Source organism: Xenopus laevis, chromosome 7S (assembly GCF_017654675.1).
Source record: "Xenopus laevis strain J_2021 chromosome 7S, Xenopus_laevis_v10.1, whole genome shotgun sequence".
NCBI lineage: Eukaryota > Metazoa > Chordata > Amphibia > Anura > Pipidae > Xenopus > Xenopus laevis.
This window is the reverse complement of record NC_054384.1, coordinates 109,815,644-109,959,822: the sequence shown is the minus strand read 5'-3', so window position 1 is coordinate 109,959,822 and position 144,179 is coordinate 109,815,644. Positions and strand designations below refer to the sequence as shown.

Genomic DNA, 144,179 nt, shown 5'->3' with positions numbered 1-144,179 from the left:
CTTGATCAAGTGCTTCTCTAAATCTATACCAGGGGTCCATATCTTCCAATGAGTTATACTATCACTGTGGTATATATACGTTAGCTCCTCCGACTGTCTTATTTCTTCTACAGACCTCATCCATTCATTAAAAGATGGAGGTTCCTTAGATTTCCAATGCTTTGGGATAAGTAATTTAGCTGTTTGAATTAAATAAAAGGTAAGTGGATCGTCTAGTATCGTATAATTCTCCAGGTTTGCATTTAATAACAATACTGCATGGTCTTCTACCCGTATCTTAACTGATGTAATTGTTTTTACACAAGATTTGGGCCCAGTACTCCTTCAATGCCGGCCACGTTACCCACATATGTAAATGATTACCCATTTTTTTTCATTACATCTCCAACACCTATTTTGAGTTTGTAGATATAATTGATTAAGCCTTGCTGGAGTAAAATGCCATCTGGTAACTACTTGATATATTGCTTCTTTTATTCTAGAAGCCCTTGCCATTTTATTCCCTTTCTTGAATATATTCAACCACATGTTCTGGTATATTTACCCCCCAATTCTTTCTCCCAGGAACGACAAAATGATGGGGGTTTGAATTCTTGTATATTTAAAATGATATCATATACCTTGGAAAGGGGTTTAGTCAATTCTAAATCAGTTTCTATTATCTCTTCCCATTGCGTTAAGGGTCTATCCCAATTTCTCTCTCTTTTCGTGTTTATAAAGTAATATTATTAATTATATCCCCATAAATCCCTTGGATGTTTCCCCCATCTTTTTTGTAGTTCCTGTAAGGGGATAATTGGGTCTCCTCTGATGAGGTCTCGTATTTTTGTAGGTGTATCCTCCTACTTCTCCCACCTTTCATATGCTCCCCTTTCCAGACTAGGTGGATAATTTGGATTAAGCATCAATGGTTGTAACACATATGGAACCCTAGTCAAATACATATCTATTTTATTCTTATGCCATACTTTAAGGGTAGTACTTATTAAAGGGTGTTGTGATATCATTTTATTCTTTACCCAATTATTGGGTATTAGTGCATTTTCTATTGGCTAATTTCCCCACTCTTGTTCTATACAGCTCCAATAATTTTTCCCTTTTTTTGTCTTCCAATTTAATATTCTGACCATATGTACTGCAGTATAATATAGATAAGGGTATGGAGCCCCCATCCCTTCCTTTTCTTTGGGGTCTGTTAAGGTTTTACACTTAATCTTTGGTTATATAAACCTTGAAATCAAAGATTTTAGTGTTTTAAAGAAAGTTTGCGGTAGATCTATTGGTAGAACTTGGAATATATACTGTATAATACTTTAGGCATAACAAACATCTTTATAGCTTGTATTCTTATGTCCATGATATTTAAAAAAAATTCCCAATTATCTATTGTTTTTTGTAAGGATGTTAACATTGGTATATAATTATCTTGATATGCCTTCCCCAAGTCCCCACATATATTTACCCCTAGATATTTAATAGTGGATGACGACCATTTAAATGGGAAATTTTGTTTGATCTGCTGTACAATATCATCTTTCACATTTATATTTACAACCCCGGATTTTGAATAACTGATTTTAAAATGTGATAATTCTCCAAATTGCTTCAGTAAACTTATCAAATTTGGTGGAGTAATTAAAGGATTTGTTATATAGATCAATAGATCATCTGCAAATGCTGCAGCTTTATATTCTTTACCCTTTATAGTCACTCCAGAAATATCCTGGTTGTTTCTTATGTGCGTCCATCACCAACAAAAATAGAGTAGGTGATAGAGGGCATCCCTGTCTCGTTCCATTTAATATCTGAACTGTCTCTGAAAGGGTCCCATTGATTTTTATTTTAGCATACAGTCTGTCGTATAAAGCAAGTATTCTCTGTCTCATTTGCTCCCTAATTCCAAAATTAATCATTGTTTTCTCCAAAAAAATTTCCACGATATTCTATCAAATGCCTTTTCAGCATCAGTCGTAAGCAAAAAGGTAGGGATGTGTGATTTTTTTGTGTACTGTACTATAGATGGGTTTTGCTATATTATCTTTTGCATCTCTTTTAGGTACAAAACCTGCTTGATCCTGGTGAATAAGAAATGGTAAGTATTGTTTCAATCTTTTCCCTAATATATTGGCATATATTTTCATATCATTGCTTATTAAGGAGATAGGCCTACAGTATAGCTTGAGCATAATTGAGGGTCTTTGTCTTGTTTTGGGATAATCGTTATATGTGCTTCCTGAGCCTGTACATGGAACTCCTTCTTATCTGATATATTATTGTAATAAGAATGTAATAGAGGTATTATATCTGCTTTAAATATTTTATAAAACCCTGCTATATACCCATCAGGGCCTGGGCTCTTTCCCGGGGGCAAGTTACCAATTCCTTCATCAATTTCTTTAGATGTAAATGGTGTCTCTAGCTCTATTGCCTGTTCTTCTGTTAATGGTTTCAGTTTTGCCTCTTTAATGAATTTCTCCATTATTTCTAAATTAACTAAAGGTTGATTATTCTTTTGTATTTTGTATAATGCTTGATAGTATTCTTTAAATGATTCAGATATTCCCTTAGTATCATGATGTATATTATTCTTGGCGTTTTTAATCGCTATAATATTATTATTTTTTAATATTCTAGCAAAATATATGTTCTGTTTTGTTCTTAAATATGCCTTTTTAACTTTATGGTTTAGCAATGCTTTCAGTTGAACACGCTTATTCTCCAAAACTATTAGCGTCTTTTTGGGTTAATGTTTGTCGAAAAAAAAAGACTCTCCTGCCCCATATCATTTTACAGGGAGCCCAAGGCAGGGGAATCTATTTATAAGTCTTCAGTATGAGGAAACTGTAAAAAAGGAATTTTGGTTCAAACTATGCAAATATCTCCTGCCAGAGTTACGATGTGCATATTATTGTTACTGACTGATGTCTATGTTATTATTATACGTATACAGGGCCACCATCAGGGGGGACAAGCGTACCGGGCCCGGGCATGAAGGGGGGCCCGGCAGCGCTGCATTTTTTGAAGATCCGGGCCCCCCTTACGAGCGCCCGAGCCGTACGTCCTCCCTCTGCGTTGCTGAATGCGGAAGTGACGAAAAGCCGAAGCCGATGCGCCAAAAAGACCCGAAGTCACGAAGCGCTGAAAAGACCCGAAGTCACGAAAACAGCCGAAGCCGAAGTCCTGAAGCGGTGCAAAGATCCGAAGTCACGAAAGGAGGCGAAGTTGAAGTACTGAAGCCATGAGTTCAATTCTACTGAACACCAGTTTGTGTATTTTTTTTTTTTTATAATCCCCTGGCCACCAATGTATTATTTTAATATTCTATAGGCCCCTGCCACCAATCTTTTTGTAAAACATTTTTTTTTTGGGGCCCCAATTTTTTTTTAACTTGTAAGGGGCCCCTTGCCACCAATGTTTTTTTTTTTTTAATTTTTTTTTTTTTCATAAAATTTTTTTTTTAAATTTTTTTTGGGGCCCCAATTTGTTTTTAATTTATAAGGGCCCCTGCCACCACTGTTTTTGTTTTTCAGGTTTTTTTTACATTTTTTTTTTTGTTGGGGCCCCAAGTTTTTTTTAACTTATAAGGGGGCCCCTGCCACCAATGTTTTTTTTAAAAAAACATTTTTTTTTAACATTTTTTTTTTTTGGAGCCCCAATTTTTTATAAGGGGGCCCTGACCATCAATAGCTTTTTATAACTTATGCCACCAATGGTTTTTTTTTTCAGTTTTTTTTTTTACATTTCTTTTTTGTTGGGGCCCCTAGTTTTTTTTAACTTATAAGGGGGCCCTGCCACCAATGTTTTTTTTAAAAAAACATTTTTTTTTTAACATTTTTTTTTTGGAGCCCCAATTTTTTATAAGGGGGCCCTGACCATCAATAGCTTTTTATAACTTATGCCACCAATGGTTTTTTTTTTTCAGTTTTTTTTTTACATTTTTTTTTTGTTGGGGCCCCTAGTTTTTTTTAACTTATAAGGGGGCCCCTGCCACCAATGTTTTTTTTAAAAAAACATTTTTTTTTAACATTTTTTTTTGGGGCCCCAATTTTTTATAAGGGGGCCCTGACCATCAATAGCTTTTTATAACTTGTGTGGGGGGGTTACTTTTTTACCGCTGATGTCTGTGTGGTCTTTTAACTGTGATGTGGAGTGGGCGGCATATGGGGTGGAGCTTGGTCGTCAGTGTGGGCGGGGCTCAGGGGGCCCCAAAAATTTTGCTGTACGGGGCCCCGTGATTTCTAATGGCGGTCCTGTATGTATATATATCTATATCAGCCTGTACAGAGGAACACAATGAGACGGGAGCAACGCACAGAACAGCTGGTGAAAAGACCCCACGAGAAGCAACAAACCCACTGCTCCTGCTATTAATGTCTCCTGCAGCAGGAGTGATTTGTTTGCAGCAGGAAAACTGTTCTTGCTAATAAAAACATAATACATACACAAGAAAGTGCCATTTTTTATAATAATGATATTTTTCCCAGTAATTTGCCTCGCTTGCTATTCTCTATATTATGGGTTATTATTATGTAATGAACACATTCATATTGGGCTATAGCCGCTGGGACGTGAGCTCCTCCTACTCTTGAAAATCCGCCAGTGAGGCAGAGAGCAGCTTCTACACATAATTATGTTTCTACCAGGAATAAATCATTGTTGTTCTTCATTCCATTCTCCCTATTGCCGGCGATTATTATGGAACAGATACTGTAATATTGCCTTCTGACCCCTACTGGTAAGTGGAAGTACTGCGGCTCAAACTCTGCTGAGGCTAAATCAGCGACAACGGTCTCAGTTAAACTACAACTCCCAGCACCCTCCGTCAGCCAGGAGCTGTATTCAACCCATAACAGTAGTTTTCATGCCATATGTCATGGCCGTGACACCTTCTTCTAATACATCAGCTAAGCCCAAACTGCAGCCCTCAAGCTGTTGTCGGACTATAACTCCCCACAGCTACACCTGGGACTGGGAAGCCGATCCTCTTCTAAGACAGAGGCTGAGTCTTTTATAATATCAGCTTTTATTATTATTGACAGTAATCATGCCCTTGAAAAGAAGTTATAACAGAAGAGACCACAGAGAAGTGACTGATAAAAGGCTTCAGTGCATAGGAGTCCCTGCCAGGGGAGCTTACAATTACTTTCACACAGTAGGGTTGAGATATCCACAAGGCATGAGATATACATGAGAGTGAGCCATTCTGGAGGGTCTGGTACCTGGTCCTGGGCCTCCGCATTCATTTAATCTAGAATCCAGAAAATACAGGTATGGATCCATTATCCAGAAACCCATTATCCAAAAAGCTCTGAATAGCAGGAAGGCCGTCTCCCACAGACTCCATTGTAATCAAATAATTCAAATTTGTATAAATGATTTAATTTTTCACTGCAGTAATAAAACAGCACTTTGTATAAAATAATAACTAAAATATAATGAATCCTTATTGGTAGGAAAACAACCATATTGGGTTTATTTAATGTTTAAATGGTTTTTAGCAGACTTAAGGTATCAAGATCCAAATCATAGAAAGATCTGTTATCCGGAAAACCCCAGCTTCTGAGTATTCTGGATAACAGGTCCCATCCCTGTTCTCAGAAGGAGAAGAAGAGCTTACATCTAAAATATTAGCCGTTCATCAGTGTTTTAACTCTCACAGATTTCATTGTACCATTTCTTTTACCCTTTCGAAAATTTACCAAAAATGTCGTCGCATAACTGCCGCAGTGCAGTCATTTCCATATAGACATGTGCAAAAAAAGCTTTGTTCTCTCTCGCTGTAGAGTTAAAGGATAAGTAAACCGTTAAAATAAGTGAATGTAAAATTGATGAGGGTGTTATTCCAAGCACTTTTGTCATTAACATACATTCATTATTTATTTTTAAACCCAGATATTAAGGGATACATGTACTGTTAATATGAATGAATTTTGCTACAACAGCGCCACCTGCTGCTCAGTTTCTGACCAGTCTGACCTTTTCCAAAAACATTTTGTTCTTTGTTTTTCCCAGTCAACTATACAGGACTATGTAAATCATTTAATTTCTCCACAAAAGCATCTTGTTTACCTGTAGAGCCAATGAAACACATCATCAATGTACCTTCTGAGCATTCGCACACGCAGAGGCTACTTTTTATCCCATTGCTGCCCCCATTATTCTGTATGAAATTCCTGATTCCCTTTGTATTCCTTTCAGCAAATCATTAGTATCTCTCAAATAGCTGCTTTTTACTGTACTCATGGTCTGAGCAATAAACCCACAAGCTTTCCATTCATTCAGGGAGCTATTAGAAAATATAATCAGCCTCCCAGGTGGTTTTGGTGGATTTGTGTGGCTTTTGGGCAGTGTATAAATGACTGGTCTAAGAGACTGGAACACAAGTGATTATTCATTTCTTTGGATATCCATTAAATGCCCAATAAAATCTTAGATTCCAATAATACATTGGTGGAATTTAATGTATTGGTGGAATCAAAAGTCAATCAACCATTGGGTAGAATAACTAACTAGTGCTAGCAATAACATAGAGATAGAGTAAGTTAGGTTGAAAAAAGACACACGTCCAGGCCCGGATTTATGGCGAGGCTACAAAGGCCCAGGCCTAGTGTGACATGCCATCCAGCCACATTCCTGGGAGCACTGGGGAGCCACAGCTCCCCGGCAATCTGGTGCATGTGTGTGTGTGAGAGCTGGTGGGTGCTAGGACCTGGGGGCATCAAATAAGGAAATCCAGCTCTGCACACATCCATCAAGTTCAACCTTAAGTCTATATATAACCTGTCTAACTGCCAGTTGATCCAGAGGAAGACAAAAACCCATCTGAAGTCTCTCCAATTTGTCTCAGAAGGAAAAATTCCTTCCTGACTCCAAAATGCAATGGGACCAGTCCCTGGATCAACTTGTACTATGAGCTATCTCCCATATCCCTGTATTCCCTCACTTGCTAAACACCATCCAACCCCTTCTTATACCTATCTAATGTATCAGCCTGTACCCCTGATTCACTTCCCAGCTCTCCCTGTAACACCCCTTTCCCTCCTCTAATCTCATTGGCTCCCTCCTGTCTGCTGGGAGGAGCTACTGGTGAATAAAGCATCCGACCCTTCCTTGTACCTATCTAATGTATCAGCCTGTACCCCTGATTCACTTCCCAGCTCTCCCTGTAACACCCCTTTCCCCAGGGCCGCTCCGGCCATGAGGCAAGGTGAGAATCTTGCCTCAGGCGGCACGGAGCGGCCAGTTACCAGGGGTGGCAAAAAGCCGCCTCTGGTAACTTTAAGAGCCGAATTTCCGTTTTTTAAAACGGAAATTCGGCTCTTCTAGCGCAGCGAGCGCAATAGCGCTCACTGCACTAGCGATGCGGCCTCTCCTCCACCCGCTCCGACGCTGGGAGTTAGAAGAGCGGAGCAGGAGGAGGGGCGGCATTGGGGCTGCTGCCTCAGGCGGCAGCAGCTCCTGAAACGTGCCTGCCTTTCCCTCCTCTAATCTCATTGGCTCCCTCTTGTCTGCTGGGAGGAGCTACTGGTGAATAAAGCATCCGACCCTTCCTTGTACCTATCTAATGTATCAGCCTGTACGCCTGATTCACTTCCCAGCTCTCCCTGTAACACCCCTTTCCGTCCTCTAATCTCATTGGCTCCCTCCTGTCTGCTGGGAGGAGCTACTGGTGAATAAAGCATCCGACCCTTCCTTGTACCTATCTAATGTATCAGCCTGTACCACTGATTCAGGGAGACAATTCCACATCTTCACAGCTCTCACTGTAACAAACCCCTTCCCAATATTTAGCTGGAACCTCTTTTCTTCTAATCGGAATGGGTGACCTTGTGTCAGCTGGAAAGACCTACTGGTAAATAAATCATTAGAGAGATTATTATATGATCCCCTTATATATTTATACATAGTTATCATATCACCCCTTAAGCGCCTCTTCTCCACAGTGAACATCCCCAATTTGGCCAGTCTTTCCTCATAGCTAAGATTTTCCCTTTACCAGCTTAGTTGCCCTTCTCTGTCCCCTCTCTAATACAATAATGTCCTGTTTGAGTGATGGAGACAAAACTGTAGGGCATATTCTAGATGGGGCCTTACCAGTGCTCTATACAGTGGAACAATGACCCCTTCCTCCCGTGACTCTATGCGGCAACCCTATCGGCACACCAGGGCACAGAAGGCCTCTTACACCAAACAATCAAACCTCCCCCCGACTGCTTGAAATCTCAGCAACATATTGGGTTTCTGAACTACATCTCTCCCTCCAACCCAAAATACATCAGAAAGGAACAAACCCCCCACCACCATAATTACACCATAACCATGACTTGCCTGAAAGCTGGCCCCCCTCCCGGGAAACTTGCATGTCCTGAAATGTGTGGATTCCCAGCACCCTATACACTAGTATGTTGAGTCTATTGTTATATATTGTTGTCTGGTTGTTGTTGTTGAACTGCAGCTCCCTTATCACACCTGACAGCAGAGAAGAACCAGTGTGCTGGATTAATACCCCTTCCAATACTCCTATAAACCAGACAAGGAATGCAGAATTATGGGGAAAAAAGATGGCTGCTGGCTAGGATGGAGGCATCAGTGATGTCCCAGAAGTCATTAATAACCAGCATATACTGTACTTACAAGAGCACAAAGGGGTAAATCTCTCCCTCTTTTTGGTTCTGGGTCGGTGGCTGGTTAGGAAAGGACAGAGCAAAGAACAAACCAAAACTGTTTCATTAACATTTGCAGCCAACCTTTTGGGACCTCCTGGACCACTTGGGGACTTCAGAGCTCGTCCACCTTTAACCCAAACATTACCCCATCTCTGGTGCTAAACCTTTGGTCACCAGTACTTCTTGTACCCCTCATTGTGGTTTGAGTCCTTTTCTTGTACTCCTAGACCACCTGTAACACTACTCAGCCCTCACCCTCATTCACAGGCTTGGCCAACACAACTCAAGAGGGGACCTTGTAGTAGAGAAGGCCATTCAGCCCCATGCAAACTGGATTCATCAACAGATGGTTTGGAACTGTTTTTTCTGGAACCTCCATGTTTATTGGAAGAGCCGCTTTATTCTGGTTCAGTCGGCAGGACACTTATCCACAAATTCCCGATATACGTATTGCATCAACGGGGAGAGAAATCCAACTGGGAGTTAACCTAATTATCACAGTGATGTGTGCCAGGTTAGCCGCAGATACATACTATAAGTAGTACTTGCTATAAATACATCAACTACAACCTTTCCAAATCAGTGTTTATACAGAGGATGGCGAGCAGCCAGCTCAGTCTCAAAAAAATATATAAAAGCCCAAAATGACAGTTGGAGGTCCCCCAATCAGGTAGTAATGGTAATACAAATCCTAATTATACAGTATATGCTCTTGCTAGACATATAGGAAACCTAATTTTAACAGTGCCATTAATCCATTATTGCCAACTCTCTTGGTAGAAAATTCTATAAACTTATAGTAAAGGAGGTGTTCCTACAATGAGAGTTTACTTGCTTACTTCTTCCACCAATAAAATGCATCACTCCGATTTGGGTATCTCCTTTCATCCTCAGCAATCAATCACTTAAAACCAACCTTTCTTTGTAGGAAATTCAATATCTTGACTGCCCTTATATTAAAGAACCCCTTCCTATGCTGATGGTGAAATCTCCTTTCCTCCCCACCAATGAATCACTCATTCCCCCTCTCTTGGTAGGGAATTCCATAACCGGACTGCCCTTACAGTAAAGAACCCCTTCCTATGCTGATGGTGAGATCTCCTTTCCTCCCCACCAATGAATCACTCATTCCCCCTCTCTTAGTAGGGAATTCGATAACCTGACTGCCCTTACAGTAAAGAACCCCTTCCTATGCTGATGGTGAGATCTCCTTTCCTCCCCACCAATGAATCACTCATTCCCCTCTCTTGATAGGGAATCCCATAACCTGACTGTCCTTACAGTAAAGAACCCCTTCCTATGCTGATGATGAGATCTCCTTTCCTCCCCACCAATGAATCACTCATTCCCCTCTCTTGGTAGGGAATCCCACAACCTGACTGTCCTTACAGTAAAGAACCCCTTCCGATGCTGACAGTGAAATATACTTTCCTCCCTGCCAATTAATACAATTAATAACACCCCCCCCCTTTTAATGCTGATGGTGAGATCTCTTTTCCTCCCTATCAATGAATAACTCATCCCCTCTCTTAGTAGGGAATCCCATAACCTGACTGCCCTTACAGTAAAGAACCCCTTCCTATGCTGATGGTGAGATCTCCTTTCCTCCCCACCAATGAATCACTCATTCCCCCTCTCTTGGTAGGGAATCCCATAAACTGACTGCCTTTATAGTAAAGAACCCCTTCCTATGCTGATGACGAAATCTCCTTATATATAGATATATATATGGATGCAAGGAACCCCGGGAGGCACCTGTAGAACAGGAGATAAAGGAATCAGATCAGTTGTGCAAGTTTGGATGGAAGCAAGGGATACAAACTTTCAGACCATGGACAATCAATATCCAATCACACTGGTCCTGGTATAACTCAATGTCCCCCAATGGAGCCTCCTTCCTACACCCCATTGCTTTACCCATAGCAAAATAAGGGGCTTACAGGCGCCCACTAGGAACAAAATCCACCACCCTATGCAGTAGGTCCTTCTGCTCCTCCTGGGGTTCCTCCTTCCTACAACTCTAGCTATGGACTCAGTTGTTGTTGGGGGGCCTGAGTAGAATATTGGCCAAGCTTGAGGCCCGGAGAAGTCGAATTATTCCCAGTCATATCCACCAAAGCCCCAGTTAGACCCAGTTTTAATGAAGAAGTATGGTTTAAAGGGGAAGTAAAGTGTAAAATAGAATAATGCTAGGAATGCTGTATTTTGTATACTAAACATAAACATGAACTTACTGCACCACAAGCCTTAGGGATGCTTAGGGATCATCATAAATGATCAAAACAGCACAAGTCAAATAATATCTGCCAGAAGCCGATACAGCAAGACTGATTAATAATCAGAATATACAGACTGCACTGGGTCCTGTGGTGTCATGTAATCTAATGTGGATTTTATAGTTTTTGTATTGTTTAATACAAACTTTCTCCAACTCTGTAGAACCAGTGGCTGCAGCAAAATAATCCTCCAAATAGAATCCCAGTTTATCTGTTTAAATCTGGCTCCATGATCTTTGTCCCTGCAGCTGGAGTTGGAAACAGTAAAGGGGGTGTAAAGGCAAAAATAAAATCCAATACAAATCTCTACACAGTCGCCGACTGCTCTACAGGGAAACAAACAAAGCTGCTTGAGTTCTGCATGGCTGGGAAGTAAGGCGGGGGCTCCCCCTGCTGTTCATAAGTATGATTGTTTCCCTGCAGAGCAGTTAGGGACCATCTGACAATTCCTATCCACAGCAGTAAATGAAGGCGGAATTTCACTGCATACAGTCAGGTTTCTTGTAAAAATGGTACACAATTATTAATTCAATATATTGGAGATAGGTTTCTTTTTCATTAAAGAAAATAAAAATGGGATTTTATTTAAAGTGCCCCCCCTCCTTTTAGTTGAGCATGACTCTGATCCATGTTTTCTTTCATATAAATGTACATATTATACTGTATATAATATTTCTATTGATCTATATGACATTTACTTGCTACACTAAAGGTTTGATTTCCACTTTAGTATAATGATTTATTATTATTATTTCTGTAGGAGAACAGAACAATTTTAAGTGCCGTGGAGAGAATTGATGTAGAGGGGTGATTGGACAAGCCAATGATGTGAGACCTGCTCCTCATGCACAATAATAACGTTAGGATATCAATCTAAATGACAGCAGCTTATCCTTGTGTCCATCTAGACTGAGGCCTATGGATGGATCCTGGTCCCTAAATGTTCCTGCAGAGGAAGCCAATCTCAGCTATGAAGTGTAACTCGCAGCTCCACCATATCCCATTTGTCTTCTGCAAGTGTGTATAGTCTATAACGATGAGAAGATAAATCTTTAAGATGGAAACATGAATGGAAGGGCAGACTTGGGGAGGAAGCCGGCACTTAAACAAACAGACATCCACTTACTTCAAAGTCAAGTAGAAGAAGGAGATGCAGGGGCCACCGTTTACAGTTCCCACAGACAGATATGGGAATCAGGAATGGCATCTGCAGCCGGAAATCTCCCGAAATAACCCAACTTAAACAACAGCACTGGGAGGTGACATTTATTGATTAGGTGGCAATTGCAATATTTGATAGTTATTCAAAGATGCTTACTATGGTGCCAGCAAAAATGGAAACTCAAAAACTAGAACATTCATCTCAAGATGAACTTCCCCTTTGAGCTACTGTATGTACATACGGACTGGCCATTTTTGGAAAGTCCTGTTGAATTTGGCATAAATCTGAGAATCTGAGAGCAATAAAGAGTAGGATGATCCATCAAATGGTTTGATGATATTGGCCAGATCAGCATATATCAGTGTTCCTTAAAAGATACTATTTATACACGTGTAGTTGCAACAACTGAGAATGGTTCATATAGTCTTAGGGTGAAGGTGATATTTCTGGATTTAAATATCAAAGTTCATCTGTTAGTCTTGGTGGGTCATTTCTCTGAGGGAACCATTAATAAAACCATGATGATATATATGAGTATTTCATTCCATACATACTATCCAGGGTAACCGTACACAACAAACATGTGACGGAGCCTTAAAGACAAGAGACAGGAAGACGACCTGGAGAGCAGGGAAACTTTCCCTTTGTGAAGTTACACAATACCAACTTGACAGAATTTCAAAAACAAACTGATTGGAAGGGCGACTTTCAGTCTCCAACTAAAACCAGAGATCAGAAGGTAGATATAAAGACCTTCTGAAGAGTCTTGGGTCCAGCAAGCCTGGAAAAAAAGCCTTGGTAGCAATGGGCAGTTGGCCTGATGACCCCAATGTCTTGCCCAAACTTTTCTACTAAGATGCACAATGTAAAAAAAAGTGTATTTTTGCCACGATGCTCTCTGTACCCTCTGGATTGTGCCTAGCCCTCTGGTTGTGAATCCTCTGGAATCCTCTGAATATGACATAGCACTAAATTTTAGTACAATAGTACTAATTATGAGCAGTGGTTCAAGTGCAATTGTGCACCCCTTAGTACTCCAGCACTTGCACATGAGCCTGTAGTAAATGAAACCTAATGTGCCTTCCACTTTGCTTGCACACTAGATGTAAGGGTATCTGGTGGTCTAGTGGGGAGACGGGGATGTCTACAGCCGACGCTTTTCCCATCTGTTTGAGTGAGTTTTAAACTTGGCGCTGCTCGGGACGTCATAGCACTCGGTGCAAAATTCTAATATTTAAAAGGGCCGGGCCTTGACCAAGCTCTCATTGCCCAACGTTTGATAGTTCTTGGGTGCATTCTGTATCTGTCCTTGTGTTCCTGACCCTTGCCTTCTTACTTGGGATGCACCAAAATCACTATTTAGGATTCAGCCGAATTCCAGAATCCTTCTGGATGTGGCCGAATACCGAAACAAATCCTAATTTGTATATGCAAATTAGGGCCAGGAAAGGAAAAGGTGGAAAAAATTCTTCTTTTGTGACAAAAAATCCCATGATATTACTACTTGCCTCTACTTTGCATATGCAAATTAGTATTCGGATTAGGTTCACCAATCACAAAGATTTGGCCAAATCCTGCTCAAAAAAGTCTAATTCTGGCTGAATCCTGAACTAGGATCCCTACTTCTGACCGTGCTATTTCACTGCCTGTACCTTTGCCCATTTCATGACCATTCTTTAGGATCCTGGCACTGTACTGCGCTACTGTTAGTTTTGACCTCATCCTGGGGCCTCCACAACATCTCTGACTCGTGATTTTGTACTGCATTGCCCGTTTGCTATCGAGCCGGTTTGATTCACAACTACATTCCTTATTCCCCTTCCTTCTCGTGCATGTTACCTTGTCTGCCCACAACTCTCCACATTGTTCCTCTCACTTTAAGACCTGGAGGCATCCGAGTAGCGGAGGGATCCTCCCAAAACAAAAGGCGGCTGTTATAGGCAGAAGTGCGAGCTGTGACCAGGACCTTGGGGTTTACTCTGGGTTTTGGGATACCTTATGTTACACTAGAGCACCAATCCCAGTCTATGGGGTTGCCCCCAACCTGAACCTGAAGATGTAACATTGGAACTCAACCAGAAGGCCCTTTAGGGTGAGATTTGGGTAGACGGACCTTTTGCTCTTCTGTATACCCTTGAAGCCAAGTTTATTTGCTCTTCTAGATATTCTTGGACCTACTAATGAATGAGTGATACAGTAATCTGTATCTTTAACTTTGTTATGAGCCAAGGGGGACCCTGAGTAATGGTTGATCCTCCAAGAAGTTCTTGAACCAAAAAAGTCCAACAACCACTGTAGCCAAGTACAAGGAGAAATTTTGCAGAAATAAAGATGTGGCCACTTAAATTAGAGATCAGGAAAATTATACTTGTCTGGTTCCTTCATTGGATACTTCCAAATTATTTTGTGGGCAGCAAAAAAAAACCTTTTTGAAACATTTATTTCTGCTGCCGGGGGATGTGGACTTGATATTTTTTAAGGAACCTGGGAGATGAGAATACAGAGGATGTTGGAAGAGGGTCTCTGCTCTAACCTGGCGACATGTTAAGGTTCAGACACAATAAAAAGAGGATTTTATAGATTCTCCAGCTGTCACTTTGTCTCTGTCGTAGAATTCAGATCTTTCCACAATGACATAATGTTCTACACACAGAATAACAGGCTCTGCCCCTGTGCAGGGGAACTTGCTCTGATTGTCATTGGAGTGGACTAGACTGCAGGAGGAATCTTTTGGGAGACAGAAGGATGCTCTCTTTGTAAATAAGGAGCTAATTTTAGAAATATCTTTTAAAACAAACCTTCCAATCTCACTAGGATTGGCACGTGTCCCAGATTGCTAAATAGATAGTCTGCTTTCTGCTACAATTCCCACTCCCAGGAATTATTTGTGTTCTTTATGTTTTCTGCACAAATAAGCTTCTGTTACACTGTGACTTTATAGAACTCATACTTTCCTTTTGTCAAACAGGGGTGTGTCAGAAATGGAAGGGGCGGGGTACCCCTGGAACTATAGCAGGGTGACTGTTACCCCTATGTTTCTATATATCTGTAACCTTGTTATGAGCTAAGGGGGCCCAGTCTGAAGGTCAGTTAGGGGGAGATTTGGGGTGAGTGCTTATTTATACCCTGGGTACCCCTGGAACTATAGCAGGGTGACTGTTACCCCAATGTTTCTATATATCTGTAACCTTGTTATGAGCTAAGGGGGCCCAGTCTGAAGGTCAGTTGGGGGGAGATTTGGGGTGAGTGCTTATTTGTACCCTGGGTACCCCTGGAACTATAGCAGGGTGACTGTTACCCCAATGTTTCTATATATCTGTAACCTTGTTATGAGCTAAGGGGGCCCAGTCTGAAGGTCAGTTAGGGGGAGAGTTGGGGTGAGTGCTTATTTGTACCCTGGGTACCCCTGGAACTATAGCAGGGTGACTGTTACCCCAATGTTTCTATATATCTGTAACCTTGTTATGAGCTAAGGGGGCCCAGTCTGAAGGTCAGTTAGGGGGAGATTTGGGGTGAGTGTTTAATTGTACCCTGGGTACCCCTGGAACTATAGCAGGGTGACACCCCAATGTTTCTATATATCTGTAACCTTGTTATGAGCTAAGGGGGCCCAGTCTGAAGGTCAGTTAGGGGGAGATTTGGGGTGAGTGTTTATTTGTACCCTGGGTACCCCTGGAACTATAGCAGGGTGACTGTTACCCCAATGTTTCTATATATCTGTAACCTTGTTATGAGCTAAGGGGGCCCAGTCTGAAGGTCAGTTAGGGGGAGATTTGGGGTGAGTGTTTAATTGTACCCTGGGTACCCCTGGAACTATAGCAGGGTGACACCCCAATGTTTCTATATATCTGTAACCTTGTTATGAGCTAAGGGGGCCCAGTCTGAAGGTCAGTTAGGGGGAGATTTGGGGTGAGTGTTTATTTGTACCCTGGGTACCCCTGGAACTATAGCAGGGTGACTGTTACCCCAATGTTTCTATATATCTGTAACCTTGTTATGAGCTAAGGGGGCCCAGCCTGAAGGCCACTTTGGCGGAGACCTTGTGTAGTGAATGGTACCTTTGGATATACAGGTGAGGGTTTCGGTGTTCACCGACGCCCTTTTGGGGCCCCGGTTTTCTGCTGCGGAAGCCATCAAGGTAGTGCGTAACAAGAGCGTAATCGAGGTACCGGCAGGGATGAAGAGAAGGCGTAGTCAAGGTCAGGTGGCAATAAACGTAGTCAAAAGATCAGGCAGAAGTCAAAACCAGGATATCAATAAACAGAATAAACGCGTGAGGAGGAACAGATAGACTGAAGCCAGCTTGGGCATTTCAAAAACGGAGGAGTAGCCTTTTAAGCAAGATTTGGCACCAAAATTCAAATCCGACGACGTCCCTTAGTGATGTCATGACATCTGCGTCATGACGCAGACGTCAACGTCAATCAGGATCGCAAACTCGGAAGTGCGCGCATGCACACCTCCAGTCTAGGAGAGACGTACCGGAAGGTAAGGGATTTCAACAATCTCCAGCCGTGTCTTACAGGAGCCCAGCCTGAAGGTCAGTTAGGGGGAGATTTGGGGTGAGTGTTTATTTGTACCCTGGGTACCCCTGGAACTATAGCAGGGTGACACCCCAATGTTTCTATATATCTGTAACCTTGTTATGAGCTAAGGGGGCCCAGGCTGAAGGTCAGTTAGGGGGAGATTTGGGGTGAGTGTTTATTTGTACCCTGGGTACCCCTGGAACTATAGCAGGGTGACACCCCAATGTTTCTATATATCTGTAACCTTGTTATGAGCTAAGGGGGCCCAGTCTGAAGGTCAGTTAGGGAGAGATTTGGGGTGAGTGTTTATTTGTACCCTGGGTACCCCTGGAACTATAGCAGGGTGACTGTTACCCCAATGTTTCTATATATCTGTAACCTTGTTATGAGCTAAGGAGCCCAGTCTGAAGGTCAGTTAGGGGGAGATTTGGGGTGAGTGTTTATTTGTACTCTGGGTACCCCTGGAACTATAGCAGGGTGACACCCCAATGTTTCTATATATCTGTAACCTTGTTATGAGCTAAGGGCGCCCAGTCTGAAGGTCAGTTAGGGGGAGATTTGGGGTGAGTGCTTATTTGTACCCTGGGTACCCCTGGAACTATAGCAGGGTGACACCCCAATGTTTCTATATATCTGTAACCTTGTTATGAGCTAAGGGGGCCCAGTCTGAAGGTCAGTTAGGGGGAGATTTGGGGTGAGTGCTTATTTGTGCCCTGGGTACCCCTGGAACTATAGCAGGGTGACACCCCAATGTTTCTATATATCTGTAACCTTGTTATGAACTAAGGGCGCCCAGTCTGAAGGTCAGTTAGGGGGAGATTTGGGGTGAGTGCTTATTTGTACCCTGGGTACCCCTGGAACTATAGCAGGGTGACACCCCAATGTTTCTATATATCTGTAACCTTGTTATGAGCTAAGGGGGCCCAGCCTGAAGGACAGTTAGGGGGAGATTTGGGGTGATTGCTTATTTGTACCCTGGGTACCCCTGGAACTATAGCAGGGTGACTGTTACCCCAATGTTTCTATATATCTGTAACCTTGTTATGAGCTAAGGGGGCCCAGCCTGAAGGACAGTTAGACCTCCTTAAATAGATGAAAACAGCTAAATTATTTATTTTTTATTGAAATGTTAAAATTAAAATTCTATCCTTTGCCATTTCAACTGGTTCCTTTCTAAACCAGGGCAACAATGGAGTTTCCTGTGTTTAGTAAATATTCTGAGATATTCAGGTGGATCCGTAGTCAGAGAGAACACAAGCACACATACAAATACTACAGATCTGGACAAACAGAGACATTGGCCTTTGTTGTAGGAAAAAACATCCTGTGCCAACACACCCATGGGCAGAATCTGGAGACAGAGAGAAGGGAGCCCGTCCTATAAGCAATAAGCTGAGATACACCAGCCCTGGGTACCACTCCTGTCCTGGGTGGGGCCACCTGTAATCTCTATATAGGAAATGAGTTGGCAGAGACCCAACAGAGAGCAGGGCCAGGGCAGGGCAATGGTTTAACTCCAACTCATTTCAGCAAGTTCCAGTTTATGAGACATTAGCAACTTCTGATGATGGAAACCCATCAAAGAGGCAGTATAATTAGCTTCAAATTACAGAATGGTCTGTTTCTTGCCAATATAATAATAGTATTTTCCCAAACACCACAAATATGGTAAGAGTCAAATCCTTAACCATTCCTTATCCAATATACTGACAAATTGCCAGTAATCCTGCCAGGAGGTTTCTTCCAGCCTGTGGGTTGAGTGACCCAAAAAGCTAATACACCATAATTGATAATAAACATCTGCAGTTGCAATTCATCTGCCTGTTTCCAGGGTCACCGACCCTTTTACACTGTGGCTTTATAGAACTCATCACTTTTTGCTTTATATACTTTCCTTATGCCAGTTGTTCCAATGGGGGGGCGGGGGTCAAAAATGGAAGGGACGGGGTACTCACCCTAAAAACCATTTAGGGGTGAGTTCATATTTACTACCCTGGGTACCCCTGGAACTATTGCAGGGTGACTGTTACCCCAATATTTCTATATATCTGTAACCTTGTTATGAGCTAAGGGGGCCCAGTCTGAAGGCCAGTTAGGGGGAGATTTGGGGGGAGTGCTTATTTGTACCCTGGGAACCCCTGGAACTATAGCAGGGTGACTGTTACCCCAATGTTTCTATATATCTGTAACCTTGTTATGAGCTAAGGGGGCCCAGTCTGAAGGCCAGTTAGGGGGAGATTTGGGGTGAGTGCTTATTTGTACCCTGGGTACCCCTGGAACTATAGCAGGGTGACACCCCAATGTTTCTATATATCTGTAACCTTGTTATGAGCTAAGGGGGCCCAGTCTGAAGGTCAGTTAGGGGAAGATTTGGGGTGAGTGTTTATTTGTGCCCTGGGTACCCCTGGAACTATAGCAGGGTGACACCCCAATGTTTCTATATATCTGTAACCTTGTTATGAGCTAAGGGGGCCCGGCCTTAAGGCCAGTTAGGGGGAGATTTGGGGTGAGTGTTTATTTGTACCCTGGGTACCCCTGGAACTATAGCAGGGTGACACCCCAATGTTTCTATATATTTTAAAATAGATGAAAATTATTACAGGTATGGGACCTGTTATCTAGAATGCTCGGGATCTAGGGTTTTCTGGAAAATGGATCTTTCCATAATTTGGATCTACATAACTAGTCTACTAGAAAATCATATAAACATGAAATAAACCCAATAGGCTGGTTTTGCTTCCAATAAGGATTAATTATATCTTAGTTGGGATCAAGTACAAGTTACTGTTTTATTATTACAGAGAAAAAGAAAATCCTTTTTGAAAATTTTAATTATTTGGAAAAAAATGGAGTCTATGGGAGACGGCCTTACTGTAATTTGGAGCTTTCTGGATAGGTTACAGATAACGGATCCTATACCTGTATTATTATTATTTCCATTTTATAACTGTTGCCTTTCTAAACCAGGGCAACAATAGCATTTAATAGAAAGACAAATAATTGTATGAGTGTTGGATATTGCACACGCAGCATTATACAAGGAGTGGGACTTATATTAGATGCCTCCATTGCAGAAAATCATTTTTACAGGAAATGTTTGCAAATAGCTTCTTTTACCTGAAATCATTAAACCAAGCCTGCATGTGTCTATAGAAGATTTGTAAGGGGGATTCTGATTGTCAGTTTTTTGTTTTGTTGTTTCAGAGGGGAAAACAAACTGGTTTATTTTTAGTTCCTGTGCTATTCTGAGTCCAAATTCTCCGCAGAACAATGGGAAGCTCCATGTATCAGGAAACATTCGGCATATATCCAAACATCCAACGCATGTCTATACCGAACAGTCCGACTTTCTGGGGGCCGAGGTGTTGTGAATACGTGCGCAGACTAACATCGTCTCCATCAAATACGTACATGGTTGTGATGTCACAGCCTTAGTGACATAGATGGGACGACGTGTCTTTTTATAGAATGATTTCTTTGCTTTGATTATTACTTTCATGGGTGAATAAATATAATAAATATGCTAAGGCTGCTGTGTGGCTTGTTCTCATACCTAAATTAACCAGAATTAATAGTTGAATTCATACGTAATTAAGATTTATATATCTATATAATAACTGTATATAATAACTTTATTAAATTACCTCTTGGTGGAGCTTTTAATGCACACGGCTGCAGGCTGAGTTATACAGGGAACTCTGAGTATCACTCATGTATTATAAGGGATAATGTACCCCCTACTGTAAATGATAAGGATATTAGAAGTCACTGTGGGGTTGTTCTGTGACCATATAAAGGCACAAGGCTGCAGGCTGAGTTATACAGGGAACTCAGAGTATCACTCATGTATTATAAGGGATAATGTACCCCCTACTGTAAATGATAAGGATATTAGAAGTCACTGAGTGGTTGTTCTGTGACCATATAAAGGCACAAGGCTGCAGGCTGAGTTATACAGGGAACTCTGAGTATCACTCATGTATTATAAGGGATAATGTACCCCCTACTGTAAATGATAAGGATATTAGAAGTCACTGAGGGGTTGTTCTGTGACCATATAAAGACACAAGGCTGCAGGCTGAGTTATACAGGGAACTCTGGTTATCACTCATGTATTATAAGGGATAATGTACCCCCTACTGTAAATGATAAGGATATTAGAAGTCACTGAGGGGTTGTTCTGTGACCATATAAAGACACAAGGCTACAGGCTGAGTTATACAGGGAACTCTGAGTATCACTCATGTATTATAAGGGATAATGTACCCCCTACTGTAATTGATAAGGATATTAGAAGTCACTGAGGGGTTCTGTGACCATATAAAGACACAAGGCTGCAGGCTGAGTAATACAGGGAACTCTGAGTATCACTCATGTATTATAAGGGATAATGTACCCCCTACTGTAAATGATAAGGATATTAGAAGTCACTGAGGGGTTGTTCTGTGACCATATAAAGGCTGCAGGCTGCAGGCTGAGTTATACAGGGAACTCTGAGTATCACTCATGTATTATAAGGAATAATGTACCCCCTACTGTAAATGATAAGGATATTAGAAGTCACTGAGGGGTTGTTCTGTGACCATATAAAGACACAAGGCTGCAGGCTGAGTTATACAGGGAACTCTGAGTATCACTCATGTATTATAAGGGATAATGTACCCCCTACTGTAAATGATAAGGATATTAGAAGTCACTGAGGGGTTGTTCTGTGACCATATAAAGACACAAGGCTGCAGGCTGAGTTATACAGGGAACTCTGAGTATCACTCATGTATTATAAGGGATAATGTACCCCCTACTGTAAATGATAAGGATATTAGAAGTCACTGAGGGGTTGTTCTGTGACCATATAAAGACACAAGGCTGCAGGCTGAGTTATACAGGGAACTCTGAGTATCACTCATGTATTATAAGGGCTAATGTACCCCCTACTGTAAATGATAAGGATATTAGAAGTCACTGAGGGGTTGTTCTGTGACCATATAAAGACACACGGCTGCAGGCTGAGTTATACAGGGAACTCTGAGTATCACTCATGTATTATAAGGGATAATGTACCCCCTACTGTAAATGATAAGGATATTAGAAGTCACTGAGGGGTTGTTCTGTGACCATATAAAGGCACAAGGCTGCAGGCTGAGTTATACAGGGAACTCTGAGTATCACTCATGTATTATAAGGGCTAATGTACCCCCTACTGTAAATGATAAAGATATTAGAAGTCATTGAGGAGTTCTGTAACCATACTTATAAACTTAACTACATTTCTACCTTTGAATTTATGAATTGACATTATCCTGCCTCCGATACTTTCTCTATAGGACAATGACAGTACCAAGCATTCATGACTAGACTTTCCCTTGGTAGAACAATCATCCTGTTGATGGTTTCTCTCATTAGCTATTTTCCCGGTCAGTTCTCAACCCTAAAAGAAAAGCAAAAGTCTGGGCAGCAGGAAAATATGAAAACTCCAAACCAAAAAAGTTCAAATCAGGAGGACACTTTTGTCATCACTTATTGTACAGCATCAACTCGGGAAGACATCATAAGCCAAAGCTCATCATCAGTGACCTAAGAAGTCCCTTAAGATCATTGTGAATAAGGCGTCACTTCTGTCTAGAGTTTTGAGATGCATTAGGCGGTTCCTGCTGAAATGTATGACCATAGTAACAGTTCTGTTTTCACTTTAAAGAATCCATTCCAGCTGTATGATGTACAACCGGGCTCCTTCTTTGTAGTAAAGTCCTCCCCGGAACATTTAGTCACATTCAGGATTTCTTCCATGTAACTGTTTTCTTAACTCTTTGGCACAAGCAGTTGTTAATTAACTTCTTTTCTTCTTAAAAGAACCTTTAAATTGTTAAATAATTTTAATTATTGGTTTTAGTTTTTTATTATTTGTGGTTTTTGAGTTATTTAGCTTTTTTGCTAGTTTGGGGTAAGTAATGATAATGGGGGGTTTCAATTACCCAGATATTGACTGGAGCAACGGTACTGCCAGATCAGTTAATGGGAACAAGTTTATATAGTGAATAAAGTACCCCCTCTTGTAAAATATAAGGATATTATAAGTTACCGAGGAGTTTCATGACCATATAAAAGTACGAGGCCGAAGGCCGAGAGTTTTTATACAGGTCATGGAACTCCGAGGTAACTTCTAATATCCTTATATTTTACAACTGGGGGTACTTTATTTATTATAATACACAAGTTTCAGTGAGTCATGTGACAGAAATGACATCAGAACTCACCGTTTATAACTGATGACATCACTACTCACCGTTTATAAGGATATAATTTACAAGATATTCATGGCTTTTGTGTATTATAAACTGTTACATGACAATTTTATGGCACAGGTTGTTCAGGAGCCAACAATAAAAAATGCTATTCTGGATCTAGTGATCTCTAATGACCCAGAACTTATAGCAAATGTGCAAGTCATTGAACCCCTGGGTAATAGTGACCATAATGTTATATCATTTAATGTCTGGTGCAAAAAACAAATATATACTGGGGCAACAAAAAACATGAATTTCAGAAAAACTAATTTTAGTGCCTTGAGGGATGAACTTCAGAGCATTGATTGGAGCATTAAGTTTTCAGCTAAAAATACAGAACATTCTCATTTAAAATGATATTAAATCATTACTATTCTCAATTTATTCCCTTAAGTAAATGTAGAAGCTCTAAGAATCCCTATGCGGCTTAATATAGAAGGAAAGAAGTGCATTTAATAAAGTCTGTTGGGACAGAAGCTGCATTTAATGAATATAAACACTATAATAAATATTGTAAAACCGCAATCTAGAAGGCAAAGAAAGGAGATGAGGAGAGCATTGCGACAGAGGCTAAGACTAACCCCAAAATGTTTTTTTAAGTATATTAATAGTAAAAAGATGCAAGTTTAGAGTGTTGCTCCTTTAAATAATGGTACCAGTATGGTTGTAACAGATACAGAAAAGGCAAATGTGCTAAATCAGTTCTTCAGTGTATACAATAGAGGAGTGTGAGTTCCCAGGCTCACTTTATACCTGCACTTATGGCTCAGCTCAATCTAGTCAGTGACTGACTCAGGATATGATTCATAAAGCTTTAATAAAAATTTATGTAAACAAGGCTCCAGGGCCTGATGGCATACACCCCGGGGTTCTAAGAGAGCTTAGTTCAGTTTTAGACCAGCCCTTATTTCTGATTTTCTCAGATTCACTTTCATCTGGTATGGTGCCTATGGATTGGAGGAAAGCTGATGTTATTCCAGTATTTAAAAAGAGATTACGATCTCAGCCTGGCAATTATAGGCCAGTAAGTCTGACATCTGTGGTGGGCAAATAATTATTTAATGGTACATTCTCTACTTGGAGTAAGGTACTTAGTGGGTTACCTCAGGGCTCGGTATTGAGTCCACTTTTATTTAACTTGTTCATTAATGACTTAGGGGAGGGTATTGTAAGTAATGTATCAGTGTTTGCAGATGACACAAAACTATCAGCCCAATTAATTCCATCCAGGATGTGGCACTTGCAACAGGATCTTGACTAACTGGCAATCTGGGCAGCTAAGTGGCAAATGAGATTCAATGTTGATAAATGTAAAGTCCTGCACCTGGGATGTAACAATATCCACTTATACCCTTAATGGGACTGCACTAGGCAAATCCATAATGGAGACGGAGCTTGGAGTCCTTGTAGATAATAAACTTGTCTGTAGCAAGTAATGCCAGTCAGCAGCATCAAGGGCAAATAAGGTCTTGACTTGTATTAAATGGGGCAGAGAGTCACGGGAGGAGGGGGTCCCACTGTATAGAGCACTGGTAAGGCCCCATCTAGAATATGCCCTACAGTTTTGGTCTCCATCACTCAAACAGGACATTATTGTATTAGAGAGGGGACAGAGAAGGGCAACTAAGCTGGTAAAGGGAAAATCTTAGCTATGAGGAAAGACTGGCCAAATTGGGGATGTTCACGCTGGAGAAGAGGCGCTTAAGGGGTGATATGATAACTATGTATAAATATATAAGGGGATCATATAATAATCTCTCTAATGATTTATTTACCAGTAGGTCTTTCCAGCTGACACAAGGTCACCCATTCCGATTAGAAGAAAAGAGGTTCCAGCTAAATATTGGGAAGGGGTTTGTTACAGTGAGAGCTGTGAAGATGTGGAATTGTCTCCCTGAATCAGTGGTACAGGCTGATACATTAGATAGGTACAAGGAAGGGTCGGATGCTTTATTCACCAGTAGCTCCTCCCAGCAGACAGGAGGGAGCCAATGAGATTAGAGGAGGGAAAGGGGTGTTACAGGGAGAGCTGGGAAGTGAATCAGGGGTACAGGCTGATACATTAGATAGGTACAAGGAAGGGTCGGATGCTTTATTCACCAGTAGCTCCTCCCAGCAGACAGGAGGGAGCCAATGAGATTAGAGGAGGGAAAGGGGTGTTACAGGGAGAGCTGGGAAGTGAATCAGGGGTACAGGCTGATACATTAGATAGGTACAAGGAAGGGTCGGATGCTTTATTCACCAGTAGCTCCTCCCAGCAGACAAGAGGGAGCCAATGAGATTAGAGGAGGGAAAGGGGTGTTACAGGGAGAGCTGGGAAGTGAATCAGGGGTACAGGCTGATACATTAGATAGGTACAAGGAAGGGTCGGATGCTTTATTCACCAGTAGCTCCTCCCAGCAGACAGGAGGGAGCCAATGAGATTAGAGGAGGGAAAGGGGTGTTACAGGGAGAGCTGGGAAGTGAATCAGGGGTACAGGCTGATACATTAGATAGGTACAAGGAAGGGTCGGATGCTTTATTCACCAGTAGCTCCTCCCAGCAGACAGGAGGGAGCCAATGAGATTAGAGGAGGGAAAGGGGTGTTACAGGGAGAGCTGGGAAGTGAATCAGGGGTACAGGCTGATACATTAGATAGGTACAAGGAAGGGTCGGATGCTTTATTCACCAGTAGCTCCTCCCAGCAGACAGGAGGGAGCCAATGAGATTAGAGGAGGGAAAGGGGTGTTACAGGGAGAGCTGGGAAGTGAATCAGGGGTACAGGCTGATACATTAGATAGGTATAAGAAGGGGTTGGATGGTGTTTAGCAAGTGAGGGAATACAGGGATATGGGAGTTAGCTCATAGTACAAGTTGATCCAGGGACTGGTCTCATTGCCATTTTGGAGTCAGGAAGGAATTTTTCCCCCTCTGAGGCAAATTGGAGAGGCTTCACGTGGGTTTTTCGCCTTCCTCTGGATCAACTGGCAGTTAGGCAGATTATACAGTATATAGAATTTTTCAACCTAACTTAATACAGTATGTTACTATGAATGTATATATTTTATTGTGTATATCACTATGGTTCCCAGATACAAGTCTCATGACATAATCTCTGCAATTCTCTGTTATATGCAAATGTAGCTTTACTATTAGTATTCTGTGCATCTCTATTAGTAGGGACCTTTCACCCCACACGGGAATGATATTCACTGGGCTTCTTTGTTTTTTTTGTTTTTACATCTGTTTTCTATTCCTGTCTCTTTAGCATGTCCATACATTTCCTGAGATAACATAGAAGCCTTGGCGGTCGCCCAAATGTTTCCTTCCAACTTTAACCCTTTATGTGCTTCAGTTCCATGGGTACCTATTGTACAGGCACAAGAGAAGTGCAAAGAAGGGGGGCTGAATTGCCGGGAGTGATGTTCTACAGACCCTGGAGAGTTACAGGTATTGAAACACAGTGGGGATATAGGGGTATAATTTGGAAAGGTAAGATTTGGGGGGCAGCCCTTTAAACCCATCTTTCATTTTCAGGCATATCATATACACGTATGGGATCTGTTATCTGGAAACCCGTTATCCAGAAAACTCTGTTACAAGATGTCCGTCTCCCATAGGCTCCATTATAATCAAATAATCCTAATTTTTTAAATAATAAAACAGTAGCTTGTACTTGATCCCAACTAAGATATAATTCATCCTTATTGGAAGCAAAACCAGCCTATTGGCTTTATTTCATGTTTATATGATTATATATAGACTTATGGTATGAAGATCCGTACTACAGAAAGATCTGTTATCTAGAAAACCCCAGGGCCTGAGCATTCCGAATTACTGGTTCCATACCTGTACTTGATCCCAACTAAGGTATAATTAATCCTTATTGGAAGCAAAACCAGCCTATTGGGTTTATTTAATGTTTATATGATTTTCTAGTAGACTTAGGGTATGAAGATCCATATTACAGAAAGATCCCTTATCCAGAAATACCTAGGTCCCGAGCATTCTGGATAACAGGAACCTTACCTGTACTAGATCCCAACTAAAATACAATTAATCCTTATTGGAAACAAAACCAGCCTATTGGGTTTATTTAATGTTTATATGATTTTCTAGTAGACTTAAGGTATGAAGATCCAAATTATGTAAAGATACGTTATGCGGAAAACCCCAAGTCCCGAGCATTCTGGATAACAGGTTCCATACCTGTACTAGAGATCTGTGCAGTTCTACAAAATCACATCTAGTACACACTAATGCCAAATCTGATTACATAAGATCCTAGCAGTGCTTTTCCTTGCCCAAGTTTTGTATTAGGGGTTTTTGTGATGTTTACACTTTTAGGGGTCTATTTATGAAGCCTTGATTTTTTTCTGGTTGAGTTTTTTTAGGGGGAAAGCTTGAATTTTTAGAGAAAATAACCCCAATTTTTTCAAACTTTATTTTGCTCCAAAGCTACTAAAAACCAGGTAAAACCTTCAACAATCCCTTTAACAATTTGAAGATGTTTCTTTTTTTCATGATCTTCAAGGGTTTCAGACTGGTTTTCGCTCGATAATCCAAAAAGGTCGCATTTTCTGGCACCAAATTCAATTCAATTTTGGCTCGACTTTTGTGCTTTTTTCATTTTGATTTACTGGTAACTTAAAGGCATTCGGGTTTGGGAGTTTGGTCAAATTTTTTTTTTATATATAGTGAGACAAAGTCGAGTTTTAGTAAAACTAGTTTTTTTTTCTCATATTTTACCAGAAACAAACTCGACCTTACTCCATCAACAAATTCTGCTAATTTACTAATAATTAAACTTGAAAAAATCAGAAAAGCTCAAATTTTTCTAGTTTATAGGCTTAAAAACCTCAAATACCTCGAATTTACTGAGTTTTCGAGCAAAACCAGTGGCAAACACCAAAAAACTCCTAAACTTTGTGATGGTTAACGACGGGTAAAGGGACAGCTGCCATTGACTTTGACAGTAATGCTTTTAGATGGAGTATTTTCAGATTTGAACTTTTAGCAGCTTCGGGGCGTTATAAAACTCGAAATATTTTAATACGTTTTTTTCTAGAAAAATCTAGTTTTATTAAATAACCCCCTTGAAGGTGTTTTTAAAGGACCAGTAACATCAAAAAAAAATTTGTTAGTATACATTGAAAAAAACCACCAAGACAAATTAAACTTTAAAATCACAAAGTCTTTATTAATACAAAGTCTTTATTAATAAATAACTTACCGAAACTCTTCAGAAAAGGCAACAGGGCGACCATCCATCGTGGGGCGCTCGATTTCTCCTCCCTGGCTATCTCATATAAGGGCAGGGAAGAGAAATCGAGCGCTGCACAATGGATCGCCTTTTCTGAAGAGGAGCGCTTCTTTTTTTTTTCAATGGATACTAACGAATTTTAACGAATGTTACTGGTCCTTTAACCTTCACAAACTTGGGGATTTTTGGGGTGTTTGATGCCGGTTTTCTCTCGAAAACTTGAACAATTTGATGTATCCAAAAAACCTCAAAAAATTGTAGATATTCTTAAAACCTCAAGGTTTATTCGATTCGATTTTTTGAGTTTAAGTAAATTAGTCAAATTCATGGGAGGATATTTATCAAAGAGTGACGTTAGAGATCACTAGAGTGAAATTCCGCCACACTCCATTCATTTCTATGGGATTTTTAAAAGAGTATTTATCAAATGTTCATCCTTTGATAAATACGTCTTTCAAAATCCCATAGAAATGAATGGAGAGTGGCGGAATTTCACTCTAGTGATCTCTAACGTCACTCTTTGATAAATATCCTCCCATGAATGAGTTTTAGCAAACTCTTAGGAGATTTAGAGAAATTAAAAGACCACAAATATTTTGAGAAAATTTGTGGAAAAAAATGAAGCTGCTGGTAAATGGGCCCCTCAGTGTCTTTTATTACATAGCCCCATGGTTATTTATATAAGCAATACACCGGTTTGACCCATTGGAACCAACCGTTAGGAACAAATGTTTCCAAAAGAAAGTTATAACAAAGGAGAAAGAAAATAAAGAGGACAATGTAAAATTCTTCAAGGTGAGGCACCTGACATTTAGGGACCCCTCCTGCTCCTTGGCCAGAAGGGGTGATAAAGAATTAACAATAGCAGGAAATGGTATGGGCCCCGGGGCCAAATAAATTCTATTTATGGATGTACACATGAAACTTGCTTTCTAAATAAACACGGGGATCTAAAATATGGAAAATAAGAAATAGCCCAAAGAGGAAGCTCCCCTGCTCAGGAATTGGGGTTATACTGAATCTCTGGGGATCACAATGATGCGGCCACAAAAAAACACACAACGAAACACACAACAACAACAACAAGAGAAACAAAGACACTCGCTGCTCCAGCCAAACAATAAAGCAGATTTATTCAAACAATCATTTATTGCTAAATAAACATTCTGCCAGCTCAGCATTGGCGTACAACTCCCTGCACCCTTCCCTCGTTCCATTAGCGCCCCCTTATGTGTGACATTATTTAACCACATTCCTGCGCTGGCGAAACAACTGGTCTAATTCTAGAATAAATATCGAGAATAAATGATCTTTTTGACTTTGATCCCCCGAGGGAAATAATATTTGCCCCTAATGCCCTTGCAAGTTAAATGTATTCAGAATAAAGTGATTATTTTGTTTATTTGATTCCTGGTCAATTCCATTTAAGTCAAAAGTGTTACATTTAGAAATTTTCATTTAAATGCTACGCCAGTTTAATTTAGGGGATTTTTTTTTTAAACTTCTGGTGTAATCCATTAGAGCAAATGGGCTAAATTTAGGATAATCAGAACTTTGTTTTTCTTGTTTGAAATCTGGTGCCAAGACACTGCGCAAATTGGTTTTTTTTTTTTTTTCATTTTTATTGTGTGAAATTCTGATGTAAATTCAAATGAAAAAAAAATCTAATTTCGAGGTATATTTCGACTAGGGAATAGTCCAAATTCGATTTGAATTTGAAAAAAATTAGAATATTGAAATCTATCATGGACTGACTCTTTAAAAATTCAACTTTGACCATTCTCCATCTAAAACCTGCCGACTTTTTAGCCTATGGGGGACCTCCTAGAACCTATTTGGAGTCAAGTTTTTTTGGGGAATTTCTTCGATTTGTACTATTCTTATTCGGCCGAATACGGACCTATTTGATCGAAAACGGACCTATTCAACCAAAAAAACTTTGGGTTGGTCTTTTTGAATTCGAATTTCGAAGTGTTTTCAATTCAAAATTCAACCCTTCAGAAATATGCCCCTAAGTGAATAAATTTTTTTAAAATGCAACTCATTCTAGTTCTGTTGTACTACACGTACTTTAAGAGGGATCAATATAGGATACTCCCAAGCTTTATTTTTCTATGGTGTGAAAATCGGTGGTAAAATGACGTTCAGATTTCATGGGGCACATTTACTATTGGTCGAATATCGAGGGTTAATTAACCCTCGAAGTTAAATCCTTTGACTTGGAATATTGAAGTCTAAGGATTTAGCGCAATTCATTCGATCGAATGATCGAAGGAATAATCGTTCGATCGAACAAATAAATCCTTCGAATCAAACGATTCGAAGGATTTTAATCCATCGATCGAACGATTTTCCTTCGATCCCAAATTGCCTGGAAAGCCTATGGGGACCTTACCCTTAGGCTAACATTGGTGCTAGGTAGGTTTTAGGTGGCGAATTAGGTGGTCGAAGATTTTTTTAAAGAGACAGTACTTCGACTATCGAATTGTCGAATAGTCGAACAATTTTTAGTTCGAATCGTTCGATTCGAAGTCGAAGTAGCCAATTCGATGGTCGAAGTAGCCAAAAAAATACTTTGAAATTCAAAGTATTTTTTATTCTAATCCTTCACTCGAGCTTAGTAAATGTGCCCCCATATGTCAAAAATGCAATTTATTTATTTTTTCAATTCTGGACCTGGTGTACTCGATTGAAGTAAAATGGGTAATTTATCAACGTTCAGATTTGAATATTTCCCAAGATTCAAAATTTTTTTTTTGCACGAAAACTCACAAATTCACAATAAAGGCCTTTTTTAAAATTTGAGATTTTTTTTTTGTTGCGCTTATAAACTCACTAAAATTTGAGGTTTTCTAATGATTGTTTTCAATCAAGGTTTTTAAATTCCGATTTTTTTAATAAATAAACAGACATTTGAGTTTTTATAATCTTGTTTTTTCAAAGTAGGAAAAAAACTGTAATCTTCATAAATTACATTTTTGATAAATATTTTTTGAAAATTTTTTATATAATGTGAAAATGAGGTGTAAACTGCTGCTTCTAAATGGGACCTGGTATCCAGAATGCTTGGAACCTGGGGTTTTTCAGATAAGGGGTCTTTCCATAATTTGGATCTCTATACATTCTGAGGCTTATTAGGCTCATTAGGCTTAATGGTCGGATTTTAATTGTCTTAGAGGTTTTTGAAACAACGACTAAACTCACAAACTCTAAGGGGTTTATTTACGTAAATACTTATTCTCACTGTATTAAAATTTTTTTTAGCTAAACCCAAATCCCCGAATTTACAAATAAGACTACCCGAAAAAAATCAGTGCAACAAAAAGTTGCGACAGAATCGAACGTCAATTTGAATCATGCAACTTTTTCAAATTGTCACACATTGACAACTCGACTTTATCGGATTATCGAAAAAAAAGTACAAACAAAAAAAAGCTCTAAAAATTCTAAAAACAATGCTAAAAAACCAATGCCCTAAAAATTTAAATGCCTAGAAAACTCTCTATAAATCGAGTTTTTCCGACATTTTGTAGCGAAATAAAAACAGAAAGCCTCCAAAATTTTGATTGGATAAAAATGGTCCAATAGAATCTTCTACAAAACCTCGATAACTTTTACTTGGCAAGTTTGGCATCAAAGGCTATCGTGGTTCTTTTGCTTAATACATACAATTTTTAGAGCTTTTTAGAAATACAGAAAAAGCTCAAATTTTTCAAGATTCGTGGGGGAAAAAAACCACAATTTGTTTGTTAGTAAATGGACCCCTAAATCTACTAAAAATGATTTAAATACAAACTTTTTAAACAAAAATACATAAACCCAATTGGCTGATTTTGCCTCCAATAAGGATTAATTATATCTTAGTTGGGATCAAGTACAAGTGATTTTATTATTACACAGAAAAAGTGAATCGTTTTTTTAAAAATTTAGATAAAGGAGACAGCCTGAGGGGCCCATTTACCAGCATTTTAATTTTGTTCCACAAATGGCACTTCAATATTAGAAAAGCCGTCACAAATATAAAGTAATTGGGAAAAGTCTTTATTTCTGGTGAACTGTTTGAAACCAACTGAACTGAAAAAAGTGTTGGATGGTGAACAACCCCTTTAAGTGATGAAGTTCCAAATTATGGAAAGATCCATTATCCAGAAAGCCCCAGGTCCTAAGCATTCTGTATAACAGGTCCTATACCTGTAATAATAATAAAACAGTAACTTGTACTTCATCCCAACTAAGATATAATTAATCCTTATTGGAAGCAAAACCAGCCTATTGGGTTTATTTAATGTTTATATGATTTTCTAGTAGACTTAAGTTATGAAAATCCAAGTTATGGAAAGATCCCTTATTCAGAAAGCCCCAGGTCCCGAGCATTCTGTATAACAGGTCCTATACAGATCCCAATATCTGAGTTGGGATCAAGTACAAGTTACTAAACTTGTACTTGATCCCAACTCAGATATAATTAATCCTTATTGGAAGCAAAACCAGCCAGTTGGGTTTATTTAATGTTGACAGGATTTTCTAGTGGACCAAGGTATGAAAATCCAAGTTATGGAAAGATCCATTATCCAGAAAGCCCCAGGCTCTGAGCATTCTGGATACCAGGTCTTAAAGCTGTAGAATATTCTGAGCTTTGTGTAGGAAAGATGAAATGATTGTTCCCCTCCTGTGAGCGAGGAAGCTCTTAGCAAAGCCGGAGTCTAATGTGGAGTCAGAATTGTGATAAATGAGAGAAAGGGAGTTGTTGGGGCAGAAGATTGTGTATAGTGAGGGGAAGTATCGCATTGTGTATAGTGAGGGGAAGGACCCGTTGGTCTCCTCCATACATACAGTTATTTGAAGTGTATAAGTGTAGGAATCCTTTCCTTCCTCAGAGGACAGACACATGTCTCTTCTCCCAATTGCTTCCTCTCCAACCCACCCACCTCCTTTCCTCTCCCTCTCTCTCTGCTCAGTGTCCCCCCTCCAACCTGCCGGCGCCTCTCAGACTCTCAAATGACATAGGAGTGAGGGGATCCGGGTGCTGGACGTGAGGTGGGGTGAGGAGGGGAGACGTGAGCAGCCAGGGTGTTGGGGGAAAGGGTCAGGGGGCAGTAGGTATAAATGCTGCAGTTGGGAGATGCTACTACTCACTTACTCACAGGCACAGACATGCGCAAGATGGAACCACACAGATACTTCACCTCCATCCTCATAGTGCTGGCGGCTCTGGGTGAGTCTTTCTATATCTCACATATAAAATAATTTACCTATAGATATATTACTATTGTTGCTTTTAAAATGTTTGGGACATTGTAGGTGGGCTTAATACACATTTACAACTGATTTTAAATGAGTTTTTCACCTTTAAATTATCTTTTAGTATGATGTAGAGAGGGATATTCTGAGACAATTTGCACTTGGTCTTTTTATTTGTAGTTTTTAGCTTTTTATTCAGCAGCTCTCCCAGATTGCAATTTCAGCAGTCTGGTTGCTAGGGTCCAAATTCCCCTAGCAACCATGCACTGATTTGCAATTGGTTTTCATTTTTTGTTATTTGTGGTTTTTGAGCTATTTAGCTTTTTATTCATCAGCTCTCCAGTCAGTGACCCCCACTTGAAAGCTGGAAAAAGTCTAAAGGCAATAAACTAAAAAAAAACAAAAAATGAAGGCCAATTGAAAAGCTGCTTAGAATGAGTCATTTTGTAAGAGACTTATTAAAGTAAACGTAAAGGTGAACCACCGCTTTAATTGTCTAGGAATTTTATTATTTTTTGCTGCTGGTCAAGAGCCAATGCCCCCAGCAACCAATCAGCAACTGCCATTTTTTTTCTAACTTGTAGTAATGCAAAACAAAACGGAGATTGGTTGTCATGGTCAACTTGCAATTCAGCATCAAATATAATTTTCCAAATGATACCAAAAGTTTAGGGTATAAGAAAGAGGCTGATGTTCTTCTGCTTAGGAAAGATGTGAGAAAGGTTTCTAATTTTATTCCTAAGCAGAAGAACATCAGCCTCTTTCTTTCTCCTGACAACTTCCTTGACAACTTGCTGGTCAGACTGGGGGGAAAATGACCAGCAGGTGGCGCTGCTGTAACACAATTCATTCATATTAACAGCACATGTATCCCTTAATATCTTGGAATAGAAAGAAAATAAATAATGAATGTAAATTATAAAAGTGCTTAGAATAGCCCCCTCATCAATTTTACCTTGACTTATTTAAAAGGTTTACTTATCCTTTAAATGTTTTAAAATAATGAAAATGTATTGTACAGTTGCCCTGCGCTGGGACAGCTGGTAAAAAGAAAATAAATTATGAAAAGTAAATTACAAAAGTGCTTAGAGTAGCCCCTCATCAATTTTACATTCACTTATTGCAAAGGTTTACTTATCCTTTAACATTTTTGGTGTTACTGTTCCTTTAATGTAAGAAAATGTAAACCCAGTGAGAATGCGGAATGAATATTTGGGAAGTTGTTCAGGATTATCTTTTCTCCCCCATTACAGTTGGCTGCAGCACCCAGAATAAACTACAGATTATCCCCTCGCGAGGACATATGTACTTGGGAGAAAGCCTGACTTTTCTGTGCAAAGGTGGGTGCAACTGAGCTGATGCAATGTGCTCGATTTAGTGACACCAAATGGGTCCAAAAATGACTATTAAATGCAGCTGTCTTATTGGTTTTGCCAAAAAAAAAAAAAAATTAAAGGGGAAGTAAACTGCTAGTGTATATACAGTATGTACAGTGTCTCTATCTATTCAGTATGTGTGTTCTCATGCCAACAGCTGGGTCTGAGGGCACCATGAAGTGGCTGAATGGTGAAGATGAAGAAATACAGTCGGATGAAATAAAAGAGATCGACGAGAGCACCATCAGCATTGGCCTTACTGCTGACAGTCTAGAGCCGAGAGTCATCAAGTGTCACATGGAATATGAATCAGGAGAGACGGAGGAAACAAAACTCACCTTGAGCATCATCGGTGAGACATTTGTGTCTATTAAGTGTCCCATTATTTATCCGTAGGGTGAAACAGACGTCCGGTATAGGAATCATGTCCCTTGTAAGACATTGTGGTTACAATGAGTATTTCCCTGATGGGTAGAAGATAAGGACCTTGTCATCATTGGTCCATGTATCAACCATATCCCCCAGACCCCATGCACATATATCTACTATAAAGGGGAACATGGAACTCTACTTAAATAATAAGACAGTGATGTTGTGTCTCTGGATACCCCCACATATTGTGTTGAATGTTTTATTTTTGTGTGTTCCCTGCAGAGAAGTCACAATTTGTAGGTGACCTGGAGAAGCAGAAAACATTTTCGTCTGGTACCTCAGTCCAACTTCCATGTCAGGCAAAGGGGATTCCTCTTCCTAAAATCTCCTGGATTCGTAATGGGGAAACTGTGCCAAGTTCACAAGGTGAGTGGCCAAATACTGATCCTGCTGTACCAGCCTGAGTAAAGTGGTAGTGGAGCCCCCCGTTGTTTTTAATGGGACTGTACTACCTACAGTATAACTGTTGTGATCAAGTTGTTATGTTCTACTATCACCATATTGCCCTACTACAGGATAATATTATCCCACTGTTACTATAGGCACCATCTCTCCCTACTATACCTGCTATCCCACAGTCACACTCCCTTCCCAGAGACTATTATCCCACTGTTACTATAGGCACCATCTCTCCCTACTATACCTGCTATCCCACAGTCACACTCCTTCCCAGAGACTATTTATCCACTGTTACTATAGACACCATCTCTCCCTACTATACCTGCTATCCCACAGTCACACTCCCTTCCCAGAGACTATTATCCACTGTTACTATAGGCACCAATCTCTCCCTACTATACCTGCTATCCCACAGTCACAATCCCTTCCCAGAGACTATTATCCATGTTACTATAGACACATCTCTCCCCTACTATACCTGCTATCCCACAGTCACACTCCCTTCCCAGAACTATATCCACTGTTACTAATAGACACACATCTCTCCCTACTATACCTGCTATCCCACAGTCACACTCCCTTCCCAGAGACTATTATCCACTGTTACTATAGACACATCTTCTCCCTACTATACTGCTATCCCACAGTCACACTCCCTTCCAGAAGGACTATTATCCACTGTTACTATAGACACCATCTCTCCCTACTATACCTGCTATCCCACAGTCACACTCCTTCCAGAGACTATTATCCACTGTTACTATAGCACCATCTCTCCCTACTATACCTGCTATCCCACAGTCACACTCCTTCCCAGAGACTATTATCCACTGTTACTATAGACACCATCTCTCCCTACTATACCTGCTATCCCACAGTCACACTCCCTTCCCAGAGACTATTATCCACTGTTACTATAGACACCATCTCTCCCTACTATACCTGCTATCCCACAGTCACACTCCCTTCCCAGAGACTATTATCCACTGTTACTATAGACACCATCTCTCCCTACTATACCTGCTATCCCACAGTCACACTCCCTTCCCAAGGACTATTATCCACTGTTACTATAGACACCATCTCTCCCTACTATACCTTGCTATCCCACAGTCACACTCCCTTCCCAGAGACTATTATCCACTGTTACTATAGACACCATCTCTCCCTACTATACCTGCTATCCACAGTCACACTCCCTTCCCAGAGACTATTATCCACTGTTACTATAGACACCATCTCTCCCTACTATACCTGCTATCCCACAGTCACACTCCCTTCCCAAGAGACTATTATCCACTGTTACTATAGACACCATCTCTCCCTACTATACCTGCTATCCCACAGTCACACTCCCTTCCCAGAGACTATTATCCCACTGTTACTATAGACACCATCTCTCCCTACTATACCTGCTATCCCACAGTCACACTCCCTTCCCAGAGACTATTATCCACTGTTACTATAGACATCATCTCTCCCTACTATACCTGCTATCCCACAGTCACACTCCCTTCCCAGAGACTATTATCCACTGTTACTATAGACACCATCTCTCCCTACTATACCTGCCTATCCCACAGTCACACTCCCTTCTCAAAGACTATTATCCACTGTTACTATAGGCACCATCTCTCCCTACTATACCTGCTATCCCACAGTCACACTCCCTTCCCAGAGACTATTATCCACTGTTACTATAGACACCATCTCTCCCTACTATACCTGCTATCCCACAGTCACACTCCCTTCTCAAAGACTATTATCCACTGTTACTATAGGCACCATCTCTCCCTACTATACCTGCTATCCCACAGTCACACTCCCTTCCCAGAGACTATTATCCACTGTTACTATAGACACCATCTCTCCCTACTATACCTGCTATCCCACAGTCACACTCCCTTCCCAGAGACTATTATCCCACTGTTACTATAGCACCATCTCTCCCTACTATACCTGCTATCCCACAGTCACACTCCCTTCCCAGAGACTATTATCCCACTGTTACTATAGGCACCATCTCTCCCTACTATACCTGCTATCCCACAGTCACACTCCCTTCCCAGAGACTATATCCACTGTTACTATAGGCACCATCTCTCCCTACTATACCTGCTATCCCACAGTCACACTCCCTTCCCAGAGACTATTATCCACTGTTACTATAGGCCACCATCTCTCCCTACTATACCTGCTATCCCACAGTCACACTCCCTTCCCAGAGACTATTATCCACTGTTACTATAGGCACCATCTCTCCCTACTATACCTGCTATCCACATCACACTCCCTTCCCAGAGACTATTATCCACTGTTACTATAGGCACCATCTCTCCCTACTATACCTGCTATCCCACAGTCACACTCCCTTCCCAGAGACTATTATCCACTGTTACTATAGGGACCATCTCTCCCTACTATACCTGCTATCCCACAGTCACACTCCCTTCCCAGAGACTATTATCCCACTGTTACTATAGGCATCATCTCTCCCTACTATACCTGCTATCCCACAGTCACACTCCCTTCCCAGAGACTATTATCCACTGTTACTATAGACACCATCTCTCCCTACTATACCTGCTATCCCACAGTCACACTCCCTTCCCAGAGACTATTATCCCACTGTTACTATAGACACCATCTCTCCCTACTATACCTGCTATCCCACAGTCACACTCCCTTCCCAGAGACTATTATCCACTGTTACTATAGACACCATCTCTCCCTACTATACCTGCTATCCCACAGTCACCCTCCCTTCCCAGAGACTATTATCCCACTGTTACTATAGGCACCATCTCTCCCTACTATACCTGCTATCCCACAGTCACACTCCCTTCCCAGAGACTATTATCCACTGTTACTATAGGCACCATCTCTCCCTACTATACCTGCTATCCCACAGTCACACTCCCTTCCCATGCGCTATCCCCACTGCTATTATTACTGGTGATCAATTACTGTCTGAATCCAGAAATGACTATGAGATCATAAAGCTGCTCATTGCAGAACAATGATGTAGTGAACCCAGGGCTATCACCTACTTGGACCACACTAACAGCAACTGTGCCTCTATCTAGAGTAACCTGCTGACATGTACATTAAATTTTTCATTCCTTACCAGGTCATATATCTGTCAGTACCGATGGGACTTTAAACATAAACAACATTCAGTTGGCAGATAGTGGGGTGTACAGCTGCCGGGCATGGATTGAGGAGCGCAAAGAAGAGGCTTTTAGGAATGTCTCTGTCATTGTGAATGGTAAGTGGACATGGTATTGCTCAATACTACAGTATTACTGGATACAGAACCATTAAGGTGGGATTTTTTGGTGTAGTTTCAGAGATTTTCCTTTGTCTCCCTAGCCCTCCGGGCCTCTGTTCGAACTCCAGTGAATGTTCATAGGCCAAACCCCTTCATCTCATGAGGCTAATTTAACAATTACACCAGCGCAGTAACAGTAACCAGTTAGCAAATATCTTTGGTTGACCAAGTGCAGCCACTGCTGCAGAAACATATTATACAAAATATAGTAAGAGTATAGTAAGAGTATAGTAAGAGGAAGCTGCATTCATCAATCTCATGACAATATGACAAGCTTCCAGTAGTGTGAATAGAGGGGTTGAGGTTTCCAGGGGGGAGTGCAGGGGGTTATGGGTGAGGAGTGGCATGAGTGGACCCCAGGGGGTATTAATAACTAACAGTTGTAATATTCTCTGATTATACCAGCTCCTCCAACTGCTTGGTTCCAGAATTCTGATCTAAATGTCAATTTAAAATCGGATGCAAACCTTACCTGCCGGGTGACTGGGCATCCCCTGCCAAAAGTGACCTGGACAAGGTATGTCGGCATATAAAATATCTTGTTAAAAGCAGATTAATTGTGTTTTCACTGATAAACCGATATGAATCAATGAAAGCAAAGTGCCCCAGTTTCTGCCTGCAGCTGAGGATGATGGGATTGGCATTTCAACATCAACTGAAAATTAGGAACTTGTGGGTTCATATCAAGATCAAGGCTAAAGGGGTTCAAGGCCCAGAAAATTACCAAAACTATAGCAAGATGTGTTTTTAAAAAGTTTGCAAACAAATTTTTAAACATTATTCAAATTTTCGGGGAAGTGAAACAATTTGCTCATCTCTAGTTTTTGGTTTAAAGAGAAATTTGGTTCCTGCTGCCAATGACCTTCAATCTGATCATGTATTTGAATGTTGGTTGTGTGTATGAATCAGGAGCTTTTAGAGACCTACAACCTCATTTTTACACACAGTTTTTGCCACTGTTTTTAGAGGGTCAGGTCCTGTGACACATGATGGACAGAAGTACGTCCTCAGTGCTACTGGACAGGAGCTGTCGGTTCTTCAGCTGGATGTGTCGGATGAAGGGGAATATATTTGCAGTGCTCAAAATAAATTTGGCCAAGTCAGCGCCACTTTGACTCTGCAAGTCATTGGTAAGTACTACTTCGCTGGATCAGTTACCCTTAGTTTGTTTTGGATGTTATGCCTTTCTCTTCTATTGTTTTCCAAGGAAGACTTTAAACTGCGGAATCACTTTTAGAATTGCTTTCCTCATTGCTAGAAGATCCAATAGCACTGGTATAGCCAGATACTGAGAGCCCTATAATTATATCTCTGCGGTGACACCAGTGGGCCAACTCCACTGTGAGATTATATTCCTTGGGTTTGTCCATGCTTTCCAATGCTTCAAATCATTCATCCAATAGTAGAAAAGTTGGCTGGAATGTTTAATTATGGCACTCGAATTGGGCAGGTTGGGGGGGTCAAAGAAGTCCCCATTGAAGGCCACATCCACTAGACCTTAAAATGGACAGCACTACTATATATGTTTCTATTATGTCATTATTATATCATTACAAATGTATTTTCCTACTTGATTAGTAAGAGCCAGTGTTGGAACATATGAATAGTTCCTCTCTCAGCCCTAGTGCAAAGCAGGATGAGCTACTGTATATAGGAGCAGTAGTAGATAACATTCTCTGCTTTCTACCATCACCAGAGTTGGTTCATCTCTCTATAACTTGGGCCTTTCTTTGCAGAAGCCCAGACCCTGAGCAAAGGAGTGCTCATTGGCATTGTGCTGCTCATAATCTTGGTGCTGCTTCTTGTTATTGACTTAACTTGTTATCGAACCAAACGCAGAGGTTTCCTTATGTTCCTCACCAGCAAGGTGCTAAGGAATCAAATCCCACAAGTCAAGCTCGAGGAGAATGAAAAGTAAGTATGACCGATACGATTTTCTGATTGGCTCCTGTGGGTTTCAGGGCAAGGACTGTGTATAATCTTAATTGTATTTGTTACTACAGGAAGGCATCGGCTGAGAAGAGTCATGTGGTGAAAATCTCAGGGGTAGAAGCCTGATCCCACCAGACTAAACAAGAAAGATGTTGTATCTGATGAAGAAGGGCATAAAGATGATGATAAAATATTGTCACTAAGACTCCAAGCCCCCTGTACCTACTCTACATGTTTGAACATTCCCTAAATCAAATAGTAATTATTCTTATTGTGAAGATATATAAGGAACCCTATCTTTTTTTTTTATTATCCATTGAATTAATAGTAAAATATGAGGCCATAGCTTTGTAGGCGAAGATATTTCCTCCTCTGCTTACTTTAACGTGCTTATGAGATGGAGCTTCCATTGCTTCCTTCAACATAAGTGTAGACTTACACTGGGGGATAAGGTATACTGAGGTCCATAGAAGATGCCTCATCTCAAGCCAACAATAAGGAAGCCCTCTCTCAAATACAAATATGCAGTGAATGAATATCTTGTGTATACAATAAGTTATTTCTTTCAAATTCAAATCTTTTTAGGGTTTGGGGTTTTTTTGGGGGGAATTTCCACTCATATTTATTTCAGCTAGCTGCTGTCAATACTGTGCACACCCTGTAAATAAACCATGATCACATGTTCTAGAAAGAGAAACCCGACTGAGCAAGTGTGGCTCTGGCTTGAGACATTGCCCAGAGTTGAGATGGTCACCTGAGAGATTGTTGACCAATACACTCTGCAGACTAGTCTGAGCAACTGGCATCCAACCCAACCAGAGTCATGTGTACAGGATTGTAGAATAAGAACATGTAGGAAGTTTTTAAGGAAAAATTGGAAGAGCAGTCAGATCCCTTGGCATCTAGAGAAACTAGAGCTAGATGGAGGCAGTAGGACAAGGTGGGGACAGTATGTCAAGATGGAGGCAGTAGGACAAGTTGGGGACAGTAGGTCAAGATGGAGACAGTAGGACAAGTTGGGGACAGTAGGTCAAGATGGAGACAGTAGGACAAGTTGGGGACAGTAGGTCAAGATGGAGACAGTAGGACAAGTTGGGGACAGTAAAACAAGATTGGTGGTGACACTAAGGCAAGAAGGAGACAATGAGGAAAGATGGGAAGAGTCACAATTTCTCTTAGTGCTTCCCAGGCCACGGGCCTTCAGCTTTAGTTCAGCAACTAAGTCAGAATCTGTATTGTCCAGGGCCCTACCACCACTAAAGATTATGTTGTAACTGGGTCGCCTAACCTTGAAGGGGTCCCTTAAAAATGAGGGGGTCCTACACAGGACCATCCCTATCTGTCTATGTATAAGCAGTCTAACAGAGATCAATGAAGATCATAATGAGCTGGGTACTTGGTACCATGTTGCCCTCCATCTATTACTGTACATATAAGTTACCCTACACACTTGTACATTACACTGCCCTCAAAGCCTGTTGTATATGTTCATAATGTACATAGAATAAGCATTAATGAAGGAAAAAATGTTCTGTATGCTTTCATTAAAAACAAAACTTGTGTTTAGCAGCTTGTAAAATGAAGTGGCTTGTTAAGTGATATTGTGCTTTATATCCAAGAATTACACTCTGATTCAAATAAAACATTTCTAAACGGAACGTCTTCTTTTCTGTAATTAAACAAACAATACAAACAGGCTTTATGACTTTAGTCCCAGACACCATGCGGCTTATAAGGCACTTGGTCAAACATTCTGCCCACACACAACACACAAACTCTACAGATACCACAAACAGACCTGTGGCTCAAAATTGTGGATGCATTTGTCGACTCTACACCACCCTACATAAGCACTCGTGAAGTTTGGAACTAAAGCCTAACTAAAGAAGTAGGTAGAAATGTTGTACATGATGTTTTGTGCTTCTGTACCAGCCCAAGGCAACCACAGCCCTTTAGCAGTAAAGATCTGTGTCTCCAAAGATGCCCCAGTAGCTCCCCATCTTCTTTTCTGCTGATTCACTGATTCACATGCTCTGTGCTGCTGTCACTTACTGAGCTTAGGGAGCCACTCACAATATACAGTACACATAGAATAGAAATGTCACAATATAAGGCTGATTAGTAATTAATACACATAATTACTACATGGCAGCACAGAAACCAGTGCAATTAGCATCAGAATTGAATAATCAGCAAACCTGTAGCATCAGCTTATATTACAGCCAGGGAAGCTCATTTTCTGCTGGATAATTAGTGACGAGCCCTAAGCTTAGCTTCTCAACAGCCAATCAGAGCCCACTGAGCATGTGAGTGTCACAGACACTTTCCAAGATGGTGACCCCCTGTGACAAGTTTGAAGTCCTGGATCATTGCTGCTATTGACAAGCTCAAACTTTAGCCTCGTGCAATAAGTTCACTATATAAAATAGGACATTTTAGCCACATTCATTTTCAAGGTTTAGTTCTCCTTTAAGATGAATGTAACACGGCTTTTACTATTACAGCTGAGAGTGGGCGGGGTTTAAATAGAGGGCGGGGTTTTCCGGGCAGAGTTGCCTTTCACGCCTCCCTGGCACTTTCACTTTCAGCAGTAAAGAGGCCCTGGAACGCTGCACAGATTCTACATGAGAGAAATTCGGGTTTCTTTTACATTTTGGAAATGTTGGGAAATGAGTTATTCTTATGCTTCTATGACTCGCTAAAGAAATACAAGTTGGATGTCAGTGTTTCTGCAGGTGAAGCTCAGTGTTAACTTGTCACATTTACCTGTTGCAGCAGGAAGGATGCTGGGAGTTGTGCTGGGCAGAAGGCTTGCACTCTAAACTCACACCCTTGGACTTTCAATTTAAAAACTGCCGCAGAAGAGAAAAACCAGTTCTGCGAGACAATTGTGAGATGTGTACGTGTGTGTGTGAGATGTGTGCGAGCGTCGGACAATTGTGACTTCCTCCGAATTGGGAGAAAGAAGAGGAAGAGGAAGAAGAAAAAGGAAATAGAAAGAGTATGAGAAGAACAGGTCACAGCCTGACACGTATAGGGACCTTCTTGTTGCACCAGAATGAGACAAAAATGAATGGACTTGTCTGTAATTGCACAGGGGGCAACACACCCACTGGAGATGGAGGGAGCTGAGTAAATACAGTAAGTACCACTAATGGGTATAAATAAACTCAGGGCTGAAATTGGGAAAAGGGGGCCCTTGGGTTTTGGGCCTTAAAAGAGAACTAAACCCTAAAAATGAATATGAGTTTATTTAATGTTTACATGATTTTCTAGTAGACTTACAGTATGAAGATCCAAATGACGTAAAGATCCATTATCTGGAAAGCCCCAGGTCCCGAGCATTTTGGATAACAGGTCCCATAGCTGTACTGAACTTATTGCACGAGGCTAAAGTTTGAGCTCGTCAATAGCAGCAATGATCCAGGACTTCAAACTTGTCACAGGGGGTCACCATCTTGGAAAGTGTCTGTGACACTCACATGCTCAGTGGGCTCTGATTGGCTGTTGAGAAGCTAAGCTTAGGGCTCGTCACTAATTATCCAGCAGAAAATGAGCTTCCCTGGCTGTAATATAAGCTGATGCTACAGGTTTGCTGATTATTCAATTCTGATGCTAATTGCACTGGTTTCTGTGCTGCCATGTAGTAATTATGTGTATTAATTACTAATCAGCCTTATATTGTGACATTTCTATTCTATGTGTACTGTATATTGTGAGTGGCTCCCTAAGCTCAGTAAGTGACAGCAGCACAGAGCATGTGAATCAGTGAATCAGCAGAAAAGAAGATGGGGAGCTACTGGGGCATCTTTGGAGACACAGATCTTTACTGCTAAAGGGCTGTGGTTGCCTTGGGCTGGTACAGAAGCACAAAACATCATGTACAACATTTCTACCGACTTCTTTAGTTAGGCTTTAGTTCTCCTTTATAGGGGATTGTTCTATACTTTTTTTCAGTTCAGATGTTATCAATCATCAGAATACAGATAAAGTTTTTCCATAAGGCCTTCCTTGACCCCCAAAGACTAGCCAAGATTTTTCCGGGCACACCTGATACATACTATAAGTGCGGGGGTGGAGGTGGGAACCTCTATCATGTGTTGAATGCCCGACATACAATGTTCCTGGGGCAGAATCCTAGAGTTTATACAAATTTGTACTCCCATAATACGATCTCCAGAGCTGTGTCCAATGGGCCTCATGGAGCCACTGACCTTCCAGCCAGACCAGAGACTATTTTACCTGCAAATGTTGTTTTATGCAAAAAAGAGGCATCTTACTAACCTGGAAAGACACCTCCTACACCTCCATCCCTGGTCGAATTGTGAGTATATTCGAATTAACAAAAATTCACATGAATTCGAAATTCGACCTTTGATTAATGGGCCTCCGTATGTGAGTCCATTTTATTTGTCCAACCTGATATACAATCGCTGCACTCGTTTAGGTCTTGATTAGCGAATATATTCTGACTCTGTCACCACATCTAGATATTTATATCAGGGAATAGGAACACATAACGGCGCTATAGGAAGTTAATAGATCACCAGATGAGGTTTCGTAAGCCAAGAAAGTTATTTTGGATCCTCAAAGGCAGTTTGCGGTTACATAATATCCACCTGCTGCTTTCACTTATCAAAATAATGGTTTATACAACTTTATACAACATGTGAATTGCAATAAAAGTGTTTATTGTGTGCCTTGTGCTCTTGGAATTGTACAAAGTTGAGATGGGTCCTCAAAACCCAAAAAATTCTAGAGGGTTGGTATTTTCAGTGCGGAAAAAATACGATCCTTCCTTTCTGTTACCTTCCTTCCCTACTGATAACATTGACATGTGTTACCTGTCTGGCAGAACCCGGTGACTTTCATTATAGCACCTACTGTATCTCCTTGGCCATGTCCTTCTGTTCCTAGTCTGGCTAATTTATTCTATTCATATTCTAGGATAGAGCTGTCCAACGTTTGCATGTAAGGTGCTGTTTGTTATACAGGTATGGGATCCATAATCCAGAAACCCAGTATCCAGAAAGCTCCAAATTATGGGTAGGCCATGTCCCATAGACTACATTTTAAGCAAATAATCAGGCCTGGATTTGTGGGAAGGCCACCTAGGCCCGGGCCTAGAGTGGCAGGATTTTAGGGGGGCGGCATGCTGCCCAGCCACACCCACATTGGCTCAAAAACACTGGGGATGCGCTGGAGATACAATCTCCATGAAAATTTGCACGAATAAAGGGGAGGGGACAGGGGCGACAAATGGCAGTGGGCCTAGGGGCGTCCGCTATGTAAATCCGGCCCTGCAAATAATTCAAATTTTTTATTACAATTCCCTTTTTACCTGCAATGATAAAACAGTAGCTTGTACTTGATACGTGTTACAAATGTGGCCTTTTGCTTTTCTGCAGACTGACTTTCACATGGATGGGACTCAGTTGAAGATTGGAGGAATGCGTGGTAAGTCCATTTTTGAAACTTTAAAGGGATACTGTCAAAATGAATCAGTTAATAGTGCTGCTCCAGTAGAATTCTGCACTGAAATCCATTTCTCAAAAGAGTAAACTGATTTTTTTTATATTTAAAGGGCATGTAAAGTCTAAAATAGAATAAGGCTAGAAATGCTGTATTTTATATACTAAATATAAACATGAACTTACTGCACCACAAGCCTAATCAAACAAATAATTTATGTTTTCAAAGTTGGCCACAGGGGGTCACCATCTTGTAACTTTGTTATACATCTTTGCAAGACCAAGACTGTGCACATGCTCAGTGTGATCTGGGCTACTTAGGGATCGTCATAAACAAAGCTGCTTGAGTTCTGCATGGCTGGGAAGTAAGGCGGGGGCTCCCCCCGCTGTTCATAAGTATGATTGTTTCCCTGCAGAGCAGTTAGGGACTGTCTGACAATTCCTATCCACAGCAGTAAATGAAGGGAGAATTTCACCACAAACAGGTTTCTTATAAAAATGGTACACATTTTTTAATTAAAGTATATAGGAGATAGGTTTCTTTTTCATTAAAGAAAGTAAAAATGGGATTTTATTTTTTTGCCTTTACATGCCCTTTAATTTTGAAATCTGACATGGGGCTAGACATATTATCAGTTTCCCAGCTGCCCCCAGTCATGTGACTTGTGCTCTGATAAACTTCAGTCACTCTTTACTGCTGTACTGCAAGTTGGCGTGATATCACCCCCTCCCTGCAACAAAACAATGGGAAGTTAACCAGATAGCAGCTTCCTAACACAAGATAACAGCTGCCTGGTAGATCTAAGAACAACACTCAATAGTAAAATCCAGGTCCTACTGAGACACATTCAGTTACATTGAGTAGGAGAAACAACAGCCTGCCAGAAAGCAGTTCCATCCTAAAGTGCAGGCTCTTTCTGAAATCACATGACCAGGCAAAATGAGCTGAGATGCACCTACACACCAATATTACAACGAAATACACTTGCTGGTTCAGGAATGACATTTTATATTGTACAGTGAATTATTTGCAGTGTGAACTGTGTTATTTAGAATTAAAAACGACACCATAAAAATCATGATGGAATCCCCCGGCGGGGACCCATGAGGGCCGGAGACCATCAGGTTTTTTCCTGTTGTCCTGCCAATCCAGAACTATCCTGTATAATCCAGAGCTAGGAGCATTCCGTTGGAGGCAAGTTGCATTCTGTTGGAGGCTAGCAACATTCCGTTAGAGGCTAGGAGCATTCCATTGGAGGCTAGTAACATTCCGTTAGAGGCTAGGAGCATTCCATTGGAGGCTAGTAACATTCCGTTAGAGGCTAGGAGCATTCCATTGGAGGCTAGTAACATTCCGTTAGAGGCTAGTAACATTCCATTGGAGGCTAGTAACATTCCGTTAGAGGCTAGTAACATTCCATTGGAGGCTAGTAACATTCCGTTAGAGGCTAGTAACATTCCATTGGAGGCTAGTAACATTCCGTTAGAGACTAGGAGCTTTCCATGGGACTCTAGGGCATGTGCTCTTGGACCTCTTAGTGCTCCAACACTTGCGCCCCAGGGATAAGTAAATACTTACGTTACATCTGATCATGGTGATATCTCTTTGTTGCAGGGTGGCTCAAGCAAATGTTTAAGAAGGATCAGCAGAAACCAGCCAGACCTCCCAAACCGGAGACCATTTCTAAATTCACCTCTGATCACAGCAGCAGCAGCAGTGATTGGAATCATTTGGTGCCAGAGGAAACCTCACCACCACCAAATTCTCGGATTTCCTGGCCAGAACACTGCAAGCGTTGGTCACGCCATTATGATGCTTATATCTGCCATAGCGAGAGAGACTCAGATTACGCCATCGAATTGCTTCATTATTTGGAGGCTCAGCCGGAGGATCTGCGCTGTTTCCTGCCCATAAGGAATTTGCCAGTCGGAGGCCCAATCCCATCGGAGATTTGCAGCAGTTTGAGGAACAGTCACTGCTGGATTATGCTGCTCACTGCACAGTTCCTCGCTGATGGCTGGTGTCAATATCACATGCACCAAGCTCTGGCGGAATCACCTCTTTCCGAAGGGAGAATCATTCCTGTTATGATAAACCTGCAAATGTCTCAATATCCATCGGAGCTAAGGTTTATGCATGCCATCAGGTCCCAGTCCTGTGATGCCAGCGAGTTTTGTAAAATAAGGGACGGCATTTACAGCTGTGAGTATTTTATTGCTTCTCATTTCTGGCCTCGGCAGTACTTCTAAACAGCAGGCTGCAAAACGTTCAGTTTTCAAATTAACGGAGAGCTAAAGGTTAATGAAGGAGTAGGCTAGAAATGTTGTACATTATGTTTTGTGCTTCTGTACCAGCCCACAGTAAAGATGCCCCAGTAGCTCCCATCAGGGCCGCCATTAGAAATCAACATTTTCTGGGCAAACCCCTAGCCCCACCCCAGATCCCACCCACAAAAGAGACCAATACAGACAGCAGGGCCATTGATTGTCAGGGCCTCCTTATAAGTTTAAAAAAAAATTGTGGCGTCAGGGTCCCCATAAAAGTTTTTTTTTAAAAAAAAAGTGGTGAGCAGGGCCCTCCTATAAGTTAAAAAAAAAACATTGGCACCAGGTCCCCCATAAAAGTTTTTTTTAACAATCATTCGTGGTCAGGGCCCCCCATAAGTTTAAAAAAAATGTTGGCGCCAGGGCTCCCCAAAAAAAGTGTTTTAAAAAAAAACATTGGCGCCAGGGCTCCTCTTAAAGTTAAAAAAACATTGGCGCCAGGGCTCCTCTTAAAGTTAAAAAACATTGGCGCCAGGGCTCCTCTTAAAGTTAAAAAACATTGGCGCCAGGGCTCCTCTTACAAGTTAAAAAAACATTGGCGCCAGGGCTCCTCTTAAAGTTAAAAAACATTGGCGCCAGGGCTCCTTTAACAAGTTAAAAAAACATTGGCTCCAGGGCTCCTCTTAAAGTTAAAAAACATTGGCGCCAGGGCTCCCCTTACAAGTTAAAAAAACATTGGCACCAGGGCTCCTCTTAAAAGTAAAAAAAAATGGGGCCCTAGAGAATAATTTTTTTTCAAAAATATTGGTGCATGAGCCTATAGAGTATTAAAATAATACATTGGTGGCTAGGGGTTCAAAAAATACACATTAGTGTTCAGTAGAACTGAATTGGTGGCCTCAGGACTTCAACTTCAGCTCCTTTCGTGGCTTTGGGTCTTTTCGAGACTTTGGGACTTCGGAAGAGGTGGCACGGCTTCGGTTCTGTCAAGGAGGGCTGCCACGCTGGGCAGGCGCCCTAGGCAGGCCAGGCAGGCGCGGTGTGCACATGTGCGAATTTACCCTCGCGTGCGCATGCGCGCATTTGCAATATAGTGCGCATGCGTGAAGTTCGCGCGCATGCGTGGAAGCACAAAAAAGAAATGGGCAGAGAAGGGAACCGGACTTGGGGTAGGCGACAGAGGAGGTACGGGCCTGGTTCCCTCCAAGCTTTGCGCCCTAGGCACGTGCCTACCCCTATTTCTGGCCCTGCAGCCGGGCTCCCCTTTAGGTCTGGGTCCGGTACAGCGGTGAATAAAGCTTTCAGAGAGACGTATACCACCAGCACAGATAAAAACTCATATTTGCCCCTTGGGTCTCAGGAGCATATGGGGCCCTGTATCTAATAACTGCCTTGGGCACGTTTTAAAAACAGGCTTTGAATGCAAAATGCACCCACAGGCACTTGAACCCCAAGAATAATGCCCAGGCAAGGAGCATGCGTGTGGTTCACCCAGTTGCTGAGCTTAACATGGCTGCCCCAATTTGTGCCCCTCAGATGCCCATCTCTGTCAAGAGAATGCTTATTGCAGATAAAAAGAATTGTATCTGCTTCTTTGATACCCTTTATGCTTATTTGTATGTTTTTGTCTCTCCTTTTTATTAGATATGATAAACAACCTGCAGACTATTGACAGTACAATGGAGAGGAAAGATGCGTCAAGCAGTAACATTGATGAAAGTAGCGATGAGACCCATAAATCCTGCAGCAGCACAATGGAAAGCAAATGCCAGGCAGAAGAATCCAGCATTAACATGAAGGAAACAAGCTGTGAGGCACAGACACCTTGCAATTCCATGCACAAAATAAGCACCAACATACTGGAGATCAGCACTAGCATGCAAGGAAGGCGCTGTAAAGCGCAGAAGTCCTGCCGTAAAATGGAGGCGACTGAAATCTCCAGCAGGGACATGGATAAAAGTAGATACGAGACACAGGAGTCTGGTAGAGAAATGCAAGGCAAGGCCGGGATAGACTTTGTGGAAAGGCACGGAGAAGCACAGCAGAACTGCAGAGACATGCAGGAAAGCAGTTGTCAGTTACAGGGGTCCAACATGGACATTCAGTGTATAAGTGATAAGACACAAATCTATAATATAGATAATTGTCATGATGCACAAAACCCCTGCAGTAGCGCACAACAAAGGCATTGTGATACACAAAGAAACAATGATAACGTAGGAGGTAGTTTAGACTTAGAGCATTGCAGCCTGGAGGACACAAGAGCTACAAAGCTACAAATCCACTACTCCAACATTAACACACAGACTGCACAGAAGCCCCCTTCTTTAAGCAGAGCTCATATATACACACGCCTAAACAACGGGGACACGTGTGAAGGTGCCCTGATCCTGAACCAAAAGACTGGCTCCTGCACATGGACTTCTTCTTGGAGATCAACAAATGAGTAACAATTATACAACAATGAGCCTGAAATGCTGCTCTTTACCATTGGAATTTATGGGCATGTCCAATACCTGTGTGTTTGGGTCATAAAGTGTAACTATATAACAGACCCTGCAACTGCTGGGGGCCCAGGAACTATATGGGGCCCAGTGGGACTATTGACAGGTGTAACTATAGAGGAAGCAGACCCTGCGGCTGCAGGGAGGCCCAGGAGCTAGAGTCCTGCAAGGAACCAATTTCTAATAGGGATGCACCGAATCCAGGATTCGGTTCCGGATTCGGCCAGGATTCGGCCTTTTTCAGCAGGATTCGGATTCGGCCGAATCCTTCTGCCTGGCCGAGCCGAATCCGAATCCTAATTTGCATATGCAAATTTGTGGCGGGAGGGAAATCGCATAACATTTTGTCACAAAACAAGGAAGTAAAAAATGTTTTCCCCTTCCCACCCCTAATTTGCATATGCAAATTAGGATTCGGTTCGGTATTCGGCCGTATCTTTCACGAAGGATTCGGGGGTTCGGCCGAATCCAAAATAGTAGATTCGGTGCATCCCTAATTTCTAAGACTCGGAACCTGAACCTACAACCTGCAGCCTGCGACCAGAACTGCAACCCACATATTTACCCACTTTGATCCGTTACCCGTCCCGGACCCGCAACGGCCTTATCCGCAACCGACCCTCAACCCACCGACCAGCATAAAACAGGACCTGATGGTGCTGAATACGGGAAGTGCAGAAACAATTTAAAATAGTAAAATATAGACAATATTACATAAGATAAGAAATTCAGATGAGACCCACAACCCGACCCACAAACCCGCGGCTATACCCGCACCTGAAAATCCTCCCCTCATTCCGTTTTTTTTGCCGGTACCCGACCCGCTGCAGGACTCTACCAGGAGGTATAGGGGCCCCATGTAATTCATATACAGTTCCAATAAATATTGGTAAAACAGGTCAACCTCTAGACATTTTGGGGGCCTGAAAAATAATTTGCTGTGGGGCCCATTAATATCTAGTTACGCCACTGAGAGGAAATATTCCATTATTTTTTATATGAATTACTTGTCCTAACTGAACACTGTTTTCCATAACCAGCAATAAATAAATCTTTTATTGTGGTGGGTGAGGATTCCCCTGTATATTCCCCAATTTACACTACAAATGGTGAGAACGGTATCTGTACACTGTTGGATTCTTTAAGCATCTCACAATGTTATTTTAGTATAGAACCTTGTCTATTTATGCCACACACAGTCCCTGCAAGAACCTATATGTTGTTGTAAACTGAGATTAGGAGTATCTCTGGAATATACAATCTGCCCAGATGTCTCCGGAAAAAAATCCTTGTGTGCTCCTCCTATTGCGCTCGGCTAACTCACATTTCCTCCAGCAGATATTCCTGTAAATACTGATATTTCATTTAATGTAAAAAATAATTATTTCTCTTCAATGGGTAGCAATCACATTTTTTGGTAGAAATTCTATTTCTACATGGCAAATAATTTACTAGTAGGTGTAGTAGAGTAATAGAAATCAACAGACCCAACAGTCATGTCATATATACTGATTCTGTGTTATTGAATCATTCATTGTTACAAATAATACCTTGTTCCACGTAATCATAGCCGTCATTTTCCGTAATTTGGATCTTCATACCTTAAGTCTACTAGAGCGCCTTAGAGTAAAAGAGAATCGAAGAGTGAAGGCTGCTTTTTCGTATTAACCCAAACAATAGCTGCTCAATTTAACCAATTTATCACTAGAGAACCGAAGGCTTTTTAAAATTAGTTTTCTAAAATCAAAAGAGCGGAGGCAGCTCTCTAACAGAATAGATAATTATTGAGACCGCAGTCCTCAGTGTTCTGCCTTTCTCCCCGTGTGGTGTCCCAGGGCCTAGAAAAAACGTAGGTAATAGATTTTGGGACAACTCCACCTCTACTCTTTTTTCACTTTCAAACTTTAAACTCATGAACTGCTAGCTATTTAATATTTTATACAAAAATTTTTAAAAAATAACAACACTTGATTTGTATTTAATAATTGAATTAACGTGTGGATGAATTTATATTCTAATTGATACGTGGCACGCACTGGCACTTTAATTAATGAATTGATCATTTTGCTTATTAATTGGAATATAAGTACTAAATTGTTTAGATGAATTCATAAATTAATTGAAACTGCTGAAGATGGATTAAATCTAGGGATGCACCGAATCCAGGATTCGGCCAGGATTTGGCCTTTTTAAGCAGGATTCGGATTCGGACTAATCCTTCTGCCCAGCCAAACGGAATCAGACTCTTAATTTACATATGCAAATTAGGGGCGGGGAGTGAAATCTCATAAAATTAGGGTTTGGATTCAGTTCGGTATTCGGCAAAGGATTCAGGGTTCAGCCGATTCCAAAATAGTGGATTTGGTGCATCCCTAATTAAATCGTGTGTTAGCAATTAATTGAGCATATAATTCTTGCACTTATATTAAGCACTAAGCACTTTACACATTCCACATCATTTAATTTATTTATAGCTGCTGGATAATTAGTGACGAGCCCTAAGCTTAGCTTCTCAACAGCCAATCAGAGCCCACTGAGCATGTGAGTGTCACAGACACTTTCCAAGATGGTGACCCCCTGTGACAAGTTTGAAGTCCTGGATCATTGCTGCTATTGACAAGCTCAAACTTTAGCCTCGTGCAATAAGTTCACTATATAAAATATGGCATTTTTAGCCACATTCATTTTTAGGGTTTAGTTCTCCTTTAACCAGTGCTGTTTTCCTATATCTATGCAGGTGGGAACAGCCTGTACAACTGGGCTTACATTCGGAAGAGAGAGGAGGGCTAATACTATTGCGGTGTTGAGAAAGATGGACTATTGCAGTGACAGCCATGCAGAGAGCTACAGGCAGCAGAAGCTGAAACCCAAGGTGCGGAGGCCTAATAGAGAGTAATGTGCAGGACAGACACTAGGGGGGGAATTCACAAAAGTGTCGGGAACGAAAAAATGTCTTTAAAATGTCGTAGAAAGTGTCGTAGCAACAGCCGACAAATTCACAGAGCATTTCTCCACCAATTTTCCGACATGTGCGACACTTTTGAATTAGTGTCGTTAAAAGTGGGCGTGGTTTTTTTGGCGCCACTTTTCCCGCCATTTTTATGAATTACTCGTAAACTCATTTTTTTTACCAACAATTTTTCAGACACTTTAGGCTCTCCAAAATGAAAATGTCAAACAAATTGTCGTTTAAAAAGTCTTGGTAAATGTCGTTTGTACGATGAAAAGATATACGACATTTTAGAAAATTGTCAGACTTACGAGACATTCAGAGATGGTAACATCTGCCTTTGTGAATTTGCCGTTCATACGACATTTTACAAATTTGTCGACCGCCACTTCTGGGTTACTTTTTTTAACAACACTTTTGTGAATTCCCCCCTAGATGGCTCAGTTGGGTTTGGGGGAAGTTCTGTGCTCCCTGCTGCTACAGAGAATATTTTGTATGAGTGACATTCACACACAGCTCTATTTTTTCTTGATAAGTGATAAGACTTTGCTTCTTCGACTGGTGCCAAAACCACCGACTGCTGCAAATTTCACTGACAATTGTCTGAGCTGCAAGTGCTCCTGCGACACTGGACTCTCTCCATTGAACTGAACAAGAGCCGATTCTGAGTGTTTAGAACCCTGAGCTGAAGATTTCTTGAGTGACAGAACGAAAGCTCCTGTGAGATGATATAAATAGCTCTATACTTGCACTTGTACTGAAGCAATACATGGGGGGTATACAGTTAGGCATACCTCCCAACTGTCCCTTTTTCGGAGGGACAGTCCCTCTTTTGACAGCTCAACCCGCAGTCCCTCATTTGTACTGGAAAGTCCCTCTTTTCTCTGCACTGAACAGCCAGAAAAAGAAACAAAGTTTCTCACTTAATTGGCTTTTAGCAGAGAGCCCAGAACAGCTAACAGGTGCAAATAAGATACTTTGTAACAATTTTGAGACCCAAAAACACAGTTTAGATAAGGAGAAATATTTTCAAACTTTCATAACCTGCCAAATTTTGTGAAACAAACACGGTAATTAGGGGGTGTGGCCACAGAAAGGGGTGTGGTCAAAAAAAATTTGTCCCTCTTTTTACTTCCAAAATGTTGGGAGGTATGCAGTTAGGTCCAGAAATCTTTGGACAGCGACCACTTTTTTTCCTCATTTTGGTTCTGTACGTGACCACAATGAAGTTTAAATGAAACAACTCAGAGGCAGTTGAACTGCAGACTTTCAGCTTTAATTCAGTGGGTTGAACAAAAAGATTGCAGAAAAATGTGACAAACTAAAGCCTTTTTTTAACACAATCCCTTCATTTCCGGGGCTCAAAAGTAATTGGACACATGAAAAAAGTGAAGATCAAATGTTCATGTCTAAAGGTGGCCATACACGGGCCGATAAAAGCTGGAGACAGACCGTGTCGGCAGCTTATTGGCCCGTGTGTGGGGCCCCCCGACGGGCTTCACCGATCGAGATCTGGCCGAAAGTCGGCCAGATCTCGATCGGATGGGACGAAAAATCCCGTCGGATTGCGGCCGCATCTATTCGTTGATGTGGTCCCGTGATCCGACCGCCCGTTTTCCATGCGTTAGGATCTGATCATTAGGCCCTAGGGCCCACGATCGGATCAGCCCGATATTGCCCCCCTCAAGGTGGGCATATCGGGGGAGATCCGCTTATTTGACAACATCGCCAAACGAGCGGATCTCTCAGTGTATGGCCACCTTAATAGTTGGTGTAAAAGCCTTTGCTGCAATGACAGGCTGAAGTGTTGAACTCATGGACATCAGCAGATTGTGGGTTTGCTCCTGTTTAATGCTCTGCCAGGTCTTTACTGCAGCCGCTTCTTTCACTTGCTCTTTGTTTGTGGCCTTTCTGTCCCAAGTTTAGTCTCCAACAAGTGAAATGCAGCTCAATTGGCTTCACATCAGCTCAATATTCCACTTCTTTGCTTTAATAAACTCCTGGGTTGCTTTGGCTCTATGTTTTGGCTCATTATGAGACGCCTCCCAATCAATGTGAGTGCATTTAGCTGGATTGGAGCAGACAGTGTCTCTGAAGAGCTCACAATTCATTCTTGTGCTTCTGTCCTGTGTCACATGATGGATAAACACTAGTGTCCCAGTGCCAGAGCGTTTCATTTTCCGAAGCCGCCCGTAATTACCTCACAAGGAAACTTCGGGTGACTTCGGAAAATGAATAGCTCCCCCAGGCGATTTTCATTTTAGCCGGCGGAAGGCAGGGGGAGGCAGATCGGGGAAGAAGAGGAGATTTGGCTTCTTTCAACTGATCTCCCCGAATCTGCCCGTGAGGCCAGACCCTAAAGAGCAATTCACCTTCATTAGCAAAACTGTAATAACCGATAAAAACCACAGAAATATGTTGAAACTTTTCATAACCTGCCAAATTTTGTAAAATGAACATGGTAATTGCGGGGGTGTGGCCACAAAAATAGGTGTGGTCAAAAAATGTCACCGTGCTATGGTCGCCAACTTTTTTATCCCTCTTTTTATTTCCAAAATGTTGAGAGGTATGTTTATATCTTAGTTGGGTTCAAGTACAAGCTACTGTTTTCTTATTGTATGTCTGGATCCAATGGAGTCTATGGGACTGGGAGACTTTCTGTAATTCTGAGCTTCCTGGATAACAGGTTTTGGATTACAGATCCCATACCTGGGGTCATTTTTTTTAAAATAAATTTATTTGATTGTTTAAAAAAAAATTGGCCTCTATGCTATGGGGGTTAACCAGTTTGCAGATATCTATTCATGACTTATTAAATATATCCCTATTATAGAAGAGACTCTATAGCTGAACTGTTTCCTCTTTCTATACAGATGGGAATATATTGGGATTTAATGAACTTTGCATAGTCTTCAGCCCAACAGGATCCACGTGTCGCTTGTATACACTATACTGAATAAGAGGAGCAATATGGCAGCGGCATATGCTGGTAAAATAAACCTTCCCTTTAAAGGATAAGTAAACCTTTTAAATAAGTCAATGTAAAATGGATGAGGGGGCTATTCTAAGCACTTTTATAATTTACATAATATGAATGAATTTTGTTCCACCTGCTGGTTATTTTCCCACCAGTCTGACCAGCAAGTAGTCAAGGAATAAAATTAGAAACCTTTCTCACATCTTTCCTAAGCAGAAGAACATCAGCCTCTTTCTTTCTCCTGACAACTTCCTTGACTACTTGCTGGTCAGACTGGTGGGAAACTGACCAGCAGGTGGCGATGTTGGAACAAAATTCATTCCTATTAACAGTACATAGTTACATAGTTACATAGTTACATAGTTAAATTGGGTTGAAAAAAGACAAAGTCCATCAAGTTCAACCCCTCCAAATGAAAACCCAGCATCCATACACACACCCCTCCCTACTTTTAATTAAAATTCTATATACCCATACCTATATTAACTATAGAGTTTAGTATCACAATAGCCTTTAATATTATGTCTGTCCAAAAAATCATCCAAGCCATTCTTAAAGGCATTAACTGAATCAGCCATCACAACATCACCCGGCAGTGCATTCCACAACCTCACTGTCCTGACTGTGAAGAACCCTCTACGTTGCTTCAAATGAAAGTTCTTTTCTTCTAGTCTAAAGGGGTGGCCTCTGGTACGGTGATCCACTTTATGGGTAAAAAGGTCCCCTGCCATTTGTCTATAATGTCCTCTAATGTACTTGTAAAGTGTAATCATGTCCCCTCGCAAGCGCCTTTTTTCCAGAGAAAACAACCCCAACTTTGACAGTCTACCCTCATAATTTAAGTCTTCCGTCCCTCTAACCAATTTAGTTGCACGTCTCTGCACTCTCTCCAGCTCATTTATATCCCTCTTAAGGACTGGAGTCCAAAACTGAACTGCATACTCCAGATGAGGCCTTACCAGGGACCTATAAAGAGGCATAATTATGTTTTCATCCCTTGAGTTAATGCCCTTTTTTATGCAAGACAGAACTTTATTTGCTTTAGTAGCCACAGAATGACACTGCCCAGAATTAGACAACGTGTTATCTACAAAGACCCCAAGATCCTTTTCATTTAAGGAAACTCCCAACACATTGCCATTTAGTGTATAACTTGCATTTATATTATTTTTGCCAAAGTGCATAACCTGCATTTATCAACATTGAACCTCATTTTCCAGTTTGCTGCCCAGTTTTCCAGTTTAGACAGATCACTTTGCAAAGTGGCAGCATCCTGCATGGAACCTATAGTTCTGCACAATTTAGTCTCATCTGCAGAAATAGAAACAGTACTTTCAATGGCCACCTCCAGGTCATTAATAAACAAGTTGAAAAGCAAGGGACCTAGTACAGAGCCCTGCGGTACTCCACTAACAACACTGGTCCAATTAGAAAATGTTCCATTTACCACCACTCTTTGTAGTCTATCTTTTAGCCAGTACATGTATCCCTTAATATCTTGGAATAAAAAGAAAATAAATTGTGAAAGTAAATTACAAAAGTGCTTAGAGTAGCCCCCTCATCAATCTTAAATTCACTTATTTCAAAGGTTATCCTTAAATTAGAAATAAGTAGAAGAGTTCAGCTCGGCGCATAGAGATTTTTACACTTGATAACGGCAAGAATTCTGCCCGTGTAGCGCAGACCGGCCTGTGATGTTCCACATACGCTTTCTGCGAATTGCACAGGATGTCACATATTCTTATGTCTTGTGGTCTGAACTCAAGCGACAGATAGAATCAGCTTTAACTAGTGCAGCACACGTAATATTTAGCTGTAACGTCACATGGTGCCTCAAGAGCAGCGGCAAATCTACTCCAAAGCGATTTTATATACTATTAACCCTTTTGTGGTGAGGCCTAATGCTCACTTTTCACCTTCTGTTTTATAGAAACATTTTATTTACATAATATTGGAGAGATCTTGGGATTTTTTTAGCTCTCCCTACCTCTTAACTAGCCAAACGAGCGGATCTTTCCCCGATATGCCCACCGACGGCAGGACTATATTGGGTTATATAGGGCCGAACAATCGGATTACAACGAGGAGCGATGGGTAGTGATGGGTGAATAAAGTCACCAGGATCTAATTTGCGGTGATTTTCCACAATTCGCCACCAGCAAATAAATTCTTGAAAATCCGTTGCGTTCAGCATAGTCGCACGCATAAGCATGTTGACGCGTTTGACGCGCGTCAAAATTATTCCTATGCCCATTGACTGTAATGCATTTGACCAAAATAGGCGCGCATATAACAATTGTCGCGGGTGTAGAAATTGACGTGCGTCAAAATAATTTTGACGCCCATTGACTTCAATGTGTTCCGCTAAAACGGGACAAATTCGCCCATCACTAGCAATCACCGTGAAAAATTAAACCCTCCCGATCGATATTGTGGCCAGATATCTATCAGGAAGATTGTGTAGAAATACATTGGCACTCAAGGCAATTCAAGTGCAGGGTTACCCCTTGCTGTTTATTTCGTGCCACGAAATAAACAGCAAGGGGTAACCCTGCACTTTAATTGCCTTGAGTGCCAGTGTATTTCTACACAATTGTCCTATTCGGGGGTTGCCGTACCCTCTTACATTGTGCACCAGGCCATCTGAGGAAAGGAGGGAGTGTGCTCAGCTTTACCTTGTTCCAATCTATCAGGAAGACCCACCAGAAGCCCCCATATATGGCTAGATATGCTGCCAATTGGTTTTAATGGACCGATATTGGCGGCTTTAATCTGCCAGTGTATGGCCACCTTTACTCTATCTAGCTTTATGCTTAGTTGGCTCAGGTCTATCGCTCCCCTCCTGGTTGCCTGTGTATCATTACATGCTGATAACCACTAGGGGGCATTCTGCTTCTGCATGGTTTTAATACAAATATCCAGAGAAGGAATGTTCTGGGCACACAATAAGCTATACCCTCATACTGTACTGTCTAAGGGAATCAATATGGCACCTCCCTCCTCCCATATGTATAAATACAAATATACAGAGAAGGAATGTTCTGGGCACACAATAAGCTATACCCTCATACTGTACTGTCTAAGGGAATCAATATGGCACCTCCTCCTCCCATATGTATAAATACAAATATACGGAGAAGGAATGTTCTGGGCACACAATAAGCTATACCCTCATACTGTACTGTCTAAGGGAATCAATATGGCACCTCCTCCTCCCATATGTATAAATACAAATATACAGAGAAGGAATGTTCTGGGCACACAATAAGCTATACCCTCATACTGTACTGTCTAAGGGAATCAATATGGCACCTCCTCCTCCCATATGTATAAATACAAATATACAGAGAAGGAATGTTCTGGGCACACAATAAGCTATACCCTCATACTGTACTGTCTAAGGGAATCAATATGGCACCTCCCTCCTCCCATATGTATAAATACAAATATACAGAGAAGGAATGTTCTGGGCACACAATAAGCTATACCCTCATACTGTACTGTCTAAGGGAATCAATATGGCACCTCCTCCCATATGTATAAATACAAATATACAGAGAAGGAATGTTGTGAGTCCAATAAGTTGTATATTCCTGTTTACAAAACTGTAGTTAGGGGTGGGGGATATGAGCCCCGGAGCATTTCCCCTTTATTGCAAGAAAGACTTAGACATTTCTCAGTAAATAAAATTATTTATTAATAGGAAAATACAAATATAAGAATACATCTGTCTATTTACAAAACGCTGGGTAGATTTGTACCTGAGAAAGAGCATCTTATAAAGACAAGGCGGGGCTGTAACAAGCTTTCCACCCAGTGTGCCCGCCCACTTCCTTAGGATTGGACCAATGGGCGCTCATGGAACCTTGAAAGGCAGCCAATCACTATATTTTCTATACAGTGCCTTATTGGGGAGTCTCCAGTTGTTGTTGAGTTTTAACCCCCAGCAGCCTCCAGTACTGGCTGTCCTCATTGGTGCTGGAGACTGTGTGTGTGTGGCCCTTTAATTCATTATAGATAGAAGCTGCATGTTACCCTGCCTTAATATAAAAGGGTAAGTGATGCCTCTGCTGTGCTTTATACATTACCATCAAGGCCTTTTTGCTTCTAGATTTTGCGTCAGTCAATTTAGAGGCAGAAGCTTTGGGGCTCTATAGTGGTTTTTACTTTTCCCTGAATCCAACTGCTGTTGAGTGGGTGGAGCCTAATGCAGTCACTGTCTGCTTGTACCGCCCCTTAAGGCTGCAACTGTCTCCAACTTAAGACTTGTAGTTCAGCAAGAGCAGATGTTCTGCTATAGTGCATGACTGGGATTTAAGAATCACCCCACCCCCCGTGTGTGCAGCAGCCGTGGGCTCATTCACAGAAGTCCATGACCCACTTCAGGTCAACTTGTATCATTATTGGATTTTGGCTTTTTGGGTTTTGGTGGGCGGCTGTGATGCCCGTGTAGGTCGGGACAGAAGGTCCTGCAGGTCACAGACAAATCTGTAAACATAGCGCTGACCTCCAGTCTTGTGTATGATGTTCTTGTGATAATAGTAACGCAGCCCACGGCTCAGCTTCTCGTAGTTCATCCGTGGCTTGTTCTTACGTCTTCCCCATCGCCTGGCCACCTGCCGAAAACAAAGGGAGAGTCTCAGATAGAGAAATGGTTTCTGAAATTAACTATAAACCTCTCATGTTCCTGCTGAATTGTGCTTAGTACAGGGGAATACCTATGCTGCCATAGTTTTATGGGATCTCTCTGTACAGACTATGAGCAAACTTAGGGACTGTTCCTGCTGAATTGTGCTTAGTCAGTGTCGGACTGGGCCGGCGGGACACCGGGAAAAACCCCGGTGGGCCCCGGGCTCTTGTGGGCCCCGCCGGCCCAGATCCGCTACTTAGTGGGGCGGCGCGACCCCACTTTGTTTGGGGTCGCGGTAGAATAGAAGGGCTGCGCATGCGCACAAACGCGGCGCCGCGCGCATGCGCACAAACGCGGCGCCGCGCGCATGCGCACTAGCCGCCTGCAGCACTCCGGAGCGGCAGTGGCGGCTGGAGGGGGCCCTGGGGCAGTAGCCCCGGTGGGCCCCATGCCTCCCAGTCCGACCCTGTGCTTAGTACAGGGAATACCTATGCTGCCATAGTTTTATGGGATCTCTCTGTACAGACTATGAGCAAACTTAGGGACTGTTCCTGCTGAATTGTGCTGAGTACAGGGAATACCTATACTGCCATAGTTTTATGGGATCTCTCTGTACAGACTATGAGCAAACTTAGGGACTGTTCCTGCTGAATTGTGCTTAGTACAGGGAATACCTATGCTGCCATAGTTTTATGGGATCTCTCTGTACAGACTATGAGCAAATTTAGGGACTGTTCCTGCTGAATTGTGCTTAGTACAGGGAATACCTATGCTGCCATAGTTTTATGGGATCTCTTAGTACAGACTATGAGCAAACTTAGGGACTGTTCCTGCTGAATTGTGCTTAGTACAGGGAATACCTATGCTGCCATAGTTTTATGGGATCTCTCTGTACAGACTATGAGCAAACTTAGGGACTGTTCCTGCTGAATTGTGCTTAGTACAGGGAATACCTATGCTGCCATAGTTTTATGGGATCTCTTAGTACAGACTATGAGCAAACTTAGGGACTGTTCCTGCTGAATTGTGCTTAGTACAGGGAATACCTATGCTGCCATAGTTTTATGGGATCTCTCTGTACAGACTATGAGCAAACTTAGGGACTGTTCCTGCTGAATTGTGCTTAGTACAGGGAATACCTATGCTGCCATAGTTTTATGGGATCTCTCTGTACAGACTATGAGCAAACTTAGTGGCTGTTCCTGCTGAATTGTGCTTAGTACAGAGGAATACCTAAGCTGCCATGAACAAAACAACAAGTTTTCTTTGTAAATGTATTAAAGAGGTTGTTCACCCTTAAATTAACTCTTAATATGATATAGAGAGTAATATTCTGAGACAATTTGCGATTGGTTTTCATTTGTGGTTTAATTTGAGTTATTTAGCTATATATTCAGCAGCTCTCCAGTTTTCAGTGATAACTGCCCTGGTGTAGTTTGGCACTTGTGTTTGCCCCTTGGTGGGGTACAAAGAGATCATGGAAAGTGAGGGTTTTCACTTACCTCATTGGGGTCAGAAAGTTTAAACTCCCAGCCGTTCCCTGTCCAGTTGATCAGCTTCTGGCAGGAGGAATCTTGTAGTAACTCCAGGAGGAACTGCCAGAGCTGAATTGGGCCGGAACTTGCTATTAAACAGAAAAGAAACAACAAAATTAGTGAAAGGCAGATAATGGGAACATTATGTTTCACTAGAGTCATTCCTTATCAGCATATTAGTATGGAAGCTCCCTCCCACATATTATATATATATATATATAATGAGAAGAGAAACCCATTCATGACTCACCTGTTGCCAGTGGCTTCTTCTCCTTGATCCCTGTGCTGTTGTGACTGTAAGGCTGGTGGTATCTCTCATTATCTGTACTTGAACGGCAACTGCCCAGACTGAGGGCTTGATGGTGAGGAGAGTCATTGAGAGCAAAGGCTGCAAAATAAAGGCAAAGTTATACACAGGTTTCCAGATCTGGCAACATAAGCTTCCTAAGCAATAGAGACCCTGTGTGTGTGTGCATGGATAGAGAGAGAGAGAGAGAGAGAGAGAGAGAGAGAGAGAGAGAGAGAGAGAGAGAGATGAATGGATGGATAGAGAGAGAGAGAGAGAGAGAGAGAGAGAGAGAGAGAGAGAGAAAGAGAGAGCGAGAGAGAGAGAAAGAGAGAGAGAGAGAGAGAGAGAGAGAGAGAGAGAGAGAGATGAATGGATGGATAGAGAGAGAGAGAGAGAGAGAGAGAGAGAGAGAGTGAGAGAGAGAGAGAGAGAGAGAGAGAGAGAGAGAGAGATGAATGGATGGATAGAGATAGATAGACAGACAGACAGACAGACAGACATACAGACAGACAGACAGACAGACAGACAGACAGACAGACAGATAGATAGATAGATAGATAGATAGATGTGTGTTTAGAATTATTGCCGTAAAGCAAATCAAAATTGTTGTTTTTTGCCAGAAAAGGAAGTTACATTAGAAGGGAATTTCTCACCTGCAGGGGGAGCTCTGTTTGTTGCAGAGCAAAGGCTTCCAGGATTCACATGAGAGGATGGAGGAACTGAAGCATTAAAAGAGTTGCAGCCCATCCAGGTTGCTTCGTCCCAGCTGTGCCATTCCTGCGATGCCCAAGAGAAACTCTGATCTCCGACTGTGCCAGCGCCTGTGCCCTGTGAGTAGCTCTCATCCATAGCAACGAAGGGAGACTGCTGCTGAGTGTGATACAGCAAATCCCCAGTAGGGGGCATCATCATCTCCTGCTGCCCTGGCTGCATTTGCTCTGTTAGTGCCGGTAACAACGTCTGGAAAGAGGGCAGGAATTCCTCACATGGCAGGGAGTTTCCGGGAGTTGGGACGGTGCTTGAACCTTACAGAGAAAAAAAAAAATCAGGTTTCATTACTTTTTAAAATGTACACTTTTTCTGCCGTATCTTATGTACCATCACACCCCTCTGTATAGATGAAATTGCTGTTGAAAGCTGTGTGTGCCAGGCGTTGTCTGCACTGCTGGTTCTGACTCCCGAAGAAATGTAGCAGAAGTCAGCTGATTCATCAGACCTGGATGAGAACTGACTGGTTTCAAGAGTCAGAACCAGAGAGCAGACAGGGACAGCCAGACACATAAACAAAGGCAGAGACCCCCTACCTGAGGTATAGTGCTCCCAGTAATACCGAGATTGTTCTGGGGGGAAGGGCTCGGAGGAGGGGGCGGAGCTGTTCTGACCCACTGCAGCTCTCAGGCTCTCTGGGTTGGGGTACAGTCCCTTCCCTGCATTCAGCTGAAAGCCGCTCAGGTCAGAGTCATGGAGAAAGCCGGAGTCATCATATAATAAATCTGCAAAAAAAGAGCCTGGTTATCTTTAATGCACCCCCTCCTCTTGCCTCGGGTACCCCATAATGCACATTCGTCCCCACTTTGTTAACACTTTTTAGTGCAGCATGCAAAGACCTGGGGCTGCTGATAGTTGGACAATGTTTCCAGTGAATCAGTGACACAACATTACTTCCAAAAAAAACCCCTTAATTTTACTTCCCCTTTAATACATCCTGATAACATTACAGGTACTACCCCCATTCAGGGTACCCCACATATGGCACTTATTGAGCATGAGGGAAAGTGAAAATTACCATCAGATCTTCCCTCCAGGCTTGGGACCTCCTGTGGGGCGAGCTCTGGGCAGTAGTAGATACTGGGATCCATCTGCAGGAGGGGGAGACAGGAAGATAAACATTGTCATCTGGCACTTTGCACATTCAGCGCTCACTTCACTTATCCTTCAGCCTCTCTACTCGCTTATCTAGCTCTCCGTCTGGCGCAGATACGACCCCACTGGGGGGTCACGCACACACCACTTTGCTTGACATGTACAAAATCCCCCCCCCCCACCATAAGAATCTATTGCCTACATGTGTTCTGCCACCTCCATTAATCCTTTCATGTTTGCAAAAGAAAATCTTTATGGCAACACTGTCAATCATTTTTCTTTATTGATAATGAGAGGAGTTGGACTGTCGTTAGAATCCTACCTTGTCCCAATCAAATTGTAAGGTCTGCAGGCACTAACAGTATATATTGTCATAGGTGCTGGGGAATTGGACAGGGGAGTCCGGGTTTGGTATAGGAATGCTGGGGGTGCTTATTGAAGTCTATATGGGGTACAAGGATGCAGGGAGTAGTTATTGAGCCAGAGGGGGGTATGAATTTGGTTAATAATGTTAAGTGATGGTGCCTATGTCTGGTATAAAGATATTGGGGATACACCTTGAATCTAAATGGGGTTTCAGTATCCTGGGGTAATTAATTGGGTGACAATGGGATTTAAGGAATCTGAGGGTAGATATTGGGACATAGGTATCTCATGGGGTCTGGTTGAGCTATAAGGGTGCTAATAGTAGTTTTAGGTACATGAGTGGGGTACAAGGGGGTAGTTAATGTGATCTTGGTAAGAAGTGAGGATAATGGATGTAGCCAAGAGGTATGTGGGGGTCTAGTTGGTGTATAAGGATAATGGAATAGTTAGTTGGGGGTTTAGTTGGTGTTTAAGGATAATGGAGTAGTTAGTTGGGGGTTTAGTTGGTGTATAAGGACAATGGAGTAGTTGGTTGGGGGTTTAGTTGGTGTATAAGGATAATGGAGTAGTTAGTTGGGAGTGTAGTTGGTGTATAAGGATAATGGAGTAGTTAGTTGGGGGTTTAGTTGGTGTATAAGGATAATGGAGTAGTTGGTTGGGGGTTTAGTTGGTGTATAAGGATAATGGAGTAGTTAGTTGGGAGTGTAGTTGGTGTATAAGGATAATGGAGTAGTTAGTTGGGGGTTTAGTTGGTGTATAAGGATAATTGAGTAGTTGATTGGGGGTAGGGATATTGGGGTTACTAGGTAGTTAAGGAGCTCAGGGTGTTGGTTAATTTTTGGCAATAAGCAATGATGAGTGGGGTCACTTACCTTTCTGAATTTTGGGACAGGCTCCGCTTGCACCAATTCTCTGATCTCTTCTCCTGACTTTCCTTTGGATCCCTAGTCAATCCTGCTTGTTGCTCCAGCCCAGTCGCCTGCCCCTTATATACACACACTCTGATTGGCTGCTGGGGCTGTGACATCTTTAGGGACTCAGGGGAGTGAGTTTCCGTGACATCACAGAGGGGGTCAAATCAGAGCAGCCCATTAGGGCCACCTTGAGGGGGAGGTCACATGGCAGCCTGACACCAACCAGGAGGGGGGAACAAACAGCTTGAAATCCATCACTCCGGAGGGAGGAAGAAGGGATCAGGGACAAAAATAGCCTCCGGCTAAAAATATCACTTCCATTCAGATTCCATTTCTAAATATTTATGGTATAACTGATAGTGGCATCATTTTATAATCCAGGTACATCCCCTCCCTCCAGGCACATTAATTCATCTCATATCCAAAACAAAATTCCTAAATGAATAAATCTGGGAGGTTGGGGCAGGATCCCCACAAAAATTCACATTGGTCCATATATAATATATTTACTATACAGGTATGGGACCTGATATCCAGAGGGGGTTTTCCAGATAAGAAATCTTTCCGTAATTTGGATCTTCACTAATAAAATCATATAAACATGAAATAAACCCAATAGGCTGGTTTTGCCTCCAATAAGGATTAATTATATCTTAGTTGGGATCAAGTACAAGCGACTGTTTTATTATTACACAGAAAAAGGAAATTATTTTAAATTTTTTAATTATTTGATTATAATGGAGTTTATGGGACGTGGCCATGCTGTAATTCTGAGCTTTCTGCATAATGTGTTTCTGGATAACGGATCCCGTACCTTTATATTACCTGTACGGACAGGGGGAACAGTAATTATTTATTTCAGAATTGGTTTGTAAGGATAACTGTGTCCCCAGCAATAGGGCTTTGGGTCCAGGTGTAATGTCCCTTCATGTGGGGTCATTTAATTAATCAATGCTTTTCATTTAACCCATTTATATCAGCACATAGGGTAAGGGCACACAGTCGCCAAATCTCCTCTTCTTCGGGATGGCAATCTTCCCAAACTGCCTTCCCCTACCTTCCCGTCGGCTAGAATGAAAAATCGCCAGCGGGATGGCACTCCAAAGTTGCCTTAAACTTCAGACGACTTCAGAAAACGAAGCACCGCGAGTGCCATCCCGCTGTCGATTTTTCATTCTAGCCGACGGGAAGGTAGGGGAAGGCAGTTTGGGAAGATTGCCATCCCGAAGAAGAGGAGATTTGGCGCTGGGGCGACTAATCTCTCCGAATCTGCGCATGTGGGGTAAGGGAGATTCAGGGAGATTTTGTCGCCTGGCGACTTATCGCCACGTCTTTTGCGCGACTATCTCCCCGAACTGCCTCAGCGTTTTTTCCCCATAGGCTACAGCGCAAAATCGCCTGCGCTAATGCACATGCGGCGATGCGTTTTCAATAGTCGCCCAAAGTTGCCTCACTGAGGCCTCACGCCGCGTGTGTATTAGCGCAGGCGATTTTGCGCTGTAGCCTATGGGGACAAGACGCTGAGGCAGTTCGGGGAGATAGTCGCGCAAAAGACGTGGCGATAAGTCGCCAGGCAACAAAATTTCCCCCGAATCTCCTCATCTGGCCTTACCCTAAAAGGAACTCAATTTAACGCATTGTTTAAAGGGTTAATCACCTTTAAGCGCAATATGAAGCAAATTTAATTTAAAGGTGATTAACCTTTAAATTAAAATGTGACTTTCGAATATCCATTCGCTCCTCCGCGTTCTTTGTACATTTCATTGCTGTCCATTCTCTTCCAGCTGGCTTCAGCTACCTTTTTTCAGAAGTCAGAACCAGCAGTGCATAGAATGGGAAAAAAACAGGCAGATGCTGATTTCAATAGCAATTACATTTACCAATAAAACCATGTAATACGGTTTCTTAGAATTACATTTTCTTTAATTTTTTCATTTTTTTCATTCATTGATATTGTGAGCGCAGGGGCTTTTATTGGGACTCGCTGGGAGCAGTGCAGCCAATGGGCAGTGGCTAATAAGCAGGCAGGTGGGTAGAACTTGGTGAGGGGAATCTTTTCCCTGAGTAGTGGAATGAGATAAAAGGGAGTTGGTTAAATCTGTCCCTTATCAGCGAGTCTCCTGGGCTCAGACCTGATGAAGATCCAATTAGGGGAGATAAGTAAGTGCTGATCCCATCACTGGCCGGGCTGATAAGCTACTGGAGTCTATGGGGGTCTCTCCTGCAGAACCCTGGTCAATTCAACTGCCCTATTTCATAAATCTCAATTCCTTCCCAATTCAGGCTGCTCTCCCCCTGTTACTGCTTTATTCTGTGTGCCATAAATTGTAACATTAGGGTTTATGGCACAAGCCAGACTGCAGCAGAGATTGTGTCTGACAGACAGTACAGACAGTACAGCATTTGCCTGCCCATGTCACTCTCCAGTGTAACCCACAATCTGTCCCTCCCCAATTACCTATGAATGGGAGCTGCCTAGAAAGTTTGGGGATTTCATAAATTAATATAAAAGGGGAGGTAAGGCATACCCCTATGTGTAACAGTAGCCATACTACATGTCAAATCTCAATGCCAATATGGCTTCAAACCCCAACAGAGCTGCAGTAGCTCTCAGGGGCCCCGGGATGCCCTCGGGTAGTAAAGAGAGGTGGGAAAGAGAAGGGCAAAGAAAACTTGAGGGAAGGGGATAATAAGAAAAGGAGGGGAAATGAGAATTGTACCCCCAGTACCACTCACACATTGCAGAATCCGAACTTGCAGCAGTTTTATATAGATAGTTGTGTAGGAGCTGCCATATATATTTACTGAGAAAGGCCAACTCTTTATAAATGAGTGTTAAAGGGATTGTCCACCTTTGCGTTAACTGTCAGTATGACGTATAGAGGGATGTTCTGAGACAATTTGCAATTGGTTTTCATTTTTTATTATTTGTGGTTTTTGACTTATTTCGATTTTTATACAGCAGCTCTCCGGTTTGCAATTTCAGCCATCTGGTTGCTAGGGTCCAAACTCCCGCAGCAACCATGCATAGATTTGTAATTGGTTTTCATTCTTTATTATTTGTGGTTTTTGAGTTATTTAGCTTTTTATTCAGCAGCTCTCCAGTTTGCAATTTCAGCCATCTGGTTACTAGGGTCCAAATGTCCCTAGCAACCATGCATTGATTTGAATAAGAGACAGGAATATAAATAGGAGAGGCCTGAAGAGAAAGATGAGGAATAAAAAGTAGCAATAACAATACATTTGTAGCCTTACAGAGCTTTTGATTTTTTAGATGGGGTGATCCCTATTTGAAATCTGGAAAGACTCAGGAGAAGAAGGAATTAATAATTAATAAAACTATAAAAAAAAGAACTAAGGGCAATTGAAAAGTTGCTTAGAATTGGCCATTCTATAATATACTACAAGTAGGTGAAGCACCTCTTTAATGCCCTGTAGCGATTGGAGGAAATACCCAGCCAGAGATAACACGCAGGCCTGGGATTTGCTTATAGGCAGTTTCAGCCTTGGGGTTGGTTATATGGAGGACTCTTCTGTATAACAGATAAGATAAGAGTGTATATAGAGCATTGGTGCGCTTCTGTATCTCTGCACCATGAGTGAGAGAAGTGCAGCTCAGTAGCACCCACGCCCTCACAATCTACAAACCACATCTATGTGAGAAGCACAAAACACTATTCGGGGCCCCTGCAGCTCTTACTCTTTGTACCTGTTCCAGAGCTCGTGCCTTTCTCACTATCAACAGGGATGAGCCCAACCTCAGCTACTGCCTGACTCTCTTACTTTATTTACTTGATATATACATAAATGTATTTAGTAGGTTTAGTTCCCCTTTAACCCCTGCCAGAGCTTCCTGCAGTCCCTTGTGTTTGCGGATGTGCAGCCCAACTGGGACCCATTGTGGTGTCACTAAATCTCTCAGCAGCCCCCTGGCACACGCTGGACCCCCTCCCTGACCCCGCCCCCTCTGACCCCGCCTCCTCTGACCCCACAACCCCAGGAACTGCTGTTAAAAGGACTGCTGTTTAGATAAGGATTTCCAGCAGTGAGTGCAGTAAAGAGCAGTTTGATGGATATTTCCAGCCGACTTGAGACTGATCTTTTATTTTGGAACATTTCTCACTGACAAATGATGTGGAAGTGGTTTCAAGTGATGCTACTAAGTTACTGCTGGTTAATCAGTGAAAGTTACTCCCCACTCCCCCGAGGCATTCCATTTCAACACATTTTATTGGATTGAAATTAACATTACGCAGACATTGCTGCTGAATTGTGCTTAGTACAGGGAATACCTATAGTTTTATGGGATCTCTCTGTACAGACTATGAGCAAACTTAGGGACTGTTCCTGCTGAATTGTGCTTAGTACAGGGAATACCTATGTACCATAGTTTTATGGGATCTCTCTGTACAGACTATGAGCAAACTTAGGGGACTGTTCCTGCTGAATTGTGCTTAGTACAGGGAATACCTATGCTGCCATAGTTTTATGGGATCTCTCTGTACAGACTATGAGCAAACTTAGGGCTGTTCCTGCTGAATTGTGCTTAGTACAGGGAATACCTATGCTGCCATAGTTTTATGGGATCTCTCTGTACAGACTATGAGCAAACTTAGGGGCTGTTCCTGCTGAATTGTGCTTAGTACAGGGAATACCTATGTACCATAGTTTTATGGGATCTCTCTGTACAGACTATGAGCAAACTTAGGGGCTGTTCCTGCTGAATTGTGGTTGTGGTTCATTTGCCTGCCAGTAAAGGGATTATAATTTGCAGGAGGGCTATGGGATGTAATAAGGAGGAATACCCTGAGCAAGATAATAAGTATTATTACACATTCACCTCTTATATTACCATCAGACAGTTAAAAAAGGGACTAATAATGAATGAGTTTATAATGATCCTGTAAAGTACCCAGAGTTATAGATATCATAGGGCAGTTGCTGCCAAAGCAAATAGGATGTATAAATCAAAACTGAGTCTGGCAGTCGGACTAGGGCTCTCCTGGGAGTCATTACACTGTGGTGTAACTAGATATTACTGGGCCCCACAGCAAATTCATTTTAAGGCCCCCAACATATCCAGAGGTTTTTTACCAATATTAATTAATTAATTTATATTGCTCGTTAATTAGGGCCTCATAGGCCTCATAGGTGTCCCTATACTGGTTTGCTTCCTCTGTAGTTCAGCCCCTGTGTATACAGGCAAGCCATAGGGCAGCTCCTCTCATGCTGTAAAAGGCTGATATACATTGCACTAATAATGTACAACTTCCTATATGATCCATTTCCCAGGAATCTGACAGTTAGCACAGGTGAGAGCTGCTTTTTTGTCATAGGCTGCCGATATTCTAGGATGAAAACGCTGGAAAGGAATAAATGTTGGGGCAGGAATCATCTGTAGCCCATAACAAAGAGAAGTTAGAGGTTCCTGCAGAATCTCTGTGCTAACTGTCAGATTACTGGGAAGTTGGAGCACACATAATACTATACAGTCATTTTGAATTAAAAAGGTGCCATTACTATTTATTATTCAGTAAAGTAACAGGATTGGTCACTTTTATCAGTATGTATATAAAAACAAATATCCAGGGAAGGGAGGTGGGCATGCGGTAACCTATACCCTTAATATACCCTTAATATAGCAGTATGGCAGCCCCTATCCATATGTGTAAATAGAGATATAGAGAGACGGCTCTGTGCCCACGCTAGGTTTTAAGTTGGCATTTCACCTTGATGCAGGGCACCCGCGAGACGCCCACGAGACCCTCAGACTTGCCCTTTCACTGTCGCAGCCCCTGTTCTCCCAGTAGGACGTCATTAACCAGATCAGCCGCAGACACAACAGCCACATAGGCTTTTATCTTGGAGGATGTAATCCTGAGCGACTATATCAGGGGGAGACTGTATCAGGGCTCTAGTCATTAGCACATTCCCTGTTGGTGAAAGCCACAGTTCAGTACTGGCAGCCAAAGAGGCCACAGACCTGGTCAAGCTTGTAGCCCCCTGGTGAGTTTGGGAGACAAACAACTTCTTTATACACTTTGGGAAACATATACCCCAGCAGCTACTGTATGTGAGTCAGACACAGGGTCATAATGACCTATCCCCATTATATAGTGGATAATGTACCCCCTACTGTAATTTATAAGGATATTATAAGTCATCAAGAAGTTTCATGACCATATAAAAGCACAAGGCCACAGAGCTTTGGCCTTGTGCTTTTACATCGTTATGGAATTCTTCCTTGACTTGTAATATCCTTATCATTTACAGTAGGGGGTACATTATTCACTTTATAATCCCATCTCTGCCTGGGCTCGTGGTCACTGCTCCTTATCCCAATGGACACCCGGTCTCACTCCATGAGAAGAGATCAGACTTATAGGCTGAGGTTGATGTTTGTATTGGGGAGGATAGTTAAAGTTATTTTTCTATCATTTGTTTTGAGTTATTTAGCAGCTCTTCTGTTTTCAGCAGTTTGTTGCTAGGGTCCCAATTCCCCTAGCAACCATGCATTGATATGAATAAGAGACTAAAATATGAATAGAAGAGGCCTGAATAGAAAGATGAGTAAAAAACAAGTAGCAATAACAATAAATGCATAGCCTTGCAGAGCATCTGTTTTTTTAGATGGGGTCAGTGACCCCCCATTTGAAAGTTGAAAACGGTCAGAAGAAGAAGGCAAATGCAGGTATGGGACCTGTTATCCAGAATGTTTAGGACCTGGGGTTTCTGGACAAAAGATCTTTCCATAATTCAGATTTTCAAACCCTATGTCTAATAGAAAATCATGTAAATATTAAATAATCCCAATAGGATGGTTTTGCCTCCAATAAGGATTAATTATATCTTAGTTGGGATCAAGTACAAGTTACTGTTTTATTATTACACAGAAAAAGGAAATCGTTTTTAAACATTTGGATTATTTTTATAAAATGAAGTCTATGGGAGACGGCCTTTCCGTAATTCTGAGCTTTCTGGATAATGGGTTTCCGGATAATGGATCCTATACTTGTAATTCAAAAACTATAAAAAAAAAAAATATTGAGGACCAATTTAAAAGTTGCTCAGAAATGGCCATACTATAACATTCTGAAAGTTAACTTAAAGGTGAGCCACCACTTTAAATTGGAATCCCTGTAAATTAGTGAGTCCCCAATGAACAGGACGGAGGGGAGCAGGGAAGAGATGCAATTCTAATGGCTGCATTAAGGTAATTCAGGGGGTGCCTTGTGCTGTGTTACAATCCCAGTCCAATTGGATCAGAGCCGCCACTGAGGAATCAGATTGGGCCAGTAGAGGTCCCGCCTTTGATCTGATTGTCCTGTTTGTTGCAAATTGCCTGGTCTCATCCAATCATGGGCAGCCAATGTGAGAATATGACTTTTCATTTCTGCTTAAACAGTGCTGATTTACCCTTTAAAATAAACTGTACATTTGGGAGGATGAGGAGACGCAGGAGGACTTCCATATTCAGGCAATAATCCCCGGACAGCACCTTTCTAACCACAGAAGCCAGGAAATATTACTGTAAAGTGGAAACCTCTAGTGTCCTTCCTTCCCATTCCAATTGCTACTCCAATTCCTACTGGGCTGGGCATGGAAAAAAATATAAATCAATTTTACCATTGCCGAGGCAAATGTGGCTGGAATTTGACCAGTCTGGCCGGTAAATATGGTGCAAATTGCAATCACTATCTTACTGTTATGTAAGGGGCAAAGTGTTTGCAAATGTCAAATTTTCCACTTTGAAAAGATTTATTTGCATTGCGAATTAATTCATGATTTTTGCATAGGCAAACAATATTACATTACTCACTGTGTATTCTACTAGAAACAGAACAGAAATGGTTGTCATTTAAAATGATATTAAATTGTTACTGTTCTCAATTTACTGTCATGGGAAAAAATTTTTTTTTCAAAATGAATCAGTTAATAGTGCTGCTCCAGCAGAATTCTGCACTGAAATCCATTTCTCAAAAGAGCAAACAGATTTTTTTATATTCAATTTTGAAATCTGACATGGGGCTAGACATTTTGTCAATTTCCCAGCTGCCCCAAGTCATGTGACTTGTGCTCTGATAAACTTCAGTCACTCTTTACTGCTGTACTGCAAATTGGAGTGATATCACCCCTCCCTTCCCCCCCCCCCAGCAGCCAAACAATTGAACAATCGGAAGGTAACCAGATAACAGCTCCCTAACACAAGATCAGGGGTGTAACTATAGAGGAAGCAGACCCTGCGCCTGCAGGGGGGCCCAGGAGGTATAGGGGCCCCACGAGGCCCTAATTCATATACAGTTTCAATAAATATTGGTAAAACAAGTCAACTGCTAAAAATTTTGGGGGCCCTGAAAAATAATTTGCTGTGGGGCCCAGTAATATCTAGTTACGCCACTGCACAAGATAACAGCTGCCTGGTAGATCTAAGAACAACACTAAATAGTAAAAACCCATGTCCCACTGAGACACATTCAGTTACATTGAGAAGGAAAAACAGCAGCCTGCCAGAAAGCATTTCTCTCCTAAAGTGCAGGCACAAGTCACATGACTGGAGGCAGCTGGGAAATTGACAAAATGTCTAGCCCCATGTCAGATTTCAAAATTGAATATAAAAAAATCTGTTTGCTCTTTTGAGAAATGGATTTCAGTGCAGAATTCTGCTGGAGTAGCACTATTAACTGATGTGTTTTGAAAAAAACATGTTTTCCGATGACAGTCCCTTTCCCTTTAAGGGGTAAATGTAGAAGCTCTAAGAATCACTCTATGTGGCTTTATACAGAAGTAAAGAAGTTAATAGGAAAGACGAGAAAGGCATTTAAAAACTACAAATCTGTTGGGACAGAAGCTGCATTTAATTAATATAAACACTGTAATAAATGTTGTAAATCAGCAATCCGGAAGGCAAAGAAAGGAGATGAGGAGAGCATTGCGGCTGAGGCTAAGACTAACTCTAAAATGTTTTTTAAGTATATTAATAGTAAAAAGAAGCGGGTTGAGAGTGTTGCTCCTTTAAATAATGGTACCAGTATTGTTGTAACAGATGCAGAAAAGGCAAATTTGCTAAATTAGTTCTTTTCAGTGTATACAATAGAGGAGTCTGAGTTCCCAGGTTCACTTTATGGCTCAGCTCAATCTAGTCAGTGGCTGACTCAGGATATGATTCATAAAGCTTTAATAAAAATTAAAATAAAACAAGGCTCCAGGGCCTGATGGCATACACTCTTAGTTCAGTTTTAGACCGGCCCATATTTCTGATTTTCATCTGGTATGGTACCTATGGATTGAACAAAAGCTGATGTTATTCCAGTATTTAAAAAGGGATTACGATCTCAACCTTGCAATTATAGGCCAGTAAGTCTGACATCAGTGGTGGGCAAATTATTTGAAGACTTGTTAAGGGATCACATTTTGCACTAGTGAATGGCATTATGAGCAGCAATCAGCATGGCTTTATGAAGGATAGGTCATGTCAGACAAATGTGATTGCTTTTATGATGAGGTAAGTAAGATTCTGGACAGTGGGGGGGCAGTAGATCTATTTAGATTTTGCCAAAGCGTTTGATACTGTGCCCCACAAACGACTGCTTTCCAATCTAAGGTCTGTTTGGCTTAATGAAGTCGTTTGCACATGGATAGGAAACTGGCTACAGGATCGGGTACAGAGGGTGGTTGTTAATGGGACATTCTCTACTTGGAGTAAGGTTCTTAGTGGGGTCCCTCAGGGCTCAGTATTGGGTCCACTTTTATTTAACTTGTTCATTAATGACTAAGGGGGGGGTATTGTAAGTAATGTATCAGTGTTTGCAGATGACACAAAACTATCAGCCCAATTAATTCCATCCAGGATGTGGCACTTGCAACAGGATCTGGACTAACTGGCAATCTGGGCAGCTAAGTGGCAAATGAGATTCAATGTTGATAAATGTAAAGTCCTGCACCTGGAATTTTTCCCCCTCTGAGGCAAATTGGAGAGTCTTTAAATAGGTGTTTTTGCCTTCCTCTGGATCAACTAGCAGTTGGGCAGGTTTATATAGAGTGAAAAGGTTGAACTTGATGGACGTGTGACTTTTATCAACCTAATTATTTTACATTCTTAGGCCATTGCTTCTTCACTCAATGGGGACTGCCATGGGTTCCTTTCTTTTCTTTTAAAATTCTTTTTATTGAAGTTTCAATACAATACAATGACTTAACAAAATAAAATACATATGTTTCCAAAAGAATGAAATTTACATATGATGAAATTTCAAAGATTTTTTCATGGAAACAATAAAAATAGAAACAAAACAAATTAGAAACAAATTGACCTGTTATTTTATTTCAAAATAAATACAATGCGGCCAAAGCAGTGACATGTGTGAATGACTTCGATTTTACAAGGTTACCTTATTCGTTCATAATCTCATTTTACCCCATAAGTTTAAGAATAAATTCCTTTTTATTAGTCTCCAAGGATGAAATATAAAGGGACCATCTACATTTAATTCTATTCCTTTGAAGTAGGTTTTCCATTCTAAATCTAATAACCTCCTGAGTGCATACATTAAATAAATATGAAAGCACATCTTTTAGAGTTGGGGGATTCTCCCTAATCCTGCAAAGAAATATTGATTTTCTAGTAGCCGCCATAACTAACCAACAAAAAGACAATATTTCATCAGTGACAACAATCTAATAAGTCTAATATAGGACTGTTGGAAATAACCTTTCATATCCAGCAAAGCAAACTGTGGGTTCAATTTTAAATCCAAATGGATTGTTTTTTTGATAAAACCAATAATTTTTTCCCATAGATTTTGAATAAGTGGGCACTCCCAAATATAGTGGAAAAAATCAATATGTTCTTTACACTTTGGACACTTTGGAATCTATAGTACTCTGGAATAGTAATCCATAACCCATATGAATAAATCGAAATTGTTGATCTCTCCAACTCTCAGAAACGCTATTAGTTCTGAACATTAGAAAAGAATTCAGGAGATCCTTGGAAGACATATTTACCCCTAAAAATAAAGACCATTTTTTACTTGGATTCTCAAGTGGATCAAAACAATGAATTTAATAGATGAGATAAAATCCATGAAATACAATTTAGCTGAGGATCTTCAATCAATTGTAATATTATTAATTATAAAACTGATGATGTTTTAGTTGCGACTTTGTTTCATTACCAATTAGTTGAAAACCGTGTCTGATCTGCAAATAACTCAATCTCGCTTTTTCTGAAAGACCATATTTTTCCTTTATTATATTCCAATTAGTAAAATTCTGATCAATAATATGACTAACCTGATATATACCAAATTTTCTCCACTTATAAGAAAATTGAATCCTCTGTTTCTTAGGGAAACCTCCCAAATAGAATGGAGAAAGGATCGGTGAAATATTAAAGTTTAAATGGTTTTGTTGGCATAAAATCTTCCAAGTACTAATTGTGTCCCTATAAATTGGGTTTCTTTTAATATCAACTGCAAACCCAGCAGCACTTTTTTCACTTCAAAGCAGGGCTGGGCCAAACCAACCAACCTAGGCAACCAGCCTGGCCACCTCGCTCCATCCATCCGTGTGTGTGTGTATGTGTGTGTGTGTGTGTATGTGTGTGTGTGAGTGTGTGTGTATGTGCAATGACAGGGGCTGCGGTGGCACAAGGGAGCTGCTAATGGGAGGAGCAAACACAGACTGGGGGTAGGCAGAAGACCTTTTAACATGTACCTGCCCTGTGCCCCCCTATTGTTGCGCCTAAGTGGGTGCCTCATCTGCCTTCCCCTAGTTCTGGGCTTCTGGCCCCAGGGCAGCCATCAGGGGGGGACAGGGGGGAGAGTTGTAGGGGGCGTGAGGGTATGGGGGGCCCGGCCACGCCACACTTACTTGATTAGCTGGGCCCCCCATCTTTCTGAGAGCTGCTGACTTCGGGAAGGCATGGACGTTTAAAGGGCCCTGGCCACCAATTTTCTTATAATGTGGGGGGGGGACCCTGGCCACCAATTTTTTTCTCTCATGTGGGGTCCTAGCCACCAATATTTTTTAATGGGGGGGGCTGGCCACAAATGTATTTTTATGGGGGGCCCTGACCACCAATATCTTTTTAGTTTTTTATTAACATTTGGGAAACCTAGCCACCAATATTTTTTTTGTTTTTTTACTGTGTGGTGGGGAGGGCGGACCTGTAGGTGGGGCTTGTGGTGGGTGCAGCCCAGGGGGCCCAGGAAATTTTTTCGTATGGGGCTCTGCGATTTCTGATGGCGGTCCTGCGCACAGTACTATAGCCTATAACCTTATATTGTATAGTTCTGGGAGATCAGAGCATGTACTCAGGGCCCCATCAGGGGGTACTGGGCCTGGGCCAAAAAAGGGGTGCTGCACTTTTCAAAATAACTGGTCCCCCCTTGACAGCACCAAAGCCGTGCCTCACCTTAGCAAAGTGCCGAAGTCTCGGTGTAGGGTGGGCTGGGCCCAGAAAATGTACGGGGCCCCGTGATTTCTAATGGCGGCCCTGTCTGGCCCTGACTTCAAGTCAGTAAATGTCAGGTACCTTTGTTTGTGTTTTTGCTCACGACTCCTTGGATGTTGCTCCCAATGGCCTCAAAGCAGGTGCTTATTTTTCAATTCCAGGATTGGGGGCATAAAAACCAGATGTACTGCCAAACAGAGTCTCCTCTAGGCTGCCAGTCCACATAGGGGCTACCCAATAGCCAATCACAGCCCTTGTTTGGAACCCCTGAAAATTTTTTCATGCTTTTCATTGCTCTCCAACTTTCTTTATAATTCAATATGGCTCCTGGGTGGAATTGTCCTGATAATATAATAGCCAGTGTAGGGATGCACTGAATCCACTATTTTGGATTGGGCCAAATCCCCGAATCCTTTGTGAAAGATTTGGGCGAATGCCGAACTGAATCCTAATTTGCATATGCAAATTAGGGGCAGGAAAGGAAAAAGTGGAAAAAATTCTTCTTTTGTGACGAAAAGTCTTTCCCTACCCACCCCTAATTTATATATGCAAATTAGAATTCGGATTCAGTTCGGCCAGGCACAAGAATACGGCTGAATCCGAATCCTGCTGAAAAAGGTCGAATCCCGGACTGAATCCTGGATCCGGTGCATTACTATATACCAGCATATGGTATACGCCAGCATATTTCACAGCACTGTACAATAAATCAGTGTAAACTTTGAACATACAAGAATACACAAGGAACAAAACACACATTTTTGGTAACTTTGTGTCTGAGCTGCAGCTTAGGACTTGAAAGACCGACTTTGCTGTACAATATTTCTTTAGACGCCTGTAAAATCAGCAGTGACCCAATTAAACTGAGCCCCCTGGAGGGGGGACCAATCATTTTAGAACCTATTTCTTCAATGTATGTCTGTTTACTGCCCAACTTTATTTCGCACATACTCCGAATTCCCCATATTTGCACTGGCACAAAGTGAGAACCATTAACAAGTATTGCAATTTGGCAGTGGGCAGAATTGGGTCGATGTTAAAGGCACAGGAGCCATAAAACAAGTGGACGAGGGGGGTCCCAGGGTTAGAGCATCAGGAAATGCTATTAAGTTACAGGGAAAAACAACAAACTCAGGTAAAGATGATCCTTTTATTGGTTAAGGGAAAAGCCGGAGCTGCTGTGCCGGAAAAGCCTGTAAACAGCACCCGGGCCTATAAAGGTTCTCTCTTAATATCAGCTTGTAAAGGAATAAGTGAGGGGGTGATGTTTATGAGCACTGAGCAGTCTGTTTATGGAGAGGAGCTCTTGTTTGTTTTAGGTGATCCCCTCATTCCAGGGGTCATTCAGCAACAGTTTCCTGACTGGCCGACCTGTGTCAGCCCCCGAGACTGCACGAGGGGGGCACTAACAATAACTTTCATCAAATTAAGTTCCCCATGTACATTCAATGCACATACAAGTAGGCGTAAATGTAATTGTTATTGAGAGTAGTAGTAGCTATCTGGGTGCACTGCTGCTTCTGGCTCCTGAAACAACAACAGCAAAAGCAAGATCTTGAGCAGAACAGACTTCTGCTACTTTATATCAAGAGTCAGAACTGATAGACATTGCTTTCAGCATTTGCAGATTTGTGTTGGGCTTTGGTGCAATGAGACTCGTATATTTGCCAAACTTTCTTGGTCCCAAGTGCTCAGAGCTCCATACGTTGCAGTTGGAAAGTCATGGAATGGGAAATCTGTGTGTGGCCAAGTCCAAGCCAGAGATTTGACAGGGATACGGTGATAAACAATAAAGATATATAAAATGATAGCAATGGTCTGGCAGAGAGAATTGTGAAATAATTTGTTATCTGTGCAGCCCAGTCCCTCGGGCCCTTATCAATATCACAGACAGTGCTGAGCAAAGGCATTTCATGGGCAGATAAAATTGGGCCCTGGCTCTCTGTGTTCTCAGTAGCCCAGATCCCATGTATTCGTTGGGATATTTGGAGATTGTCTCTGTGCTGTTCACTGATGTTGGGGTAAATTCTACAGCCTGGAACATGCCTGTGTGTCTGCTACATTAGAAATAAAAGTACAGGGCTGATATATAGCAACAGAGTGTTGGAAGGGTTACTGCCTGCTCTGCTCTCATTTCCCTACAAAAATAGGGATAGTAACAGTAAGTTAGGTTGAAAAAAGATACACATCCATCAAGTTCAACCTTAAGTCTATATATAACCTGCCTAACTGCCAGTTGATCCAGAGGAAGGCGAAAAACCCATCTGAAGTCTCTCCAATTTGCCTCAGAGGGGGAAAAATTCCTTCCTGACTCCAAAATGTCAATGGGACCAGTCCCTGGATCAACTTGTACTATGAGTTATCTTCCATATCCCTGTATTCCCTCACTTGCTAAACACCATCCAACCCCTTCTTATACCTATCTAATGTATCAGCCTGTACCACTGATTCACTTCCCAGCTCTCCCTGTAACACCCCTTTCCCTCCTCTAATCTCATTGGCTCCCTCCTGTCTGCTGGGAGGAGCTACTGGTGAATAAAGCATCCGACCCTTCCTTGTAACTATCTAATGTATCAGCCTGTACCACTGATTCACTTCCCAGCTCTCCCTGTAACACCCCTTTCCCTCCTCTAATCTCATTGGCTCCATCCTGTCTGCTGGGAGGAGCTACTGGTGAATAAAGCATCCGACCCTTCCTTGTACCTATCTAATGTATCAGCCTGTACAACTGATTCACTTCCCAGCTCTCCCTGTAACACCCCTTTCCCTCCTCTAATCTCATTGGCTCCCTCCTGTCTGCTGGGAGGAGCTACTGGTGAATAAAGCATCCGACCCTTCCTTGTACCTATCTAATGTATCAGCCTGTACCACTGATTCAGGGAGACAATTCCACATCTTCACAGCTCTCACTGTAACAAACCCCTTCCCAATATTTAGCCGGAACCTCTTTTCTTCTAATCGGAATGGGTGACCTTGTGTCAGCTGGAAAGACCTACTGGTAAATAAATCATTAGAGAGATTATTATATGATCCCCTTATATATTTATACATAGTTATCATATCTCCCCTTAAGCGCCTCTTCTCCAGAGTGAACATCCCCAATTTGGCCAGTCTTTCCTCATAGCTAAGATTTTCCCTTTACCAGCTTAGTTGCCCTTCTCCGTACCCTCTCTAATACAATAATGTCCTGTTTGAGTGATGGAGACAAAACTGTACGGCATATTCTAGATGGGGCCTTACCAGTGCTCTATACAGTGGGACCCCCTCCTCGCGTGACTCTCTGCCCCATTTAATACAAGTCAAGACCTTATTTGCCCTTGATGCTGCTGACTGGCATTACTTGCTACAGACAAGTTTATTATCTACAAGGACTCCAAGCTCCGTCTCCATTATGGATTTGCCTAGTGCAGTCCCATTAAGGGTATAAGTGGATATTGTTACATCCCAGGTGCAGGACTTTACATTTATCAACATTGAATCTCATTTGCCACTTAGCTGCCCAGATTGCCAGTTAGTCAAGATCCTGTTGCAAGTGCCACATCCTGGATGGAATTAATTGGGCTGATAGTTTTGTGTCATCTGCAAACACTGATACATTACTTACAATACTCTCCCCTAAGTCATTAATGAACAAGTTAAATAAAAGTGGACCCAATACTGAGCCCTGAGGGACCCCACTAAGAACCTTACTCCAAGTAGAGAATGTCCCATTAACAACCCCCCTCTGTACCCGATCCTGTAGCCAGTTTCCTATCCATGTGCAAACGACTTCATGAAGCCCAACAGACCTTAGTTTAGAAAGCAGTCGTTTGTGGGGCACAGTATCAAACGCTTTGGCAAAATCCAAATAGATCTACTGCCGCCCCCCCACTGTCCAGAATCTTACTTACCTTATCATAAAAAGCAATAAATTCGTCTGACATGACCTATCCTTCATAAAGCCATGCTGATTGCTGCTCATAATGACATTCACTAGGACAACATTTTGAATGTGATCCCTTAACAAGCCTTCAAATAATTTGCCCACCACAGATGTCAGACTTACTGGCCTATAATTGCCAGGCTGAGATCGTAATCCCTTTTTAAATATTGGAATAACATCAGCTTTTCTCCAATCCATAGGCACCATACCAGATGACAGTGAATCTGAGAAAATCAGAAATAGGGGCTGGTGTAAAACTGAACTAAGCTCTCTTAGAACTCGGCGTGTATGCCAGTAGTACGAGAGAAATAAACCATCTTCATTAAATGGAGAGGCCCAATTAGTTTTTTTTTAATTGCTGTTTTTAGCTGAGAGGAGTCAGAATTCTAAGAGCCGATACTTATTGTATATGTAGCTCTACATTATATAGTGACGCTCAGTAAGGGCAGAGACACACGTTGTAAATCAGGGAGGTTAGTCACCCTGCGACAAATCTCCTTTTCTTCGGGGCGACTAATCCCCCTGAACTGCCTCCCCTGCCTTCCTGCCGGGCTAGAATAAAAATCACCAGTGGGATGACGCTCGGAGCACTTTATTTTCCGAAGTTGCCGAAGTCTAGGTGGCGGGAAGGCAGGGGAGGCAGTTTGGGGAGATTAGTCGCCCGAAGAAGAGGAGATTTGTTGCCAGGCGATTAATCTCGCTGAATTGCAGTGGGTGTCTCTGCCCTAAAAATGTAAATTTCAGGAGAGAACATGGTGGCTGCAGTTCTGCATTGAGGAGCACGAGTGGGTCACCTGGGGGCTGATGTGCTGAGTCTGTAGTTACAGGGAAGGGTTAAAGGGGCCAGTGTAGGAGTTAATGCCCCCCTGCGGGGCCGGTAGCTGTAATGTTACATGTTGTATAACAAGTTGGGGATCCAGTTACAGGGGTAGTGGGGACAGGTCTGCAATCACATCAATCAGTGTTACTTTATAAAATAACAGCAAAGTGAAGGGATTTAACCTGTTTCCTCCGCCCCCCCCCCGGACCATCAGTCTGTGGCTATTTTAAGCCCTTCTGTTTGAACTTCCAGAGCCCCCAGAGGACTGGCCACAGAGTGTGACTGGGGCTCACTGATAAGGGACTCTGATTTGGAAACTTTCGGCTGAAATAACAAAAAGCGAAGAGGCTGGAAAATGAGCCATAAAGCTGCCCCTCCTCCTCCATCACTTGTACAGACACCTTATACCCCATCAGTAATAATAGCGACCCCTCACCTCTCACCTCCCTCCTGTGGCCTCTGCTGGTGTCTCTGAGGCAGAAGTGTGATGTGAGGGGGACAAACAAACTGCTCAAGGGGAACATTATTCAGGGGGAGAGGGACGGGGGACACTGGGAGACACTGGGAGACACTGGGGGACACTGGGAGACACTGGGGGACACTGGGAGACACTGGGGGACACTGGGGGACACTGGGAGACACTGGGGGGCACTGGGAGACACTGGGAGACACTGGAGGACACTGGGGACACTGGGGGACACTGGGAGACACTGGGAGACACTGGGGGACACTGGGAGACACTGGGGACACTGGGGGACACTGGGAGACACTGGGGGACACTGGGAGACACTGGGGGACACCGGGGGACACCGGGGGACACGGGGGGACACTGGGAGACACGGGGGACACTGGGAGACTCTGGGGGACACTGGGAGACACTGGGGGACACTAGGAGACACTGGGGGACACTGGGACACACTGGGAGACACTGGGGGACACTGGGAGACACTGGGAGACACTGGGGGACACTGGGAGACACTGGGGGACACTGGGGGACACTGGGAGACACTGGGGGACACTGGGAGACACTGGGGGACACTGGGGGACACTGGGAGACACTGGGCCACTGACCAAACATAGGGAAAAGCTGCCGGATACACTGGGGATACAATCAGTGATTTCATCTTGTATCTCTTTCATAGAGTCACCAGGGTTGGACTGGGAAGTGCATGGGCCCCCACACCCCCTCTAGGGCCCCTGCTTCCCACCTGCTCACCCAGCACCTCCCCCTCACCTGCACCTTATACCAGGGTTGCCAGGTTGGCAGGTTTTCAGACAAGTCAGGAGTTACCAGATTTTGGGCTCTGTACCCCAGTCCCTCTTAAGCATTTTCACATTTTCCAGTGACTTTCCTCAGTTTCAGGCAATTTTGGAGCACAAATCTGCCGGCCACCAAAATGTCTAGCGGTTGACGTGTTTTACCAATATTTATTGTAATTGTATATGAATTAGGCCTTATGGGGCCCCTATACCTCCTGTGGCCCCTCTGTACTTACACCCCTGATAACAGGCGAATCTTTCCCATTTTACTTCATGAAAAAATTTGCAAATCAGTGAGGATTTGAAAAAAAGGTGTAATTTCACATATATTCATTTATTTTTTTAGACTTTTTTTTTTTCACTGCACATATTGTGCTATTTTGGGGCTACTTTTGAAGAGCATCTTTTCAGTTATTTAGCTTTTCATTCAGCAGCTCTCCAGTTTGCAATTTCAGCACTCTGGTTGCTATGGTCTAAATTTCCCCAGCAACCATGCATTGATTTGCAATTGGTTTTCATTTTTTATTATTTGTGGTTTTAGAATTATTTAGATTTTTATTCAGCAGCTCTCCAGTTTGCAACTTCACTACTTTGGTTTCTAGGGTCCAAATTCCCCTAGCAACCATGAATAGATTTCAATAAGAGACTGGAATATGAATAGGAGAGGCCTGAAGAGAAAGATGAGGAATAAAAAGTAGCAATGACAATTTCTAGACAGCATTTGTTTTATTCGGTGGTTTTAGAAAGCTGGAAAGAGTCAGAAGATGAGGGCAAATAATTTGTAAACTATTAAAAAAAATGAAGTCCAATTGCAAAGTTACTTATACTTTAAAATAAATTTTTAACAATTTTAAGCAACTTTTCGATTGGCCTTTATTATTATTTTATTTTGTTTTTGAAATATTTCCCATCTTCTTCTGACTCTTTCCAACTTTCAAATGTGGGTCGCTGACCCCATCTAAAAATCAAATTCTCTGTAAGGCTACAAATATATTGTTATTGCTACTATTCCTCATCTTTCTATTCAGACCTCTCCTATTTATATTCCATACATTACAAACTGGAGAGCTGCTGAATAAAAAGCTAAATAAGTCAAAAACCACAAATAATAAAAAATAAAAACCAATTGCAAATTATCTCAGAATATCCCTCTCTACATCATACTAAGAGTTAATTTAAAGGTGAACAACTACATAAATTACAAGAATGGGGACAGGCCATACATAACTATTCTATATCTGTTACATCAACTCCTACCAGTTCTGCACACATCAGAGGCAATACATTATTTCAGCAGTCGTGATGAGCAGAGGAAAGAGTCTCCCCAAACAATCTCCATAAGGGAAACATTAAATAAAGCCAATAGGCTGGTTTTGCCTCCAATAAGGATTAATTATATCTTAGTTGGGATCAAGTACAAGCGACTGTTTTATTATTACACAGAAAAAGGAAATCATTTTTAAAAAGTGGGATTATTTGATTATAATGCAGTCTATCCCATCTTTCCATAATTCGGAGCTTTCTGGATAACGGATCCTGTACCTGTACTTGCAGTACCAGGGCAGCGTTTCTCATAGAACTGCATTTAAACAGCGCCACCCTCTGCGGCACATGAGAGAACAACTTTTCCATTTCAGTACTTTTGTGTATTTTTAGGGAATTCGTGAAAATCCATGAAAATTAAATACATTTTCAAAAATGTACATTTTTTTTCATGTTTTACCCCTCTATATTTTAGACTCTCTTGTTGTCTCTCTTCTATTCTTCCTCTGTTTTAATGAACCAGAACAGGATAGAAGGTGTAATATTATAGGGACAGTTCCAATGACCATAATTAATAGAAATTGCAATAACTTCTAAATTATTGATACCAGCCACAGGGACAATGACTGGGGGCAAAGCATAACAAGGAGGGGTGCCCAGTAATTGTAGAGCTGAATGTGCCCGGCAGTGTTTGTACAAAGGGCAAGTAGAAGATAAATAGCACGACTAATGGGGTTATCCCCGGTGGGGCAAGGGACACATTTTTAGGAGTTAATGAAGCCTGACATTGCTGATCATTTCATCAAGAATTCAGTTGTTTGGAACCGAGAGAAACAAGTGTCATGTTATAAGGGAAAGCCATTCCATGATGCCCCCCCAAAAGCTCAGCTTTTTATCATTAGGCTATGGAGCAAGAGGCATAAATATAGGGAGCAGGGGCTGTGATTGGGCTACACACAGACAGAAGGGACCCAGTTGTTCACCTTTAAAATAACTGTTAGTATGATGTAGAGAGGGATATTCTGAGACAATTTGCAATTGGTTTTCATTTTTTATTATTTGTGGTTTTTGAGTTATTTAGCTTTTTATTCAGCAGCTCTCCAGTTTGCAATTTCAGCCCTCTGGTTGCTAGGGTCAAAATTCCCCTAGCAACCATGCACTGATTTGAATAAGAGACTTTAATATGAATAGGAGAGGCCTGAATAGAAAGGTGAGGAATAAAAAGTAGCAGTAACAATACACTCCTCTTTAGATGGGGTCAGTGACCCCAGTTTGAAAGCTGGGAAAAGTCAGAAGAAGAAGGCAAATAATTTAAAAACTCTTAAAAAAATAAAGGCCAATTGAAAAGTTGACTTGGGGAGGCACATTTATCAAAGGTCGAATTTCGAATTCATGTCAGTTTTTTTAAAACTTTCATAAACTCGAAAATTCGACTAATCGAAAATTTATGAAAAACTAAATTGAAAAGCTGCTTTAAATGACTTGGGGAGGCACATTTATCAAAGGTCGAATTTCGAATTCATGTCAGTTTTTTTAAAACTTTCATAAACTCGAAAATTCGAACAATCGAAAATTTATGAAAAACGAATTTTCCAAAGTCGGGTGAATAGAATCGACCTGAAAACTCGACTCAAATTCGATTTGAATTTGAAAAACTCGATTCGAGTGTTTTTCTCTGAAAAAAACTCGAATGTGAGGAAGGCTGCAAAGGCATAACACTAAGGGAAACCAAAACCCACACAAAAGAAATAATAAAGACCAACTGAACAGTTGTTTAGAATAGGCCTGTCTGTAACATAATGCAGAACTTCCCCTTTAAAGTTTTATCATTCCTCTGCCATCAGGCCCACTGGGTTTTACATGATTTTACAATCAATTCTGCAGAAAGCAGAAGCCCCGAGAGTCTTTTACCTTCTCCATAAAAAGCAGAAGAATTATATTCTGGAGTAAAAAGGTTAAAAATAGAAAGTGTATAATGATGGCTATTTCGATCACATTATATCATAGTTATTTATAGCGCCAGTTAGAATAGACCCTATAGGAAAATCTGATCCATACATTGGCAATACACTCGGAAATATGGGTTTTATCATGGATGGAATTTCATACATGGGCATCTGCTGATACGAGTGATGTCACAATGGTGAGTTTTGATGTCACAAAGTTCCTGAAATGAACTGTTGGCAATATGGGAAAGCAGAACTGATGAAACAATGTGTATATATATATATATATTTACAAAGGCTAAACGTGGAATACATGGGGAAATGTGCAGTCCCATAATGGCAATAAGGAGCCCAGGGAGGGGAGGGGCATCATGTCAGTGTCACCTGGTGAGGAAGTGGAAGACAGAATCCAGCAGAGATTTAATGGCCTAACAGGATGGGGGACACAATCTCTAATAATTAGATAGGGAGAGTGTTCAAACAAATCTGGAATATTGAGTTGTTCACTGCTGCTCCATTGTCCGAGGGGGAACCATTTGAAGGCAGGACGTGGGGGCAGGGGGCAAGCAGGAAGTTGGCCTCACAGTGAGATGTTATGACAGAGAAGAGGAAGTGGTGCTGCCCCTTTAAAGATTGTGACATTAGACAGCTCTGAGCCAAGCCCTTGTGACCTGGACCTGTTCTCTCTGAGCCCTGGGGCTGCAGAACAATAACAAATTGCTTCATATCAATGAGCAACAGACTTGTTTGTATGGGGTGTAAATGGGTTGCCACCTGGCCGGTATTTTACTGGCCTGGCCGGTAAAAATTATGCTTGATGCCAATGTTCCAATAGGAAAAACGAGAAGAATATAGGAAGGACAGTATTTTTTTCAGAAAAGGTGGCAACCCTATGTGTAAACATGGGCGAATGCTGATGGCCCTGGATTAAGTGGGGACACAACAAGCGTTCATTGTAGGTGTACTGGGCAAGTTGGAGACAGAAGGGCAAGATGGAGACAGTAAGACAAGATGGAGACAGTAGGACAAGATGGAGACAGTAGGACAAGATGGAGACAGTAGGGCAATATGGAAACAGTAGGGCAAGATGGAGACAGTAGGGCAAGATGAAGACAGTTGGGCAAGATGGAGACAGTAGGGCAAGATGGAGAAAGTAGGACAAGATGGAGACAGTAGGACAAGATGGAGACAGTAGGGCAATATGGAAACAGTAGGGCACGATGGAGACAGTAAGACAAGATGGAGATAGTAGGGCAAGATGGAGACAGTAGGACAAGATGGAGACAGTAGGACAAGATGGAGACAGTAGGGCAAGATGGAGACAGTAAGACAAGATGGAGATAGTAGGGCAAGATGGAGACAGTAGGACAAGATGGAGACAGTAGGGCAATATGGAGACAGTAGGGCACGATGGAGACAGTAAGACAAGATGGAGATAGTAGGGCAAGATGGAGACAGTAGGACAAGATGGAGACAGTAGGAAAAGATGGAGACAGTAGGGCAAGATGGAGACAGTACGACAAGATGGAGACAGTAGGGCACGATGGAGACAGTAAGACATGATGGAGACAGTAGGGCAAGATGGAGACAGTAGGACAAGATGGAGACAGTAGGACAAGATGGAGACAGTAGGGCACGATGGAGACAGTAAGACATGATGGAGATAGTAGGGCAAGATGGAGAGAGTAGGACAAGATGGAGACAGTACGGCAAGATGGAGACAGTAGGACAAGATGGAGACAGTAGGACAAGATGGAGACAGTAGGGCACGATGGAGACAGTAAGACAAGATGGAGACAGTAGGGCAAGATGGAGACAGTAGGACAAGATAGAGACAGTAGGGCAAGAAGGAGACAGTAGGACAAGATGGAGACAGTAGGGCAAGATGGAGACAGTAGGGCAAGATGGAGACAGTAGGGCAAGAAGGAGACAGTAGGGCAAGATGGAGACAGTAGGACAAGATGGAGACAGTAGGGCAAGAAGGAGACAGTAGGACAAGATGGAGACAGTAGGGCAAGATGGAGACAGTAGGACAAGATGGAGACAGTAGGAAAAGATGGAGACAGTAGGACAAGATGGAGACAGTAGGACAAGATGGAGACAGTAGGGCAAGATGGAGACAGTAGGGCAAGATGGAGACAGTAGGGCACGATGGAGACAGTAAGACAAGATGGAGACAGTAGGGCAAGAAGGAGACAGTAGGACAAGATGGAGACAGTAGGACAAGAAGGAGACAGTAGGACAAGATGGAGACAGTAGGACAAGATGGAGACAGTAGGGCAAGATGGAGACAGTAGGACAAGATGGAGACAGTAGGGCAAGATGGAGACAGTAGGGCACGATGGAGACAGTAAGACATGATGGAGATAGTAGGGCAAGATGGAGAGAGTAGGACAAGATGGAGACAGTACGGCAAGATGGAGACAGTAGGACAAGATGGAGACAGTAGGACAAGATGGAGACAGTAGGGCACGATGGAGACAGTAAGACAAGATGGAGACAGTAGGGCAAGATGGAGACAGTAGGACAAGATAGAGACAGTAGGGCAAGAAGGAGACAGTAGGACAAGATGGAGACAGTAGGGCAAGATGGAGACAGTAGGGCAAGATGGAGACAGTAGGGCAAGAAGGAGACAGTAGGGCAAGATGGAGACAGTAGGGCAAGATGGAGACAGTAGGACAAGATGGAGACAGTAGGGCAAGATGGAGACAGTAGGGCAAGATAGAGATTGCTGAAATTGCAGACTGGAGAGCTGCTGACTAAAAAGCTAAATAAGTCAAAAACTACAAATGATAAAAAATGAAAACCAATTGCAAATTGTCTCAGAATATCCATCTCTACATCATACTAACAGTTAATTTAAAGGAGAACAAACTTTTTAAGCAAATCTTCTCCCGCTCTGTTTCTTGTGCCCTGAGCTTAATACACTAATTAAATTGACCGACATGGAAATGTGTCTCTGGGAAGCTCCCAATCCTGTCATCAAGTTCCCAAAAAGAAAATGTGTTTATTGTTTGTATAGAATTTCTGACTTGGCACTGGGACTGTTGATTTTCCTCTTTAATTCTGGGGGGCCCCCAAACAAACACTCTAATTGTTACCCCAGAACTGCTTCTTTGTGGAAATCAGTGGGGTGCAGAGAGGCCCGGGAGTGTTAGTGGGACACTTATTAACTATAAATGATAAATATTTATCATTTATAGATCACTTTGCTGATGGTTTGAGGGACCCCAAAACTGTGTGACCCATTAGTAGCCACTGGGTGGGCACAACATGCCAGGTTGATGGGTTTTTAAAGTAGGGCCACACGTGTGTTTCACAATTTCTGCCCAATGTTTTAGCCCTTTCAGTTTAAATGACTTTGTTTTGGGGTCCCCGTAATTCTTGTTTGGGACTCCGCTGTCAGGCCGTGTTTGTGAGTCCCAAGTTGTGACACAGATGTGTGTGACTGGTTTCCTCACTTATTAAACAAAACAACAATATTCAGCCCCAGTGCCGACAGCTGCATCTCCAAACATTAACCACAAACAAGGGCCACACCCTCCCCTGCGCTTCATAACATCCTTGTCTCAAGACACTGCCTAATCCAACCTGTTGCTAGGGTCTGTAATGCTAGCAACCGAAGTGCAAACTGGGGAGCTGCAGAATAAGAGGTTAGAAAATACAGACCAATTGCAGATTGTTCCAAAATAATAAAATCTAAGTTTTTCCAAACTGAATTTCTCTGCACCCATAACCCACCTCTTAATGGGGTTGTTTACCTAAAAGGGATACAGTCATGGGAAAAAAGGTTTTTTTTCAAAACACATCAATAGTTAACAGTTAATAGTGCTGCTCCAGCAGAATTCTGCACTGAAATCCGTTTCTTAAAAGAGCAAACAGATTTTTTAATATCTAATTTTGAAATCTAGCATGGGACTAGACATATTGTCAGTTTCCCAGCTGCCCCCAGTCATGTGACTTGTGCTCTAATAAACTTCAGTCACTCTTTACTGCTTTTACCCTTTCCCCCAAGCAACTTTTCAATTGCCCTTCATTTTTTAAATTTTTTATAGTTTTTTTATTTATTTGACTTTTTCTTCTGACTCTTTCCAACTTTCCAACTTTCACATGGGGGTCACTGACCCAACGAAAAAACAAATGGACAGTTTGGCATTTCAGCAGCTATCTGGTTGCTAGGGTCTTGTTTAACCTAGAAACCAAGCAGCTTTGTGAATACGATACAGCAATATGAATAGGAGAGGCGTGAATAGAAAGATAACGAAGAAAAATTAACAATAAAATTGTAGCTCACAGAACAATGTTTTTTGGGGGGGAGGGGCTGACGCAGTCGATGACCCCCACATTTATAAGAAGAAGGCAAATAAGTCATTAACTCTAAATAGTAATGAAGACCAATTGCATAGTTGCTGAGAATAGGACTTTTTATAACAATTTAAGTTGAACAATACAATTTTATCAGTGATATTTTTTTCCAGCACTACAGCTGCGACTAACGTGTAGTTCAGCAACATCCCCTTCAACAAGAAGCCAGAAATCTATAGGCACAGGGCACCCACCCTTATGTGGCCCCGCCCAGCCCCAGAGATAGGACCGCCTCTTTCACAATGAATGAAGTAGGACAATGTAGTGACCATGACCAACCAATAAACACCTGTAGTTCTTGTCTGGCCCAATGAGGCAGATGAATGCTAGCTGCTGATTGGTCAGTGGGTTATTACCCTGGTGCGGGGTAGAATTCATATTAATAATGAGTACACAAGCCCCAAATATTAGGCATCATTCCCCCCCCCCACCCAGTGAAGCACCCGCTGCCAACACACCTCCATGGTCTAAGGAACCAAGAGACACTCTATGGGCTCAATCAAGATTTAATAAAGGGGAACTAAACCCAAGTATGTAATTCTGCACAATAAAGGAATTCTGAGTCCAAGTCTTTACACAACATTTTACTACCCCTGTATTACAATTCCTCTTAAGTCTCTGTACCCCCACTCTCCTTACCTGCCCCCACATTGCTGCCTGCACCCCCTCTTCTAACAGAGCAGCAGAGCTAAAGAGAGAGAAGAGCAACTATGAGCTGAAAGTTTCATTTTGCAACATCTGTCACCAAAGGAAACCAGCCTGTGACCTCACTTCCCAAAACTAGAGGGGACACACACACAAAGTGATACACACTAACACTCACACACACTAACACACACACTCGCAGCCTCTCATCCGGCCCCATTCTCTGCACACTCAGCTGCACCTTTATCATGGCATAGGGAGGCTCCTACACAGGAGAGCAGCTCCAGCAGGTACAATGGATTGTACTATCAAGGTAAGTCCTGTACCCCCTGTACCCCTGTGTCTGTGGAATGTTGGATCAGGATCCCCCCTCCCTTCTTCTCACACTCAGGCTTTGGGCGGTAATCCGGGCCCCCACTCTTTCCTTCTGGTACCAAATTTCCTCTTCCTTCCCCTTGGTGGTTCATGTCTGAGCTTAAATAACACTCGAAACCACCAGAAAAAGCTCATAGACTGGGGGAGTCCTGACAAAGCCTGGGACTTGGGACCCTGAGCCCATAATGGGGGACATTAGACTGATTAGGGGGTCGTCCGCTCTGGGGGGTCCTCAGGAAACACCTGCTGATAGAGGAGGAGGAGGAGGAGGAGGAGGAAGGTCAGAGAATCAATAAATGTACAGGTGGGTGCTGGGGGAGGTGCAATTGGATAGGGAGAAAGGGGGAGTTATGGGTAATGGGGGGATAAGACCTTTACCTTAAACAACTCCCTGTAGCCCTATCAGGTGACATCATTATGTGAGCTCAGGCCCCCTCAGTGATTAATCTTTATTGGGGGGTGAACTTTATCTCTGCTGCTGACCCCCCCCCCCTATAAATTCTTTTCATAAACAAAATGACAGGAGGGAGGCTTCTCTATGTACCTGTGTATCGAAATATAAATATAGTGGGTCTGTATCTTTATTTATATATAATCCCTTTTCCCATGATTTATCTTTCATTTTATATATTTATATGAATTTCTCGTGATTAATCTTTCATTATCCATATATATATATATATAATAGTGTGTCTGTATCTTTATTTATAATCCCTTTTCATGCGATTAATCCTTCATTTTATATATATATATATTTCTCACACACAGAGAAAGTCCGCACTCTAAGGACTTAAATAAAAATGTTTTATTGAATGACTAACGTTTCGGCCTCTCCGAGGCCTTTTCTCAAAGTTTTCTCAAACTTTAGTCATTCAATAAAACATTTGTATTTTTATTTAAGTGCTGAGAGTGGACCTTCTCTGTGTGATACATATTCTACATATTGGACAATGCACCCGGCACATTTGAACTAAGTATTGAGAGTGCTGACTATCCTCTATGGATGGTTATTATATTTATTTCTAGTAATCTTTCATTATTCAAATATATATATATATATATATATATAGTGTGTCTGTATCTTTCTCTATTTATAATCCCTTTTCATGTGATTAATCTTTCACTATTCATTTATATATCATATATTATATAGTTCTGTTTATACTCAAGGTTGATAATCATTCTTTGTTTTAACAAACAATTTATATTTCCCTGCATTCGTTTGGAGGGAGGAATCCATAAAAGGGAATGATTAGCTCCATATAGTTCTATTGTCATTATTTCTTTATTTTCAAATGCTCAGCTTCACCCTCTATCACACAAATTCCGTTTTAAAGTGCAATTCGATATTACAATGTGCATTAAATCCTTAGTAATATCTGAGCTCCTTATATCTTTATAGTTTCGCTTGTAACACATTCACAGCCGCAGTCACCCCAATTCTTGGTCTCAGCTACCGACTTTATTACTCCCCCTCTTTCTCTCTCTCTCTCTCTCTCTCTCTCTCTCTCTCTCCCCTCCCCCTCTCAGATTGTGGGTTCTCTTTTTCAGTGTTGCAACCCTAGAACTGGAACATCTAAACCACAATATAACCGATAATTTGTAACAAAATAACAACTTGACATCCCAGACTGATTCCTACTCCTCTATGTGTATCAGAGACCCCTCTGTTTGCATTGGGGTACCCCACGTGTGTATGGGGGAGCACTCTATGTGTACCAAAGACTTTATCTAAATCACATCTATATATCTTTATTTATTTATATATATAATCATAGGAAGCTTTCAGAAGATATATCATGTAGTAGAAGTGTAGTCGTGTTGTAGCAGCTTATTTCACCCCTTCCACTCGCCTTTATATATAAGGGCCGAAGTGAAAATTCAAATGAAAAAAATTCGAATTTCAAGCTATTTTTTGTGTACTTTGACTTTGAAATTTGAAAAATATTCTAAAGTTCAAAATTTATCATGTACTGTCTCTTAAAAAATTCGACTTCAACCATTCACCATCTAATTCCTGCCAAATTGCTGTTTTTGTCTATGGGGGACCTCCTAGAACTTTTTAGAAAAAACTTCGAATCTAATACGATGTAACGATTCATATAATTTTAATTCGAACGAAAAAGGCCTATTCACCCAATAAAATATATATATATATTTTTTTAAATAAATTTGAGTTGGTATTTTTTTATTCGAAATTTGAAGTTGATGTTATTCGAAATTTGACCCTTGATAAATCTGGCCCGCTACTTAGTAATTGACTTTTCGTTTTTTCCATTCGTTTATCCTTTCGCAGATATTCGTTCAAGATACAATTGAAAATGATCATTTATCGGAAAAAAATCACCCCCCAATCAACTTAAGAATTAAAATATCAGCGTTTATTAGCGGTTTTATTAAAACTCTGACTTGTAAGATGATCTGAATTCAAGAAATAATTATAACACATCAATATTTCTGATTCTTCATGAAAAATCAATACAATTCTGTGACTGTAGAAATAAGGGAGTAGAAACCAAAACAGATTTTAATTTTAAATTTTTAATTGTTGTTTCATCCGTTTTTCTTTGTTTGTTTCGAATACATCTCAGTAATTATTCCAACAACGAAAACATTTATTTGCCTTAGAAAACTGCAATTATATCAAATGCGTTTAGCGCAGAACTGGCGCAGTCGTTGGCGCACAATATAAAGGCAAAGGTTGGTGAAGTTATTTTTATACAATTAATACAATTTTTACATATTAACCAACGATTCGTAGAAAGAATTTGGAGCAGTTTACTAGGAAAATCCTAAATATAAATGTTTTACGCTTAATAATAAAAGGAGAAGGGCGGGGCTTGAGTTATTCGCATGGAACAAATATGTGACGCTAATAACTGGCGCAAAGGGCTAAATTTACTGGGAGGAAATTGAAGCAGAATAAATCGTTTCGGCAGGGAAAATTGTTACTAATTGTTCAATTCCCTGTGAATGAGCCTCACTTGTTACGAGTTTTGGTTTCGTTCTTTTAAAGGCCCAGTAATCCCATAAAGTGTATTCGTTTATTCAGTTAAATTAAATATTTCTTGGCCACAAAGCTTCTCTTTGTATCCGTTACGTTTTTATTCTATGGTTCATGAATAGCATTTGTGCAAGAACTAAACCCATTGTATTCTGCAAAGCTTCTGTTATGGTGTGTGAGCCCTTGAGCTCTGTTTTGTTTTGAAATTGCTGCACAAATATAGATCAATTGTAACAAACACACAAACACATAGACCGGTGCACACAGGGGTGTAACTATGGAGGAGCAGACCCTGTGGCTGCAGCAGGACCCAGGAGTGTAGGGGCCACAGTAGTAATCAATTAATTAGTAATTCATTTATTAAATTATTGTTTTATTGGGATACAAAATGGGCATGACAGTAGGAAATATGAATTATTATTTCTGGCAATCCATTTGAAGAGCAATTTAAATATATTTATTGCTCGAATAGGTCAACTTATTGATGCTTCTGGGTCCTAAATTGAATTTGCTGTTGGGGCCCAGTAACATCTAGTTACACCAGTGAATACACACTTATCCAGAAGCACAAAGACATTGGCACAGACACACACATCTATGCAGGCCCTGCCTTAAATTAAAGGGAAGATTCACCTTCAAGTTCAATTTTAGTATGTTATGGAATGGCTAATTCTAAGCAACCTTTCAATTGGTCTTCTTTTTTTATAGTTGTTTTTTTGCCTTTTTCTTTAACTAGCAGTTAGTCAGGTTAAAGGAGAAGGAAAGGTTAAAACTAAGTAAGCTTTATCAGAAAGGTCTATATAAATACACCAGTAACCCCTCAAAGTAATGCTGCTCTGAGTCCTTTGTCAAAAGAAACAGCACATTTCTTTCCTTCTATTGTGTACTCATGGGCTTCTGTATCAGACTAACTGTTTTCAGCTTAAACCTCCAGGGCTAGGGCTTGAGCATGCTCAGTTTGCTCCCTCTCCCTCCCCTCCCTGCTGTAGTCTGAAAAACAAATGTTCTGCAAGGCTACACATTTACTGTTATTGCTACTTTGTATTACTCCTCTTTGTAATCAGTTCCTCTCCTATTAATATTCCAGTCTCTTATTCAAATCAATGCATGGTTGCTAGGGGAATTTGGACCCTAGCAACCAGATGGCTGACATTGGAGACCGGAGAGCTGCTGAGTAAAAAGCTAAATAAGTCAAAAGCAGCAAATAATAAGGTGAGCTCCCTGAATGAGTAGATCCTGAAATGTATGGGGACCTTAACTCTCGTTTTCGTTTGATCCATGTAATATCCCATAACATGTGCACCCAGGCCCCTTGTTGACCCCCACCTACGAAAAATCTCCTAATCCCACATTAAAACATATCACAGCTCTGGTGGACCCCAAGGGTGTGGGGGTTCGGGTGCAATCGCACCCCTGGTCATTGCGCCACTGCATAGCAACCAATCAGAATTTAGCTTTGCTGAAACTGCTGCAGGTAGAGTAATAAAAGGAAATCTCTGATTGGTTGCTGATTGGATTGGGTTATAGGTATGTGTGCGAGTGTGTGTATATGACAATGATGGATTGTGTGGCTGTGTGTACAAGTGTTTTGTGTATAGTGCTGTTTATAGATGTGTGTGTGCATAGGAACAAGTGTAAGAGGCACCTTTATCAAAGGTCGAATTTCGAATTCATGGGAGTTTTTAAAAACTCCCATGAATTTAGAAATTTTAATTTTTGAAACTCGGATGAACCCGAAAACTCGAATCTAATATGATAAATTTTGAAAATTAAATTCGAATTTTTTTTTAAAAAAAAACTTGAATCAAATTTGAATAACTCCCTAGTCGATTTTGACCATAAAAAAGAAATATAAAATTCTAATTTAAATTAGAATTTTCAATTTGACCCTTGATAAATCTGCCCGTTAGTGTGTGTATATGTGCAGTTGCTTTGGGTGTAATTAGTGTGATTATGAATTAAGGTGCCTCTGTACTTGTGTGTTTGCACCAATCTTGTGAAACTCTCTTTCACGCTCACTCCCTGCAGCCCTGCGGTTAGTGACCCATGATGCTTTGCAGTGCCGCTTTCACAAGTGAAGTGAGTAACAGTCGCCATTGCTGAGCAGCCATGTGTCATATTAACCCTCTCACTGCCTCTCCAACACCATGAGCAGCATTTAGTATAAGGAAGCTACCCCGGTGCCGCATGGGTTAATGCAGCAGAAAAGTGTAGAACTTGTCCGTATTGCTGAGGGCGCAAGATGTTTTATATCAGCCCAGGCCCGAGTATGTGGCGCCGCCCCAAGGGCCCGGGACTAGCACAGTGCCAGTAGGTACATGGGCATGGAGGGATAAAGGGTTAATTTTACACTCATAACTAGGGTCTGGATAATAATGATAATTATTTCTGTGGCTTATCCCCCCCCCCGTGCATATGATAACGCACATATACTGCGAGGTGATAATGTCGGTATTTATAGCCTTTCTCAAAAGGGGAACAAAGAAACAGAAATCAACCCACAAAATGAAAGTTGGTGCAAAAAAATGCTGCTGTCTCTTCTATACACTTTATAGACTATATGGTCCTACTAACAGCACAGCACACAATGGGTTACTGTATATCGACCACAACCCTCTGTAATGCCTGGGAAATATACACTGTGTGCGTTATGTAACAGCAAGTCATTTAATTACTATAGGCACCATCTCTCCTTACTATACCTGCTATCCCACAGTCACACTCCCTTCCCAGAGACTATTATCCACTGTTACTATAGGCACCATCTCTCCCTACTATACCTGCTATCCCACAGTCACACTCCCTTCCCAGAGACTATTATCCACTGTTACTATAGGCACATCTCTCCCTACTATACCTGCTATCCCACAGTCACACTCCCTTCCCAGAGACTATTATCCACTGTTACTATAGACACCATCTCTCCCTACTATACCTGCTATCCCACAGTCACACTCCCTTCCCAGAGACTATTATCCCCACTGTTACTATAGACACCATCTCTCCCTACTATACCTGCTATCCCACAGTCACACTCCCTTCCCAGAGACTATTATCCACTGTTACTATAGGCACCATCTCTCCCTACTATACCTGCTATCCCACAGTCACACTCCCTTTCCCAGAGACTATTATCCACTGTTACTATAGACACCATCTCTCCCTACTATACCTGCTATCCCACAGTCACACTCCCTTCCCAGAGACTATTATCCACTGTTACTATAGACACATCTCTCCCTACTATACCTGCTATCCCACAGTCACACTCCCTTCCCAGAGACTATTATCCACTGTTACTATAGACACCATCTCTCCCTACTATACCTGCTATCCCACAGTCACACTCCCTTCCCAGAGACTATTATCCACTGTTACTATAGACACCATCTCTCCCTACTATACCTGCTATCCCACAGTCACACTCCCTTCCCAAAGACTATTATCCCACTGTTACTATAGACACCATCTCTCCCTACTATACCTGCTATCCCACAGTCACACTCCCTTCCCAGAGACTATTATCCCACTGTTACTATAGACACCATCTCTCCCTACTATACCTGCTATCCCACAGTCACACTCCCTTCCCAGAGACTATTATCCACTGTTACTATAGACACCATCTCTCCCTACTATACCTGCTATCCCACAGTCACACTCCCTTCCCAGAGACTATTATCCACTGTTACTATAGACACCATCTCTCCCTACTATACCTACTATCCCACAGTGATAGTGTAGGTGCTGCTGTGCTATCCGCTTAGTAAAGAGGTGAATGCATTCTATGTTATTGAGCATTTACACAGATGCAGGGCAGTTGGAGATATGACACAGAAAGGGTTAATATATACTACCCCAAGTAAGTGTAAGATCAGCTGCAACAGGTTTCAGGTTGGAAGAAGCCTCAGTGCAGCCGTTAGAGGTGAAACCACTGGCAGGAATAGTAAAGAGGCTGCACAATGTGGTTTGTACTTCTCTGCAGTGTCAGCTGGAACCGTTAGCAGATTGGCTGGTGGAAGAGTAACACAACACAACACAACAAGAGTAGTGGCGGGAGAGTAACACAACCAAACAGCAGTCCAGGCCCCCTGCAGAGTAAGGCTGAGCATAAACAGCAGCAGATTAACCCAAATGTTTCCTTTAAGTGGCTCATCTTAAAATAGGCTTTAAAGTTCATTTATTTGCTCCCCAAATTAAAAGAAAACATTGTGGGTTCAACTCTCCGTCTGGCGAGAAGGAAAATATTGTAAAGAAGCAGCAGTGACTTTATTGGGGATTGTTAAAATGAAATAGTAACGTGCCCTGTTTGCGGCTGTAGGGAGGCAGGTGGGGGAAATACAACAACACAGGGTGCTGCAGTGCCGCTTGGTACAGTGTTTGGGGGAAATATTGGACCACTCTCATTTGCTTTGTGATATTCGGGTTGGGTCCTACTTGTGCCTCTGTTTTCCAGTTTGGTCACAGATTCTCAGATGGATTGGGATCTGGGCTGTGACTTGGCCATGGTAGGATTCACAGTTTTCCAGGGTTACTTTGCCTTTGTTTGGACCATTGTCCTGTTGAGAGATCTGTCTCTCCCTAAATTCATGGTGGAGTAGCCTAAAAGATGTTCTCTTGCCCCATTCATTTTGATATTAAAGATGCCCAGAGTCTGCTGATCAAGGCAGACCCACAACATGTTGGTTCTGTCCCCAGACGTTCCTGTAACTATGGGTCAACCTTATCATTATAGCTCTGCCATACTCTGGCTTGAATTGGAGGGCAGCTCAGAAAAGTCCATTACTCAAAAAGAACTTTTATGAAAGCCCATCTGGAGTTTCCAGTGTAGGAAACAGTTTTGTGGTCAGATAAGACCAGGTTGTTTTGGCCAAAGGTCAAGGTTGGGCATGAAGCTAGCGTTAGCCACATCTCAGCAACATCAAATATACAGTGAAGTGGTGGTGGCATCATCAAAGCCATGATCTTCATCCAACCAAGAGTCTTTGATACTATGTAAAAACCAAGGAACCTACTGTAAGTGTTTTCTGATCAACTCAATAACATGGAGCAAATGGTCCTGGAAAAATGGCCCCAAATCCTTCCTGGACCTTTCTGTGTAAAGATGGGACATGAGGATAGATGGACGGATGGATAGTTGAGGGATCAGACATGGGAACCATAACATTCATTAATGACTCCAATTCCCACTTGCAGCAGTAAAAGCTAATGAGTATCTCAGAGCTCAATAAAAAGACCCCTGGGAGGGCAATAAAATAACTTCCAAAGATCACTAGGGCGGAGCTACCAAAGAGAAACTGCCAAATCAGTCCACCAATCAGTTTAGTACTGAGTGGGAAAATGTTTTTTTGAGTGGGGTTGATATTGTGAGTTGAGTTCATTCTGCAGCAGCAACATCTTAATCCACTGTGGGGTGGAGCAACCCAAGAAACATCTTCTTCATCTATATGTATAAATACAGTATCTATGTTTTATTTATTTAAGTTTTATTCGTGTTTTACACTTGGGGGCCCAATAGATGAACCTAATCAGAAAAACATGTCTGTTGTGCCCTACTATGCCTCTATTAATCTTACTCTTCCAACTTATGAGGATTATTGTCGGACACTATATGTAATTATGCACTGCCTGCCAGTCCTATCTCTGTTTTGCCTAATTTCTCATTTTTGCTTTCTTCTCTGTCTTTATTGTAACAATTTACTCCATCTTGCCTAAGTACCCCCATCTCACCCTACTGTCTCTGTCTTACTATACTGACTCAATTTTACCCTACTGTCTTCATCTGGTCTTACTGTCTCTAATGTGTCCTCTTGTCTCCATCTTGTCCTACTGTTTCCATTGTTTTCTAATCTGTCTACCCTTTGCCCTCCTGTCTCCATTTTGTCCTACTGTCTCCATATTGCCCAAATGTCTTCATCTTGTCCTACTGTCTCCATCTTTTCTTACTGTCTCCATCTTGTCCTACTTTCTACATCTTGTCCAACTGTCTCCACTTTGCCCAACTGTCTCCATCTTGCCCGACAGTCACCATCTTCCTCTACTGTCTCCATCTTGCCCAACTGTCTCCATCTTGCCAGACTGTCTCCATCTTGCCCTACAGTCACCATCTTCCTCTACTGTCTCCATCTTGCCCTACTGTCTCCATCTTGCCCTATAGTCACCATCTTCCTCTACTGTATCCATCTTGTCCTACTGTCTCCATCTTGTCCTACTGTCTCCATCTTTTCTTACTGTCTCCATCTTGTCCTACTGTCTCCATCTTGCCCAACTGTCTCCATCTTGCCCAGCTGTCTCCATCTTGCCCAACTGTCAACATCTTGCCCGACTATCTCGATCTTGCCCTACAGTCACCATCTTCCTCTACTGTCTCCATATTGCCAGATTGTCTCCATCTTGCTCTACTGTCTCCATCTTGTCCTACTGTCTGCATCTTGTCCTACTGTCTCCATCTTGCCCAACTGTCTCCATCTTGCCCAGCTGTCTCCATCTTGCCCGACTGTCTCCATCTTGCCCTACAGTCACCATCTTTCTCTACTGTCTCCATCTTGCCCCACTGTCCTCCATCGTTGCCCAACCTGTCTCCACTTGCCCTGCTGTCCCATCTATCCCCTACTTTCTCCATCTTGCCCTACTCGTCTCCATCTTGCCCTACTGTCTCATCTTGCCCAACTGTCTCCATCTTGCCCAAACTGCTCCATCTTCGCCCTACTGGTCTCCCATCTTGCCCTACTGTCCCAATCTTGCCCTACTGTCTCATCTTGCCCTACTGTCTCAATCTTTGCCAAACTGTCCCATCTCGCCCACTGGTCCCATCTTTGCCCCCTACTGTCTCCATCTGCCTACCTGTCTCCATTTGCCCTACTGTCTCCATCTTTGCCCTACCTGTCTCCATCTTGCCCCTACTGTCTCAATCTTGCCCAAACGTCTCCATCTTGCCCAACTGTCTCCATCTTGCCCTACTGGTCTCCATCTTGCCCTACTGCTGTCTCCATCTTGCCCTACTGTCTCAATCTTGCCCATACTGTCTCCATCTTGCCCAACTGTCTCCATCTTGCCCTACTGTCTCCATCTTGCCCTACTGTCTCCATCTTGCCCTACTGTCTCCATCTTGCCCTACTGTCTCAATCTTGCCCAACTGTCTCCATCTTGCCCAACTGTCTCCATCTTGCCCTAGCTGTCTCCATCTTGCCCGACTGTCTCCATCTTGCCCCTACTGTCTCCATCTTCTCTACTGTCTCCATCTTGCCCAACTGTCTCCATCTTGCCCAACTGTCTCCATCTTGCCCCTGCTGTCTCCATCTTGCCCTACTGTCTCCATCTTGCCCTACTGTCTCCATCTTGCCCTACTGTCTTCCAATCTTGCCCAACTGTCTCCATCTTGCCCAACTGTCTCCATCTTGCCCTGACTGTCTCCATCTTGCCCTACGGTCTCCATCTTGCCTACTGTCTCCATCTTGCCCAACTGTCTCCATCTTGCCCAACTGTTCTCCATCTTGCCCAACTGTCTCCATCTTGCCCTACTGTCTCCATCTTGCCCTACTGTCTCCATCTTGCCCTACTGTCTCAATCTTGCCCAACTGTCTCCATCTTGCCCAACTGTCTCCATCTTGCCCTACTGTCTCCATCTTGCCCTACTGTCTCCATCTTGCCCTACTGTCTCCATCTTGCCCTACTGTCTCAATCTTGCCCAACTGTCTCCATCTTGCCCAACTGTCTCCATCTTGCCCTACTGTCTCCATCTTGCCCTACTGTCTCCATCTTGCCCTACTGTCTCCATCTTGCCCTACTGTCTCAATCTTGCCCAACTGTCTCCATCTTGCCCAACTGTCTCCATCTTGCCCTACTGTCTCCATCTTGCCAGACTGTCTCCATCTTGCCCTACAGTCACCATCTTCCTCTACTGTCTCCATCTTGCCCTACTGTCTCCATCTTGCCCTATAGTCACCATCTTCCTCTACTGTATCCATCTTGTCCTACTGTCTCCATCTTGTCCTACTGTCTCCATCTTTTCTTACTGTCTCCATCTTGTCCTACTGTCTCCATCTTGCCCAACTGTCTCCATCTTGCCCAGCTGTCTCCATCTTGCCCAACTGTCAACATCTTGCCCGACTATCTCGATCTTGCCCTACAGTCACCATCTTCCTCTACTGTCTCCATATTGCCAGATTGTCTCCATCTTGCTCTACTGTCTCCATCTTGTCCTACTGTCTGCATCTTGTCCTACTGTCTCCATCTTGCCCAACTGTCTCCATCTTGCCCAGCTGTCTCCATCTTGCCCGACTGTCTCCATCTTGCCCTACAGTCACCATCTTTCTCTACTGTCTCCATCTTGCCCAACTGTCTCCATCTTGCCCAACTGTCTCCATCTTGCCCTGCTGTCTCCATCTTGCCCTACTGTCTCCATCTTGCCCTACTGTCTCCATCTTGCCCTACTGTCTCAATCTTGCCCAACTGTCTCCATCTTGCCCAACTGTCTCCATCTTGCCCTACTGTCTCCATCTTGCCCTACTGTCTCCATCTTGCCCTACTGTCTCCATCTTGCCCTACTGTCTCAATCTTGCCCAACTGTCTCCATCTTGCCCAACTGTCTCCATCTTGCCCTACTGTCTCCATCTTGCCCTACTGTCTCCATCTTGCCCTACTGTCTCAATCTTGCCCAACTGTCTCCATCTTGCCCTACTGTCTCCATCTTGTCCTACTGTCTCCATCTTGTCCTACTGTCTCCATCTTGCCCTACTGTCTCCATCTTGCCCTACTGTCTCCATCTTGTCCTACTGTCTCCATCTTGTCCTACTGTCTCCATCTTGTCCTACTGTCTCCATCTTGTCCTACTGTCTCCATCTTGTCCTACTGTCTCCATCTTGCCCTACTGTCTCCATCTTGCCCTACTGTCTCCATCTTGCCCTACAATATCCATCATGTTTTACTGTCTCTTTTTTTTACCCTTCAGTTACTATCTTGTCCTACTGTCTCATCTTCATCTTACAATATTGTTTCTCTTTTGCCCAATGTTCCCTGCTATCTCCTTATCTCACTTCTAACTGTTTCATAGTGGGGATAATGACTATATTCAGTACTCGTCACCACTATTTACACTATGGACACAGCTCTGTCCATCCCCTACACAGGGATCTTTCTTCTGGTGGTGCAGATGGAGATTTGCATAAGGAAACCACAACAATTTCGTTTATTTTCATGCTCCTAATTAGCAGATGCCCCTCCCAACCTCAACAATTGCAGGAAATGTCTTTGTAAAACTTTACAGAAAAAGAATCTCTCACAATCTGTTGATCTGGCAGTTTGGGCTCAGCTTTAACCTGTCACGTAACCTTCTGCCCTGACAGATCGACATTTAATGAGAATTCTGTTTGCTGCAGTGAAACTAATGAAACTTGTGTAGTATTGGAAATACGTTACATTACATTTAAATCTGAATATTACAACTCACCTCTGTGTTCCACGGCCTATACGGTTACAGAACCATATTGGGGAATTTTAGAAGACAAATGCTACTTACACAAAAGAACTATTTTGATTTCAATGGGGAAGTATATAAAGTTTATAACTGTATTGTATATATAACATATTAATATATACAGAGAGTGTGTGTCTAGCTTTATATACACTGTGTGTAACTTGCGTGTAACTGATTATACCTGTGGGAGCTGCCATATTCCATATATATATATACTAAAAAAAGGGTTAATGTATCCTCTACTATAAATGATAAGGATATTAGAAGTCACTGAGGGGTTGTTCTGTGACCATATAAAGGCACAAGGCTGCAGGCTGAGTTATACAGGGAACTCTGAGTATCACTCATGTATTATAAGGGATAATGTACCCCCTACTGTAAATGATAAGGATATTAGAAGTCACTGAGGGGTTGTTCTGTGACCATATAAAGACACAAGGCTGCAGGCTGAGTTATACAGGGAACTCTGAGTATCACTCATGTATTATAAGGGATAATGTACCCCCTACTGTAAATGATAAGGATATTAGAAGTCACTGAGGGGTTGTTCTGTGACCATATAAAGGCACAAGGCTGCAGGCTGAGTTATACAGGGAACTCTGAGTATCACTCATGTATTATAAGGGATAATGTACCCCCTAATGTAAATGATAAGGATATTAGAAGTCACTGAGGGGTTGTTCTGTGACCATATAAAGGCACAAGGCTGCAGGCTGAGTTATACAGGGAACTCTGAGTATCACTCATGTATTATAAGGGATAATGTACCCCCTACTGTAAATGATAAGGATATTAGACCAGCATCACAAGATTTCTTATGAAAAAATAAATGTATTAAAATGTGCATATACAGCCAACATCCATTTATTCTTTTCATAAGAAATCTCAAAGTTGTTGCTCTTTTTTTTAGTGTATCTTGTAATTTTTACTGTGCACCTGAGGCTGATATGGAAGCAGAGTGCTACCCTGAATAACACTATATATATATATATATTTATATAGATATATATTTCTCTTGTGTTTGTGTTAGGACTGGGCATTGATGTTGATGTCGAGTTGTGTTGCTTAGAGGGATTGTGTTAATTGTGTCAGTTTAGGATACAGTTGTTTGAAGTTGTAGATATAAATGTGACACTACAGAGAAGTTCTGGGCAGGGGGAAGCAACATGACAGCTCCAGCCCATTCTCTATAGGGATTTGGAGGAGGCCCCTGTCCCACAGAGCTTACAATCTGAATGGGAACTTCTCCCTGATTCCCACTCAGCTAGGAGATACAAAACAAGGGATTTTGGTCCCAATCATTTCACCTTTTAAAGTGAAACCCCCCCCCCCATGCCCTGGATGAATGATTATTTTTTTATCCTCTTCTAATTCTCCCCTTATTTTCAGAAGACCCTGAGCCCCCCCATCCCCAAGCTCCGCCCCCAGCACAGGAAGCATTAGGGTCACAGTGATTATCTGAGCTTATCACAAGCACCAGACCTGCAACTTCCGGCTCAGCATCCTGAGACTCTCAGCCAGGCACCCACCTCCTCCCAAGCACCCAACTGGCCCTCGTCCCCCTCCTTATCCAGAGACGTGTGTATAGGAAATCAGCGCCTTGTTACTTTTTATTATAAACTTTCCATAAAGCACCAACATAATCCGCAGCCTTGTACACTTGTGCCCCCAGCTGGTGGGGCTGAGGAATTGCAAGTACAATATCTGCTGTATTATTCTCCCGCTAGGGATTCTGGGAGCTGAGCTTATACAATAACCTAGAGGCCTGTGTGATGTTGGGGCCCTAGTGTTCTCTACAATTTTGTGAAAGTCATACCTAAACAACTTTCTGATATTCATTTATTCCATATTCTCACTGGTTTTTACATTTATTGAATGCATTCTCTCTACGGCTGTTTATATCCACTGCACTGCAAGTTCTGACTCCTGAAACAATGTCACGGAAGCCAGTCGATTTAAGGGGTTGTTCACCAACTGTGAATATGATGTAGAGAGGGATATTCTGAGGCAATTTGCAATTGGTCTTCATTTTTTATTATTTGTGGTTTTTGAGTCATTTAGCTTTTTTTCAGCAGCTCTCCACTTTGTAATTTAAACCATCTGGTTGCTAGGGTCCAATTACCCTAGCAACCATGCATTGATCTGAATAAGAGATTGGAATATGAAAATGTTTTATTTGATTTTCATATTAAACAAGTAATAACATTATGACAGCAAATATTATGCAGATGAAGAAAGACATGTATTCAATATGATGGCATAGTGAGATTGAAAACGGAATACAATTTTAAGAGACTGACAACAATAAATTGAAAATAACAAAAATGAACTAAGCCAGTGGAAGTCAACATATTGAAAGAAAGAAAAATGTCCATTCGTTGACTGGAATGTCTGAACGCGTAACTTACAAATGAAGAAGCCGTCCTATTTGTTTACCTGAATTAGAATTACAGGCTTCGAGATAAGGAGACCAAATCAGTTTAAAAGAGTCTATGGAATTATTCCTTTGGTTTTGGATAATAAGGCCAACTAAGCTGGTTCATAAAAGAAATAGCGTCTGCTAACGAGGGGGGTTCTTTATGTAACCAGGAATTAAATAAAGCTTTCTTGGACGCAGCTAGGAAAAAAACTTTATCTTCATGGGAAATAAAATTTGTGTTAGGAACTGAAGAACAGACCATATTATCCAGATGCAAAAAAACAAAGCAAAGACAATTTAATCTGTATCTTCAAATGATAATTAAAAAAACCAAAGATTTCCCTCCAATATAGGACAATCTTTGGACAGGACCATAGATAATGGAAAAGTGATACATTAATTCCATCACATTTAGGGCAATATGAATTAGGGCTATTAGAGGAATTTTTTGAAAACAGTTTCCCATAGCCTAGATGGATAAGCTTAAAATGTTCTATCCTCCAATTCTCTTCTAAAATTAATTTATTATAATCCCTAATTGATTTGACCAAATCTGAGGGAGTTATTTGACAATGTAAAACTTCAGACCATTTAGAGGAAGGTTTCGATAACGGGTGTGAATCTGAACTATAATTATTCCAAAATCTTTTAGAAAGAGATCTAATAGAGATCAAACCAGGGAATTCCAAAAACTCTGCCGAATCGTCTGCAAGATCGTGCTCAGCTAAAACCAGGTTGTTATTATTACGTAGCAGAGAAAGACCACATTGACACGCTAAATAATAATATCTATCAGAATCCCGAAGCTTGTATTGTTCTTTGAGATTTGAAGAGACTGGAATATGAATAGGAGAGGGATTGAATAGAAAGATGAGGAATAAAAAGTAGCAATAACAATACATTTGTAGCCTTACAGAGCATTTGTTTTAGATGGGGTCAGTGACCCCCCATTTCAAAGCTGGAAAGAAGAAAACTTGAAAAAGCTTGAAAAGTTGCTTAAAACGGGTCATTCTATAACATACTTAAAGTTAACTTAAAGGTGAACCACCTGGGATAAAGTATGAAAGGCTGACTTCTGCTACAATGTTTCAAGAGCCAGTACCAGCAGTGCAGAAAGGTATAGAAAACAATGGTTTCTGAAAGTTTCTATTTTTCTAAGCTTGGACACTTGGGAACACAGAGCTGCTTCCTACTCTCTCTACAGAGGAACAAGACGATGGTTTATAAGAGAATATTAAAGGGTTTCTAATTGGGGGGGTGGCTCAGAGCTGAGAATGTCGAGTTAAAGAGAAATAACTGAGAAGAGGAAGTTGGTTTGGGGCAGATAAGGGATCCGCAGACATTAAGGGGTTGTTCACCTTTAAATTAACTGTTAGTATGATGTAGAGAGGGATATTCTGAGATAATTTGCAATTAGTTACATATATCTCTCTCTCTCTCTCTCTATATAGAGAGAGAGAGAGAGAGAGAGAGAGAGAGAGAGAGAGAGAGAGAGAGAGAGAGAGAGAGAGAGAGAGAGAATATATATATATATATATATAGAGAGAGAGAGAGAGAGAGAGAGAGAGAGAGAGAGAGAGAGAGAATATATATACATATATATATATACATATATCCATATATATATATACATATATCTATATATATATATATATATATATATATAGAGATATATATATATATAGAGATATATGTATATATATATATATACGTGTATATATACTACTCTCTTTCTATATATATATATATATAAATATACTCTCTCTCTCTCTCCCTCTCTCCCTATATATATATATATATAGGCACTTCCCCTCTCATTATCTGTCTCAGTATTAGTAATTAATGAAGGATAAGAGTAAAGCTGCCCATAGACGCAAAGATAAAGTCGTACGAATTGAAGGTTTTTATTATTTTCGGATCACGTGTGGATCGTCCCGACATTTTCCGTACTATGGGGATCAGTCGTTTAGTCGATGGGATAAAGATTTCCGTCGGCTACTGATCATATGGTTTTGTCTGAGCAAATCACTGGGCAACTGTCACTTCTATTTGTCAGACACAACTGTCATATGATTGTTGTCATGGGCACAACATTGTTTTTGATTTGTTCTTTTACTACTTTATTTAATGTGAATGGTTAGTGGCAGGTGGGGAGATTGAGACGTCGGATATAAGGCTAAAATCTGCCCGTCTATGGCCGGCTATAGAGAACTAGGGGATGGCAATTCCAATTAGGGATGTACCAAATCCAGGATTCAGTTCGGGATTCGGCTTTTTTTTCCAGCAGGATTTGGATTCGGCCGAATCCTTCTGCCCGCCGAACCAAATCCGAATTTGCATATGCAAATTAGGGGCGGGAGGGAAATCACATGACTTTTTGTCACAAAACAAGGAAGTTAAAAATGGTTTCCCCTTCCCACCCCTAATTTGCATATACAAATTAGGATTTGGATTCGGTTCGGTATTCAGCTGAATCTTCTGGGGGTTTCGGGCCGAATCCAAAATGGTGGATCCAGTGCATCTCTAATTGCAATAAAGGGGTGATTCTAAATGCTCTGCCACCCACAGGGCTTATACATCTCCCTATATTGCCCCAGTAAAGTAATAGTATAAGGAATGTGTCCCTTCTATAGGGATTTGCTTTTTGGGCATCTGAACCACTGCCCCATCCCCCAACTTCCAACTGTGTTGTCCCAACTACAAACTTTAAGGAGTCTCTTTGTCCCATGGGGGTAGGTGTCCCCGCACCTCAGATTGTGCCGGATCTCATTGTGCAGTTATTTCCCCGGCACTGACTGTCATATCAGTAACGGCTGGAGGAGGAGGAGACAGAGTGCAGGGTGGGGTGCATGGGTGGGGGGGGGTGTGCGGTTACCCAGATTTCAGCAGTCGAGACACAGATAAGTCACAGGCCGGTGGAACAGAGAGAGAGAGAGAGGGGGGACAGACTGTAATTAAAAGGGTGGTTCACCTTAGTATGTTATAGAATAGCCAATTCTAAGCAACTTTTCAGTTGGTCTTCATTATTTATTATTTATAGTTATTTGCCTTTTTCTTCTGACTCTTTCCAGCTTTCAATTGGGCGTCACTGACCCCATCTAAAAAACAAATGCTCTGTAAGGCTACACATGTATTGTTATTGTTACTTTTTATTCCTCATCTTTCTATTCAGTCCTTCCCCCAGTCTCTTATTCAAATCAGTGCATGGTTGCTAGGGGAATTTGGACCCTAGCTACCAAACTGAATAAAAAGCTAAATAACTCAAAAACCTTAAATAACAAAAAATTAAAACCAATTGCAAATTGTCCCCGAATTTTACTCTCTACATCATACTAAACAGTATCTCAAAGGTCAACAACCTCTTTAAAGGGGTTGTTCACCTTCAAATAACTTTTCAGATAAATCACCAGAAATAACAACTTTTTCCAATGACTTTCTGTTTTCTATTTGTCAAAGTTTTTTTTCTAATATTGACATATAAATGTAATTTTTCACCTTCTAAAGCAGCTCTGGGAGGGGGGTCGCCGACCCTGTAACCTGTTCTAATTGGATACATTTAGTTGATACATTTCTTATCTTTGTCCCTGCTGAGCAGAATCTCTGAGTTTCATTACAGGCAGCTGTTAGACTTGATACAATAGTTACTAATACTCCAGAGATGCTGCTGAGAAATGGATCAACTCAATGTTGTAAAATTGTAACAGTTCAGAATCTGCACCTGAATTACTGAGCTGTCAGACTGAAACACTAGAGACAGGAGCATTCAACTTTACACTTAGATTTTGGAAAAACAGTAAAAAAATGAATAATGGAAAGTAATTGAAAAAAGTCTGGGGAACAATCTGAAAACAACTGAACTGAAAAAAGTGTTTGGAAGGTGAACTACCCCTTTAAAGGGATATTGTCATCGGAAAACATGTTTTTTTCAAAACACATCAGTTAATAGTGCTACTCCAGCAGAATTCTGCACTGAAATCCATTTCTCAAAAGAGCAAACAGATTTTTTTATATTCAGTTTTGAAATCTGACATGGGGCTAGACATTTTGTCAATTTCCCAGCTGCCCCCAGTCATGTGACTTGTGCCTGCACTTTAGGAGAGAAATGCTTTCTGGCAGGCTGCTCTTTTTCCTTCTCAATGTATCACTCCAACTTGCAGTACAGCAGTAAAGAGTGATTGAAGTTTATCAGAGCACAAGTCACATGACTTGGGGCAGCTGGGAAATTGACAATATGTCTAGCCCCATGTCAGATTTCAAAATTGAATATAAAAAAAATCTGTTTGCTCTTTTGAGAAATGGATTTCAGTGCAGAATTCTGCTGGAGCAGCACTATTAACTGATGTGTTTTGAAAAAAAAAAATTTTTTCCCATGACAGTATCCCTTTAAAGTCACAGTGCTCTTTATCTCACTAGTCTGGGGTTTTAGTGCAGAACTGGGCGGGACAATAAATAGTTAAATAGTTAAAGTGCAGCTCGGAGCTCATTGGAGAGATTTTACAGGGAAATGAAGCTGCTCTATAGATTCCCCCACAAGATAAAGGCAAAGCGTCGCATCAGCAAACGCTGCAGTTTCTGTGTCTCGGGCCCTTAGATTGGCCCCTTTGAGTGTAACCAGTTCTGTTTCAGCTCTGTCAATCAGCTGGCTTCTGCTACATTGTTTCAGGAGTCAGAACAAGCATTGCAGAGAATAAAAACAAACTATTTAGCTATGAACCCAGCGAGAACGGGGAATGAATGGATATTGGGAAGTTGCTCAGAATGAGATTTATTTGTATCTGAGCCAATAAATGGGCCCAGGGACAATGGACCCCAGAAAGGGATCAGAGGGGGGTGCAGAGGTGACTCAGGGGAAATGACCCGGGTGAGTTGAGAGAAGGGAAACAATGGAGCAGGGACAGGAAGTAGCGTTGGGTCCTACGAGGAGAGAGAGAAGGGTCAGTGCAGCAGCCACATCTGTCACTTCCTGTTTATTGGGGGGTTCCCTGTGTCTATTTGTCTATTTATCAGCCCAACACTGACGCCCACAACTATTTCTGTCTGATAAACTGTGAGAAACACTTACACTCAAGGCTGAGACACTGCCTGTGACTTACTGATAATTCACTACTACAGCCATCCATCTCCCCCAAACTCTCATCATTATTTATTCCTTTTATTTACATAATGACTCCCCAATATCCATTCAGTCCTCATTCTCTTCTCTGCACTGCTGCCTCTGACTCCTGATACAACTTCCCAATATCCATTCATTCCTCATTCTCACTGGGTTTATAGTTCTGTGTAACTGTCATTGTGTCTGTCCCTTTCTCTTCTCTGCACTGTTGCCTCTGACTCCTGATACAACTTCCCAATATCCATTCATTCCTCATTCTCACTGGGTTTATAGTTCTGTGTAACTGTCATTGTGTCTGTCCCTTTCTCTTCTCTGCACTGCTGCCTCTGACTCCTGATACAACTTCCCAATATCCATTCATTCCTCATTCTCACTGGGTTTATAGTTCTGTGTAACTGTCATTGTGTCTGTCCCTTTCTCTGCACTGCTGGTTCTGACTCCTGATACAACTTCCCAATATCCATTCATTCCTCATTCTCACTGGGTTTATAGTTCTGTGTAACTGTCATTGTGTCTGTCCCTTTCTCTTCTCTGCACTGCTGCTTCTGACTCCTGATACAACTTCCCAATATCCATTCATTCCTCATTCTCACTGGGTTTATAGTTCTGTGTAACTGTCATTGTGTCTGTCCCTTTCTCTTCTCTGGTTCTGACTTTTGACACAATGTAGCAGAAGTGAGTTGTTGATTCTGCAGAACAATTGCTGCTTCCCCAATGTTTGCTCATAGTCTGTACAGAGAGATCCCATAAAACTGTGGCAGCATAGGTATTCCCTGTACTAAGCACAATTCAGCAGGAACAGTCCCTAAGTTTGCTCATAGTCTGTACAGAGAGATCCCATAAAACTATGGTACATAGGTATTCCCTGTACTAAGCACAATTCAGCAGGAACAGTCCCTAAGTTTGCTCATAGTCTGTACAGAGAGATCCCATAAAACTGTGGCAGCATAGTTCTTATGGGTCAGAACAATAAATTGTCTATTCTCAGAACTGAATAGTCTCTTTTACAACCAATCAGATATCTGCTCTCATTATTGTACCTTCACTAGAGAGATGACAGGTATTTGCTGATTGGTTGATAAAGGTTTCTTTGCTGATATGACAGAGGCATTGCTCTGGGATAGGAAATGAATGTTGAATGAAGTTCTAGTTAAACTCTTACTCCCAGCACCCACCAGCACAAGGGGAAGCAGGAGAGACCCAAATTGTAAGAGATAAGTGGCCGAGTGCTGATGTAACGCTGACTCTCTCTCTCCACTCACAGGAGGCTCTGTCGGTGGTCAGTGAGGATCACACCATGTTTTCCCACCCGCCACTCAAGACGGAGATTCCAGACGATTTTTCGCCTCGCATTAAAGAGCGTGGAGCCTTACAAGAGCACCCCTGGGTGCCATCCACAGAGCGGCTTCATAGCATCAAGCAGGAGGCAGAGGAGATGCCTGGAACAAGGTGAGTCTCATTTCCAACCCTCAGCCACCCATAGCAACCAGAGTAACTGCTAAATGCTCTCAATCCAGTTTCTGCAGTAATCTTTCTGGCATGTCTGGGGTTATTATTATGCTCTGAATCTCCTTTTCTATATCATACTATTTCCAAGTAAAGAGACCACTGCAATATGCTGATATGTTTTCTGCAGTGAACTTACTGCCATGTCTTGGGTTAATGCAATGCTCAATCAATTTTCTGTAGTGATCTTACTGGCAGGTATTGGCTTAATGCAATGCTCAATCAATTTTCTGTAGTGATCTTACTGGCAGGTATTGGGTTAATGCAATGCTCAATCAATTTTCTGTAGTGATCTTACTGGCAGGTATTGGGTTAATGCAATGCTCAATCAATTTTCTGTAGTGATCTTACTGGCAGGTATTGGGTTAATGCAATGCTCTGAATCAGTTTTCTGTAGTGATCTTACTGGCAGGTATTGGGTTAATGCAATGCTCTGAATCAGTTTTCTGTAGTGATCTTACTGGCATGTATTGGGTTAATGCAATGCTCAATCAATTTTCTGTAGTGATCTTACTGGCAGGTATTGGGTTAATGCAATGCTCTGAATCAGTTTTCTGTAGTGATCTTACTGGAATGTCTGAGGTTAATGTAGTGCTCTGAATCAGTTTTCTGTAGTGATCTTACTGGCATGTTTGAGGTTAATGCAGTGCTCTGAATCAGTTTTCTGTAGTGATCCTACTGGCATGTCTTGGGTTAATGCAATGCTCAATCAATTTTCTGTAGTGATCTTACTGGCAGGTCTGGGTTAATGCAATGCTCTGAATCAGTTTCTGTAGTGATCTTATTGGCATGTATTGGGTTAATGCAATGCTCAATCAATTTTCTGTAGTGATCTTACTGGCAGGTCTGGGTTAATGCAATGCTCTGAATCAGTTTTCTGTAGTGATCTTACTGGCATGTCTGAGGTTAATGTAGTGCTCTGAATCAGTTTTCTGTAGTGATCTTACTGGCATGCCTGAGGTTAATGCAGTGCTCTGAATCAGTTTTCTGTAGTGATCCTACTGGCATGTCTTGGGTTAATGCAATGCTCAATCAATTTTCTGTAGTGATCTTACTGGCAGGTCTGGGTTAATGCAATGCTCTGAATCAGTTTCTGTAGTGATCTTACTGGCATGTATTGGGTTAATGCAATGCTCAATCAATTTTCTGTAGTGATCTTACTGGCAGGTATTGGGTTAATGCAATGCTCTGAATCAGTTTTCTGTAGTGTCTTACTGGAATGTCTGAGGTTAATGTAGTGCTCTGAATCAGTTTTCTGTAGTGATCTTACTGGCATGTTTGAGGTTAATGCAGTGCTCTGAATCAGTTTTCTGTAGTGATCCTACTGGCATGTCTTGGGTTAATGCAATGCTCAATCAATTTTCTGTAGTGATCTTACTGGCAGGTCTGGGTTAATGCAATGCTCTGAATCAGTTTCTGTAGTGATCTTATTGGCATGTATTGGGTTAATGCAATGCTCAATCAATTTTCTGTAGTGATCTTACTGGCAGGTCTGGGTTAATGCAATGCTCTGAATCAGTTTTCTGTAGTGATCTTACTGGCATGTCTGAGGTTAATGTAGTGCTCTGAATCAGTTTTCTGTAGTGATCTTACTGGCATGCCTGAGGTTAATGCAGTGCTCTGAATCAGTTTTCTGTAGTGATCCTACTGGCATGTCTTGGGTTAATGCAATGCTCAATCAATTTTCTGTAGTGATCTTACTGGCAGGTCTGAGGTTAATGCAATGCTCTGAATCAGTTTTCTGTAGTGATCTTACTGGTATGTCTGAGATTAATGTAAGGAGTTAATGCGATGCTCTGAATCTATTTTCTGAAGTGATCTTATTATGTTATAGTGTGGTGGTCTGACTGCCTGTTTTTTTGTCCCTCCCCTCAGGATCCCGGCGGTTGGAGTGATACGAGTTGATAAAACTGAAGATGTCGGTGACTCAACCTACCAGTCCACTTACGCTGACATCCCGACCAATGGCTCCGCCCCTCCACCTCACACCAATGGGGATGAAGAGAAGAGAGTGATAGTGCCAGCGGGTAAGAGGCTTTGGAGAAATATCATTGGTCGAGCAAAGGGCGACTGAGAGCCAATTACATGGCCTGGTTACTAATGAAGTTTCCCTTTTCCCAATCCCAGACCCTCTGGTGTGGAGTCAGGACCATGTCTCCCAGTGGTTGGACTGGGCAGTGAAGGAGTACGGACTGTGTGATGTAAATACCTCGGAGATGCAGGGAGTTGACGGGAAGGAACTGTGTCGCATGACGCGGGAAGATTTCCTACGAATGGCCTCGTCGTACAGCACCGAAATGCTCATGTCACACTTGGCCTACCTGCGTCAGAGTACGGAATTGTCATAATCGCTAAACCCGCAGAAATAAAATTGCCCTTTAAACAGCCCAATCTTGGCGTCTCGAGTCTTTGCAGCAATGTCATATTCCAATGACTTCGCCGATATATTTTCCCTGCTGTTAATTCTCAATGCAAGCGCCACCTAGTGGCAGAAAGCAGAATATGTGAATAAATATATTATGGGTTTAATGATGGTTTTGGGTTCATATTGTTATTAAGGATGCACTGAATGAATCCAGGATTTAGCTCGGGATTCGGCCAAGATTCTGCCTTTTTTTATCAGGATACAGATTCAGCCGAATCCAAAGCGCCTGGCTGAACCAAATCTGAATCCAAAACATCACGTAACTTTTCATCACACAAACGAGGAAGGCAAAAACTGTTGCACATAGTTCTCTGTCCCCCTTGTTTCACTAATTAACAGATTCGGCCGAATATTGTTCAAAGGATTTGTGATTTGGCCGAATACTAAAATAGTGGATTTGTTCCATCCCTAATTGTTATTACTTTTATTTTACAGACAGTCCAACATTCACCTACTCAGTAGTACCAGCTCTCCCCGCACACCAGCCAGCACCTCGTCATCCAGTGAAAACAGGTAAATGATTTGCTGCAGGATTTTGTTAAAGATTATGTTTAGATTTATAATTCATATAGCAGCATCATTATTCTCCTGTACTAAGCACAATTCAGCAGGAACAGTTCCCTAACTTTGCTCATAGTCTGTACAGAGAGATCCCATAAAACTATGGCAGCATAGGTATTCCCTGTACTAAGCACAATTCAGCAGGAACAGTCCCTAAGTTTGCTCATAGTCTGTACAGAGAGATCCCATAAAACTATGGCAGCATAGGTATTCCCTGTACTAAGCTCAATTCAGCAGGAACAGTCCCCTAAATTTGCTCATAGTCTGTACAGAGAGATCCCATAAAACTATGGCAGCATAGGTATTCCTCTGTACTAAGCACAATTCAGCAGGAACAGCCCCTAAGTTTGCTCATAGTCTGTACAGAGAGATCCCATAAAACTATGGCAGCATAGGTATTCCCTGTACTAAGCACAATTCAGCAGGAACAGTCCCTAAGTTTGCTCATAGTCTGTACAGAGAGATCCCATAAAACTATGGCAGCTTAGGTATTCCCTGTACTAAGCACAATTCAGCAGGAACAGCCCCTAAGTTTGCTCATAGTCTGTACAGAGAGATCCCATAAAACTATGGCAGCATAGGTATTCCCTGTACTAAGCACAATTCAGCAGGAACAGTCCCCTAAATTTGCTCATAGTCTGTACAGAGAGATCCCATAAAACTATATGAGCATAGGTATTCCCTGTACTAAGCACAATTCAGCAGGAACAGTCCCTAAGTTTGCTCATAGTCTGTACAGAGAGATCCCATAAAACTATGGCAGAATATTGATTCTGTTATTGACTCAGTGTGTTACATTACAGAGCCCCTGTATGAAGATGTGCGGAGACAAAGCTGGAGCTCGTCGGGGGGTTCAGTCCATAGAGGTAAGTTGCTGCTCTAACCATTTCTCTATGGGAAAGGCAGGCCTGGATTTGTGGAAAGGCCACCTAGGCCCAGGCCTAGGGCGGCAGGATTTTAGGGGGGCGGCATGCTTCCCAACCACACCCACATTGGTTCAAAAACACTGGAGATGCGTTGGAGATACAATCATTTTTTAAATTTCCCATGCGCCAATCCCCATTGCTCTTGTTAGCCTGGAGGGGACAGGGGTGACGAACTGCAGTGGGCCTAGGATTCGCCCACAATGTAAATCCAGCCCTGGGGAAAGGGCCTCTGTGTGTTGGTTCTATAATTATAAGGAACATGTGCTCAGCATAAGGGAGTCAGAGCCCCCGGAATGTGTCCAAATAATTACTGCTCAGCCTTATCCTCCATGTACAAATAGTATTTAGTCACACAGAGCTCTTGCACCTATTTGTCTTTATTATGGGTTCAGCTGGCCATAGACGCAAAGATTTGATCACATGAATTGAGGATTCGTACAATTTTCGGGCCGTGTGTGGAGAGTCCCGACATTTTTCGGTCGTTTGGTCGATGGGACAGGTTAACAGATTTCTGTCAGCTGCCGATAATATCTGTGCGTGTATCGCCGATCATACGATTTTCAGAGGGAGACTGTCACCAGCTTTGTCTATAATACGATTACTGTCAGGGGCAGAACATCGGCTCATCTGTTCTTTAACTACTTTATTTCATCTGACTGGTCAGTGGCAGGTCTGGAGATGGGGAAGTCCGATCGTTTGAGGATTCGAACGATCGGATCTTTGCGTCTGTGGTCAGTTTTAATGATTAGTACAGGGAATACTTTTATGTAATCTCTCTGAACAGGCTATGAGCAAACTTAGGGACTGTTCCTGCTGAATTGTGCTTAGTACAGGGAATACCTATGCTGCTATAGTTTTATGGGAACTTTCTGTAAAGACTATAAGCAAACTTAGGGACTGTTCCTGCTGAATTGTGCTTAGTACAGGGGATACCTATGCTGCCATAGTTTTATGGGATCTCTCTGTACAGACTATGAGCAAACTTAGGGGACTGTTCCTGCTGAATTGTGCTTAGTACAGGGAATACCTATGCTGCCATAGTTTTATGGGATCTCTCTGTACAGACTATGAGCAAACTTAGGGACTGTTCCTGCTGAATTGTGCTTAGTACAGGGAATACCTATGCTGCTATAGTTTTATGGGAACTTTCTGTAAAGACTATAAGCAAACTTAGGGACTGTTCCTGCTGAATTGTGCTTAGTACAGGGGATACCTATGCTGCCATAGTTTTATGGGATCTCTCTGTACAGACTATGAGCAAACTTAGGGGACTGTTCCTGCTGAATTGTGCTTAGTACAGGGAATACCTATGCTGCCATAGTTTTATGGGATCTCTCTGTACAGACTATGAGCAAACTTAGGGACTGTTCCTGCTGAATTGTGCTTAGTACAGGGGAATACCTATGTACCATAGTTTTATGGGATCTCTCTGTACAGACTATAAGAAAACTTAGGGACTGTTCCTGCTGAATTGTGCTTAGTACAGGGAATACCTATGCTGCCATAGTTTTATGGGATCTCTCTGTACAGACTATGAGCAAACTCTGAATTTATAATTAGTTCAACCCCCGGACTCTATCATCTCATGGGAAGTTTATTGTTTCTTTCAGTGTCTCCTCCGCTGACACCAGGAATCACAAGTACCACTAACACTGTGCGCAGCCCCCAAGGTGAGAGTCGGATTTGCACCCAGTCTAAATGTTTCCCCAATGGGCTGCCAGATTAACCCTTTCCTTTCTGTCTCACAGATCCCTACCAGGTTTTGGGGCCGACGAGCAGTCGCCTCTCTAATCCGGGTGAGTCGAAATCATTCCAGTCTGACCGTAGGTCCCTAAGTGCGGGGGGGGGGGCCTGTAGTGCTTATAGGGCCCCAGATGTTAATGAGTCCCACATTATTAGAAGTGGGAATTCTGCATCTGTCCCGGGGGGGGGGTATTAAGGGCCAGTGGTTACAGGGGCCCCATGTCCCAGGATTAGCCAATAGCGAGTCTATAAACAAACATCAGTGTAATCCCCGTTAGGCACAAGCACCTGATTATTTCATTAGTTGCCTAATTATCTCCCTATTTCCTCCCGGCTCAGCTTTCAAACCCCCCCCAATAATCATCATCATCATCACGTAGAACAAATGTGTTTAGTCAGTCGGCCCCCAGTGTTTTTCTTTCCCATTAGCTGCATAAAGGGCCCAGCAGGCAGCGAGTGCCTAATCCCCGCCCCCCACGTGGTGCGTCTGTCACTTTAATATCCCCGGATTTAGGGGACAAATGTGCCAATGATGTAATTACTGGAGCAAAGCCACTTAGCGACTGTGTGACAAGATCTCGTTAAGTGAACGACAGTTTGGAATCTCTTCGGGGGGGGTGTAAAGGGAAAATATACCCCCCATAAATGAAGTGAATCGTCTTTAAAGGGGAACTAAGAAATAGAGTAGCTAATATTCCATTTTGGGTTCAATACAGAAGGTGTGGCGAGTACAAAGGCCACTGAAGATTCTGTATTAGTAGTGGGTGTGGCTGATGCGACTCATACGAGCAAACATGGCTGCCCCCACCTATATGAATAAACACAGATATAGAAACATCCTTTAGGGAAGGTGACAACATCAGGCTTGGTCCCATTTGCCCCTAACCCCCTATTTATATTCCTGCAGGCAGTGGGCTTATTAGACTGGGTCCCATTGGCCCCTAACCCTATATCAGTGTATCTGCCCCAGATTGGGTCCCATTGGCCCCTAACCCCCCCTCCCCTCTCTGTGTATCTTCCCCAGATTGGGTCCCATTGGCCCCTAACCCCCCCTCTCTGTGTATCTTCCCCAGACTGGGTCCCATTGGCCCCTAACCCCCCCTCTCTGTGTATTTGCCCCAGATTGGGTCCCAGTGGCCCCTAACCCCCTCTCTGTGTGTTCCCGCAGGCAGTGGGCAGATTCAGTTGTGGCAGTTTCTATTGGAGCTCCTGTCTGACAGTTGCAATTCCAGCTGTATCGCGTGGGAAGGACTGAACGGGGAGTTCAAGATGACGGACCCCGATGAAGTCGCCCGGCGCTGGGGCGAGCGCAAGAGTAAACCCAACATGAACTACGACAAGCTGAGCCGGGCCCTGCGCTATTATTATGACAAGAACATCATGAGTAAAGTTCATGGGAAGAGATACGCCTACAGGTTTGACTTCCAGGGGATCCAGGTGGTGCAGCATTCGCATAACAACGACCCCCCGACCCCCAAATACCCCGAAGGGAACTATTATTCACCCCAAGCCAAAGCCCCCGGGCCCTTACCTTCCCATCACCCTCAGTCTTCCACCCTGATCCCCGTCCAGTACTTCAGCTCAGCACCCACTGGGGGACTGTACCCCGGCCAGGGCATCACGAGGCAACACGGGGGGCTACTGGGGACCCACCTGGGGACCTTCTACTGAGCAGAGAGACGACTCCACCGGCTCCAAACTGAGGGGCCCCGTCTGGTGGGATTCACCTGCTACAGACATGAGCCATAGAAGCACCACTGAGCCCCAGTCCGCTGCACCTTCTCTGGGGCAAGAGCCTCCAAATATCCAGACTTGTAGAGAACATTAGGGGCCTGAGATTGGGACCCCTGAAAAGACTGAGCCAAACAGGACTGGTCAGCCGGGGCCCCTCTCTGCATTACAGACTCTTTGGGCTCCTCCCAGAATTACAGACCAGAAGGTCCAACTGCAGAACGACGGGATCCGACCCCAAAACCAAACCTCCAGAGGAACAGGAAACGGCTGTCTTACTTCTACTTCCTGTCTGTAATCTGCTCATTAAAGGGGAAATAAACCCCAAAAATAAAGTTTTTGACAGACAGAAAATCTGATTCCGACCGACTTCCCAATATCCATTCGTCCTTCGTTCTCATTGGGTTTAAAACTCATTCAAAGCAATTTGAGCCTCACAGTTCTCTCCTCTGCTTTCCCCGACTTCTCACGCCATGTCCCTGTCCAATCAGCACTCGGCTCTCCTCCGCTTCCCATAATGCCTTGCATGCTCTGTGTTGTTTCTGAAGTCTGGAAAGCAGAGAAGAGCAAAGGACAATGGAATGAGTGAAGGTGTTGGAAATGTATTGGGGAGTCTGATTGTATTCAGTCCTGCACCAGGACAATAGAACAATATGCACCCCCTGATTCTCATTGGTTCAAACTTGTCACGCCTAATACAAAAAGAGGGACACCCCCCTCCCATAGCCCATCTGTGCCTTGATCATATACCTCCCAACATTTTGGAAATAAAGAGGGACAAAAAAATTGCCACTCGAGGGCAACTGATTTTTTTCACCACACCCTTTTTTGGCCACACCCCCTAATTACCATGTTCATTTTACAAAATTTGGCAGGTTATGAAAGTTTGAACATATTTCAGTGTTTTTTTCAGTTATTACAGTTTTGCTTATGAAGGCGAATTGCCCTTTAAGTTTATATTGTTACTTATCTCAAAATTGTTACAAAAGTATCTCATCTGCAGCGGTGGCTGTTCTGGGCTCTCTGCCAATTCATTTAGAAACTTTGTTTCTTTTTCTGGCTGTTCAGTGCAGAGAAAATCGGGACTTTCCAGTACAAGTGAGGGACTGCGGGTTGAGTTGTCAAAAGCGGGACTGTCCCACTGCAGTTGGGAATTATTCTTGATACTTTGTACAAAGGAATCGGAACCTTGTTTGTATCCAGTGTATCCGCCTTCCCTGCGCTGGTGATTCCCACGTGTCTGTGGGGTCAGCGACGCCTCCTTTATGTGAATGTCCATCACGTTTCTGTAAAAAGAAAAAAAACAAACAAATTTTGCATTAACCTTGAATAAAAACGGTTTATTTATCCTCGTTCCTCCCCCCAGAGATAATGAGCCTGTAGAGTAATTACAATTTATCTCTCTGATTCGCTCACTGGTTTCTCTATTATAAGTAATTAACGGCTTCCTGGAAGGTCATTCCACACTTCCTCTCCGAAGCTCCTTCAGCCAATCAGGATCTCTCATTAATGCTACAGATTCAGACTCCTGACAGAAGACAGATCTGGGCCCATCCATTAGTCACAGAATAAATCCCCAATGTGACGGAGCTCAGGGCTCTGCCATTAACCCGGGGTCAGTATCCCTGATAACCCTGTGCTGCCCAGGGAATTCACTACACACATTAAGAGAGGTGAATTAAGAGAGGGGTGTCCCACTAGCCTAGGTTGGTGCTCCCCTTCTTTAGAAACAAATGGACCCACTTGGCTGTTCTCTCAATAACTCCTGTAGTACCAGCCCTGCCCACAAGGGGCACCAGAGAGCAGAGGAAATATGGCATCAACACTCTCTGCAGCAAAGTACCCCGGCTGGTTGATTTTAAGGATGCACCGAATCCACTAATCAGGATTCGGCCGAACCCCCGAATCCTTTGTGAAAGATTCGGCTGAATACTGGACCGAATCCTAATTTGCATATGCAAATTAGGGCTGGGAAGGTGAAAACATTGTTTACTTCCTTGTTTTATGACAAAAAGTCACAATATTTTCCTCCCTGTCCCTAATTTGCATATGCCAATTAGGATTCGGCCAGGCAGAAGGATTCGGCCGAATCCGAATCCTGCTGAAAAAGGCAGAATCCCGAACCGAACCTGAATTCAGTGCATCCCTAGTTGATTTATAAGTCATGATGCTGCTGTAGGGTTTCCCTTAACGGGGTGATTCCCAATTTCATTAAAGGGGTTGGTCACCTTTAAATTAACTGTTAGTATGATGTACAGAGTGATGTTCTGAGACAATTTGCAATTGGTCTTCATTTTTTATTATTTGTGGTTTTTGACTTATTTAGCTTTTTATTCAGCAGCTCTCCAGTTTGCAGTTTCAGCCGTCCGGTCGCTAGGGTCCAAATTCCCCTAGCAACCATGCATTGATTTGTATAAGAGACTGGAATATGAATAGGAGAGGTCTGACTAGGAAGATAAGTAATAAAAAGTAGCAATAACAATACATGTGTAGCCTTACAGACCATTTGTTTTTTTTAGATGGGGTCAGTGACCCCCATTTGAAAGCTGGAAAGAATCAGAAGACGAAGGCAAAAAAAATTCAAAAAAGAAAAAATGAAGACCAACTGAAGAGTTGCTTAGAATTAGCCATTCTATAACATACGAGAAGTTACCTTAAATGTGAACCACCCGTATATTATACAATGGACACTAGTTCTAAACAACTTTTTAATTGGTCTTCATAGTTTTTTTATACTTTTTAAATTACTCTTTCCTGTGACTCTTTTTAGCTTTCAAATGGGGGTCAATGACCCTTCTAAAAACTAATGCTCTGTAAGGCTTTAGATTTCTCATCTTTCTATTCAGGCCTCTCCTATTCATATTTCAGTCTCTTATTCAAATCAGTGCATGGTTGCTAGGGGAATTTGGGCCCTAGCAACCAGATGGCTGACAATGCAAACTGGAGAGCTGCTGAATAAAAAGCTAAATAACTCAAAAAACAAAAATTATGGAAAATGAAGACCAATTGCAAATTGTCTCAGAATATCCCTCTCTATATCATACTAACAGTTAATTTGAAGGTGAACAATCCCTTTAATAAAATATAACCCCAGTACTGATTCACACACCTTCAGGGCTTCACCGTTTAAAGGAAAAGTCAATCCCTACGTGCATAACTCAAGCTAAGAAACGAACATGGAGTCCCAGCGGGGAACAGGAACACCAAGCAGAATAAACCATAAAAAAAAATACATTTTCGGGGGCTACAAACGCTGTGCCTTATGTTTTTGGCTTCTGTACCAGCCCATTAGCAGGGACAATATGTCTCTAAGTAGCCCCCCATCTTCTTATCTGTACATACTCTGTCCCACTGTCACTAACAATATTCTGTTTATTTATAATAAAAGAGTCACAATACAAGGCTGATTAGTAATTAATTCAACGTCACAGTTCATAGCAGCTCAGAAATCAGTACAGTCTGCATCAGAACTGATTCATAATCAGCCTTCTATGAAAGATGTGACTTCACTTTCTGCTAACGGTTTGCTGATTTCCCACAACCCCTAAGTTTAGCTTCTCAGCAGCAGCCAGAGCCCACTGAGCATGTGCAGAGCCACCGACACACACAAGGTGCAAGATCCAAGTTAGGGAGCTGCTGGGGGAAATGTGAAGGCCTCAATCATTCATGTTATAGGGCTGCTGAACCTCTGGGCTGATACAGTCATTTCCATATAGAAAATACAGCATTTCTAGCCTATTTCTTTAGGTTTTACTTCTCCTTTGAGCTTTAATTTACACATGTTCAATCCCTCGGCACTTTCTGATTGTTCAACCCAACTGATACCATTGATTTCCATGCTATGGCTCGGTCATCTAAAAAAAATAAATAAAAAATGCCCTCTCCCTTTGATAATTAAAGGTTGCAGTTTTATAAAAATGGTGTTTTCCACTCCAGAATCACAGCAGCTCCACGTCACTATTATCAATGACTAACGATAATCTGTGAGATTAGACTGCAGCGCCCACACTGGCCAGAAGGTGTCACTGTACTGACAGTTAATGTTGCACTAGAGCAGCACCCACAGCTGTTGTTTTCATGCTTTATTATTTGTGGTTTTTGAGTTATTTAGCTTTTTATTCTGCAGCTCTCCAGTTTGCAATTTCAGCCATCTGGTTGCTATGGTGCCCTAGCAACCATGCATTGATTTGAATAAGAGACTGGAATATGAATAGGAGAGGCCTGAATAGAAAGATGAGGAAAAAAAAGTAGCAATAATAATACACTTGTAGCCTTACAGAATATTTGTTTTTTAGATGGGGTCAGCGACGCCCATTGGAAAGCTGCAAAGAGTCAAAAGAAAAAGGCAAATAACTATAAAAAATATATAATGAAGACCAAATTAAAAGTTGCTTACAATTGGCCATTCTATAACATAATAAAAGTTTCCTTAAAGGTGAACCGCCCCTTTAATGAAAAAGAAACCTAACTCCAATATACTTTAATTAAAAAATGTGTACCATTTTTATAAGAAACCTGTTTGTGGTGAAATTCTCCCTTCATTTACTGCTGTGGATAGGAATTGTGAGACGGTCCCTAACTGCTCTGCAGGGAAACAATCATACTTATGTACAGCAGGGGGAGCCCCCGCCTTACTTCCCAGCCATGCAGAACTCAAGCAGCTTTGTTTGTTTCCCTGTAGAGCAGTCGGCGACTGTGTAGAGATTTTGTATTGGATTTTATTTTTGCCTTTACATGACAATTAAATTCTGTACCGTTTCTCAAATAATCAAGTTTATGTTCACTATTCCTCTCTCAGCATCTGTTTCTCTTCATTCTCTCTTCATGCAGCAGTTGGGTGTCAGATAATCACTGACAGTTAGATCCAATATATCTTATAGGGGGGCTCCTTTTGCCTAGCAGATGTATTAGAGCTCACTCTATTAAACTCACCAGACATCATGTCTCTCTACATGCAGAATTTGTGCAAAAGGCAGTTATTTTGTTAGATTTTGTTTGCACTGGAATCAATTATTTGAGTGAGCTCTAATACATCTGCTAGGAAAGGAGCCCCCCCTATAAGATATATTGGATGTAACTGTCAGTGAATATCTGACACCCAACTGCTGCATGAAGAGAGAATGAAGAGAAACAGATGCTGAGAGAGGAATAGTGAAGATAAACTTGATTATTTCAGAAACGGTACAGAATTTAATTGATTGTAATTAGAAAAGGAGATTTTGTGTTGTCACCGTCTCTCTCCATCTCTTTCTCTTCAGTCGCTTGGGGGACACAGAGACAGTGGGGTACAGCTGGTACATCCAGGAGGGCAGGACACAACAGTAGAACAAAACTAGCCCCTCCCCTACTGGCTATACCCCCAGCAGGCAGATCTTAGCCCAGTTTGTTACAAAGTCAACAGGAACTAACAACTCTTAACTAGTCTTATAACTGGTTAACCATCACCATAACATGTCAGACAGAAAGTGAAGGCCTCAGTCCAGGGTGGGAAGCCCTGTGTCCCCCAAGCGACTGAAGAGAAAGAGATTAAACACAAAATCTCCTTTTCTCTAGGTCTGCTTGGGGGACACAGGGACGTACCAAAGCTGTCCCCTGAATCCTCCGGGTGGGAGAGGGAGGCCTAAATAGAAGATTCCACACAAAAGTGTTGAAATGGTAGAATTTTGAAAAGGAGTAGACAGAAGTCCACGTAGCTGCCTTGCACAGCTGTTCCGCTGATGTTTGGTTTCTGAACGCCCAGGACGTGATCATCCCCCTAGTGGAATGGGCAGTGGGTCTGTCTGGAGGAGTTTTACCTCTTGCCACATAGGCTCTCTCGATTTTGTGGCTGCTCCCCCTTGATGGGGGCCTGAAGGAATGACTAGTAAGGAGTCTGCCTTGCAAATGTCCTGAACTCTATGCAGGTAGAACTTTGGGGCTCTAACTGGGTCCAGAGCGTGTAGAGCCTTCTCCTTAGCATTAGACAGTGCGGGGCAGAAGGTTGGTATGATGATTTCTCGGTTCAGGTGAGAATCAGAGACTACCTTTGGTAAAAATGATGGAATTGTGAGGCGGAACGCTCTACCACGGTGAAAAACGAGGAAGGGTGGTTTACATGCGCTGAGTTCGGAGACGCGTCTTGCGGATGATATAGCCAGCAAGAAGATGGTTTTCCAGGTATGCCAGAGAAGAGGTATTGAGGCTAGAGGTTCGAAGGGAGGATCCTGAAGAGCACGCAGAACTAGGGTGAGGTCCCATTGGGGAGCTGGTGCTCGTACTGGGGGAGCTACCCCTTGCATAAATGTCTTGACATCAGGCAAAAGGGCGAGTCGTCTTTGAAAAAGTATTGATAGAGCTGAGACTTGTGACTTAAGAGAACCTAAGGATAGGCCCAGGGCCGCCATTAGAAATCACGGGGCCCCGTATAACAAAATTTTCTTTGTTGCGCCCCAAGCCCAAACCCAGATCCCGCCCACTCTACCCAAGCCCCACTCCATCCCGCCCAAATACCACACAGACATCAGCGCTAAAACAGTAACCCCCCCACACACACAAGTAATAAAAAGCTATTGATGGTCAGGGCCCCCTTATAAGTTAAAAAAAAACAAAAAAAAAAACTGGTGCCAGGGCCCCCCTTACAAGGTAAAAAAAAAATTGGGGCCCTAAAAAATATTTTTAAAATAAACATTGGCGCCATGGCCCCCCTTACAAGTTAAAAGAAATTGGGGCCCAAAACATTGGTGGCAGGGGCCTATAGAATATTAAAATAATACATTAGTGGCCAGGGGATTAAAAACAAAAACCCACATTGGTGTTCAGTAGAATTGAACTCGTGGCTTCAGAACTTCAACTTTGCCTCCTTTTGTGACTTTGCATCTTTTTGCAGCTTCAGGACTTCAATTTCGGCTGTTTTCGTGACTTCTGGTCTTTTTGCCACTTCTGGAGTTCAGCTGTTTTCGTGGCTTCGGGTCCTTCGGCTGTTCTTGGCACTTCCGCATTTCGGCTGGCCGCACACACGGCTTCGGCGCTCGCAAGGGGGGCCCGGCTCTTTTCAAAACTGCAGCACTGCCGGCCCCCCTTCATGCCCAGGCCACTTGTCCCCCGTCGACGGCCTTGGATAGATCCTCCTGTAAGAACTCTAGAATATTCGTGATGGAAAAAAGCTTGAACCGCGTCTTGCAACGTGTGCACCACTGTTGGTATGTAGACCAAACTATGGTAGGCCCTCACTGAGACTGGCTTTCTGGCCGCATACACGGTGTGTGCTACAGCCTTGGAGAATCCCTTCTGCGTTAGGATCTTGAGCTCAAAAGCCATGCCGTCAAATTGAGGTTCTTTGGGTTTGGGTGTTGAATGGGACCCTGGGTTAAAAGGTCCGGGAGTAGAGGCATAGTCTAGGGTTCTGCCACGGACAGATTGAGAAGGTCTGTGAACCAGGAACGTCTGGGCCACCTTTTCCCTCCCATTTTGAATCTTCGTTGTCGAAGGAATTTGTTTAGTTCTTTGAGATCCAGAATGGGTCGCACTGAACCGTCTCTCTTGGGAACTATAAAAAGGTTTGAATTATATCCCTTGAAACGATATGCGCCTGGTACAGGGATGATCATCTCGTAGTGGAGAAGATTGGAAATAGTGCCTAGGAAGGATGACCTCTTTATTGAGTCCTGTGGCAGTCTGGACATTAAGAACCGATATGGGGGGGGTCTGAGGCGAATTCTAGATCATAGCCCCGAGTTACCACCTCGTGTATCCAAGAGTCTTGAATGAGTGTGGTCCATACTTTGGCAAAGAGACCGAGCCAGTCATGTCGCAGTCATGTCGAGGAGGACTTGTCACCGTTTTTGGGAGTCGGCTTCCTGCTCTGCCAGGAAGATCTCTGTTTTCCACTGAAACACCCTTGATTTGTGAAGGACTGTCTTGGTGGTGAGGATTTTTTGTTTGGGAGCCACAAAAAACTTACCCCTGCGGAAGGAGGGGCGTGCCTTAGGTTGAGGTAGCAAGGTGCTCTTGCCCCCTGTTGCTTGGCTGGTAATCTTATCCAAATCAGGCCCGAAGAGAAGCTTGCCCTTGAAGGGAATGGAAGTTAGAGATTTCTTGGAAGACAGGTCTGCAGACCATAGTTTCATCCACAGAGATCTGCGTGCTGCCATCGCAAGTGCCGATGATCTACCGATGACTTGAGTTGAATCAAGTGAGGCCTCACACGTAATCATTTGCTTCCTTGATTTGGGAAGCCAGTTGAGAAAGTTTGTGACGAGCTGCTCCGTCACTAATAGCAGTAAGCAAGGATTCTGACCAGGATTGCACTGCCCTGCTTACCCATGCCATGGCTAGAACAGGACGTAAGGCAGTGCCTGAGGCAGAGCGTAAAAGACTCTTCGGTTTCCTATCCATCGAATCCCTGAAGGAGGAGGTATCGGGAACAGGAAGAGCGGTGTTAGAGAGCCGGGATACCGGTGGATCCACTGAAGGTGGCATTGACCACTTTTCTGTAAGCTTCTTTAAAAATGGATAGTCTTTGGAATTTGCGATTTGTCTGAAAACGTTTCTCAGGAGAATCCCACTCTTGTTGAATGATTTGGTCAAGCTGTGAGTGGGAAGGGAAAACTGGTGAAGTTTTGTTGTGACGTTTGAATAGACTCTTAGCAGTGTCAGAGGAGACTTCTGGTTCTAGATGGAGGGTCTCTAGTACCAAGGAAATTAGAGCATCCATCGATTCTGAAGAATTTCTGTGTCATCCATCACCCTCGGATGAAAGCTCACCATCTGAGCGATCAAGGTCCTCACCTGAGACCGGTAAGGATGGAGAAAGATGTCTGGGAGGAGAACCGCTCTCTTCATCAGATGGAGATGGAGCTCTGCATTTAGATGCTCTCCCCTTGGGATTGTCAAGGCAGGAGAGTAGTTTATCTAGTGATTGTGCTAATCTAGGGATTCCAGATGCCAGTTGTGATGCCCACTCTGGAGTGGAAGGTTTTGGTGGCTCCTTGTTTTGCGCTGGGGATTCCCCATGACAGTCTTGGTCTACTTGAGGGAGAGCAGGTTCTGGGGGTTCAGGCCAAACCTCAGGTGGCTTGCACTTACTGCATAATGGGTCTTTGTGCCCAGAGGGCAAACGTTTGCGGCACCTGGCACAGACTAAGTATCTTATCTGGGCAGTAGGTGCCACCCTGGAAAAGAGCCGTCACTGGTTCCCTCAGACATGTTGACGGTGAAAAGAGAAAGGCAAAATATGCGTGAGTGCTGGTCTAAGCTGTGCCTGCCGAAGATAAGCATATATATATATATATATATATATATATATATATATATATATATATATATATTTATATATATATATATATATATATATATATATATATATATATATGCGCAGAGGGAAGACTGAGGAATTAGTCTGCAGTAATGCAGAGGCACTCCTCTTGTATGCGCCTTTGATTGCGCTTCGTTGAGACACAAAATGTTGGCCGCGCATAGCCTCTGCGTTAGTGTATTAGCCGGTGCCTTTCGCAGGAGAGCCTGTGTCTTCCTCCCGTGCCCCCACCTCTTAAAACCTTGTCTCTGTGAAATTAACCCCCTGTGCTGATGTCCTCAGGGCAGTGAAGGGGAAAGAGAAATCACGCGCTGAAACTTCGCAGCATCAGTGGGGGCAGGGGACGTAAGGCTAATAGCACAGGGAGTACTCTCTTCCTGCAGTTAGGATAGAGAGGGGGAAATGGCGGAGAGAAGGGTAGTACAGGTAAAATACTTACTGTGTCCCGTGGCTCTCTCCTCTGTCTCCCGGCCAGTCAGTCTTCACCTGTGAGAAGGGGAGACCAGAATAAGACTGGGTGGTCTTGGAAAAACCTGGGACCCCGGAGACAGTTCCCACGCTGGGGGATGCCTATGGGGGGTCCTCTAACACAGTGTAGAGTCCTGGGCATCCCCTGGTGTCAAGAAACTGACAGAATTTAAAAATAATAAAGCAGACTGGATTTCAATGTCCTATCCTCCTGAGGACACAACAAAAACTGGGCTAAGCTCCGCCTCCTGGGGGTATAGCCAGTAGGGGTGGGGCTAGTTTTGTTCTACTGTTGTGTCCTGCCCTCCTGAATGTACCAGCTGTACCCCATGGTCCCTGTGTCCCCCATTCAGACCTGGAGAAAGTTTCTCATCTCAATATGATGAAGCTTATATTACATTTTCAATTTTGCGATAGTTCCCCTTAAAGTTTAAAAAATAACAATAAAACAAGCGAGTTCTCATCAACTGGGATGGTGGATTCAGTAAGAGCAGATTGCGGCCCGTTAAGGTTTAATGAATACATCCAGTGCAGATGAACACAACATCATTCCTTCATTGAATAAAAAGTAACGCAGGGGGAACACACACAGGACTAGAATATAATGGAGCCGCTAGTCCTGGGTAGTAAACGGGAAAGCGCAATAAGTACAAAGCAAAACGGACACTGCTCATTTGTCGGCTACTCAGAACCAATCAAACAGGAGAAATGTAAAAGTCTTAGTGTAGGGAGGCAACGCTGTGGCCCTCCAGCTGTTAAATGGGGCGCTTGCAAGGGCTGTGTCTAACAGCTGGAGAGATAAGAGCATCCTCAAAATTAGACAAAGAGCTGAAATCTATAGAGTTTATGTCTATTGTTCCAGATCAGTCCATTGTCTATCTCAGGCCGAGCTTCTTCTTCTCCCTCTGCTTCTTGCGCACAACGTCTATATTGCGATCCTTCCACTGACTCTTCCGCAGCTTTATAGGGCGAGAGCCTACGTATTTGCCTGTAAGAGACAGAGACATGGATTTAATTCAGCAACTCTCCAGTTTTTAGCAGTCTGGTTGCTAGGGTTGCACTTATCCTAGCAACCATGCACTGATTTGAATAAGAGACTGGAATATGAAAAGGAGAGGCCCGAATAGAAAGATGAGGAATAAAAAGTAGCAATAACAATACATGTGTAGCCTCACAGAGTATTTGGATTTTTTTAGATGAGGTCGGTGACCCCTATCTGAAAGCTGGAAATAATTAAAAAATTATAAAGGCCAGCTGAAAGGTTACTTAGAAATAGTCAATCTAGAAATAAGAGAGAACTTTAAGAAGAACCACCCCTTTAAAGGATAAGTAAACCTTCTGCTTAGGAAAAAAATTTAAAACCTTTCTCAGATCTTTCCTCAACAGAAGAACATCAGAGCAGCCTCTTTCTTTCTCCTGACAACTTCCTTGACTACTTGCTGGTCAGACTGGTGGGAAAATGACCATCAAGTGGCGCTGTTGGAACAGAATTCATTCATATTAACAGTACATGTATCCTTTAATATCTTGGAATAAAAAGAAAATAAATAATGAATGTACATTGCAAAGGTGCTTAGAATAGCCTGCTCATCAATTTTATATTCACTCATATTAAAGGTTTACTTATCCTTTAATGGAGTAATGTCTGCTACCACCCCCAGATCCCCTTACAATGAACTTTCCCAGAGGCCAGCAGACATTGGCAATTGTGATGAATGTAACGAATTAGAAAAGCCCGGTCGTACCATTCATCTCTCGCGTGGCTCTCACGTAGTCATTGGGATCCTTGAAGCTCACAAACCCGTAGCCTTTAGTCTTCCCCGTGCGTTTGTCCCGGATGACTTTGGCCCTCAGGAAGGAGGGGTAGCGGCTGAAAGCGCGAGCAAGGATGTCATCGTTCACCTCATTTCCCAAATCCCCGCAAAATATCCGAAAGTCATCTAAAGAAACAAAGGGAATGCTGCTTAAATGGATTCGGTCATGATTTTTGTTTTGTAGTTTTTATTTCTAAATGACACTGTTTACACTGCAAATAATTCACTGTACAATATAAAATGTCATTCCTGAAGCAGCAAGTGTATTTAGTTGTAATATTGGTGTGTAGGTGCATCTCAGGTCATTTTGCCTGGTCATGTGATTTCAGAAAGAGCCAGCACTTTAGGATGGAACTGCTTTCTGGCAGGCTGTTGTTTCTCCTACTCAATGTAACTGAATGTGTCTCAGTGGGACCTGGATTTTACTATTGAGTGCTGTTCTTAGATCTACCAGGCAGTTGTTATCTTGTGTTAGGGAGCGGCTTTCTGGTTACCTTCCTGTTGTTCTGTGCAGTAAAGAGTGACTGAAGTTTATCAGAGCACAAGTCAAATGACTGGGAGCAGCTGGGGAACTGACAATATCTCTAGCTCCATGTCAGATTTCAAAATTAAATATAAAAAAAAATTTCAGTGCAGAATTCTGCTGGAGCAGCACTATTAACTGATGTGTTTTGATAAAAATTATGTTTCCCATGACACAGAAAGTTGGACTCTTCCAGATCAAGTCAGCAGCTTGACGATATTTGGCTGTAAATTGGGCAAGTTAGAAAATCCTCTTGGACAAGGACCACATTGTCGTGCTCCTCTCCCCACGGGTCTCCATGGACCTGCAGTTCTAACTCCAGCTTTGGACTTGGAGCCCAATGATTGGAGCAGCCGGATTTACCCCAGTGTACAGGCCCCCTCATATGGCCACCTCACCTTATCAGCAGACCTTTAGGGGCGTGGCTAGTTATAGCCTCAATAAGGAACAACATTAGAGCAGACACAGCAGTTCCATACAGGTGTGCCACTTACCTGGTTCCCATTCTAATAAACTTTGATCTTCCCAAGACGTCCCGGCTGCAGTGCGAATGCACCGTTTTAATTTCTCCGGCTTTGCTTTCTTTTTATCCTCTTGTACTGGTTCCAGCACCACCTACAGAACAGGGACTGCGAGATTTTAGGAAGAGGAGCAGAACAACAAATCCAGTGTCATCAATCTGTTTCCTGCTCCAAATCTCAGCTGCGGGGTCTCACCTCAGGTTGCACCGGTTCTATTTCAGGCATACTGGGGCCAATAACGGTTTCTTCATAGCTAAGACTTTCCTTCTCTTCTGGTATTATTGGGGGTTCCACAATTTCCTCCTGAAAGAAAAAGATGTTATAACAACACTCACAGACTAGACACCATCATCATCATCATCGTATCATTATTATTATTATTATTATAGGATAAAACTTACCTCTGGCTTCCTTACTGGGGGTGCAGTATAGACAGTGGGGGCAGCTTGGATGACTGTAGGGTTGATTTTTGGAGCAGACTGTACCATGGGACGGGGTGGGGGAGGTAGAGGTCCCATTGGTGCAGGCTGTATATACAGGAAGAAATAAAATACGTTTTCCCACTTGTTGAAAGGAATATACAGCCTGACAATCACATGACCTGTAATGAAACTCCTTTAAAGGGATTGTTCACCATTGAGTTAACTGTTAGTATGATGTAGAGAGGGATATTCTGAGAAAATTTGCAATTGGTTTTAATTTTTTACTATTTGTGGTTTTTGACTTATTTGGCTTTTTATTCAGCAGCTCTCCAGTTTGAAAATTCAGCCTTCTGGTTGCTAGGGCCACAATAATCCTAGCAACCCATGCATTGATTTGAATAAGAGACTGGAATAAGAATAGGAGAGGACTGAATAGAAAGATTAGGAATAAAAAGTAACAATGACAACACATTTGAAGCCTTAAAGAGTATTTGTTTTTTAGATGGGGGTCAGTGAAAGCTGGAAAGAATTAGAAGAAAAAGGCAAATAATTAAAAAGTATAAAAAAAATAAACAATGAAGGCCAACTTGGAAGTTGCTTAGAATTAGCCATTCTATGACATACTAGAACTTAATGGAATATAGGGATGCACCGAATCCTTTAAAGATTTGGGCTGAATACTGAACCGCATATTCAAAAAATTAGGGACGGGAAAGGAAAAAGTATGAGCATTTTATTAATTTCCTTGTTTTGAGATGAAAAGTAAAGGTGATTTCCCTCCCCGGCCCCTAATTTACATATGCAAATTAGGATTCAGATTTGGTTCGGCCAGACACAAGGATTCGGCCAAATCCAAATACTGCTGAAGGCTGAATCCCGAGAACGGTGCATCCCTAATAGAAAAGTGAACCACCCCTTTAAATCACAGCTGCTTCCTAAATCTTATAGTTCTGCTGGGACCAATCAGAGCATCTCCATGTGTGAGACATGGGTTTTAGTGAAGGACGTCAGATAAACAGAAAAATGGAAAAAAACCCAGCGACTAATATCTCTCTGCCTGAACAATAGAGTAGAGATATGGAACAAGGAATGTACCAATACAGCACTCACAGGGGGGCCGGGACGCATGCCCAGTGGAGGAGGAGGTATGTGTCGCATCAGTGGTGGGGGTGGGCCGTGCATGTGATGGGCCATTAAAGGCTGTAGGGGAGGCATTCCTGGGTGTCGGGGTCCGGCTGGAAACAAAGGGAAGAGAATGTTAAGACTGGTGTTGCCCAGACTGCCAGTACAGACATTAGGGCTCTACAACAACACAACAAATAGAGAATTTAACTCTACTCTTCTGCACCCATAGAGCCTGGCACCCCCTCCTCCCACTTTACTTTCTATAGTTCATTCACATCCAATGGGGACAGCAAAGAAACAGAATAAAGATGTAACAGATGGGAAATAAAAAGAGTAACAGAGAGTCCCTGATGATGCCCAGTATCACCTATAGGTGGCAGTCACACACAAATACAGAACTGGAAATTAATTGCCTTTAGGCTGCAAAGGGTTAATGTGAATGTAAAAGGCACCACATCATTCCTGTGGAATTCCCTGACAGCAGCCCTTCTCTTGTCAAACAGCCCTAGGGGAATATAAATGAGATCTTGTAGCCATTACTGAGGACAAATATACAGAGAAGGAATGTTCTGGGCACACAATAAGCTATACCCTCATACTGTACTGTCTAAGGGAATCAATATGGCAACTCCTCCTCCCATATGTATAAATACAAATATACAGAGAAGGAATGTTCTGGGCACACAATAAGCTATACCCTCATACTGTACTGTCTAAGGGAATCAATATGGCACCTCCTCCTCCCATATGTATAAATACAAATATACAGAGAAGGAGTGTTCTGGGCACACAATAAGCTGTACCCTCATACTGTACTGTCTAAGGGAATCAATATGCCACCTCCTCCTCCCATATGTATAAATACAAATATACAGAGAAGGAATGTTCTGGGCACACAATAAGCTATACCCTCATACTGTACTGACTAAGGGAATCAATATGGCACCTCCTCCTCCCATATGTATAAATACAAATATACAGAGAAGGAATGTTCTGGGCACACAATAAGCTATACCCTCATACTGTACTGTCTAAGGGAATCAATATGGCACCTCCTCCTCCCATATGTATAAATACAAATATACAGAGAAGGAATGTTCTGGGCACACAATAAGCTATACCCTCATACTGTACTGACTAAGGGAATCAATATGGCACCTCCTCCTCCCATAATGTATAAATACAAATATACAGAGAAGGAATGTTCTGGGCACACAATAAGCTATACCCTCATACTGTACTGACTAAGGGAATCAATATGGCACCTCCTCCTCCCATATGTATAAATACAAATATACAGAGAAGGAATGTTCTGGGCACACAATAAGCTATACCCTCATACTGTATGTCTAAGGGAATCAATATGGCACCTCCTCCTCCCATATGTATAAATACAAATATACAGAGAAGGAATGTTCTGGGCACACAATAAGCTATACCCTCATACTGTACTGTCTAAGGGAATCAATATGGCACCTCCCTCCTCCCATATGTATAAATACAAATATACAGAGAAGGAATGTTCTGGGCACACAATAAGCTATACCCTCATACTGTACTGTCTAAGGAATCAATATGGCACCTCCTCCTCCCATATGTATAAATACAAATATACAGAGAAGGAATGTTCTGGGCACACAATAAGCTATACCCTCATACTGTACTGTCTAAGGAATCAATATGGCACCTCCTCCTCCCATATGTATAAATACAAATATACAGAGAAGGAATGTTCTGGGCACACAATAAGCTATACCCTCATACTGTACTGTCTAAGGGAATCAATATGGCACCTCCCTCCTCCCATATGTATAAATACAAATATACAGAGAAGGAATGTTCTGTGTAAAGCAGTCACTTACCAGCTCTGTGCTGCAAGACATGGGGGATGAAGGAAGGACGAGTCATGGCTCCGTGAGGCTCAATCGGTCGCTGTAAAGCATGAGGAATGAAACTGGGTCTCATCACTGGTGGTCTAGGGGGAGGGATGGCTGAATCCATAAAGGGAGGATAAAAAATACATCAGCAAAGGAAGCAATAGGATTAGAAAGCAGATAGAAAATAGAGGTTCTGTACCTGGGCCAACAAATGTTACTGGTGAAACAAAATTGGGCCCCACAACACTGGCTGCAGCTGCTGCCCTCGCCTGGAGACTCTGCTGCACCTGGGAGTTAAGGAGAAGCAGTAACATGTATTGCCCCATCTGTAAAGCCATAGTGATAGGCACACAAGCAAGTCATACCTACTGGATATAGTTCTGCCACACACACTAGGGTGCCAAGAGCTATTTACTATCCCCAATCCGTTACCTGACTGTAGGTGTTTGTTGCAATAACGGGACGAATAATCGGCACAGCTTGGATGGACAAAGGAACGGGATCGACTGGAGACGGAGCCACTGGAGCCCCCAGAACTTCCTGCTCAAACCTAAACAACGAAGATTCATCACAGGAGAGAGTGAGAGGGATCTGACACAAAACAAGTGGCCCCTGCAGTTCAACTACACCCCCTGACCTGCACTCTAACAACCAGCTCTACTGTATTCTGAATGGGCATCATAATTATTCACTACACAATAAAAGGAATAAGAACCATATATATATATATACCGTATATACTCGAGTATAAGCCGAGTTTTTCAGCCCGCAAAATATGCTGAAAAACTCTACCTCGGCTTATACTCGGGTCAAGCGCAAAAACGGTCGCCGGCGTCTAAGAATAGTCGCCAGCATCTAAGAATAGTCGCCGGTGTCCAAAAACGAGACGCCGGCACCTCCAATTGGAGCAGAAACCCTCAATTTTTTGATTGAAACTTACCAGAAGCTGCTGCATTTCTCACCCTAGGCTTATACTCAAGTCAATAAGCTTTCCCAGTTTTTGGAGGTAAAATTAGGTACCTCGGCTTATACTCGGGACGGCTTATACTCGAGTATATACGGTATATATATACACAGTTGTGCTCATAAGTTTACATACCCTGCAAGAATTTATGATTTCTTAACCATTTTTCAGTGAATATAAATAACACAAAAACTTTTCTTTCGCTCGTGGTTAGTGGTTGGCTGAAGCCATTTATTGTCAAACAACTGTGTTTACTCTTTTTAAAGGGGACCCGTCACCCAAAAAAAATCCTTCAAAATCCTATTTTATCACATTAGTCAAGCAAAATGAACTTTAAATACACTATATAAATTATCTGAATCTTGTTTCCTTCAGTCTGGGAATTCATAATTATAACAAGCAGGCAGGAGCCATTTTGTGGACACTGTTATTAAGACAAGTCTTGTATCATCTCAGAATCTTGTTTGTGCACCAGAATGGGGGAGCTGATGTCCATCCCCATGTCCTGGTTACACAATTAAATGGTGAAGAGATTGGGGGGAATGTGGGGAGAGCAGTGACATGTAGGAAGTGCTGAATGGAAAGTGAAAGGAATTGCCTAAGGCATAGAGGAGGGGCAGACTATATTTGAGTGACAGCTGAGATTTTTAATTGAGCTTACAACAGCTATGAATGCTTTAATAAAAAATAGAAATTGGATTTCATGTTTAATTTGGACTTTTATTATACAGATTTTTGTGTCTAGGCGACAGGTCCACTTTAAAGGGGTTTTTCACCTTTGAATTAAGTTTTAGTATGATGCAGAGACTGATATTCTGAGACAATTTGCAATTGGTTTATCATTAGTGGTTTTTGAGATATTTAGCTTTTTTTTTTTTTTTTTAACAATGCTCCAGTCCGCTATTTCAGCAATCTGGTAGCTAGGGTCCAAGTTACCCTAGCAACCATGCATTGATTTGAATAAGAGACTGGAATATGAATAAGAGAGGGACTGAAAAGAAATATGAGTAATAAAAAGTAGCAACAACAATATATGTGTAGCCTTACAGAGCATTTGTTTTTAGATGGGGTCAGTGACCCCCATGCAAAAGCTGGAAATAGTCAGGAGAAAAAAGAAAATCAATCAAAAGCTATACAAAATACAAAATGAAGACCAATTGAAAAGTTGCTTAAAATTGGCCATTCTATAACATTCTATAACATACAAAAAGTTAACTCAATGTTAATTTTAACTCAATTTAAATCATAATCACTACAGAAACTACCCAAATGACCCTGAACAAAAGTTTCCATACCCTGGTTATTGGCCTGATAACCTGCTCACAACTTGACACAAAAGGGTTAGAATGGTTATTAAAGGTAACTATCTTCACCTGTCATCTGTTCGCTTGTCATGAGCGGCTGTGTAGAAAAGCTCAATGACTTTCTGGACTCCTGACAGACACTTGTATCTTTCATCCACTGCTGCACTGACGTTTTTTGGATTCTAAGTCATCGGGAAATCAAAAGAATTGTCAAAGGATCTGCGGGAAAAAGTAGTTGAACTGTATAAAACCGGAAAGGGATATAAGAAAATATCAAAGGGATTGAGAATGCCAATCAGCAGTGTTCAAACTCTAATTAAGAAGTGGAAAATTAGGGATTCTGTTGAAACCAAACCACGGTCAGGGAGAACAACTACAATTTCAGACACAACTGCCAGAAAAATAGTTCTGGATGCAATGAAAAACCCACAAATAAGTTCAGGTGAAATACAAGAAACACTGGAGGAAAATTTGCTCTCATCAGCCCAGAAGCTGCGCATGGGACATTCTTGGACTTTCCAACATGACAATGACCCAAAACACAAGGCCAAGTTGACCTGTCATTGGCTACAGCAAAATAAAGTGAAGGATCTGGAGTGGCCATGTCAGTCTTCTGACTTCAATATCATTGAGCCACTCTGGGGAGACCTCAAACCCCGCGCAGTTCATGCAAAACAGCCCAAGAATTTACGGGAACTGGAGGAGGAAGAATGGGCAGTTTTACCGTCTGAGAAGATAAAGAGCCTCATCCACAACTGCCACAAAAGACTTCAAACTGTCATTGATGTTAATGGGGCCAATACACAGTAATGAGAACTGGGGTCATTTGGGTAGTTTGTGTAGTGATTATGATTACGAGTAAACACAGTTGTCTGACAATAAAGTGAAAGAAAAGTTTTTGTGTTATTATTTACAGTCTCTGAAAAATGGTTAAGAAGTCATAAATTCTGCCAGGGCATGGAAACGTATGAGCACAACTGTATGTATGTATGTGTGTGTATATATATATACATATATATACACACACATACATACATACTACTACTTGGACTTATTATATATATATATATCTATATCTATATATATATAAGGAAGAATGGCGGCACTCGCAGGATTTATTTAACTCAACGTTTCGATCCCTCACAGGGATCTTTCTCAAGAGTATACAAACATACAACCATGTTGGGAAAGATCCCGGTGAGGAATCGAAACGTCGAGTTAAATAAAAAGTTTTTCTTTATTTCGCCTGAAAATCCTGAGAGTGCCGCCATTCTTCCCTATACATTTACCCTGCTGGCTCGGGCACCCAGGTACTCTATCCTGTAAATGGTGTGCACCTTTGGGACTGTGTATGTGTGTGTGTGTGTGGCTGTACATGCATTTTCAATACATTTGAATTTTTGCACAAAATATATCGGTGTTGCTGGTCTTTTTTATAATATATATATATATATAGGAAAGTTTATTAGAATCACATTAGGGAAAATGTGTTTGGAGGGGTTTATATGCCCTTTATAGGGGTCGTTTACCTTCAAATGAACTGATGTAGAGAGGGATATTCTGAGTCAATTTGCAATTGGTTTTCATTTTTTATTATTTGTGGTTTTTGAGTGATTCCGTTTCTTTTAGCAGTTTGTAATTTCAGCAATCTGGTTGCTAAGGTCCAGATATTCCCCTAGCAACCATGCACTGATTTGCAATTGTTTTTCTATTTTTTATTTGTGGTTTTCGTAGGGTTATTTAGCTTTTTATTCAGCAGCCCTGCAGTTTGTAATTTCTGCCGCCTGGTTGCTAGGATACAAATTCCCCTAGCAACCATGCACTGATTTGAATAAGAGACTGGAATACGAATAGGAGACAGTCTGAAGAGAAAGAGGCGTAAAGTATCAACAGTAAACAGATTTGTAGCCTTGCAGAATATTTGTTTTTTCTTACATAGGGTCACTGACCCCCATTTAAAAGCTGGAGAGAGCCAGAAGGAGGTAAATAATTTAAAAAAAAACCTATAAAAAATGAATAATGATGACCAATGTTAAAGTTGCTTAGAATGATCCATTCTACAACATACTATAGCCACCGTTTTAATATAAACAGTAAAGAGTATTCGTATAGGTACGAGATCCATTATCCAGAAACCTGTTACCCAGAATGCTCCGAATCTCATAGACTCTTGTTTTATACAAATATTCCAAATGTTTAAAAATAATTTCCTTTTTCTGTGTAATAATAAAAGTCGCTTGTACTTGATCCCAACTAAGATATAATTAATCCTTATTGGAAGCAAAACCAGCCTATTGGCTTTATTTAATGTTTATATGATTTTCTAGTAGACTTAAGGTATGAAGATCCAAATTACAGAAAGATCTGTTATCAGGAAATCCCCAGATGCCGAGTATTGTGGATAACAGGTCCCACAGCAGTACATTACATTACATTACAGTAAAGTACAGAGCGCCCACAGCAGGAAGGAAGAGCTAAAGTATAAAGTTCACCAGTAACATTTCAGAACATAAACAAAGTCCACACGTGACTGGTCCCACTATTCAGCCTGGCACCCGGGGCCCCTCACATTACAGGCGGCCCAAGCCAAAGGGACACTCACAGCGCCATCTCCGCCTCCATCTCCTTCATCTTTTCCTCCCCGCTCTTCCCCGCCATCCTGACGGTACCCTGACACACAATTACACACAACACGACCGGTTTGCACCAAAGGTTACAACTCTGCGCCGGCGCAAAGATAACGGCATCGCTTCCGGCATCTCAAATCACTTTGGCGTCCCTGCTTTTCCGGTTGCTAGAATCACTGACTGGAGGCGTGGAACGCATCTTGCGTTATGACTTCCGCCATCTTAGCGTACTAATGTTGTTTGAAAGATTGGTGTAGTCGTATTGAATTCATTAATTTACAGTCACGCCTTTGTATACGTTTAAATATTATCTGTGAATAAATGTTAAATGAGGCTCAGGATCAGGCCGCCATCAGAATTCCTCTCAGTAATATTTTCTGGGCTTCTCGGCTCAGACTCTCACATCCCCAGTAAAGAGACAGACAAACTTGCTGCTAAAATATGAATTGTAAAACTTATTGGTGGCCGGGGCCCCCCTACAATGTAAAACAAAAAGTAATTGATGGTCAGGGGCCCCTATACAAGTTTGAAAAACTTCACGGTCCCCCCTACCATTGGGCCCTTTTAGGATTCCCACCTTTTCTTGAAAAAAACACTGGCCTTCCTATATACTCCTTTTCCCCTATTAATTGGGGGATCAACCAGAATTTTTACCGGC

At 42.1% G+C, this 144,179-nt stretch overlaps 5 protein-coding genes across 8 annotated transcripts; 3 read left to right on the top strand and 2 right to left on the bottom strand.

The window, feature by feature from the left end:
- Nucleotides 1–33,266: 33,266 nt before the first annotated feature.
- Nucleotides 33,267–41,887, top strand: LOC121396631 (neural cell adhesion molecule 1-like). The gene is made up of 9 exons (XM_041571756.1): nucleotides 33,267–33,371; nucleotides 34,651–34,737; nucleotides 34,931–35,125; nucleotides 35,428–35,571; nucleotides 38,735–38,872; nucleotides 39,341–39,452; nucleotides 39,902–40,065; nucleotides 40,672–40,849; nucleotides 40,939–41,887. The coding sequence occupies exons 1-9, from the start codon at nucleotides 33,311–33,313 to the stop codon at nucleotides 40,991–40,993; spliced, it is 1,134 nt and encodes a 377-aa protein (XP_041427690.1). The 5' UTR covers nucleotides 33,267–33,310; the 3' UTR covers nucleotides 40,994–41,887.
- A 1,565-nt stretch (nucleotides 41,888–43,452) lies between these two features.
- LOC121396630 lies at nucleotides 43,453–51,284 on the top strand. The gene is made up of 4 exons (XM_041571755.1): nucleotides 43,453–44,008; nucleotides 46,276–46,324; nucleotides 47,954–48,541; nucleotides 50,248–51,284. Exons 2-4 carry the CDS (start codon nucleotides 46,288–46,290, stop codon nucleotides 51,051–51,053), a joined length of 1,431 nt encoding a protein of 476 aa, XP_041427689.1. The 5' UTR covers nucleotides 43,453–44,008; nucleotides 46,276–46,287; the 3' UTR covers nucleotides 51,054–51,284.
- A 9,426-nt stretch (nucleotides 51,285–60,710) lies between these two features.
- Nucleotides 60,711–66,903, bottom strand: etv2.S (ETS variant transcription factor 2 S homeolog). Its single transcript, XM_018228346.2, has 7 exons — nucleotides 66,590–66,903; nucleotides 65,275–65,347; nucleotides 64,793–64,981; nucleotides 64,142–64,513; nucleotides 63,450–63,587; nucleotides 63,167–63,288; nucleotides 60,711–61,650 (listed from the first exon to the last, which is right to left on the bottom strand). The coding sequence occupies exons 2-7, from the start codon at nucleotides 65,345–65,347 to the stop codon at nucleotides 61,435–61,437; spliced, it is 1,110 nt and encodes a 369-aa protein (XP_018083835.1). The 5' UTR covers nucleotides 66,590–66,903; the 3' UTR covers nucleotides 60,711–61,434.
- Nucleotides 66,904–93,473: 26,570 nt separating this feature from the next.
- fli1b.S (Fli-1 proto-oncogene, ETS transcription factor beta S homeolog) lies at nucleotides 93,474–123,931 on the top strand. 3 transcript variants are annotated; one of them, XM_018226749.2, is made up of 9 exons: nucleotides 93,474–93,619; nucleotides 114,957–115,141; nucleotides 117,074–117,225; nucleotides 117,326–117,529; nucleotides 118,059–118,136; nucleotides 118,988–119,050; nucleotides 120,721–120,780; nucleotides 120,859–120,906; nucleotides 122,022–123,931. In XM_018226749.2, the coding sequence occupies exons 1-9, from the start codon at nucleotides 93,602–93,604 to the stop codon at nucleotides 122,522–122,524; spliced, it is 1,311 nt and encodes a 436-aa protein (XP_018082238.1). In that variant the 5' UTR covers nucleotides 93,474–93,601; the 3' UTR covers nucleotides 122,525–123,931.
- An 8,886-nt stretch (nucleotides 123,932–132,817) lies between these two features.
- Nucleotides 132,818–143,686, bottom strand: rbm42.S (RNA binding motif protein 42 S homeolog). 2 transcript variants are annotated; one of them, NM_001097898.1, is given in 10 exon segments: nucleotides 132,818–133,332; nucleotides 134,090–134,284; nucleotides 135,176–135,296; nucleotides 135,398–135,505; nucleotides 135,604–135,729; nucleotides 136,735–136,859; nucleotides 138,612–138,740; nucleotides 138,826–138,913; nucleotides 139,059–139,176; nucleotides 143,497–143,599. In NM_001097898.1, coding segments are annotated over 10 exon segments (1,179 nt in total). In that variant the 5' UTR covers nucleotides 143,553–143,599; the 3' UTR covers nucleotides 132,818–133,219.
- Between the last annotated feature and the right edge of the window lie 493 nt (nucleotides 143,687–144,179).

Excerpts from the sequence above, each read along its gene's own strand:
- LOC121396631 (XM_041571756.1), top strand. The coding sequence starts at position 33,311 with ATGCGCAAGATGGAACCACACAGATACTTCACCTCCATCCTCATAGTG. Across the intron at positions 35,572-38,734 it reads AACTGTGCCAAGTTCACAAG|GTCATATATCTGTCAGTACC; the intron begins GTGAGTGGCCAA and ends ATTCCTTACCAG. Across the intron at positions 40,066-40,671 it reads TTTGACTCTGCAAGTCATTG|AAGCCCAGACCCTGAGCAAA; the intron begins GTAAGTACTACT and ends CTTTCTTTGCAG.
- LOC121396630 (XM_041571755.1), top strand. The coding sequence starts at position 46,288 with ATGGATGGGACTCAGTTGAAGATTGGAGGAATGCGTG. Across the intron at positions 46,325-47,953 it reads GAAGATTGGAGGAATGCGTG|GGTGGCTCAAGCAAATGTTT; the intron begins GTAAGTCCATTT and ends TCTTTGTTGCAG. Across the intron at positions 48,542-50,247 it reads AAGGGACGGCATTTACAGCT|ATATGATAAACAACCTGCAG; the intron begins GTGAGTATTTTA and ends CCTTTTTATTAG.
- etv2.S (XM_018228346.2), bottom strand. The coding sequence starts at position 65,347 with ATGGATCCCAGTATCTACTACTGCCCAGAGCTCGCCCCACAGGAGGTC. Across the intron at positions 63,588-64,141 it reads AAACAGAGCTCCCCCTGCAG|CCTTTGCTCTCAATGACTCT; the intron begins GTGAGAAATTCC and ends TTTATTTTGCAG. Across the intron at positions 61,651-63,166 it reads AACTTTCTGACCCCAATGAG|GTGGCCAGGCGATGGGGAAG; the intron begins GTAAGTGAAAAC and ends TGTTTTCGGCAG.
- fli1b.S (XM_018226749.2), top strand. Across the intron at positions 117,530-118,058 it reads CTTGGCCTACCTGCGTCAGA|ACAGTCCAACATTCACCTAC; the intron begins GTACGGAATTGT and ends TTTATTTTACAG. Across the intron at positions 120,907-122,021 it reads CAGTCGCCTCTCTAATCCGG|GCAGTGGGCAGATTCAGTTG; the intron begins GTGAGTCGAAAT and ends GTGTTCCCGCAG.
- rbm42.S (XM_041570281.1), bottom strand. The coding sequence starts at position 143,552 with ATGGCGGGGAAGAGCGGGGAGGAAAAGATGAAGGAGATGGAGGCGGAG. Across the intron at positions 139,177-143,496 it reads ATGGAGGCGGAGATGGCGCT|GTTTGAGCAGGAAGTTCTGG; the intron begins GTGAGTGTCCCT and ends TTCGTTGTTTAG. Across the intron at positions 135,730-136,734 it reads GCATGCGTCCCGGCCCCCCT|CCTGCACCAATGGGACCTCT; the intron begins GTGAGTGCTGTA and ends CTGTATATACAG.